The sequence below is a fragment of the Hyperoodon ampullatus genome (genome assembly GCF_949752795.1).
Source record: "Hyperoodon ampullatus genome assembly, chromosome: 1".
NCBI lineage: Eukaryota > Metazoa > Chordata > Mammalia > Artiodactyla > Ziphiidae > Hyperoodon > Hyperoodon ampullatus.
In genome coordinates this window covers 229524527-229662638 of record NC_136914.1, presented here as the reverse complement: position 1 = coordinate 229662638, position 138112 = coordinate 229524527, and the positions used below count along the sequence as shown (strand labels likewise).

Below are 138112 nucleotides of genomic sequence, written 5' to 3'. Positions count from 1 at the left end.
GGCTTGGGGAGGGGTTCTCTGTGGTAGGGGGGCTCTGTGGGGCCACGTTGGTCCTGTAGGTGGGGTGGGGGGTGCTAGTCCTGAGCCCCTGTTGCCGAGTTCCCTGTTGAGGTCTGGTCAGCAGGGTGTGTAGTCCCGGCAGCTGGGGTTTTTGCCCAAATAGGGACACGAAGCCTTTGAACTTCTGCTATCAGATAACACGCAATACCAAAAAAGAGAAGTAAAATGGCCAGGAGGATTTGGGGTGGTTCACACGCATCGTTGTGTGAAACACGGTCATGTTTGGGCTCAGGGACACAAGCTGCCTGTGCCCCTTGCTCACTTTGGCCCTGGGGGCTTCTGTCACCCACGCCCGAGATACCCCAAAGTGTGTGCAAACCCATCCTGCCTTGTTTTCCTTTTTCTGCTGTTCACTTTGGGGGAAATCATGGTCCGTTGAACTTTGACCTCTGGTCTGGACCCACTGTGGGCACCACACTCTTTCACCTGAGGCCTTGATATGCTCTGATGTCCTGCCTTCCCAGGGGCACGTCCAGAATGAGGCTGGGGTGCCACCGGCCGGCTCAGCTGCAAGAAGCCTGGGTCCCCAGGTACCAGGCCAGAGTGGGGTGGCCCCAGCCTGCAGGGCAGGGCAGGGCGGGCAGAAACTGGGGGCCGGGGGCAGCAGCGGGCAGGCAGCTGCAGACTTTGGCCCATAGCGACCACATCCCAGGGCTGTCCACTGGGCCTCCACATCTGCCCTCTCCACAGAGCAGGGTCTGCTCCCTGAGCCAGGCGGCTGCCCGGCACCTGGCCCGCAGCCCCGCCTGTGTGCTCCTCTTGCCCAGTCTCCCCAGTGAGGCCTCAGGAGCCCGGGCTGCTGGAGCTTGCGCGTGCCTCACACGCAGCAGGGCCTCCACCCCCAGCGGGGCCCCGGCAGCCCCAGCCTGTATCCTCACCTGCATGGGGGATGCAATTGCAGGAGTGGCCCAGGTTAGTCTGTCCACCTGCCCTGCTTAATTCAGTCCACGTTGACAGAACTTCTGTGTGCTGAACACTGGATACGGGACACTGTCCAGGAGCCCCAGGGGACCAGAAGGAGACCGGGGAGGCGGGGTGGGGGCGGGACGTGCCCTCAGGTGTCCAGGCCCGGCCCCTCCCGGCCCCGAGGGGCTGATTGGCCGTTCGGGCAGGGGGCTGGTCGCTAGGGCAGGGCGGGGCGCGAGGGCATGAGCTTCAGAGGCGAGGGCAGGTCCAGAGCCGGCCTGAGCACGGAGCACCTCCCCGGCCCCCCCGGAACCGTGGGTTCGGATCTGGACCCCGCCTGCGCCGCCCGCCATGCACGGCCTCGGGCTCCTGCTGCTTGCTGCGCTGTGGCTACGGGGTGAGTGACTGCTAGGCGTCTGGCTCTGGCTGGTCCGGTCGCCTGGCCCCCTGCTCCCTGCGGGGGGCTCTGGGCTGGTCTCTGGGATTCGGCGGCGCAGAGGGCGGCGCAGCGGGGGCCAGTTGGCGGGGATGCCCCGGGCGGTGCACACACAGAACCTTCAAAAGGGAAGTGCGTGGGGAAACGGCCACCTGGGCGTTTCCTGTGCTGGAGGTGGGGACCGGCTGGGACAGAGCAGGGTGGAGGACCTGGCTGCTTCGGCTCCATTCCGGGGCCTCACGGGGATTGCCCACCTCCACGGGGACCCCCCAGCCTGGCAGGGAGGGGAGGGCCGAGGAGCAGTGGCCTGGAGCCGAGGGGTTGGGGGCACCCCAGGGGGTTGTTTGCCACATGGGGACCTGCCTCTCCTCTGGGGGGACTGACTGTGCTGCTGGCCTTGGCCCCACCCTCGCTCCTGAGAGCCTCCTGGGGTTCGGGAGGGAGGGTGCTTACGGGGGAGGCCCTCCGCATGGCCTTCACTCCGGGAGGTTTGCCAGATAGCGGTTACGGAGACACAACCATTAACGCCTTGAAAGAAGGAGAAAAGAGTCACCTGGGGAGTAGGTCTCCACCTCTGGGCCTGGGCTGGGTCCGTGCTGTCTGTTGTTGGATACGGGGCAGCTTCTAGATCTGGGCTGGGTGAACCCTGCGGAAGAGGGCTGCCAGTTCCCCGTTAGATGCCGTCACGTGATTAGTTGGGATGAAAAATGTCAGCTCTAAGCGCTGGACGGGCAGACCCGTCCCCCCGCGCCCCCGCCCAGGGCCGGTGTGTGTCCTCGTTCTGAGGGGCAGGGGGCATCCGGGTCACCCCAGGGTCTGGGAGGCAGCCTGGTGGGCTCCTGGAAGGGCAGGCGCTGAGTGGGGCCTCTGGGCGCTGCCAGGCGCAAGTCTGCCCGACCCCACCCAGGGCGGGGGTCCTGTGGCCTTTTTCACGCAGAACCCCACTTGGGCTGGGCAGCCAGGCCTCAGAGTCTGCGGTCCCCACGCTGCCAGGCGATTCCCCAAGAGGAGGTGCCGGCGCACAGCAGGCTGGGAAGGGACCCCCAGGGCGGGAGGGTGCCCTGTGCGCCTGCTGACGCCCCTCTCCTGCAGAGGTCGCCCCCAGGGCCACCCTGCCCCACGTGGAGCAATACGAGGTGGTGAGGCCCCGGCGCCTGCCAGCACCCCGCACCCGCCGAGCCCTGCCCTCCCACTTGGTAAGCCTGGGCAGGAGGCTGGCCTGGGGGTGCCTCCCCGGCCCCTCAGAGCCCGTTTCTGTCTGTGAGCAGGGTGATAGCTCCCCGTGTGCCCAGCGAGTTGTGAGGGGCCGCCTTTGGGGCTGAGGGCCAGGCGGGCTTCTGGGCTTTCGGGCAGGCCCCTGGGGAGCTCAAAACCCACCTGGGCCGTCTCTGCCTGGGCCGCCTTCCTCCTCCCCCCAGGCCTCACCTTCTTCTTCCGTCCCGCCCACCCTTGGGCAGGGCCGCAGCCGCCCCGCCTCGGGCCGCCCCGTCTTCTTTTCAGGAGCTCCGCCAGCCGCGGCCACTCCCCAGTTTCATTCCAGCGATTAGTCAGGCTCCTCCGAGACCGAGACCGAGACCGGAGGGGATGGCTCAGCAGGGCGCGTAGCTTACGCCTCGCGGGCGTTTAGGGCCGGGCTGGGATTCCCCGGGGCGCCTGGGGGCATTCCTGGGACCTGCAGCGTGTGCGCCTGCACGTGCCCAAGTGTGTGTCAAGGACAGCCCCGTCCTGACCTCGGGGTGCGGGCACAGCGCACGGTGTCCTAGGGGTCAGCTGCAGGCTGGGGCGCCCCGCCAGTCGGGCCCTGGGCTGGAAGGGGCGGGGCCTCACAGGGGCGGGTCACCGCCGCCGCCTGGGTTCTAAGGCTGCCTGTCAGGGGCCGTGTCCCCCCTCCCCTTATTCTCCTTCTCCCTGTGTGGACTTGTGAGGAAACCGAGGCCTGAGGCACCCGAGGCGGTTCCGGGTGGAGCTCCCCACCTGCCCACTGCCTCCGGTTCAGCCCGAGGCCCCACCTCCCCCTACTGGCCCGGTGCTACCCACCCCCAGGTTTGAGGTGGGCGTGGCTGGGGCAGGGCCCCTCTGTCTGGACCCCTCCCTTTTCTCCCGGCTCAGGGCCTGTACCCAGAGAGTGTGAGCTACGTCCTGGGGGCCGGAGGGCACACCTTCACCCTGCACCTTCGGAAGAACAGGTGAGCAGGGACCTAAGCCTGCAGCCTGCTCCCACCCCTGCCCCCAGCACACCTGTGTCCTGGGCATCCAGCTCCCTGGCCCAGCCTCTCCTCCACGCCAAAGGTGGCTGCTGTGGCAGGCAGGCGGGGCCCAGAGCATCACGGGGGCTCTTTTCCAGGGACCTGGTGGGCTCGGGCTACGTGGAGACCTACACGGCCGCCGATGGCTCCCAGGTGACAGAGCAGCTGCCGAGGCAGGTATGGCCCCCCGAGTGACCCCCCCCACCAAGGCCGGCAGTGGCAGTGCGGGGAGCGTGGGCACTGGCAGCGGAGCCCTCACACTCTCCTCCCGCAGGACCACTGCTTCTACCAGGGCATCGTGGAGGGGCACCAGGGCTCCGCTGCCAGCCTCAGCACCTGCGCCGGCCTCAGGTGGGTGCTGCCGACCAGGCGGGGTGCGTCAGGACTTCAGGGCCCAGCACTGTCTCACTCTCCAGTGAAGTGAACTGCAGCCAAGAAGAGACAGGTGGGCTGGGGGCACCGGCTGCCCTGGGGTCTCTCACTAACTCAGAGCCATGGCCTTCGCTCTGCCTCAGGGGCTTCTTCCAGGCCGGCTCCACCGTCCATCTGATCGAGCCCCTGGATGGGGGCGGGGAAGAGGGGCAACACGCGCTGTACCAGGCGCAGCACCTGCAGCAGAAGGCCGGCACCTGCGGGGTCAACGACAGCACCCTGGAGACCATCCTGGGGCCGCGGGTCTCGGCGGCCCTCAGGCCCCGGGTGAGGGGAGGCCCTGCCGGCTGCTTCCCCGTCCGCTCGGCCCCGTGCATCCCCAGACTCCTGGGTGCCCAGCGAAGCGGGGGGTGCTGCCTGCCGCCCCCGTGGCTGGGGTGGGCCTGGGCCTGGCTGCGCGCTGGCTGCAGAGCCAGCTCCTTAGTCTGCGCCAGAGCCCCACCCCAGCTCCTACCAAGGCTCCCCCAGCACTGTGGGGCCAGCTCCGGGGCCTGGAGATGCTCAGTGTGCGCAAACGGGCTGAGGACAGGCGGGCTGTGGCTGCGTGGCTGACCGGCTTCTTGTCCCCACTCCTCAGAACTGGCCAGTGCCCCGAGAGACCCGCTACGTGGAGCTGTTCGTGGTCACGGACAGCACAGAGGTACCTGGGGCGGGGGTGGGGGCAGGGGGCTGGTGGGTGCAGGCGGGCCGACAGGCTGCAGCTGAGGGTCTGCTGTCCTCCAGTTCCAGCGGTTGGGGAGCAGAGAGGCTGTGCGCCAGCGGGTGCTGGAGGTGGTCAACCACGTGGACAAGGTGGGGGCCGCTTTGCCCTGGGGGCTTCCTCTCAGCAGGGCCTGCCGGGACCCCGCGGCAGCACACACCCAGCCCAACAGAAACCCTGGCCATAGAGGCCTGTTGGGGCACCTGGAGAGGAGGAGAGGGCTGGCCATGGGGGGCGCCCGGCTGCCAGTAGAACCATCCGCCAGGTGATGGGGGGCGAGGACTCTGCCCCAGCCCTCGTGACCTGTCCCATCGCAGCGGACGCTGGGGGACCTCTGGCCCTTCGCTGGCCTCACCGTTGGAACCTGACCCTCGGGGCTCCCTGCCCTCTGGCAGCTTTATCAGGAGCTCGGTTTCCGCGTGGTGCTCGTGGGCCTGGAGATGTGGAACAGTGGGGACAAGATTCACGTCAGCACCCAGGCCGTCACCACACTGAACAACTTCCTGTCCTGGCGGGTGCAGGACCTGGCAGGGCGGCACCTGCACGACAACGCGCAGTTCATCACGTGAGTGGGCGGAGGGCTGCGCTGGCGCCAAGACGAGGGCGCTCCCACGGGAGGTGGGTTCCGAGGTGTCCACGTGCAGACACTGCTCTCCTTCCCAGCGGGGTCGACTTCGCAGGGACCACCGTGGGACTGGCCAAGGTGTCCACCATGTGCTCCCAGGACTCGGGAGCTGTGAACCAGGTGCGGGGGATCCAGCTGGGTTTGCTGGACAGAGGCTGGAGCTGGCCACTGGGGGTGGGGATCGGAGCTTGAGCTGGGGCCTGCGAGGGGGGACCTCAGGACCCAGGTCCACCTGCTGGTCCCTACGCTGTCCCATGGACACCTGAGCAGCTGCCTCTTCCGAAGGATGCACTGACGCTTTAGGTTTGAAAGAGTGATGTTGGCAGGAGGCACCGCCGAGCCCCTCAGCCTGCTGGGGGCGGGCGGGGGACTGGCCACCAGAGTGGCCCCAGCCAGCATGGCCCCTCCTGTAGGACCACAGCCCGAACCCCATCGGCGTGGCGAGCACCATGGCCCACGAGATGGGCCACAACCTGGGCATGGACCACGACGAGAACATCCAGGACTGCTACTGCCCGGTGCCGCGGGACGGCGGCGGCTGCGTGATGGCGGCCAGCCTCGGGTGAGGCTTGGCCCCAGCCAGCCCGCCTGAGGGCCTACCGCCCAGCAGGGGGGCCCCAGGGCGCGGGCGGCCGGCCCCCACCCACCCACCCACCCTTCTGATGACAGAGACTCCCCTCCCCACAGCTCCAACTTCCCCAGAAAGTTCAGCCACTGCAGCCGGGCTGACCTGGAGTTGTTCGTGGAGAAGCCCCGGATGGCCTGCCTGGTGGGCGCCCCGGACCCCGACCGCCTGGTGGGCGGCCCCGTGTGTGGGAACCGGTTCGTGGAGCGTGGGGAGCAGTGCGACTGCGGCGCCCCCCAGGTACAGGGCCGGGCCCCGCCGCCACCCTCTGCTTCCTGCCCGCCCACATGGGGGGCTGGTCCCCATCCATAGGCTGGGGTGACCGTTCCTGACCCCCGGGCGCCCTGCGCATGCACAGCGACACCTCCTGTCCTCTGGCACCGAAACGACTGGCAGGGCTCGTGGGTGGGAGTGACCAGACCACCCGAGGGAAGGGCCTGGGGCCAGCCCAGTGTGCAGCCCGCTCAGACCTTTGCCGTTGCCCCCGCCCCCCAGGACTGTCAGAACCCCTGTTGCAATGCCAGCACCTGCCTGCTGGCCCAGGGGGCCGAGTGTGCCCACGGCACCTGCTGCCACGAGTGCAGGGTGAGCTTGGGGTTCTGGGGCACAGCAGCAGGCGTGGGTGTTTGGGGACCTCCTGTTCCCGCGGTGAGCTTGGCTCTGCTGAACCAGGTGAAGCCAGCCGGAGAGCCGTGCCGCCCTGCAAAGGACCAGTGTGACCTCGGGGAGTACTGCGACGGCCGGCAGCCCGCGTGTCCCGAGGATGCCTTCTGGGAGAACGGCACGCCCTGCCCGGGGGGCTACTGCTACAACGGGGCCTGCCCCACGGTGGCCCAGAGGTGCCGGGACTTGTGGGGGCCAGGTGAGGCGGGCATGGGCCCTGATCATGGGACCCTCAGGCCTGCCAGGGTGGCTGCCGGTCCTGAGCCGGAGCGCTGACCTCCTCCTGCCCTGCAGGCGCTCGGGTTGCCGTGGAGACGTGCTACAGCTACAGCATCTCCGCAGGCTGCAGGAGCGGGATCCCCCTGGACTTTGGCAGGTGAGCGTCCCCCCGTGGCCCGACTCCCCTGGGTCCAGGGCACGGAATGTTTCCACCAAGAGAGTCCTCTGCACAAAGGAGTCCGGGAGCTGAGTCAGGGGCCTCTCCGGGGGCCTACCTGGCCCTGCAGGACCCCCAGGCCAGAGCATGCTGCCCTTTGGGAGAGCGGGTCACTGTGGCTGGGCCGTGGACCCCTGCGGGTGGACCCAGGGCCTCACCCACAGCTCCTGGTGCGCTGAGCACGGTTGTGAGCACCGAGCCGGAGTCCCCGCGGAGCTGGCTCCACGCACGCCCCTCTGTCCTCAGGGTCAACAGGTGTGGCACTCTGTTCTGTGCGGGGGGGCAGAAGCCCCCGGAGCGGGGTTCCTGCACCCTCACCTCCTCCTCAGGTGGTTGCCAGGCTCTTGTCCAGGACAGCAGCAGCGCGTACGAGCCAGTGCCAGAAGGCACCAAGTGTGGCAAGGAGCAGGTGGGCCAGCCGTGCCTCTCGGTCGGGCTGCTGGACCCCAGGGCAAGCTGACGGGGCCCAGAGCAGGGCGGTGGTGGCTGGAGGAGGGCTCTGTTCTGGGGAGAAACTCGGAAGGCGCTTGGGGGGTGCGGGAGAAGACCCTTCTCAGTTAATGGGTTTGAAGACTATTTGTCCTGCAAGCCCTCTGGGGATGGGTGGGGCCAGTCCTCTGTGGCCCTGGTGGCAGCAGAGGGCTGGCCAAGCAGTGCCTCCCCCTGTGGCCAAGGCCGGCCAGCAGATGGGCTGCGGGCGAGGCCACCGGGGGTGTGAAGGCTGTGGCCTGCCCTTCCGAAGCCCAGACACAGGTTTTGGGTCCGCTCTGGTTGATGGTGGAGAGCGGGGATGCTTCAAGCAGGGGTCTAGACTGGCTGCCTATGGAGACCCCCACTGCCCTCCAGGTTTGCTGGAAAGGCTTCTGCCAGGACCTCCGTGTCTACAGATCCAGAAACTGCTCTGCCCGGTGTAGCAACCATGGGGTACGTGGGCCCAGGGGATAGCCTGCCACCAGCCCTTAGGGCTTGAAAGATGTGCAGGCCGTGCTGAGGATAGCCCAGACAAACAGAGGGCAGAGGCTGGTGCCCTGGGACTGTGCCAGGAGCCTGCTGAGGCCTCCCGAGGCTGGAACTGACAGGGATCTGGGCGTCCCGTGTAGACACGGAAGCCCGGGGTAGTCACGGTGCCGGTGGACACGTGGGCCAGGCCGGTCTGATGTGAAGTGTCCTATTCTGAGCTCTTAGTAACCTGTGCTGTGACGTTGGGGAGGTCAGAGCTCTGAGGGCTTGAAACCGGGGGGCCTGGGGCAGTGCCCTCCTGTGCCCCCATCTCAGGAGGACAGCCTGCCCCGAAGTTGCCCTGCCCGTCCTGCGGCGATGCCTGCTTTGCTCAGAAAGCCCACAGCGGCCCGTCAGAGCCATCCTCCCTCACCCAGGGAGGGGCTGCTGCTGTCAGCACATCTGACGAAATCTGGGTGGTGGCGATCCTGGACCCCTAGCTTGTCCTCTGTCAGTAGGGGCCCCAGCAGAGCAGACGGCGCCTCAGTGGGCACTGGGTGGTGTGGCAGGTGGGGGTCTGGAGGACCTGATGCCTGGTCGTCCCCCAGGTGTGCAACCACAAGGACCAGTGCCACTGCCACCCGGGCTGGGCCCCGCCCTACTGCGCAGAGCTGCTGTCTAACGTGCGCACAGGTAGGCAGGGCCTTCTCCGCCCTGCGCCTTCACACAACTTCACAAGCCCAGGGGGATCTGGCTGCGGGTCCTACCTTTTCTCAGGCCACCTGGGAGGGGCCGAGAAGGAGGCCGTGTGTGTGCCCCTAAACCGTGAGGGGCATGTTGAAGATTTGGCCTTGCAGCCCCCGGCATCCGGACCCCACAGGTCCGGGCCGGGGACCAGGATCCCGAGTCCCCACCTCGGCCCTACAGGAGAAGGGGGGCCCGTCCCAGAGGGAGGGCTGCAGGGGCAACGTGGGACAGCGCCAGCTCCTTGCTGGGTGCTCCGCCCCATTCCGGGCCCGGGAACCTCGGGGCCTCCCACCCCCACAAGTGTCTTCCTCCCCAGTGGTCAGGCCGACAGGGCCTGGCCTGGCTGCACCCATGTAACTGAGGGCCTGGGGCCGCCCACCGCCAAGCCCTCCAACTGGTCCCCCGAGAGCCCAGAGTGCTGGCGTCATGTACCGGTTCTCAGTGCCAAGGGTCCTCAGATGGCCCTGGCCTTCGCAGGGAGCCCAGGGCTCAGGGTTGTTGGCGTGGCCAAGGAGGGGGCACCTTCCTCAGGCCCCTCCTTGGCCCCAGGCTGGCCTGGACAGGCGCTGAGCTGCCCGAGGGCCCTCCCAGCCCCTGCTGCCTCGAGGCACGTCCGGCCCTGGTGGCACCTGGCCTCTTGTGTGCCCACAGCGTCCGGGAGCCTCCTGGTGGGTGTGCTGGTGCCTGTGGCACTCCTGGTGCCTCTGGCGCTGACCCTAGCAGGCGTGGTCATCTACCGCAAAGCCCGGAGCCCCGTCCGAAGGAGGTGAGCGAGCTCTGGGCTTGCAGAGCGTCAGCACGTGTGTGCAGAGCGAGTCGCCTGCTCGCCCTGCTGGAGGGGAGAACGCGCTCCGGGCCCCCTGCCTTCGCTGACACGGGAGCAGGTGTGGGTTGTGGTGACAGGTTGGTGATGTGGAAACTCAGAGAGGACCCCCGTCTCCCCCTTGCACCCCAGCGGGCGCTGGCCCACCGCCGTCGGTGGACACTGCACTCTGAGCCTGCCCTGGGCTCTGGGTGTCCCCGGTGCCCACTCTGGGGAGACCTCGACCCCCACGCTGGCCGCAGCAGGACACACTTGCCCAGTGGCCTCAAAGTACCTCCTGCGGGCCCACCTGGACCCCAGAGCCAATGGGGCCAGGACACATGGGGCTGCCTCTCCCTCTGCGCGCGGCTGTCACTGGCGCACCCCGACAGGCAGCTGCAGCTGAGTGGGCCTCTGGCCAGGCCAGAGTTCCCATGCCCAGGAGCCCCAAGTCCCTGGGCTGAATCCTGAGGCCAGGAAGCACTGACCCATCTTATTTCTCCCCAGGAATGTGGCGCCCAAGACGGCCATGGGGCTCTCCAACCCTCTGTTCCATGAGGGGCACAGGACGCCGGTTCCCACCAGGGGGCCCCCAGAGCCAGGCCTTTCCTCCCACCCCAGCCAGCTGCCCAAACCCATGGCTTCCGCAGTGACCCCTAAGTGGCCACCCCCTGCTGTAAGCACCAGGCATCCCCAACGGGCTCCCCAGGCCACCCCAAAGCTCAGGCCAGGATGCGGTCCCCTGGGGCTTAGAGTGGCCACCACAACCGCCGTTTAGGGGCGAAACGAGGCTTTAGGACGAGTGGTCCGAGGACGCGCAGCAGCTGGTGACAGAATTGAATCTGAGGCTCGAGGCCTCTGCAAGGTCCACTTCAGGGCGGTTTTGAGGCCCAGACGCCCTTGCTGCCATGCAGCACCTCTGTGCATCCCCAGGGTTGTGGGAAGGGAGCATAACTCAGGGCCCTGCCCAGCGGTGGGGCAGGATGGCGCCCCCTGTGCACACACGGGGCTTTGTTCTTCCCACTCTGGGAGGGGCCGGAACCTTGGGTCCTCAGCTGGGTGGGGGCAGCTCCGAAGCCAGGGCTCCCTGGAGGTGGCCGCCCTGAGACCCAGGCTCACGGCCGGCTTCCTGCAGCCTCCAGCCGCTACGTCCAGCTCACCGTCCCCAGTTCCTGTGTATACCTGGCAGGCCCCGGGCCAGGTGAGTGGGGGGCTGGCAGAGGGGCCGTCGAGGTGGCATAAAGCAGGTCCTGGGAGGCGGAGGGTCTGGGGCTGGATTTGGTGGGCCAGGGACCCTGGGGTGGTGGCCACTGCACCCTCAGGGGGCCAACATGAACTGAACCCAGGGGAACTGGGGTCCTGACCGCTCCTCCCCGCCCAGCAGCTCAGACCTGCTCCGCCCACCAAACCCCTCCCGGTGCTGAAGGCCAAGCAGGTGAGAGGACCCCCGGGGGAGGGGCACGGGGGTGTGCGGGGCTGTGGGCTCCATCGTAGTGCTCCCTTTGGTTTGAGGCTTCAGGGGTTTGGGAAGGGTCTCTCCCAAATGTGAGTCACTGGTGCCCCAGCAAGCCCCCTGCCTTTGGGCTCGCTCGGGAGGCCCTCCTGCCTGTCCTGAGGTCTGGCCCTGGCGGGTCCCCTCCTTTGCTGGTAGCCCTGTGGGTACTGCCGAGGGTCCTGCGCACCTCTGGACAGGCACGCGCACCTCCCGGCCGGCGGGGAGGTCACCTGCTCTGGCGAATTGTGAGGCAGGGAGACCCAGGCTCCACTCTCCGCCCACCAGGAGCCTGGGGGGGCCCCACGGCAGCCTGTCCGCCGGGTGGTGTGGAGTCATCACTTGGTTGTAGTGGTGTCTGCAGGGCTCTAAACCTCTGTAGGGCCCGTCTTCCCTTAGTAGTTAATGTCGTGGGGATACTTGGAGCGATGCCCGGCTGGTTACTTCCTAAACTGACCCGCGGTGCCTCCATGGGTGGATCTCGCCTACCACAACCATTACTGTGGCGTTTGCTTAACGCACATTCTCTATTTTTTGCTTTTTAGTTTGAATTAATTTTAGAGTTACAGTGAAGTTACAAAAATAGTCCGTAAAAAAGTCTTAGGAGGGGTTTTGACAGGCCAAACAGGGAAGGGGGGTTGGGCAGAGAGATTTCTGGCCAAGGAAATGGTGGCAGCCAGGGAATTGTGCCGGGGGAGAAAAGTGCAGGCGACTTCTTCCCCTCTGCTCAGCAGGGCCCTTCTCCGTGTGCTGGGCCCACCCTGTCCCTCTGGCGCTGGAATGAGCTGCCTGGGCTGAGCAGGGGCCCTGCTGGAGGCCTTCCTTCTCCACTCCAGCCCTGGCCCCGGGAAGGCTGAGATGCAAACAAATGCAAATTACAGTAGTGGATCCTTTGCTTTAAAGCTTCCAAAGACCCACATTCTGGCAATTTAAGAGCTTTTCCTGGGTAATGTTGGGGTAAGGGGGAGGGGGGAGATGAGGGAAGAGGGCAGGGCAGTGAGATAAGCCGATGGGCCCCGGAATGGGGGCCCTGCCACATTTGGGTTCCATTCGGGGCAGTGGCAGCTGTGGGTGGGGAGGGGGTTGGGGGCACTTTTCTGTCGAGAGCTCAGCGAAGAGAAACGTGCAGACTGGTCTGGAGCAGAGGACCCAGGGAACTTTCTAGAAGGTGCTGGGAAGCCGGTGCCCTGGCCCCGCTGGCCATCAGCTGTGTCTGCCTCCTTCCAGGTCGTCAGGCCAACCTGCGCTCCACCGATGCCACCCGTCCAGCCCAGGGCCGGAGGGGCCCGGCCTGGACCCACTCAGGTGAGGCCCTCACACCCAGGGCAGTGCCCACCTGGCCGGGCAGAGCGAGCCGTCTTTCCCCAGCTGGCTGCCTGGGGCCCAGCCCTGAGAGGGTATAACATCCGCCCTAAGTAAAAGGAAATTAGATTCAGTTGTGCTCTTTGTAGCAGATGGTTTTTAATGTCAGTTCTTTCTTCCTTTTCCAAGGGAGTTGTTGGCCCAAAGGTTGCTCTGAAACCCCCCGTCCAGAGGAGGTGATGGGGCCCGACCTCAAAGCACCCTGGGGGGCATCTGTGCACCTGTCTGGACGTTGCCTGTGGTCATGTGACCTCGCCACCAGCACCGACAGACCAGCTGCCTGGCCCCAGGCCCTCCGTCCCCCTCCCTGAGGGCTGGGTCCACTGTGAAAAGTCCTAGCAGAAGAGCCAACTCCTCATGGCCAGCACCCCACGGTCACAGCCCAGGCCCTCTCCACCCAGGACTCCGCGGTCGGGCCCTTGGCTGCTGTCCTGACCTCAGGAACGGGGGCCAGGCCACTGCCTCCTCACCCACGTGTGTCTCCAGACTGCCACTGGTATCCTGTCTGGGTCTCTGGAAACCTCAGATGCACATTCAGTAGGGCTGAAAACTTTAAAAGTTTCTGTATTGTACAATTAAATTATTGATCAAATTCTAAATGACGGGAGGTCGGTGGAAAATGTTGCATATGCGAAACAATGTGGAATTTATAAGATTTATGGGTCCAACCCTTGTTAAAATAAAAGTCTACTGTAAATGGGTACGGTCAAACTTTCCCCTTCTTTTCTTCTTAGACTTTATCGTAAGCCCTCCTCTGCTTAAACTAAGCAGCCTGGTCCGCCCGCGCGGAGCGGGCCACTAGCACCCAAGGTGGCTGGCGCCCCTCCCCTTCCGACCCCGCTCTGGTCTCCCGGTAATGGCCCGACCACCCTCCCGGCTCCATGGTGGGCGCTGGCACGCTGGGCGCCGCCAGGCCGGGCCCCCCCCACCCACCGGCCCGGCCGCCGCTGCTGCCCGGCGCCCTCTGTGGCCTCTACGCCTGGCTGGACGCACTGCCACTCAGCTGCCACAAGCGCCACCTGGCCTGGGACTTCAGCGACGGCGGTGAGGGCAGGGCGGTGGCCACGACGGGGGCCGGGGTGACCGCTGGTTGTCCAGGCCGCAGGGCCGCCGCCTGTCAGCCGGGTCCTGGCGCTCTCTGCTCAGGGGAAGAGCCCAGCGGTCATCCCTCCCAGCCAGCGAGAGCCCTGAGAGAGATGAGCCGGTAGTCGGGACGGCCAGGCAAGGGCCGCGGCCCCGGAAGGGTCCCCGCTCCCCGGACTCCCTGCAAAATGCAGAAGACCCCAGAGGCAGGGCGTGAGGGGCCTCTGGAAGGAGTGGGCAGGACATGGGAGGGGCGCTGCCTCGATGGCCCCAGAAGGAGGAGGAATGCGGCAGAGGGGGGCCGGTTATGTGTTCGACCTGGCCACGGGAACTCCTCCTGCCCCCGGACCCCGCGTCCCCCGGGGGAGGATGGGGCAGACTGGGGGTCTCCTAGCAGCTCCTCTGACCCCGCCGGCTCTCACAGCCCTCTCCCCTGGGGCGCCCACACCCTGCGGGTGCTCTCCAGGACTTCTCTCTGTCCGCATCCACCTCGGAGGCCCTGGATGACTGATGATTTAAGGAATCCAAGGACTCTCAGCTCACCTCGCGCCCCTGCCTGCTCTGCCCCAGCGATGCCGGCCGAGATTGTGAAGCTCTTCCGCCCCCGGCTGTGGACCTGCACAGCTATATCCCCACCTGCAACACGGACCAGAAGCTCAACGGGCAGGGCTTCGCGGCGGGCTTTCCGCCCCCTGCCTTTTCTGCTGGGGCCCCACTCCTCACTCTCCAAGGCTGGCCTGGACGGGCAGCCTCCCCCCAGCCCCTCCCAACCCCTGGGACAACTTTTCAGGCTGTGTCCCTGCTGTGAGTCTCCCTGACACTGTCCAGTCCAACCTGGGGCTCCTGGGGGCTCCCCGCCAAGAGGACAGCACCGGTCAGCTCGAGACCTGCTCAGCAGGGCACCAGCCTTGCCCTCTGACTGCGTGTCCAGATCATGCTGACCACACTGTCGCTCACCCACCCACCCGCCAACAGTTCTGGGTGACAGGCTCTGCTCAGGTCCAGCAGACACAGCAGTACACGGGCCCCTGCCTTCGTGGGGCTGTACGTCTGTGGGGAAGACAGATAAATGAAGAGATGGGACCAGTGTCATCTGTGACAAGTCACATGAGGGACAACGAGGCAGAACCCATAAGGCAGTGACAGTGAACAGAGTGGGGCTGCAGTGGGGAGGGGATGTCACCAAGGGTCCTCGGAGGACACTGCCTGCGGTGGGGATCACTGCCGTGGCAGGGTTGAGGACTTATTCTGAGGAGAGAGGGGACTTTGGGGGAGGTGGAGGTGGGGTGGGCTGCCCCCGCCCCCAGAGGCGAGAGGATGGCAGCTGCAGGCAGACGTGGTGAGAGGTCAGGCTCTGAGCACTTTGGAGGTGAGCTAGCAGGACTTCCGCCCAGAACAGAGGAGACTCGAGCAAGAGGATGCGTCCTCCGCAGAGTCCCTGGGACACTTATCGGGGAGGTGGTGGCCCAGGGTGGGACTCACCTGGCCTGAAGGCACAGGGCACCATGTGTCCTGTGACCCCTGATGGGGTGGCCGGGAACGAGATGGCCACGGGTCTCTGTGGGTACCAGGGCAAGCAGGTGCCCCTGTCCCAGCCCCTCTGCACGGAGGCGAGCCAGCCCTGCTGCCCGGCTCTGCAGGGCACTCTGCTCTGAGGGCTGCACCCTGCTTCCTCTGCAGGAAAGTCCTCCACAAGCTGGGTTTCTGTGTCTCGGAGGAGGAGATCCGCAAGGTGGTGGCCAACATGCCTGGGGCCATCGAGCCGGTCTTGTGTGCAGTGAGGGATAAGGTGGAGGCCAGTGAGGACCCGCCCGGCAGGGCTGGACGTGTGGGTACCGTTGTACAGCCTTGGAACCTGCTGTGTTTTGATGTCAGCTCATTATCTGCCAGAGAGTAAAACCAGGAAATAAGTGGGGATGGAGCCCCGGGTCCCCATGGCCCTGGGGCCCAGACTGCAGTGAAGTCTTGGCTGCGCTGCTGGTGCGGCCCCAGGCCAGGGCCCCTTCCAGCCTGACCCGTCTGCTTCCCTTTTCAGAAGTGCTCAGGCCCAGCACCCCCCAGCTAGCCCCTCCCCGCTCCCTGTCTGTGACTGGGAGGCCCAGGCAGGCCTGTCGGCGGTCTCCCCGCACAACGTTTGAACCCTCTGCAGGACCCAGGAGCCTCCAGTGGCGACACTGACAGACCGTGGGTGGGGCTCGCCACCTCTGCACACGCTGGTAATGGCCAACCCCACCCCCGACAGGTGGGCGCCCCAGGGCCCCGTCCACAGGCCGTGCGGGGTGGCCAGCGTTCAGTGGTCACCTCTCCAAACGGGGAGGCCGCTCAGAGGCACCGAGGGCTGCGCCTGGGCACCACGTTAGGCCCGACTGTGCCCCTGTGGCGCTGTCTGTGTGGGCTCAGCCCCCCACACCCCCACACCCCCGGGTGCCCGTCTCCCAGCCGGAGGCCCCGAGCTGGCGCTCCGCTTATCTCGCAGGCCTGCCGAGCCCCTCAGCGCCCTCCGGGGCGGAGGCTCTTGGGAGTCAGAGGGCTCCAGAGGAGACGGGCTGCTGGGCACAGAGGGTGGGCCCCATCTTGAGCCCTCTGCCCGCCCAGCCCCACCTCCACTGGCCCGCGGGCCAAAGGCCCCGGGTTTGCCTTTCAGTCGGGGCCCAGCTGGCGAGCCCTGGCAGCACCTGGACCCTGGGCTGCAGCAGCTGCTGGAGGAGAAGCAGGCGCTGGGCACGCTGCAGGAGGCAGTCAAGGTACAGGCCTGGGCGCCCCTCCAAGCAGCTCGGACTGGTGTGCAGTGAGGCGGTGGGGGGCAGGCAGGGCCCCTGACCGGGGACCCACGTTTAGTTTGATTATTTAAATACAGGACGCTCCGAAGATACCTAGAAGCCCCCATCCCCACAGACTGACCACCCAGCTTCACCAGTCATCAAACCCTGGGGCCCACGAGCCAGAGGCTGCAGACTCACAGGCAATGCCCCCGGATGTGCTGGACAGCAGCCCAGGGGCCGTGGGGCCGGGTCAGGGAGAAGGCACATCCCTAAGGTGCACACCTGGTTCTGGGGGCGCAGCCTGGTTCTGGGGGCACAGCCTCTTCCCCTCTCTCTCACCAAAGGTCTCCAGCATTCCTGGGTTCAGGAAGTGCTCAGGTCCCTTCATTGCCGCACAGCGACCACTGCGTGCTCCCCCAGCCCCCTGGGAGCACAGGCTGCATCTTTGGGCCCAAGACAATGGGGGGTGGGGCGGGTGTGCAGGCCGAACATGTCGGGCCTCAGGGTCCGAGGGGTTGTCAGGAATTGTGATGACAGTGCGGTTCCTGAAGGCTGCGTGGATCTTGACTCGGTTTTCTTGAGGAAGCAGGAAAGTGGTGTCATCGTGTGGTTTGCGTGTGTTGGACAGCAGAGAGGAAGTCGTGGTAGGAACGAAGCTGCAGTCTCAGCAAGGCCCCTCGCAGCCCTCGCGCCCATGGCCGTGGCTCTGGCCCCTGGGCTAACACAGGGGGCCCTGGCTTCCATGGGCCCTTGAATAACATGGGTTTGAATGGCGTGTGTGTTTTTCAGTGGATACGCACCACGGCGCTGCGCTGTGTGTGCTGCAGACCCAGGGTGCGGGACTGACCGTGAAGTTGTAAACAGGTTATTGGCTGTGTGTGCGGGGCGGGGCTGTTGGCACCCCTAACTTCCCACCGCCACTTCGCGCCGCATTGTGCAGCTGCCAACTGGGTTGTATTTTATGAAACCCAGAGGGGAAAACAGTTCACCTGCCACTTAAGATGGTGACACAGTTAAGTGCCCTTCCCGTGACTGTCACTGATGTAAGATAAAGCAGGTGGGGGGAGGGCCGTGGAGGAGTAGCAGCCGCCCAGGGGCCTGGGTGTGCCGGGGCCGGAGCTTCCTGCGGCGACTGAAATTAGAACTGAATCGGCGTGCTGCCTCGGGACGCCCCTGCCCTTAGCAGCTTGTCACTGGGGAGAGGTGTGGCCAGGCCGCATGGGGTGGTGGCACACCGGGCCTGCTGGTGCACCCTGCCCAGGGTCCTCGGAGGGGTCTGTCTGCTGAGAGGCCGACCCCCTGCCTCGGCCAGCTGGAGCCATCTGTCCTTGGACACGGCATCGAGGGGGCGGATGAGCTTTTTGAAATCTCTTCTGTTTTTCACCTGCTTGAGGGAGGCGGGCTCTGTGTTCCCGGTAAGGGGAGGCTTGCGCCGTGGCCTCCCTTGGAAGGAGGCTCAGGAGGGCCAGCGGCTGCACTCGAGGCAGGACAGCTGAGCAGGGGCGCTGGGCGGTCCCTCCCGACCGTCAGTCTTCCCGGGAGCGTCTTCTTGGCTGTTTCCCTTCAGAAGTGACCCCTGCACGTGGCGCTGCACCATACCTCAGCAGGCGTGCTCCAAGGACCTGCCGGGGGCCGGGCAGGGGCTGCAGAGGGGATAGGCCGGGAGTCTCCCAGTCTCAACCTGCGGCTGGCAGGACCCAGGAGTAGGCTGGAAGGGATGGGGGAGGGAAGCCAGCCCCTCCCTCTCGCGTCCTGCCCTCCATCACCCTGGGTCCCTCAGGCTCATTTTGGGGACCCACGTCGTCTCCGTCCAGGGTGCCCCACTCGAGGGCCTTTGGTCTGACCGCTGGCTGTGTGGCCTTGTAGCCCGGGGCTGAAGCTGCCCGGCCCCAGAGGGTGGACACGTGTCCCTCAGGGACGTGTGTTTTCCTGCAGGTCCTGCAGATGAAGGCGGCCAGGCTGGAGCACCTGGTGAAGCTGAAGGACCAGCGAATTGGAGAGCTCGTGCAACAGAGACCAGCCCCGGTGACGGAGGGACTCCCAGGGCCAGAGGGGCCACGCTCCCCGTCCACCAGACTCGGACCTTGAACCCACACGGAACTCCCCCAGACCAGGTGCTTCCGGGTGTGGCTGCACGCTGTCCAGCAGGCTCAGAGCGCCGCGGGGGCCCGAGCGAGTGTGCCCACGAGCGTGAGGCCTGGGCCCGCCCCGGCTGCGCGTCCCAGGGCTCCTGGCCGGTGTGGCTCCCCCGCGCCTGAGACTGGTTTGGACGTGAAGACTTGGGTCCCATTCCCCGGAGGCCCTAAGCTGTCCCGTCCTCGCTGTGTCTGTGAACGTGGAGGGTCTGCGGCGTGCTGTGTGCGGTGGGTGCCCAGGGGCGGCAGCGTTGCTTGTCAGCTCACCTGAAGTCCCCGAGGACCCCAGAGAAACAGCTCGCTGGGAGGTCGTGTGCCCTGAAGAGAGCCTGTGGGGACCGGCGGAGCCTCGTGGTAACCACCCCACTCTGCTCTGGAGGCCGAGGGGTCAGACCGGAGCCAGGACCTGTGCGATGGGCCCCCACCCAGGCCACGTGGGGCCCCTGGCCCTGGACGGGGACTTCAGGGTGGTGGGCGGGTGTGGCCAGGTGCCCCAAACGCTGAGGGGGGCGGGGGGGGTGGGGACAGGAGCTGCATCCTGCTGGCTTCCGTGTCCTGGCATCCAGGCTGGGGGGCACCCCGGAGCCTTGGTTCTGCTCCCCGCCCACTGACTCACGCTCCTGGGCCCCTGCAGGGTTTCAGGAAGTGGCGTCAGAGCTGAAAACCTCTGTCAGGGTTTCAGGGCTGCTTCCAGCTCTGAGTCAGCCTGCATCCTCCCTGAGTCAGACTGCGTGGCCACGGCCCCACAGCCCGGGTCAGGGCCATGGTGCTCCGAGGGTGGGCTCCGAGGCCCTTGTGGAGAGAATCGGGGCTCGAGCTCCCTAGAAGCACGGCCGAGGCCCAGGACCTGCTCCCCCCGGGAGGGGCCCTGCCTCCAGGAGAGACTGGACGGGGCCATCTCTGAGGGTTGCCCTGGACACAGCCTCCAGGGGGGCAGCACGTTGCGGTGGGGGTAGCAGCCCTGCCTGTGGAGCCAGGACCGCAGGATCCGTGTGCTGGGTCTTCCAGACTGCCGGCTGCGGGGTTCCGGGCCACAAGCAGCCCCTGCTGGTTCCTAGGGTCAGGAGCTGGCAGGCCCACGGAGGTGAGCTCCCGCAGCCCGGAGCTCAGTGTCTTGCCAGCTGGGCAGGAGCCCGGGCGCGGTGCGGGCTCCCGCAGCCTCCCTCCACCTCAGGGTACAGCAAGGGGCTGCCACTGTGCTCCAGGGCCAGACACCCAGACGCGCACACGTGGGAGGCTGGCTGGCCCTTTGTTGAAGCAGGAGCCTGCTGTGCGCGTCACACACGTGCCTGTGTGTCAGGGAGTGCCCATATGCTCGCTCACCAGCGGAGGTGGCCATGGGGCTGGCCCGGAGGCTGGGCTTTGGAGACAGGGGATGGAGCTTGGGAAACACAGCCCAGGGCACAGGGCTGCCCTGACAGGGACCTGGGAGCAGGTGCAGAGCTGCAGGGCCCAGACGGCTGGCCTGCAGACGAGCCCACAGGTGGCCCCTGCAGGGGTCCCAGCCAGAACCCCCGCCCCACTCCAGCTTCGAAGGGCCTTAAGCCCAGGGCTGGGGCTGGGGGCAGGCAGGGGGCTCACCGGGGGACCCGAGGCGGGGAGAGCTCAGGAGGGGCTGTGCCACCAGCAGGGGCAGGAATGCAGAGGAGCAGCCGGGTAGGGTCGGGCTCGGGGCCCACCGGCTGGGCCTGATTCAGGGGCCCTGGAGGGAGGCCCCCGCCCTGGCTGGTGGGCCTGGGGGATGTGTGACGGGCAGTGGATCTGAGTCCTGCTGGGTCACGGGCAGAGCTGGCTCAGGCCTGGGTCCCGGGGGAGAAGCAGAGGCGGGGCTCTCTCTGGAAGAACGTGAGGAGGCCGCCCGCTGGTCCGTCCCGTCGGCGCCGCCGTCGTCGTGCTCCCACCGTTGCTGGCTGCGGACTCAAGGCCACTCTCTGGTTTGAGCGTTTTAGGTCACTCCAGCTTTCTCCGGCTGTGAACTGTGCGGCACACAGACTGCCTGGTAGTTAACGGGGAGGTTAAGGCCAGGCTGCCCTCCCCCCAGCCCAGGAAGCAGACCCCAAGGCCTGTTAAGTGTCCCCGTGGGCGCAAGGTGGACGCTTGGGTACCTGGTGCGTCGTCTGACAGATCTTTTTGCACGTGTTAAATATTTCATAATTTTAAAAACATTTTTAAGGTAAAAACCTTAGGAGGCAACAGAGGTGTAAATGAGATCCTGAGGGCCCAGCAGTGACACCGTCCGCCCAGGGTGGGTCAAGGTCAGTGGGCAGCCCGGGCTTCCCCAACCTCCTTTGTGAAATGGGAAAGTGGAGGTGCCCGGGGCAGCCGCGCCCACACTGCCCAGGAGCGGCGCCGGGCTGGCCCGAGGGCGACTACGCGTGGCCAGGACAGAAATCGCGCCTTCCCGACTTTCCTTCAAAAGTGGTAACTTGCGGACGAGAGCCTGAGGGCGGGATGGAGCAGGGAAATGTGAGGCCTGGGGTGGGGGAGGGGTGCGCCCCCTAGAAATAGAGCCGGGTGGGGAGATGAAAACAGAGCCCGACGTGTGGGAGTGGGGGCCACGGAAGCCCACCACACCTGACTCCCGAGTAAAGGCATGAAGAAAATGAGGGGCTGGCGGCTCAGAAAAGCAGCCGATACAAGGGCCTGGTCAGAGAGCAGGGCTCCGCACTGGGGCTGCGGGGCGGGGAGGGCAGAGGGGCTGAGAGGCTGAGAGGCGGAGGCTGGCGTTGTTCAGGCAGGGCCGCCGTGGCCGGTGCAGACCGGGCAGCAGCGAGGCACCTGACAGCCCTGGGCGACGAGGACCAGGATGCGGCAGCGAAGACCCGAGAAGTCAGGTTCCAGGGGCACCTGGAAGGCAGAGCTGGTGGGCCCGACATCACGGGCATCACTAACGCGGCATGTTTAGAGAGAGTTCCAGAAGACGGGAGGGCGGGTGCTCAACCAAAGGGCCCTGGAGCCATCGTGCGGGGTTGGTGGGGGCCGAGCCCCGGGCTCCCGGCTCCCCCGTGGCGTTGAGGCTGAGCGAGCTCGCCAGACTGTTGCTGAGCTGTGAGGTAGGGCAGCCGGCCTAACGGTGCGCCTGTGTTAAATATGCTGTGACACCTAAAAAACACCTTTCAGGGAAAGACACCCTAGACACAAAACGTGTGGGAAGTGAATTGGTGACGGGGAGCTTCTATAGAACTAACTTAGAGGTTCAGCCAGAACACAGAGTTTGTTTAGCTCAAAGTTGTGATTAAATTCAGGTAGCAAATTAAGCAAAGCAGATTGCAATTGACTTGAGATTAGAAATGAAGGCACGGAGAAGACGCAGGAAAGGACATGTGAGCATGTTGGGACAATGACTGGCTGCTGCCCCGAGGGCCGCCAGGCCCTCAGCACCCATAGGCCTGGGGCTCCAGGCCCCTCTGGCGGCCCTGCCGCTGCCACGGGGTTGGGGGTGGGGGGAAGCTGCCCTAGAAGGGATGTGGCTCACGCGTTGAAAGTGGTAAAAAGATGCCCAGAGAACAGGCTGGCGGAAACCCACACGATTCACAGCGATGGCCCTTGGGTGGCAGAATGGTCACTTCTGTATTGTTGGCAGTCCTAGCAACATGTTGTTCTGTAATTGGAAAAAAAATGAGAATAATGGCTCTAACAAGCTCGCCTGAGAGAGACAGGCCTGCTGCTGCGCCCCGCATACGCTTGACATCCGTCCCGGTTGCCCCATCCCCTCATAGACCCTGAAAAGGACACACTTGTTAAAAGAGAGAGAAGCTCCCTCAGAGAACCAGCCAACGAGGCAGCCGTGGGCCTGATCCGTCTCTTGGCCTTCAGCCCTGCTGGGCCTCACCCACCAGCAAAAATGGAACCGTCCAGGAGAGGGTTGTTGGGAGTCCAGGGGCCAGAGCAGCCCTGGCCTCACCCCAGGGGAGGCGTGAGGACCCCAGGCCCAGATCCCACTGCCGTCCACCAGGTGTTCTGGGGGGGTGGTCTTTGTCCCTGCAGTGTAACAGGCCACACGGTGCGATGAAGTGGTACCTGCCCTCCGTGACCCCCACTCCACCCCTCAAGTCAGCTGAGTGGCCATCCAGGCAGAGGGCATGCCCGCAGGCCAAGGAGGGTGGGCAGGGCTGGGTGGGGATGTGGCATGTCTGGACACCTTTACTGCCAGTCACCTGGACTGCCGGCCCCACCCCTAGACCCCTGGCCCCGGGTGACAGCATACCGCCCACCCCGCCCACTGGGTGCAGCCAGGCTGGGCAGCTGGCTGGTGGGTGTCGAGCCCTCTCTGGGCTCCCAGAGGAAAGCCCACCCTCCCAGGCCAGGCCCCGGGAGAGACCAAGCGTTCCTCACTGGCCCCCGCACCCCCTTCACCACTGCGAGGTCACAGCCCCAAACCCACAGGTCCTCACACGCGCGCTCCCACATACGTGCGTGCACACTCAGCCCCCCGGGGCTCCCCCTCTCTTCCCACCGCCTGTGGCCCCGGCTCTGACCTTCTGGGCTGGGCACTCCTCTGTGACCCACGGCTGCCTGGAGTGGAGGGGTCTCGGGATGCCCCCCAGTGTGGCCCTTAGCCTGGCAGCCAGGACAGGTCAGCCCCTTCCCCAGATCCAGGGTCCGCTCAGCCCTACCAGCCCCCTCCAGGGGTGGGCAGGGGCAGCGAGTCCACCGGGGTGGCTTAGCTGGGGGCTCCCACCGCCTTGGCCCAGCCTGGCGGCTTCTCCATCCAGGAGGGTGGGAAGGGGCCCCTGGGAAGCGCCTGGAGCGGAGAGGATGTTGGTTCCGGTTTAGGCTGCCCTTGTCCTTGGGAAGCAAGGCTCCCCCTGCTGGTCTGGGCCTCGGTTTCCTCCTCAGCAGAGCGGGGGCCAGCGCTGAGGGAAGCAGGAGGTGCCCAGTCTCAGGCTGTGCCCTCACCCGCAGCACTCCCCACCCCTCACTGACCCCCAGGCCTCTAACTAAGGGGCCCTTGGTACCTGCGGGGACCCCGAGGGGCCTTGGGTCAGGGACGCTGAGCTGACCTGAGCGCTGTCTGCCTGTGGGTCAGCCGGCTGGGGGCCCAGGAGACTGCCATGGGCAGCAGCCACCGAGGGGGGCAGCCTGAAGGTGACAGGTCCCTCCCCAAACCTGGGGGCCCAGCTCCCTGTGAGAAAGAGACCCCCGGCCCCTGGGTCATGGACAGCAGTGACTGTGCGGGGGCCGGGGGCTGGGGACCTGGGCTGAGCCTGGGGTCCGGACCCAGGGCCGGTGGGCAGGGCTGAGTGTGCGTGCAAGCCTGTGTGACAAGCCCAGCGGCCCAGGCTCTGGGCCAGTGGCCAGGGTGGGGCTGCCAGGTCAGCAGTCTGAAAAAAGCAGCCACAGTTCTTCCTCAGGTTGGGGGTCCCGGGAAGGCCAAGGGTGCCCTGGGAAGGGCCGTCTATGCCGTGGCCTTGGAGGGCGGAGGGCAGTTCCCATGGCCGGGCAACTGTTCCGGATCCGCCCCGGAGAGGGGAGAGAAAGTATCCAGAAGCCGAGATTATCTCCCCAGCAAGGGAGCTGCTCAGACACAACCTTGAAACCCCGACGTGGAGGCTGGGGGCGGGGGGCCCAGATCCAGGCTTAACTCCTTGCCTTCCGTCCCGGCCCTACCTCAGAGCCTTCAGGCCCGGCCTGGCCCACGCATGGGTCCCGCCTGGGGACCCAGCACCCACAGGGGGCTTCCCACAGGTGCCCAGGGCCACTGGGGCCTCTGACCGCAGTCACGCTGGCCGCACGGCACTCCCGACCAGGCCGGGCTCAGGCTCTCGGCGCCAGAAGCCCCGAGCCCAGGAGGCCCCGGGAGCCACAGGAGTCTCGGCCCAGACCTGGTTTCCCGTCCCCCCACCACGTCCTCTCCACAAACAGGGTGTAGGGATGCCAGATTTAGCAAATATAAATCCAGGGCACCCAGTTAAAGTCCAGTTTCAGACAAACAACGCATAATTCTCCCCGTGGCCACGCTCCCCACGTTACTGTGTGCTCTCCACCATGAGGACCTCAGGCCGCCGGGATTTGCACCCCCTGCTCTTCAAGGGGCCTTGGAGAGGTTTCCAGTCTGAGGACACTGCTGTTCCAGTCTGTCTGCGGCAGTTCCTCTTGAGTGGACAGACACCTGGGAGTGGAATTGCCACGTCACAGGGCGGACACCGCTTCAACCTGCTGTCTCCAGACAGGTGGGCCATTTTCAGAGCCTCCTTTGATGGGTGGGGAAACAGGCCAGGAGAGGTGGCCTGCACACCACGGCCCTGTGAGCTGCAACCGGGCCTCAGCCGCGCCCTGGGGAGGGGCTGCTGCCCCTCGGTGTGGGAAGCGCCAGTGGATAATAACCCAGGGAATGCAGGGCAGGATTGGGGTGCAGGGCAGGTTGGGGCACAGGGCAGGCTAGGAGGCAGGGCAGAGGCCGAGGTCTCTCTGTTCCGTAGGCCACCCTCTCTGGGAACCCACCAAGGGTTAATGTAGGCTACCTCCTGGTGGCTGGAAACTTTGGCCTGAGCTAGCAGACAGCTGTGGGGAGCCCCCCCCCAACAGGAATGGAGCAATGGGAGGGAGTGAGCAGTCCTGAAGGACACCCCTTATCACTAGTCAACTCCATGCCAAGCACGTCCTCCAGGGCCGGCAAGGATACTTTCTGTCTTGTGGGCAAAGGGCGGGCCGGGCCCAGCATGTTTTGTGTTCCAGGGACCGCTTGTGGGTGCCTCTGCACCCAGGGTTTGGCTGGACCCAGCAGGGGGCCCTGCCCCAGGTGACAGGGACCAGGACGCAGTGCCTGGGGCTGTGTGGACGCCGAAGAGTTGGCAAACAGGAAGGTTTCCCGCAGTGGGGTCCGGCCAGAGGCTGCAGAAGTGAGAGGCACCCTGTGTCCCTCGTCCGGCCACCCTGGAATCCAGCTGCTGTGTCTGCCCGGGGGGACCGTCCTCACCGCTTAGGGAGGGGGCTGGACCCGGCATGCACTGCTCCACTCAGCTCCTAGAAAAGTCTGACACGGTCCCCTGGACGGCTCTGCGGCCAGAGCACAGGAGGGGGCAGCCGGGGGCCTGGGTTCCTGCTCTGGGCTTGGGTCCCACTGAAAGCCTGAAGGGCCGCACAGCGCCTCGAGGCAGGGCGAGCACTGGGGATGCACCCGTTGGGCAGCGAGCAGCCTCAGCGCCCTCTGGCTGGGGCCTTCCTGCCCTCGGCTGTGGCCGGAAGCTGGCCCTGAGCCCCCTCCTTCACCTCCAGAAGCCACAGAGCAAGCCTTCCTGGGGCTGAGACCCCAAGGGTCTGGGCCCTCCAGGGGTCCAGGTGGGCCGGATGGGATTGCAACCCGCCGTGGAAGGCAGGCCCAGCCCCTCAGCCGTCTCCTCCCTCTGCCTAGCTCTACGTGGCAGCCTGAGGGGGGCTCCTGGACACGCAGTCTACTCCCTGCCGCCCTTGGGGAAACACAGTGGGTCCAGCCCCCTCACCCCAGCTGGCCTCCCACCCAAACCCCCCGGGCTCCTGCTGGTAGAGGGCCAGCTACCCCCGCTGCTGGAGGGAAAGTGGAGGCAGGGGCTTAAGGGGGCGACGGGAGCAGAGGCAGCAGCACAGCAGCGGACGGCTTGGGGTCCACACACTGGAGATGCTGGGCTGGGGCCAGAAGGCTCAGGCTGCCGTCCCTGCCCCATCTTCTTTATGCCTTTCTGGATGCAAAAAGTGGTTTGTAATTAGCAGGCGTTGATTTTATCATCAGGACGGTAAGATTAAGAAGACAAGGGAGGCCTCCAAGGTGCTTTAGAGCAGCAGGGCCTCCCGCACCCATCGCCCCTCCAACTCCCTGTCTCTGTGTCTCTATCCATCTGCCTCTCGCCTCCTTCTTTCCTGCAGGCCCATCGCCCACCCACCTGAGGGGCCCAAGGTCAAGGGTGCAAGTGTGCTTCCCAAGAGCCATGGGACGCAGCTTCGAGGGGGAGGGTCAAGGGCGATGGAGGCTCAGGACGGGGCGGCCCCCGGGCTGCGGGGAGCAGGACCCTGAGTGGTTCTCCAGAGAACAGGGGCCTGAGCAGATGGCCCCAGAGACGCCACTAGAGTTGGGGCTTCACCCATCAGCCTGAGACTCAGCAGGCGGCCGCCCTCGGGCCTCTGAGCTCCCGGGGTGGGGGTCTTCCTCCACCAAGGGCCCCTCCCCTTCCCATCAGAGGTCAGGATCTGACACCCCCTTTGTGGCCCCATACAGCCCAAAGGTCAGCCCGGCCCCTCCTGTCCCGGCCGCCCAGGAGAGCCCTGAGCAACTGCCCACTGGCGTCTTCTGACCCTGCACCCACTGGCAGGCTGCACGGCCCCCATAGGCCCTGGACTGCGAACAGTCTCCCGGCAGGGGTACCCACCGCTTCCACGCAGCCCAGGGTCTGCAGCTTCTCAGCCACACTGCTCAGCCGGGACGGGTCCAGGCCACGGTGGGCATGTGTCAGGAGGGCCTGGCACGTCCACAGGCATGGGTGGTCGCTCCCTCACCTGGCTTCCCTCACACGTCCACCTGTGCCCTCCGCCTGCCTCTACCTATCCAGGAGCCGCCCCTCAGTTGGGGTTCGATGCAACAGTCCCGAGGCTCCACTGGTCAGCTGAGAGCCCGAGGGGCTGCTGCACACACACCACACATGCATGCAGAGACACACAGACACACAGACACACCAGAGCCGGTCTCAGGGCAAAGGGAGGGCAGGGTGGGGTCGCCTGTCTGGACCCTCAGGCAGGGAGGGGGACCGTCCCTGGTCCTGGAGGCACGGACCACCCCAGGGGCGGAGGGGGAGCAGAGGCTGTGGGTGCTGCACGGGAGGGGGTCCTGGGACCCAGGGGGCAGGTGTGGGACGTGATGGCCGGTCAGTTTCAGACTCGGGCCACTACCTCCGCCGTTCCCCGCAGGTCAGAAATGTTCGTGAGCAGAGTGGGGACACTCGCCCGTGTGGAGCCAGCTGCCCCTCCAGCAGGTACTGAGTGCGCCCACGGCCACACGCGGCGGGAGGCTGAGCTGCCCTCCTGGGGCCCCTGGGCCTGGGAGAGGGGTGGCGCGCCTGTGTGGGTCTCTGTGTGCGAAGACTTGGGTCTTCGATCAGCTGTCCCCTGGGTGCCGCTCCCTCGCCTGTCCCTACAGTGTCCCCCCAAGACTGCAGAGCCCCTGCCCTTTTGCAGACAGCCTGGGGCCCCGGGGCAGAGCTGAGCACACGGCGGGCGGGTGTGCGGCCAGGCAGAGCTCCCCCACCGGATCTTCTGGACTACGGGCAGCCCCAGTCCCAGGCGGCCTCCTGAGGCAGGGGTCCTGGGGCTCCGTGGCCGGGGCAGGAGGCTGGGAGGTCGGGACGGGAGGGGAGAGGTGCCACCTCCCTGGAGGCTCTCTCTCCCTTGTGTGTTCTGGGCCGTGACGCAAGCAGAGGCTCGTGGGGAGATAAGGTCCGGAGGAGGCTGCCGGCCAGGGCTGGCCCGGTCCCAGGTCCTGGCCAGCAGCCCCCGGCCCCGTGGGCCTCGCCGCCCGCTTGCCGAGGCTGGGCGCTCTGCTCAGAGCAGGTCTTTGTGCCCCAATCTCGCAGGTGCGGGGGCAGGCGGGGTCCTTGGCACAGAGCAGCCCGTGACCGCACGTGATGGCTGCTGCTCTGGGCGCCGCCCGCCAAGGTCTCTGCCTCGCATAAAGGGGCGCCCGGCGGCCGCAGCAGCAGAGCCCGCAGTCAGCAAGCGGCTCTCCTCCTCGCTCCCGGCCCCGCTCGCCCGCAGAGACCCCGGACCTGAGGCTGACCAGGTAAGGCCCGGCTGGCCTTCCTGCCTCCTCCTCAGCCCACCAGCCCGTCCCGCTCGCTCGCACCCACAGGACGCCTGCAGCCGCCCAGCCGAGCCGAGCCCGCAGCTTGTCCGCGCGCCTCACCTGACCCAGCACGGACCCTCCCGGACCCGCGCCCGTGCCGGCCACACCGCTCGCTGTTCCTTTTTCCTATGCATATACTTCTTTGAGGGTCTGGCCTAAAGAGGTGTAGGGCATGGGAAAATGGGGCGCCGAGGTCCTGCTGCGCCGCAGAGCCCACTCCCCGCCACGCACCTGCCTCTGGACCTGCTTCCAGGTCCCGCACGCCGGATCGGGGATGGATCCCGATGACGGAGCCACGGGGTCCTTGCCCTCCTCCATCAGGATGATGGATGGGGGGGCGGGGGCAGGGAGAGGGAGGGGTCGCCCGTCCTAGGACAAGAAGATCGTGTAACCTTCGCTTCCGTGCATGCCCCAGGCCCTGCCCCTGCAGGAGCGTGGGAGGGGGGCTGAGCAGGCCCCTGCTCCACGGTGACTGTCACTGGGGCTGCCCTGAAAAGTTACAGAAGGTGCCGGAACAGGAGCGGGGGCAGCCCGTCTGGGACCACTGCCGGGTCTCGGTCTGGGACCAGGGGGATCGGACGCGCAGAGAAGTGGGGCGGGGGAGGGCGTCAGCGGGGGCTGCCGTGGGCCTGCTCCCTCCGCTTTCATCACACTTGTATTTTCCCTTCGGAAATGTCAATAAAGGTGACTTCATGTAAAGTTCAGTGTGGAAAAGCTTTGACCGCCGAAGCCTGGAAGCAAACCTCCCTCCGTCGTGTGCTTTCCTCTCGTCCGTGATGGTGGGGGCGGGGGGGGGGCAGTGAGGTGGGGGGCTTTCTGATAACCAGGGTCACGGGGGCAGGACACTCCCAGAGCGCTGGCGGCGCCAGGTGGGCGTGCCAGGATTCCCAGGGCTGGAGAGAGCACAGCCCGCCCCCCAGCACTGCCTGGGGCACCGAACGGGGCTCATAGACACCAGGCTCCCTTTACCAGTGGTCGCCCCAGGCTCGGCAGTGGGAAGGCAGAGTGCCAGGCCGCCGAGGCCCTCCCTGCTCAGGCAGTCGCCCACCCCCACAGTGCCACTCTCTATCCGGTCCATCCTCACCAGGGGGCTGGGGGCTGGGACCATTGAGAGTATGGAAGGGAAGCAGGTATACACAATACCCTGAGTGCATGAGGAACAGTGGCCTGATCCAGACACCTGTGTTTCCTGTGATGCAGAGAGAGGTGGCTGGCAGGCACGGCTGGATCCAGGCAGCCAGTGGCTCTGCCTTGCTCTCTACCATTATCCTCCTGTCAGCAGCTGCAGGGTATGGCTCCTGGGCCCAGGGAAGGGAAACCCTTCAGAGTCACTGCAGCTGGCCGGGCATACCCTCCCCTTGGTCCCAGACTTGCCCCAGCCGCAGGGTGGGGTCCCTTGTGGGTGGCTCCCTCGGCAGGTAGATAGGCCAGGAGTCCCCACCAGGAGGTCGAGCAGAGCAGGCCAGTGTGTCCTGTGTCAGCTCTGGTTCAGCTGAGGAGCACAGAGAACAGCCTGGGGCCAGGCGGCCCTCGGGAAAGCCAGGTGACGCCCCTATAGGCCGCCAGTCGCAGGGGCCCCCCGTAAATGGTGGGGTGGGGATCACAGAGGCACTGGGTGAATGATCCTGCCCCACAAACCTCAGCATGGCTTCCCTGGGGAGGGGTTTCCCTCCACCTGCCCCCTTGTCTGTTGCAATTACCACGACAGCTGGGAATGAGGATCTTACCGGCCTGGGGAGGGGGCGACACGGAGCCCTCCAGCTGCAGAGGCCTGGGTGGTCCTGCCGCCCCGGGAGGCTTGTTTTCCCCTCTGGTGGCCAGGAGTCCCGCGGTGCGGCCCTGGTGGTCCTGACCCCTGGACAGCAATGGTCTTGGATATGACAGGTCCTCTGCCACCAGGGGCCACTGAAGTGGGAGGAGGACCGAGAATCTGTGCAGTCATGGGGGGGAGGTGCTCCCACACCCTTAAGGGGGCTTGGCAGTGCCACGTCTGTTCTGCAAGCCCCTTGGCTATGGGGCCTGTGCGGGTGGCCTGGCTGAGAGCACCCATTCTTGACCCACAACCAGGCATCATGACGCCTGGGCGCCAAGAATTGGGTGGCTCAGAACTGGAGGGGGCGGGGGGGGGGCGGAGGGATGTGCTTGGCCCTGGGAAGGGGAGGGGCTGACACCCAAGCAGCCCCACCCAGCACCTCCTATGACAACTGCAGACAGAAAAGTTTAGAGCAAGACTGACAGCCCGGAGACCCCACCAGCTGGTTCCGCTGTAAATATTTTGGCCTATGTACCTTATCGTGTGGATTTGGAACCTTCTGCATATAAGTTTCAGGCATGAGGCCCTGCAGACTGTCACCAGGTCTTGCTCCCACACCAGAGGAGGTGGACCTGGCAGAGCCATGGGCTCTCCCATCTTCACCCGGTTCCTGCTCAAGGCCGGCTGCCCCAGCCAGTGTCCACTGCAAAGTCCCTGTTGCCCTAAACTGGGATTTAGACTGTTCTGCCCAGTCCCTGCCAGTGGCTGAGGCTCTAACGCGCCTGTCTGAGCAGCAGGACGGAAGGAGGGCTTGGGAAGCACCACCAGTCGCTGCTGGTCATGACAGCCGTGGGGTAGAGAGGACCAGGTAAGTGGGCACTGCTGCCCAGAAGTGGGGGGAGGTTGCAGACAAGTGACACCCAAAGCCCTGGGAGCGGGGGCGACAGCACTCAGGCAAAAGACACACAGACACAGAGACACACACACAAAGAGGTGCACACACACACACATCACGGGACACACAGACACAGAGACACACACACAGAGGCGCACACACACACACACATCACGGGACACAGAGGCTGAGGATCGCTCAGCTTCCCCTGAACCACTGGGTAGCCTGGAAGGAACAAGACAAGCTAGACACTGGCTAAGATTTTAGGGTCGAGAGAGAATCCAGGCAGGCATTTCTGAACCAGAGGTTAAAACAGCTGAAACCACACAAACCTGTACCTGTTTAAGCAAATCCCGATCCCACAAGAGACCTTGAATAAACGGCTCCACACAGTCGTAAAAGCCCCACCTCTGTCAAGGAAGCCACAGTCGCGATGAGTAGTAAGGCCCACATCGTGCTGCTGTGGAACTTGGTCAAAACCCCAAAGGCTCCAACTGGCCTTCAGCAGCTGCCCCCACCCTGGCCCGGCTCTATCCTCCGACACCCAGGCTTCTGCTTCTTGCGCGGAGGCTTTCTGCTCAGAACCCACCCTCCACAGCGGGCGGGCGGGAGGTCCCCGGGTCTCCGCCCCGCGTTGCCTTCCTGCCGGGCAGGCCCCAGGGCACACCCTCCCCCTCCCAGCTGTGCCCCACGGCCCTTCCCCGGGTCACCTGCTTCTTCTCCAATCTCTCCTACTCTCCCCCAAAGCACTCCTGTAATGAATACGAAGTGATCCTGTACTGAATACCCAGGTCCTCTCTGAACTGGCCCTTCACCGCGGTATCCGGGCATCATCCCCACGCCCCGGCTCGCCCACTGTCACCCAGGTGGCGCAGACACCCTCTGAGTGCCGTGTCGGAACCCTCCGGGAAGTCTGCACCCCTGGCTCTTTCCTCCAGCGATGAGGCGGCTTCCAGGCGCGCCTCGGGCAGGGAGGGGGCCTCTCTCTCCTGCTCCGGGGGCACAGCCCTGCAGGCGAGGACAGCTCAGGGGGCGCAGGCCAGAAGCTGCGTGGGTCCCTCCTCAGCAAAGGGAGAGCAGGGCAGCACAGGGAGCAGCCCCTGGCTCACACGCGCTCTGGAAGCTACCATCAGTTCCTTTCCCGTTTCCAGCTTTGGGGTCATTGTTAACGTGGAATTCAAACACCAAGGTGAGAAGCACCTTCACTTCCTCCTAATCCTGCCGGTTTCCATTTTCATGCACAAAGCTTGGAAGCACATAGCATAAGAATCTGACTTTATTTACCCTAACTGGAAACCTTCTATTGAATAAGTTACCCTTAGTTACCCACAAGGAAGGGTAGCGTTACCCACGTGTGAGCGCCTGGCGCAGCACAGTCCACTTTGGCCTTTGACTGTTTGCTGACCCATCACTTCCTAAATCAACCCTTTGGCAACTTTCAGGTATGAAGTGGCTCTGAAACGCCTTCAACTGTAAACCCTCCACAGTCCTAAGGCCGGAAGGTTCCAGGTGCCACCAGCCTCAGGCCCACACAGGGGATCACCGTGTCTCTGCAGGTAGATGCCAGACACAGCTCTGCACGGAGGCCCAGTGTCTGATAGGCCTGAGCTGCAGGCTTCTGGGCAGCCACACGTCCTTAAAAGACATGCCGGGTCTCTGGCGGGGCGCACAGGCGCAGGCTCCCCAGGGCAAAGCTGGGCTCAGCGCGTGCACCGGGCTCCCGGCGTCTGGGGGGCTGCCTGCCGCACGAGGCCCACGCGGAAGCCCGGGAGGTTGGTTCCACTAGGGAGGGACCCCAGAAGGAGCCCAGAGCCGGGGGCCCAGGCAAGGATGCCCATGGGCACAGCAGTTGCAGGCCGCACGCAGCCCAGGGCAGAGGGTTGGGGGTCAGAGCGCCAGGGGCGCACGGAGTGCTGTGGGGAAGGGCGCGCTCAGCTGGGAGTCCTGCAGATGGCGTTTGTGTTTCACGCGGCGATTCTGAAACCAGGTGAGCAGGGCAACGACGGGTCACCCCCCACCCGGCCAGTCCCCTCACCTGCACTTCCGGAGAGCTGCATCTCCCGGGCCAGCCTCCGGTGCTCCAGCGGGCCCAGGGAGCGGCGGTGCCGGCGGTGCCGGAAGGAGCACTCCAGGGCGCTGACCTGCTCCGCCGTGGAGGCTGTGCGCACAGGGGGAGCCCGAGCACCCTCTGCCTCCTGGCTCAGCCCTGAGGGAAGACGGGAGGGCACCCAGTCCATGTGGCTGAAAGTGCTGCCTGGGGGGACAGGGACCCCCCCGGGAGGTGCCACCAGCTGTGACCGCAGAGGGTGCTGGCGGCGGGGCCTCAGGAGAGCAGCCCGCCCTCCAGCCTCCCGCTGGACCAAGGCGACACCCCTCCTCACCTTCAACTTGAGTGTGGAGGGGGTCCAGAGGCGTGGATGTCGAAGAGGATGATGGGGTGGACAGCAATCCTGACGCCGGCCCCTCACCCGCTGCCCAGTGCTCCCTTCCAGAAACCAGTTTCTTTCACCCGCAGACAAGGAACTCCAACTCACGGGGCGGGGTGGGGGGGGGTGCAATGGGGGCTGGCGGAGCCCACCCTTGGCAAAGGCCTGCGGTCTGCGAAAGCCCTCCCATGGACTCCCCGTGTACCCAGGCTCTGTCTCCTGCAGGTCTGTTCTCTGATTTCTAATTATGAGATAGGGCAGCGCTAAGAACCCCCATGAGGTGAAGATGTCTCCATGGTCATTATTTAAACTTTTTTAAAAATGCAAACTTACAGATAATACCAGCCCCACTTTTGGCCACGTAGGACTTGACACCTAAGAGCAGTGATTAAGTCACAAACACTAAAACACGGACTAAGAAAGCCCCCTCCGCCAACGACAAAGCGTTCCGTCAAGTTTGGAAACCACGGGAAGCTCACAAGGACGGAACCACAGTGGGCTCCGGGTCGTGCTGTCCCTAAGCAACCCTGCAGGACTCCAGGTGGCCAGCGACAGGCCACAGTCTGGATGCCGAACGAAGGCACCCGGCTTTGCAGGAGGAGCCGTGGGGAGCCCTGCAGGAGGAGCCGTGGGGAGCTCTGCAGGAGGAGCCACCGGGAGCCCCCCGGACGGAGCAGGTTCGTGACCTACAAGGTGCACTTACCTGTGACCCTCTCGCAGAAGTGGGGCCCCAAGGACTTAGAGCTTGAAGGCCACGTGCTACCGAGTGCTAAGGTGGGCATCCTGGCTCAGAGAGGGTGGGGGCAGCCCCTCCAGGGCGGGGGGGAAGAGAAGTTCCAAGGGGTCTGAGCAGGGAAGACCGCCAGTGTGGTTTCTGCTTCCGAGTGGAAGGGTTCACCAGCCGGAGGGGTCCGGCGCAACCTGCAAGCCCCAGTCCTGCAAAGAATGCCCCACCTGCGGCCGGAGTACACAGATGTGTGACCCTGCTCCTGAAACCTCCCCGGCTCCCTTCCCAGCCTGGGAAGGGAGGCCCCCCCATCCCCACACCTACCAGGTGTGGGTGTCCCCAGCGCAGACACTCCTGAGGACTTCACCTCCTCCTTGCCCACGGTCTAGGGGTAGTCCCCTCTGCTGCACACCCGGGCTGGGGCAGACAGGCTCCCCCGGGAGACTTCGGCGGGGCTGGCGGTGTGCGCTGGCCCTGCGCAGCTTCTCTGGGACAGCCGGTCCCCCGAGCCAAAGCTGGAGGCTGTCTCGCAGGCACCAGGAAAGGTGGAGGAGGGAGGCATTGTTGGATGGTGCGGCCGCACTCAGGATCCGCCTCTGGACAGACGGTGGGGGCTGGGAACGGGGTGCCCTGGCCGGGCAGGAGGGCCAGGATGAGCACAGGGTCCACCTCAGGCTTGGCAGGGCTGGGCTGCACTTATAAGCTCAGGAGGAGCGGGGTGGGTGGGAGGTGGGTTTGCAAAGAGGACCCAAATGCCCCCCACAGATAAGTAGCACCTAATTGCCTTCCATTCAGAGGCACAAAAGAAGCCATTCACACCTCCCCCGGCTCCAAGATGTCTAGGGGAGGGGCGGGCCTGTGTCCCCGGTGAAGGGAGAGGTGGGAACTGAGGACTTGTTACAGCCTTTCATCTCCCCCCCACCCCCACCCGGCTGGCCTGGGCTGCAGGAAGGTGAGGACGGCCCCTTCCCACCCAGCACCCCGGCTGGGAGCCTGTCCTGTGGAGTGCTGAGCTATCTCCTCTGTCCAACTTGCCCCCGTGGGTCTGCAGTGCCAGAGGTGACAGGTGTGCACACCGAGGGGGTCAGGGGTTCGCATCACTACTCCCAGCACAGGGTGGGCTTGGACAGGGCGTGTCTGCTGCAGCCCGCTGTCCTGCTGGGTAGGAATGTGGGCGGGCAACTAGCCAGACAGGGTGGGGAGGGGCTGGTCAGAGAGGGTCCCTCGGGCTACGCTGGCCCTTCTCTCTCTCCACCCCCCAGCCCCTGCCCAGACCCTCCGCTGGGTTTCACTCTGGTGCCATAGGAGCTGTCTCCAGATTCGGGTGACAGGAAGAAAGGGGGTCTGCTGGCTCAGGACGTGGATGACTCCGCGTCTGGCTCCCAGGAGGAACCGAGCAGGAAGGACAGGGGAGCCACCGTGCTCCGCTGCGGGTCCCCGACCGCTTTGGGCTCCGCTGTGCTGCTGCCTGGCTCCACCCCGTGGTGGCCAGGAGGGTGCAGGGCTCCCGCGGACTGAGAAGCCCAGGCCGCACGGGCTAGCCTAGGGACAGTCACCCTGTCCGAGTCCCCTGTGCCGCCAGCGCCTCACTACTCACTGGCCCAGTCCGCGTCCCTGGCGCCAAGCTGGCCTCGGGGAAGGGGGCGGCGAGGTCTGGGGCGCCCGTGCTCCGTGGGGTGGCGGCGGGGTCAGCGGGCCCTCTCCTCCAACCTTGGCCAGACCGCGTCTGTCTCCTCCACGCGGCCAGGCAGCCGGACACGTGGCGCGTTGTAGACGACCGCAGGGCGCTGCTGCGGGGACCCGCTGGCGGGAGCTGCGCCCCCCGGAGCGCGGGCTCTGAGTCGGCGCGGCGCCCCCGGCGGCCGAACTCAGCCCCCAGCCGGCCGCAGGGCTTCCGAGCGGTCGGGTCAAGCACGCAGCCTGGACTCCCAGGGGCGCCGGCGCCAGTTTGGGCGGGATACCGAGGCCGCCCCCGCTCCCGCCCCGCGGACATCAAAGGCCCCACAGGCCTCGCCTTGGGATTACCCAACCCCGCCCTCAAGCCTCTCGGGCTGGGGAGGGGCCGGTGAGGTGGGAGCCGGGCACACCGGGGAGGAGCCGGGGTCGCGGACCCCGCGTCTTCCTCCCGACCTCGGGCCAGCCCAGTTCGGTCACCGGACCCTGAGGGGTGAGGCTGGGGATTTAACTCACTCGCCGTGTGTCGCGCGGGGTGTCTTGTAAGATTACTGCACAGTGTCCTGGAAGTCGCGTGTCCCCAGGGCTGCTCCAAGGACGCCCGGGGGCAGGCTTCTAAGTGCCGCCGCGACAGTGTCTGTTCCGCTACCAGCGACAGCGGCCGAGCTGGGGGGACTCGGGGGCGGGTACGCGGAGCCCCTCCGGGTGGAGGCGGGGCGGTGCCTCCCCAGCGCGGCAAAGAGAAGCAAACCCCAACCCCACGACCGCTGCAGCTGCACAGAACGGGCGGGACAGGCACCCTCTAGGTAACAGGGAACATTTGTTGGGAATTACTGTATTTTGTGCTCAAAAGCGGTGATTTATGCAATGTCAGGCATTAACAGGTACCACGCCTTTCAAACCCCAGTTTTAGCATCTCTTCCTTTCCAATCTTTCAGGCCCGGCCCCTCGGTCTTTTGTCCACACACGGGCACCATCCTCCGCACCCACCACCCCAGTTCTGCTGGGCGACCCCCTCCGTAATCCAGGACCCTCCTCTAATGGCCCTGCCACCTCGACTTTCCCAGCCCCTACCTGAAGCTCCCCTTCCTGAGTCCTAAGGTGACCTCACCTCCGCAGGTCAGACGGCCCCCCACCCCGAGTCCCCCGTCAGCTCCCGGCTGCTGCCTGGGCTGGTCCCCTCTCTTTCTTCAGCACTGCCGCGGGCGCAGGCCCACTCCCTCCCGACCTGGCTGGCTCGTGTCCCCTGGGGTCTCCCCTCCCTCTAACCCTGGCTGCTCCAGTGACAGCTGTGTCACGCACGTCTGGCCTCAGCTTCCTCACTTGGCTAGGGAGCAGCGTCCAGGGGTGCTAGGCCCTGCCCCTCTCCTGGCTCTGGGACCCACCTCCCGGGTTTGCTGCCCCTTGGCAACCCCGCTGTTGCCTTCCTCGGAGACCCGGTGATTAGGCGCAGGCGTGGCCTCGGCTCTCTGCAGCTGGCCCACCAGTACGCGCCGCAGCCGACCTCGCACCGAATCCCGCGCATGCGCGCCTCGGAGAGTCGCGTCCCTCCGGCGCGGGGCAGTGCGGGCTGGTGGAGGCGAGCGGTGAGTGGCCGCCCAGCGTTCTCGAGTCCCGTCTACACTCGGAGGCCCTGCGGCCCGACCCAACCCGCGACCAAAGTCAACTCGCCCCCTTGCAAACGGGCTCTTCCAGCAGCCCCAGCCCTGCGTCCTGGCACCTGGTCCTGGAGGTTCCGTTGCCTAAATCCTTAGACCCTCCGGGTTCTCGCCATCACGGCCTCGACTAGTCCAGGCCACCACCACCGACAGCGGGGACGACTACGCCGAGGGAGGCCCCGCGCCTCCCAAGACCCCTTGTCCACGCCCACCCCCACCAAGAGGTGAGGCTGGTCTTGTGTGACCGCATCACTGCTCCTCTGTCCTATCGCTCTCCAACGCCCCGTGGTCTCGCGAGGTTCTCAGAGAGCCAGGGCCACAGCTGTCCCCCCCCTCCCCCTCCCTCGCAGGTCGGCCCCTCCCCTGTCGCCACGCCCCTCCCCTAACCTCCCTCGTTGAAGCCCAGAGGGCGAGTTTGTGCTTCCGGTGGCGAGAACAGAGGTGTGAGTGTGGGGGCGTGGTGGGCATGACCCTACCCCAGCTGGACGGTAGTCTGGGAGAGCGCCCGGTGGGTGGGTGGTGTCCGATTCCCAGGTTGCGGTTGTGATGAGGTAGAGCCGCGCACGCCCTCCCCTGGTTGGGGAAAGGGCTGCTCATGGGGACCCCATCACATCTGTCTGGGTCTCCCTGTCGGGCGGGTGGGCACCTCCCCTATGCCCCTTCTTTCCTAGGGGGCCAGGTAGGAGAGCTTCCTGCTGCTGCCCAAGGAACCTCAGCCCTGGACCCTGCCTCCCCCGTCCCCCTCCATTCTGCCCTCAGAGGCTGCAGCAGGGCAGGCCGAGTGGACAGGCAGAGGCAGGGCGCACCCCCCACCCCCCAGCCCTCACCTCCCGTCCTCAAAACCCCCGCCCTGAGGCTGGTACTGTAGAGAGTATGGGGGCTGCAGCCCCCTCTGCTCACACCCTCCCCCACTGCAGCCCCCTCTGCTCACCGCCCCCCACCCCTCGCCAGGCCTCACCTTCCCTGCTCTGGTCAGCTGCCTCAGAAGCAATCCCAGCACCGGCTGATTCCCGTCGTGTCTCCCTTGGCAGGTGGGGGCTCCACCATCCTCTGGTCCTGGGAAGGCCTCTGGCAGGAGGCGCTGGGCCACGCTGCGGTGTGGCCTCGCGCGGGCAAGTTCCTCCGAAAGAAGACAGACTGAATGTCACTGCCCGCAGCCAGGCCCTGTGGTCTTGCATCTGTCCCCCAGAGACACGGGGTCGGAGTGGTACGGGGGCGGGTTCAGGCTGCATTTGGTAAGTCTCCCGTAAGTCTGAGACTCAGAAAGGGGCCTGTGGTGACCCTGTTGACTCCAGGGCTTTGTCTTTGGTGAAAGGAATGGGATTTTGCTGCTGATAAATGTAAATTTCAAGGTGAGATTCTGAAAATAGGAAGCTGAAACCAATGGTACTAGAATAAAAGAGAATTTTACATAAGGACTGAATGTGGAACTCTGAGGCATATGTGGCGACGTAAATTAATTTAGATTAAAAAATTAAGTTCCAGGGCTTCCCTGGTGGTCCAGTGGGTAAGACTGTGCTCCCAATGCAGGGGGCCCGGGTTCAATCCCTGGTCGGGGAACTTGATCCCACATGCATGCTGCAACTAAAGATCCTGCATGCTGCAACTAAGACCTGGTGCAGCCAAAATAAAGAAAAATAAATAAATAAATAAATACCTATTTAAAAAAATTCAGTTCCTCTGTTGCACTGGCCATGTTTCAGGAGCTCAGTGACCACATGTGGCTGGTGGCTGTCAAATTGGACAGTGTTCTAGAACATTCCCATCACCCCAGAGAGTTCTTTTGCTTGGTGCTGTTATTAGAAACAGCAATGAACCAAGACAAGTCAGACAACACCTGCTTATAAACATGATGAGGACAATGACCCCAGGGGTCTTCAGGAAAGGACCCCCTTATGGGAGATTCTGGTGACAAAGATGACAGGCACGGCAGATGGCGGCAGCCATGGTGACTAACGCGATCTGTGATGACACGAAATGGGACAGGCCGACCCACAGAGCTGCGCGTGAGCAGGGCTGAGTCACATGGGGTCAGGGGTCACAGACAGGCTGGGGAGAAGTAGTGTGGCGCTCTAAAAGCCGTGGTGACTCCGACACGGTGCAGAGGGCAGGTGGCAGCCTGGCGAGGGACACGGGACCTTCTGCTCTGTTGACAAAGGCGGGCTTTCGGGAGAGAACGGTGTGGGTGTGGTGACAAATGTTAGTGAAACATCTGGTAGAAGATAGAACCATAAAATGCAGGCGGATTAATCATGGCCTAGTTGACACAGTGAAGAGTAAGACTTACCACCCATCAGCCAGGGATCTGACCTTTCTTGGAGGCCAGGAGGGCCCTTGAAGGAACAGATCAGAGCCAAGCACTCAGAAAATGAAGGCAGGAAGGGGATGCCCATGGGGGTCCTGAAGGGGAAGGAACTGGGTTAGACCCACGATGGGCAGAGAAACTGGACCAGAAAGGACAGTGGCTCTCACATGGATAAACGGCCAACAGAGATGGGCCCCAGAGACTCCCCACTGACCGCTGATGGAGGCTGGGCAGGGGCTGCATCCCACTGTGAGGCCCGGGAAGAGGACCAGGATGGGTCACACACAGGGTCCATGCCGGGGACTCCGCAGGGCCTGGATCTGGGCCAGGTGAGGGGGAGGAAAGCCCCACCTGGAGTAGCCGATGTCTGTTTAAAAACTGCAGATTGTAAGTCAGGACAGTTCTGGGAGAGGCCAACCAGCACGTGGGCAGGAGGGCTGGGCAGATTGCAGCGTGTTGGAGCAGACGCAGCACTGAACCCTGAACGCACGCGTGGGGACTGGCAGTGGTGTCCCGTCTGCTCTTGCTGCTGTGACAGAGCACCACAGACTGGGGGCTTCAGCAGCAAATGCTGGCTGCTTTCGTGCTGTGGCCTCGCCTGGCAGGGAGCAGGACTGAGAGCAAGCTCTCTCATTTCCTTTCTTACAAAGGCACTAATCCCAACTATGAGGCCCCACCCTCATGACATTATCACCTCCCAACACCCACCCCCGCACCCCCCGCCCCACCAACACCTCCACACTGGGGGTTGATTTCAACATAGGAATTTGGGGACACGTTCAGTCCATAACACAGAGCAGTGTGGTTTTTGGCAGACAAATAAGTTTAGCAGCAGAACCAGGATGAGAGGGAAACATTGCTATTGTGCCTGTTGGCACAGTTGCCCCCCACCCGCCAGGGGCACAAAAGTGAGGAAGAAATCACAGACAGGGTTGATGTCCCGTAAGAGAAGGGGGTAATTAGGCAGACCAAAAGCATGGAGGAGGGCTTCCCTGGTGGCGCAGTGGTTGAGAGTCTGCCTGCCGATGCAGGGGACACGGGTTCATGCCCTGGTCCGGGAAGATCCCACATGCCGCAGAATGGCTGGGCCCGTGAGCCATGGCCGCTGAGCCTGCGCATCCGGAGCCTGTGCTCCGCAACAAGAGAGGCCACGATAGTGAGAGGCCCCCGCTTGCCCCAGCTAGAGAAAGCCCTCGCACAGAAACAAAGACCCAACACAGCCATAAAGAAAGAAAGAAAGTTCATTCTGCAAGTATTAAAAAAAATTTTTTTTTTTAGGGACAGTCTGGACATGGGAGGGAGCACAGGTAGCAGAACTAATTAGAGATAAAGAGTGTAGCCCTATCCAGGGTCAAAGAAGCCCCCAAGTTGATAGGGTCAAATGCCTCTTTGGGGAAAATACATCTAACATTAGGTGTTCCCTTATAACCAATGTATCGCTCATTGGAAATAGCTGCTTTTCTAGGTCCCTACAGCACCGATCCTTGATGGATGAACATGCCGTGAAAACGAATTCTCTCTGGCCCCAGCCCTGGAGGAAACAGAATTTGGGTGGAAGGACGAGGGCGCTGAATGAGGCGGGAGCTGGATTCCAACCTACTGGCTGCCCACATGGAAACAAAAGCGGCCCCAGGAGCGAGCCTTGGCTACCACCCTGAGTTATGGGGGCGGACGAGGATGAGGGCCCAGGGCTGGTCCTGCACACACAACAGGGCAGCACTAAGAGGACGTGGGGTAAAGGGAAAAAGCAAAGCCAGCCCCAGGGCCCTGAAGCTGTGGGGGGCAGGGCCCCATGGCAGGGAGCGGAGGACCCACGGTCACTGCTGGAGGTCATCCGAGCTAGTGGTGGCACAGGTACCCTGTTCACCGGGCTCAGTGCACCGCAGGACAGAACGGGTGTGCAGTTGAATTCACGTGGTACGAACACAGGGAACAGCTGGTGGAAATACCAGCTAGATGGGTCCACCAAGCAGCTGGACAGGCGAGCATCAGCTGGTCAGCTGCAGCACTGCTATGACTCCACATGCTGTAACACACTCGCTAGGATGGCCGAGATAAAAAATCAAAACAGAACATAAGTGTGGACGAGGATGTGGAGAAATTGGAACCCTTGTGCACTGTTGGTGGGAAAGTAAAGTGGGTCAGCGGCTGGAGAACAGTCTGGAGGTTTCCCCCCAAATTAAACATGGAACTACCACGTGATCCATTAATTCCACTTCTGGATATAAACCCCAAAGAACTGAAAGCACGGTCCTGAAGAGATATTTGCACACCCCTGTTCATGGCAGCATTATTCACAATAGCTAAAACGTGGAAGCAACCTAAGTGTCCACCAACGGATCAATGGAGAAGCAAACTGTGGTCCATCCAGACAATGGAAGACCATTCAGTCTTAAAAAGGAAGGGAATTCTGCAAAATATGCTGTGACTTGGATGGACCTGGTGGGCATTATTCTAGGTGAAATAAGCCAGACACAGAGAGACAAATAATGTCTGACCCCACTTACATGAGGTCCCTACAGCAGTCAAATCCACAGAGACAGAAAGTGGGTGCTGGGTGCCAGGGGCTGGGAGAGGGGTCTGCAGAGTTAGTGTTTAATGATTCCGTTTGGGAAGATGAAGTTCTGGAGCCGACGGTGGTGACGGCTGCACAAAACATGTGAATATACCTAATGCCATTGAGCTGCACTCTTGAAATGGATAAGATGGTAAACTTAATGTTATGTGTATTTTACCACAATAAAATAAAAAGTGTGAATCTGCTGGCCAAGGGGCCACTGATGAGACGAGGTGGGCAGTCACCAGAGCACTGGTCCTAGGAGACCCTGCTGGGTCGCTGCCCTGCACTTGGGGTCTGGCACAGGGAAAGACGTTCTCATGGCCGGGACACCATCCCACTGGGGTGTGTCCACCGCACAGGTGCAGAGCCAAGCCCAGGATGCCCGGCTTAAGACACACGTGTCACAGAGCGGGACAGGGACACACCTCACCCCACAGGCCCACGAGAGAGCCACAGCCAAAGGGAGTCACGGCAGGGCCAGAAGAAGGGACTTGAGAATTTCCACGCATCAGGAATGGCTGAAGTTTAAAACTAAAGCCACTAGCCAAGGCGCTGGGGTGAGACACGCACTCTCCCCTCACCAGGCCGGAAGACGTTAGCGATGCCAGGGGAAGGGGTGTTCAGAGTCTTTACCGCAACACAGGGCCCCAAGGAGAAAGCCGCGGGATGTGGCGTCCGGGGCCCCAGGCAACGTGGGCAGTAAGGCAGATGGGTTCTCCTTGGTGCCCCCAAATAGCTCAGACTCGGAGACTTACACGGATTTAAACCCCCCAACAGCCTTTCTCCAGAGCAGAGGGTTCCGGCTGACATCGTCCCCACCCCTGGGGGACTGGCATATTTGCTGGGATGTGTCCCAAGGCTGTCTCAGACCCCCCAGCCCGTGGCTCTTGCCTTCCGGGGGCGTGTGGGGGTGGGGAGGGCTGTTTACAAGCTCGAATCAGCCCACCCCAGATTTTTGGTGGCTTCCGGACTCACAGGGACCAGGGCACAGACAGCCTCGTGGAGCAGAGGCCGGTGTGTCTTAAATGAAGATTCGGGATTTTCACACGGAGCCCCCAGGCCCTGCCATCCGTACGCGGCTGAAGGACAGGCACACCCTTGGTCTGCCCAGGGTCCCTGCAGGCAGAGGGCCCTACTGGGGCCTCCTGGAAGACGGCTCCAGGAAAGGGCTGGGGGAGGGGCTGATGCCAGAGGGCAAGGACCGTAGGGCCCGTGGGGACACCCTTCCCTCTTTTACCTTTGTGGCGCAGAGCAATCACTTAAGTCTCTGAATGAGCCCCTAGTCGCTGAGAAGCTGCCCCGCATTCAGCCGGAGCCTGCATTGTTATGCTGGCCAGCTCCTCGGGCTACTTCCTCCTTCCCACCCGGCTGTGAGCACCTCCGGCCCCGCCCTGTCCCCACTGGGTCTGATCCACCGGCCCGGGGTGGGGCCCTCAGTTACTATTTGGAAAATGCTCCTGGGGCGATTTTGATAAAGTCCTCTTGAAACTGCAGGGACCCTGGCCTCAGCCAAGTTCGAAGATCTCAGCCCCCCAGCCCCAGCTGCCCCCGGCCCAGTCACCTCCCTGGCGACCAAAGGAGCGCCTTCCCTGGGCGTGCGTTAGCTCTCCTGCCCCTCCCCCCCCCCGCACCTCTTTCCCTGACCCAACTCGGCCAAGAGCCTCAGACTCTTCACTGGGCGGCAGGCGGTGGGCGCTGGAGACTGATCGTACCTCCCCCCACCGGCTCCGCTGAGCCCGGCCGTCGCCATTTCCCTGGACCCTCCCTCCTCCTCCTCCCCGCTCGGCCGGGCTCACCCACCATGGCTGGTCTGACTGGTGGGGAGTCTCGGGGGCAGGGGCAGGAGACCTGGAGAAGCTGGCGTGCAGTGAGGGCCCCGACCTCGGGTTCCACGTGCCCACAGCCCCTCCCCACTGGAGACTGGCCTGCCAGGGTAGGTAGGACCGGGCAGCAACCCAACGGGGCCCCAGCCCACCCCAGCCCTCCTGGCCCCTCCCCGGGATCCCGAGGCCATTTTAACCTCGCCCTGACCTCCAGCCCTACGTTCCTACCCAGTGCGGGGCCCGCACACACTCACAGCATTAAGTCGGAAAAAGCAATCTTTTTATTTAACCCATACCTAGATTAGGGGTGGGGGAGGGCCGCAGGAGGGGTCAGGGACGAGGGGCGGCCCTGCAGAGAGGACCGCGGCGGCCGGGCCTCACTGGCGCGGGTCGGCCAGGACTCCTCGCTCGGCGGCGGCGCTGCCCAGGATGAAGCCCACGGCCAGGGACACGGTCTGGTCGAAGGAGCCGCGCAGCTGCTCCACGTGCTGGTTCAGGGTCAGCAGCTGGTCACGCAGCGGGCCCAGGATGGACACGATGTCGCCCAGGTGCCCCAGGGTCTGCAGAAGGGCGGCGTTCAGCGACGGCGGCGCGGACTGCGGGGGCACGTGGTCCTCCGGGCGACCAGGCGGCGAGTCGGGATCTTCCCGGGTGGGACCAGGGGACGACGGCGGCGGCGGCGGCGGCGGCGAGCCGGGGGCGCGGAAGGTCTCGGGGTCCTCGGGGCGGCCGGGCGCGGGGTTGAATGTGGAAGCGGCCGTCGGGGAGCCGGGGGCGCGGGGCGCGTCCGCAGACTTGGACGGCGACGGGCTGAACCTGAGCGTCCAGGCGGGGTCCGCGTCGGGGTCTCGGGCGGCGGGCAGCGGTGGGTCGCCTGGAACGCAGAGCGGGTGGTCGCGTGAGGCGCGCCCGCCCCTCCCCCCGGCCCGCAGCCCACTTCCCCCGGTCCGAGGCGCCCCGCCCCTCCCCCACCCCAGCCCACCTACCCGGCTCAGCGGGCGCGGCGGCGGCCGGCCGGCGGCCGCGCGGGGGGCGCCCGGGTCCGGGGGAACGGCGGCGGCCGCGTCTGCGCCCGCTGTCGCCCAGCAGCCCCATGAGCTGGCGGATCTGCGCGTCGAAGGGCCCGGGCGGCTGACCGTGCGCGTCGCGGACCTTGTCCTTGAGGAACTTGTAGCGGCGGCGGCACTGCGCGGGCGTGCGCCGCACCTGCTGGCGGGCCAGCGCGGCCGACACGCGGCGGTAGGTGGGCAGCGCCTGGCGGCGGTCTAGCAGCAGCGCTCGCCACACGGCCGGCTGCAGCAGCGTGCCTAGCAGAAGCTCCGTCTCGCGCGCGCTCCAGGGCGTGCGCTGCGCCGAGCCCGGGGATACGGGTGACCCGGGGGATGCGGGCGACCCGGGGGGCGCGGGCGCCGCCAGCGCGCCGGGCGAGGCGGGCCTCCCGGGCGGGGTCCCTGGGACGCCCCCCGCCAGCCGCGGCTCGGAGTCCGGGCTGGCGGGCGACGGCGGCGCAGGCGGGGGCGGCCGCCGGGGCCGGAGCAGCATCCCGGGGCCGGCGGGCGCGCGGGGGTCGGGGCCGAGGCCCGGGAGAAGCCGCCCACACACGCTCGGTGGGCCCTGCGCGTCCGGCCTCGGTCGGAGCGGACGCCGGAGCCCAGCAGGGTCTAGGCGGCCCTCCCACCGCTCCGCCCCGCCCCGCCCCGCCCCCGCGCACCAAGTTCAACTTGGCTGCTCCGGCGCCTGGGTCTCCCGGCCAGTCTTTGGGCCCCTAGGCCCTGAGCGCCTGGAGCAAAGCTCTGCCCCCGCCCGCCCAGCAGGGAAGAACCCTCCCAACCGCCGTCTGTACTTCTTAAACTGCTCAGTTGCGGTACAAACAAATATGGTTACGTGCCTTGGGCGCGCAAGGTTTGATTTGTCTTTACGCATGTGCCATGACCTTTCACCGCTGCGCAGATGAAGCCATGGAACATTCCAGTTCCAGAGGCTCCCTCGAGCCTTCTGCTTTATCCTTTGGTGCACCCTAGATGTTGTTTGTAAACGTAATTGTGTTCTGGGTCTGCTCCCCGCCCCCTCTTCCTAACGTGGCCTTAGTCTGTGCAGGAGGTGGTGTTCATCACTGCCTGCTGGCAGCTTTCTGCTGGATCTGATAAAGAGCCAGGCCAGGGGTCAGACGTAGTGTCATAATTCACACACACACTTCACAGAAAGAAACTTCTTTATTCTGATAAAGAATGGCTACAGCTAACATTGTGGTTAATACAGAGTATTGAGCCTCTACCCCCCTGAGAGATTAGGAATAAGACAAGGATGCCCAACATTATGGCTTCTGCTCAACCTTATTCTAGAAGTCCTAGCCAGAGCGATAAGACAAGAAAAAGGAGTAGGAAGTATAGAGCTAGCAAAGGAAGAAGGAAAACAGCTGCCACTTGCAAATGAGATGGTTGTATATGTGGAAAGTACACAGTCTACAGGCACATTATTAGAATTAATCAATGAGCTTAGCAGGTCATTGAATACAAAAATAAACGAAAGTCAATTGTATTTCTGTATACTAGCTACAGTAGTTTTATAAAACTCCTTAGTTTGGGATAATTCTGTGTCTGAGTTGCACAGACAGCACAGAGGCCATAACATCTTACTTGTCCGTGGAACTTTGGCAGAGCTAAGAAGTTAGCGTTGACGAAACCGCAGACTTACTGGGTTGTGCCAGGTTTTCTGCTGATGTCCCTTTTCTGTCCCAGGATCCCAACCCTGTGCTGAGCTGCATTTAGTCATCCTGTCCCTTCAGTCTCCCCTGGGCCGTGGCCGTTTCTAAATCTTGTTTTCCATGTCCTTGGCGGTTTGAGGAGACGGGTCAGGTGTTTTGTGGTGTGTCCCTCAATTTGGGTTTGTCTGCTGTCTTCTCATGATTAGAGTGGGGTTCTGGGTTCTGGGACGAGACCCCAGAGGTGATGTGCCATCTTATTAGTTCGTGCTAACACGAATGACGTCGGCAGACTTGCGGTCATGATGCTGATCCCCATCTCCGGTTAAGGCGGTGCCTGCCTCTCCCCACTGTCAGGTCATCCTCTTCCTGTCCTGCCCTGCAGTGGGGGTTGGTCACCAGGTCCCCTGCCGCCCACACTCGAGGGGGTAACAAACCACACCTCCCGGGGCAACCACACGTACTGTTTGGGTTTCTCCCAGTTCCTCCCGTTTATTTATTCATTCAGTTGTCCGTTTACTCCAGTGGGGACTCATGGACGTTTGTCCTGTTCCTGGGTCACAGCCCATCACTGTCGTACATGGGGGCTCAGACAGTCCAGCTCTGGCTGTGGGGAGTCTTCACAGCTCTTTCCCTTTTGACCCGTGTCCTTTTGATGTGATCTACCCTCCCACGCCCAAGCCCCGCTTTGAGCACTTCCTAGCTCGTGGCTCATCTGGTACTTTCCCCACTCAAGCCCTGGAATCAGCCATTTCCTTTTCTTGGAGAATTGAATGGTATCTGGAAACCAAGATTTGGGTACAGGATGCAGCTGCTGCTCTTGGGGTGTCACTGCTTCTGGGCCCGTGGTTCTGGGGGCAGTTTTGCTCCCCAGGGGACACTTGGCGATGTCTGGACAATTGTTGGTTGTCACAGCTGGGGGCAGGGGGCGGTGCTGCTGGCATCTAGAGGGTAGAGATCAGAGATGCTGCTAAACATCCTGCAGGCTCAAGACAGCCCCACAGCAGAGAGCCATCCCCCGACATGTCAGCGAAGCTGTGACTGAGATCCTGCGGTGGCAGCCGGGAAGTGGACCGCGCACAACCTGTATCTCGGGTCCCTGACCGCCTCGCACCTTGGGCTCCGTGAGATCCTTTCTCGGATGGTAGGAGGCCTGGTGCCCTCGTCGTCTCCAGCTGTCTACTCGCGTCCCACCCCCCAGCGAGGGCACAGAGGAGCCTCGGAGGGCTGGCCTGGTGCCGGAGAAGCTGCTCCCAGCCGGGGTGCAGTCCTCGCTGCGGTTCTTTTGTCTTCAGCTCAGTCTCCCTTCAGAACAGTGTTCCCCACGGTCACTGAGGTCCACCCCCTGGGGAGCGGGAGAGGCAGTGAGGAGATGCGGCTGCAGGAAGGTGGCAGCTCAAGCCGTCCCGTCCCAGGAGAAGTCCCGCTGTCCTTGCAGCAGGTGTCAGACGGCAGCCGGAAGGACACGAGCCACAGGGAGGGGTGTGGCCAGCACCCAGCCAGCCCCTCGGCCACTTACCCCAGCACCACCGGCCACTCCAAGCCCGTGTCCCAGGCGATGGCCTGGCTGCCGGGGTCCCACCGGCCTTCTCCGGGTGGCGGGTGCTGGTGCCGGCCCGGGGGCTGCCTTGGGCTTGATCCCAGCCTGCCGGGCACGGGGGAGTGGGACCCCGTTTGTGGCGGGGGCCTCCCCAGAGCCTGGGTGCGCAGGGCTGGGCTCCATTCAGCGTAGGAGGGGCTGCACGGGGTTGGGGGCGGCTGGCTGGGGTGCTGGCTGGCAGTTCTCAGAAAAACGTGTTGATGTGATCAGAGCCGGTGTAGTGAAGGGAGAGCCGGTCCTCCTTGTGCTTTAGTCGTGTCTCGGGAGGAAGAGGGACCAGGGTCTAGTGGTTCTAAGGTGGCTGAGGACCCCCCGCCCCGGCCCAGACTCCAGAGCCACGTGACCACGGCAACTACTGTCCATAGTAACACGACCCCACCATCTCCCCGTCTTTGTTGGTGTCCACCAACCCTCAGCTCTTCCACTGGGACCCTTCCCGGTGGTGACCAAGCCCCGGAAACACCCCAGCCTGCCCCCGGCAAGGATGAGCCGGCTGTTTGGCCTGTGGGCTGTGGACGAGGTCTGGGTGGCCGGACGCCAGGATGGGCAGGGCTTGTGGCAGACAGGCACGGGCCGTGGTGCCCGGAGGCCTTGGCAGGTCAGCGACTGTGGGAGGTTGGCTGTCTCCTCCTCCAGCGGCAGATATGTCCCGGGCAGCGGGGTGAGCCTGCCTGCTCACGGGCCCTGGGTGGTGGGGTTTGGCCCTTTGCGCACCATCGGAGGACATCGCCGTGGCCTGAGCTTCCTCGTCCCCTCGTCCCCTCCCGCCTTCATGAGCAGCCCTGAAGACGTCTTCGTCTGGCTTGAAGAAGCCACCCTGACCCACGAAGCAGGTAAACACGAGGAGCCCACGAAGGCCATCTTGGTAGAAATGACTTTATTTAGAAACCTAAACCGCACGTGAGGGCGACATGCAGACAGTCGTGCTGGAGCCGAAGCCTGGCCGCTCCCCCAGATAAACCGTTACAGTTGGAATGTTTATTTGCACTGGATGCTAACCTCGTTTCAGGCTTTGTAGCGCTATCTTTGTTGAATTCAAATCCTGAAAATGTAGGAGTTGATCTGCAGAACCAAATTCTCATATAAAAGCCACGTTTGCAGGGCCAGGAGTGCCTCTCACGTTCCACGAAAGCGGGACGTAGATGTCGCGAATGAATATATGTGGGAAGACACATCTTGACAATAGAAGTTCAGTGTTTTCTCAAAGGTAATGGTTTTCCTAGAAATACCATGAGCTGGCTGCGCTAAAGAATCATTAATTCTAAAACTTAAAAGAACAGTATTGGGTCTTGCAGCGATTTGCAACGTAAAAACTTTGGTGCCTGGGATGGTGCCAGGGCTCTGGCCTCCCTGCTGTGGAGGTGTTACGCGCTGTCCTGGTCCCATGCCCCTGGCCGAGCGCGGTTTGGAAACAGCCCTGGGGAAGAGCTTGGTACCACCGAGGCAGCAGACTTCATTTCCTCGTCAGAAAGCGCTGGTGACGGCCAGTCTCAGGAGCTAGGCGTGGGTGTGTGCATCACATGCATGGCTGCTGAAGACTGGGGGGACCCGGCCATGGCCCTACAGCCCCCAGGCCCCCAGGTAGGGCAGAGGGAAGCTCTCTGTGCCCCTGAGGCTGTGTCTCTGCTTTGGAGCGGCTGTCTGAGTCCTGCATGCTTTGGAAACAGAGCCTCGGCCCAGGTGTACCCGCCCCACCAGGAAGTGCTCTCAGTGGTGGGGCGGTGGGCACAGGGGCCACGGGGCACTTGGGAGCTGCCAGTGTGGAGCCACGAGGCACCCTCCGGCAGCAGGAGGCCGGGCCGGGACGGAGGCAAGGCCAGGCGTCTTGCCGGGAAGGGCTGCGAGGCTCTGGCACCCGCACCTGGGCCTGGGTGAGCAGCCAGGGGGTGGGGCTGGAGGAGCGGGAGGTCCGGCAGGGAGGGACTGTGAGCCCAGGGTGGGGCTTGGGCCCCCGGAAGCCGCAGGGGCCCCAAGGGAAGGTTTCAGAACCCCCTGGAATCTGTGGTTGGCAGGGGGGTCAGAGGTCAGTCTTGGCCCTTCGTTGTTGGGCAGACATACACCAGACTCGTGGGAACACTGCTCAGTGGGCGCTTGGGTTTAAAGGCTGAGCTGGGTGCTGGGGTGCGGGGTTTCTGGGGGCTGAATGGCCAGAGAATTGAGTGAAACCTGTTTATCTCTGAGAAATATAAATGGGTATTCGGCTCCTGGGGAGCTTACTCACCCTATTTTGGTTTAAATTTTAAATCTTTCAATTTAATTTAAAAGTTCTCTTAGAAACCCCCCTCAGCCTCTCCTGGCGCCATCTCTCGGGTCTGGGTCTGAGCCCATGCTCCCGCCCTGGTGCCCCTCCTGGGCCGTGGGGGCCCCTGTCTGACATGGCAGGCACGGCCCCCTCCGCCCCAGGTCTGTCCTCGGTGTGGACTCCACACCCAGACCCGCTGTCCGGCGCTACTGGAACGTGGCTTTCATTCTCCGCAGCTTGTCCTGAATCTTCTTGGGGTGCTTCTCGCTGGCCACCTGGTGGGAGCCAGCCCTGCTGTCCTCGGCCAGAATGGAGATGTCGGCCCCGCTGAATCGGGCGATTCTCTGCTTGAGGTGAGACTGCAGCTTGGGGTCGGGGGCGAACGTGTAGGGGTTCTCCTGGAACGCGTGGACCTGGCTCGCCACCTTGGCGATGTTTCTTTGTTGGGGGAAGAAACGAAACGTGAGTTTGCACGAGTCACGGGGGCAGCGTCTGCAGCCAGTGGGTTCCCAGCCTGCTGTCAGGCACTGTCCCAACCAGGCCGCATCAAAGTCCAAACTCCGAGGGACCAGTCCGCCCTTGACCCTGAGGCCTGCCCAGCCTCCACCTGGCTGCCATGTGGACGATGAAGTGGGGGGAGAGGATGGAGTGGGGTGCAGGGTCGTGTGGGGAGGGTCTCCCTGGAGACGGGGAGGCACTGTCCTGAGAGGCAGTGTGGGCCTGGGGCGCTGCGCAGGGACGTGGGCCTGGAGCTCCTAAGGAGCGGCCGGCCCCAGGGTGGGCTTCCGAGGGCACCTCTGTGCCTTCCGGGGCCAAAAGGAGCAACGATTGCCTTTGGCTGGGAGTGTCTGAGTCCCTGGCAGGGTCACGGTGGTGGTCGTCACCAACAGCCCCCCAGTCTCCTCCTCCCAGGTGGGTCCGCAGGTGTGCCGGGCAGTTGAACGGTGGGGACTGACAATGAGTCCTCCGGACAGCTCTACGGAGGGGCCCCAAGGGGGACAGCAGAGGTAGGGAGAGGGGAGATGTGGCTTGGGGGGGTCAGGGAGGGTGGTCGCACAGAGGTGGCATTCTGGGTGCGCCTGGATCTCCCAATAGGAAGGGAGGTCGCGGCAACACTGGGGCAGTGTTTAGGGCCGTGGACGCTGGACTGTACGAATTGTTTACCCCTTGTTTGTGGAGAAGGAGGTGGCTGGAGGTCACCCAGGGGAGAGGGTGTGGAGGCCCGGGCTGGGGTGAGGGCTGGGTGAGGGGCGAGGCGGCCTAGGTCTCAGAGGAACAGGAGATATGGGGGCGGCCCCCCACCTGGCTTGTTCTACCTGTTGGGTCCCCCACCTGGCTCGTTGTAACTGTGGGCCCCTCACCTGAGCTTGCTCCACCTGTGGGCCCCGTTGGTCATGGTGAAGCCCCCTGTCTCCAGCTGCTGGATGTGCATGGCCAGGAGGTGGGCTGAGGGCAGGGTGGGCTGGGTCCTGAAGCGCCGTCCTTCCATCAGACACAGGCTGTCGCTCTTCAGGAAAACCTGGGGCCCAGCCAGGGGCGAGGGCGGAGGGTTGGGGGGACGGACAGGTGAGAGGTCAGCCCAGGTGCCCAGCAGGGGGCGGCTCAGCCCGGCCAATCCCAGCTGGCGCCTGTATTCCTGCTGCAAGGGGGTTACAGCACCCCGATTTATCAGCCAGTCCAAAACGTACTTTGGCTCTTGGGTTGGGGAAAGTCCAGATGTCTAAAGCTTGCAGACACAAAAGGAACACTGACCCCCACCAGAAAGCCGTGCGCTTCCTGCTGCTGGTGGCAAATTCCTCTCCAGAAAAGAGCCAGGTGACCCCACTGCCCAAATTAGACTGGGAGCCGGGCTGGCCGGCCGCAGGGACCCCTGGGTGTGGTGGCAACCGAGGACACACAGCAGTCCCCCCACCGGCAGAGCGCTGCGTCTGGGGCTGGCTGCAGGCCGCTCCCGCCTCCTCAGTCTGGGAAATGCCCCTCATCCAGAGGGCGTGTCCTCATTTAGGATCTCACGAGGGCCGGCCAGGAGGCAGGTAGGTCGGCCAAGCTCAGGCGGGGCCTCAGGGCACCTGCACCCCAGGCTGGAATCACGGCCCTGGAGCCACCCTGCCACCTCTGCCCAGGTGAGCGGCCGAGGCCCCGGGGGAGATGATGGGGGGGCCACGCACGATTGTGAGGTGGGCGCCACGATGCAGGATCTGCCGGGTGATCCGCCCCACCCCAGGGTGTGAGCTGCCCAGGAGCTCGCGCAAAGGGGTACCTCCACGGCTTTCAGCTCCTCCATGACCTCTGCTATCTTTGCGGGTAGAATTCTCCAGGCCTAAAATAAAAGCACAGGTGAAACTCCTACAGCCCTGTCTGTGCCCACTGCGTGGCTGCAGCCGGGCCCCCCGGGTGACTCACAGGGGACTGTCGCACGGCCGGGTGCTCCAGGCCACCCAGGATCTGCATAGCTGTTGCGAAGTTCCTCTGCTCATAGCAAGACTTCGCAATCAGCAGAAATTTGGAGAGCAGGTTCACCTGCAGCTGAAACCAGAGAACAAGACACTCAGCGTCCTCCGTCTCAGACGAGGGACCAGGGCACAGGGGCCAGCGTCAGGGTGCAGGGCGGTGCGCCCACCTCCGTGCAGGGGAGGGCGTCGGGGCCCAGAAAACAAAGGCACAAAGGTGTGCAAAGTCCATCTCGCTTCTCTCCCGGGACAAATCTCTGCTCAGGTCAAATCGGGGGAGTGGGAAGGGCACCCCCACTCGGGGAGATGGAGCCGAGGTGTCCAGAGGCAAACGGGGAGCTGATTTCAGCTTCTCGTCCGCCCAGCTGAGTCCGCGGCGGGACGGGGTTGCAGCGCCTCAGGGGTCATTGGTCGGCAGGGCAGATTCACCGGATTTGATGGGAACACCCCACGGCAGCCCCTGCTACCCCAGTGGGATTCTCCTCTCTGAGCAGACCTGAGGGGCCTGGCTCACGGCCCCACAGTTAGTGCGTGGATTTTACACAGTTCCAGCAACTTCCAGAAGATTCTGGAGAATTCAGCTGACCCCCTCATTTCAGAGCTGCCTCACCCTTCGTGGTCAGTCGCCACGGCCAGGGGCATCCTTCAGGTGGGAACATCGCCTGCGGGTCCCAACCAGACACCCTTCTCCTGGGCTTGACCCTTGTCTGGGTCACAGGACGGGCACTGGGGGTCACTCAGCACCGTCGCCTCCCAGCTGTCTGGCTCGAGTGCCTCTTAAAGGATCTTGAAAAACATGTACCCACTCCTGCTTCTTACGTTGACACCTCATCACTTTCTCCATAGGTTCAGATGGATGCAAAGTAGGCGATTTCCAGCCCGTCCAGGCAGAGCTGTCCCCTCACTGCTGAGCCTCGTACCGGTCAAGTCACACAGTGGGTCTGCTCTTGTGACCGGCGTCCTGCCCTCAAGGCTCAGCCGTCGTGGCCTGTGTCACCGTCTGGTTCCCTCATAGGACTGAATATTTTCCCAGGGTGGATGGTGTACCACGTTGTTCATCCATTCGTCCATCGACGGATATTAGGTTGCTTCCTTCTCTTGGCTGTCGAGTTCCGTCACTTTTACACCTGTCTGATGAAGCCAGAGTCCTGATTTGCTTTCAGTCCCACCATTATTCATCTACAAAAAGGGAAGCTTTTCTTGAAGGTGAGATGCTTTACACTATTTCCTTTCCTTCTTGACCTCGTGTTTCCACTGTCTCACCCCGGCCTGCCCCACCCCGGGATGTGATCTGGAAAGAATGCACTGTTACCACTGGGGGCTTTTATTAGCCTTCCGTTACATTCTCTGGCTCAAAATTAGAGTTTTGACAAATTTTTCTGAGAGCAGAGCTTATGAATGTAGAAGTCAGTCTCCCGGGTTGTTCTGACAGCACAGTGACACCCAATAAGTGGAACAACGTGTATTTCAGAACTTGGTCGGCATGTTTGCCGAAGGCGCCCACGTGGTTTCCTGAGAACTCCTGGCACTTTCTCCCCTCGGTGCCTGTGCTGTCCTGTCCCTGCTGACGCGGCACTGTCCCTCCAACCTCTGCTCCCAGGGACAGGGGAGCCGTTCACGCAATGGGGAGAGTTTGGTCCCTGCAACAGTGGTTCCTTCCCGCCAGGCGCTGACCCCGGGTGCGTCCCAGATGGGTCTGAAGACCGTTCCGTCCTGCGGCCTGGGGACGCCGGCGCCCCTTTGTGGTGACCTGTGGGTGGGGCAGCTGCAGAGGCTCTGGGTGGAGGACTCCCTGGAAGCCCCAGTACCCAGGCCCCGTGTGATGCCCCCGATCGGGGGAGGCTGCACTTTGATGTCACTCACGATAACATCGTGGATTGGAACAAACCGGGTTGGGGAGGGGGGCCAGGCCACATTCTGGCAGAAGTGAGGTCGGGTCAGTCTGTCAGCCGATAAACCCTTAAAGAAAATTCTCCCGGAAAGGGGAAAGAGTGGAAAACTCTGCATTTGTTCATGGGCCTTGGGGTTGCCCCTAGGGGCTTGGGGGACACAGAGGAATATACTGGAAAAGGAAAGACACATTGCAGAGGCTCTTAATGCCGGAACGGGCACGTCCGGGCTTCACCGTCTCTCGGGGAGGTGGTGGCCGCGGTGGGCTCTGGGGCAGCTCCTGGGACAGAACAGGGTCCCCCGCCCCGAGCTCCCCCGTCGTGCTCAGGCCACTCCAGCGGCTCATGCCTGGGGAGCTGATTCTTCGGGCCTGGGAGGCGGTGGGCGTGCACCCGCGGGAAGGGGCCGTGCGACACAGCAGGAGCCCCGTCGTCCCCACCGGTTCCTCCATGTGGCCACGTGCTACAGGCAGGACCCTGGCCTCAGGTGGAAGGACGTCGGAGGCCTTGGCAGCAGGGTGCTCTCTGGGCGGACTCTGGGGCACTAGGCCCACCCGCGGCCCCTCCTGCCTGGGTGGGACCTGAGGGAGGTGCTGGCCCTGAAGCAGGTGGGTTGGTCCAGGCCGAGGCCTGTGGGACCCAGAGGAGCCTCACCTTGATGGGACCACTGAGAAGTGTTTCATTTGTTCCACAGACTGGCCGAGGACACACGTGCACCCGTGCTGTTGTGACAGTGGCCACGAGAGAGCGGGCCAGTTCCCAGCCCTGGGTCGCAACCGACGCAGGAGTGGGGAGCGCGCGGGGGCCACGTTAGCGTGGGTGCGACGCCGCGTCCAGCTGTGAGCGGGGTGTGCCTGCGTGAGGTCTGCGTGTCCGTGCCGCGGGGACAGGCCTGGGTGGGCCTGGAGCCCCCCTGCACCCCCAGCAGAGGGGATCTCCCAGGGAGGTGCCCTTGCTGCCAGCAGCCCCGACTCTGTGCTGGGGCCAGAGCTGAGGGCACTGACCTTGGAGGTGTGGCTGGTCACGATTTCGGCGGCCACCCAGGTGCTGACGTCGTCTGCGCTTCTTAAAAGCTGTAACAGGTACTTGTCCTGGACGTAGTTGGGCAGAAATAAGCTGCAGGTTTTGGCCGACAGAGACCCAGAGGAGCTGGCTCTGCAAGAGACGCAGGCGCACGTCCCAGCCAGGACCCGGGGTGGCGCTCGGCCCAGGAGGCTGGCGGGACGGGCCCTGCGAGGTGAGGGTCCAGCCGAGCACCACAGGCATTGCCCTTCCGCTGGGAGTGTCCAGGAGACGCTTGGGTGAGGCCCCAAGACCCTCCGGCCAACCCTGCATCCCAGGCTTCTCTGACAGCCACGCCGGACACTCACTTGGGGACGGCCACACTTTTGTCCGTGACGCCCAGGGCCCGAGAGTTTAAGAAGTGGACGGGGTGGCACTTGTGAAACAACTCCTGCCGGGGACAAGGACGCAGAGGTCAGGCAGCGCCGGGGCCTGAGCGGGGGTGGTGGGCATGTGCAGTCACAGGGCTGGGCCCCCAGGGACTCTGCACGTCCACCCAGACAACAGTGGTGGGGGGGAGGGGTCGCTGGGTCCCTGTCCCTGCTGTCACCTGCCAAGTGATGGGGGCCCAGGATGCCTGGGGGCCTGGGAAGGGGCACCTGGGGGCTGGGCACCCAGTTCCAGGAGGGAGGGCCTAGCACACGTGGACCCCGCCCGTCCCGCAGGGCAGGGCGCCCTCCAGCACGTGGGGGGGTGTGCCCTGTGGGACCTCGTGGGGCCTGTGCACCTGGCGCCCTCTTGCTGAGGGCCTCAGTGCCCACCCACCCCCTTACACGCTGCCGCAGCGTCAGCCCCCACCCTCACCTGCTGCAACAGCGTCAGCTGGCTAAAGAGCTGGTGGGTGCTGTACTCGGTCAGGAAGTAGGGCCCCTTCTCGCTGGCCCTGGCATAGGGGCCATAGAAGTCCTCGAAGAAGCAGGGCTTGGGCAGGGCGGATGCGATGCTGTACTGGCGCTCCTTGTGGTGGGGCAGCGCCAGCCCGTTGCCCCGGGACAGCCGCCAGGGGAAGCTCTGCAGGGCAGGAAGGCCAAGCCCCGGAGGGTCCCCTCCAGGTTAGGGCGGGGTGGGGGGGGGGGGGTGGGCCCAGGCCCAGGACCTCGCAGCCTGGCTCAGCTAGAGCCACAGGGCAAATCCCTCCCGCCCGCAGCCATGCTGGGTCGAGGACGCCTGTCCTGGTCACGTCATGGATGGGGCTGTCTGCACGTATCACGGTGAGGTCCCCTCAACCCTGCTCCCGTCCAAGGCCATTTCCCAGCCCCCGCTTGGCCCCAGAGTCAGGGAGGCGGGGTGCTCTGAGGCCCTGGCCGGCCCTCTGCTGTCCTTGTCCACGGCCAGGGGGCAGAAAGTGCCAGGCCCAGAGGGCTGGTGCCCAGGACCGGCAACACGGGGGGCACGTGCACGTTTGTGCACGTGTGCCTGTCCGTGTGCGTGTGTACCAGGGCACGCGTGTGTGTGCACATGAGCACAAGAGTGTGCGTGCCTGCGTAGGCGGTGTCCCCACACCGGCTCCCCGGGAAAGGCCGCACCTTCCGGGAGACGCCGTCCTCTGAGAGCCTTTTCCACAGGGCGTTGAGGGGCCTGGTGGCATCCTCCGCCTCCTTGGGGTCCTGCAGGTCTGTGCTGCGTGGGGCACCCTCAGCCCGCCGCTCGGTGCCCACCTCCAGGAGGCCCAGCAGGGGCTCTGCGGAGCCGTCCAGGGGCAGGATCTGGGCAGAAGCATGCGGGGTCGCCCGCTGCTCCAGAGGGGCAGTGGCCCCGCTCCCCGAGCCGCGCCCTCACCTGGGAGGCGAGGTAGTCCTGGAGCCTCCCCTGGAGCCCGGCGTCCCTCCGGAAGTCCACGGCGTAGCAGTCCTCCAGCCAGGCCTGCAGGAGGCAGAAGCTGCGCCTGTAGATCTTGGAGGAGGTGGAGGTGGGATCCTGGTGGGCCCTGGGGGCAGATGGAGGCCTGAGCCACGCAGGTCCCCCCGCGCCCGCCTGGCGTCACACCTTAGCCAGCGGGTGCGTGGGGTCTGAGTGTTGTGGTCTGAGTGCGGCTCTGTCTTCGCGGCACTTCAGCCCCACCGAGCCCGCCCAAGTGGTGACGGGGGCAGGGCAGCGGCCCCCGCCCCCCCCCGCTTGGTGCCCGTCCTGGAGCCCCTGCCACCCTCACAGCCGGCACCCAGGGGCTGGAAGGCATCCCGAGAGGCAGGGTGGGAGCCCGGCTCTGCGTGTGGCAAAGCAGGGGACTGGGGTCTCCCGTGAGTCCCTCCCCTCCCAGGGCTTCTGGCCTGGGCTTGTGCGGAGTCTGGGGGGCGACGACAGGTCAGCTCAGAGGGCCAGAGCACGTCCAGCATCGCCCACCACCCCTTCCCTTGTTGACCCCACCTGCCGGCTGAAGCCCGCGGGACCCTCCCTGCCCCCCAGCTGCCCTCCCCCAGCCCACAGGCCTGGCGCTCACCGTCTTCCTGCCTGTCCCAGCCCCCTCCCCGGCCGCCGTCCCCTCCTGACACTTCTGCCCTGGCCTGGGCCTTCCCGGCGGCTCTGGCCTCGTCCTCATCAGGGTAGGCAGGTACCTGGACACGGTGCTGCTGATGCGGTCCAGCAGGAAGTGCAGGAAGTCGTGGGGGCTGCAGAAGTACCGGAAGGTGTACAGGAACTGCTGCACGTAGCCCTCCAGGAAGGCGTCGCTGCGGGGAGGGGGCAGTCAGCCGCCAGGACGCGGCCCGGGCCCCCCAGCCCTGCGGTCCTGGGGTGGGCGCGTGTGCGCGTGAGCCCCTTGCCAGGAGGGAGGCCAGCAGGAGCGCCGCTCAGAAATAAGTGGGGGGAGCACTGATCACGTCCGAAATTCCTAAATGTTGCGAGTCTGAGGACTTTTGTAACATCCGTTTTTAAGGCCCTCGCTGCGTTGTCTTTTAGAAACGACTCAGAAAGCTGAGCCAGAGCAGTGGCCCAGCCCCAGCCGGAAATCACTGTTAGGAAACAGGCAGCTGAGGGCGAGAGGGTCCTTGCCCCTCGGGGAGGGTCCCCCACCTCGGGGTGCCCCAGGGAGCCAGGGGAGTGAGAAAGAGGTGGGGGTCCAGGAATGAGCGAGCCTCTGCCTGGGACGTTGCGGCCTGGCTCAGGCTGGGGACTAGGCAGCCCGGGTTCAGCATCCCGCAGAGGGGACACCCGCGGGGTCTGCAGGTATGAGCCCGTGCCCCTTCAGAGATGCTGTGCTCACACAGGACGCGCAGCATGCCCTGTGATACCGGTGCGCACGTATGCGCGCGCGCGCTCGTCTCCCGGAAAGCATAGTGCCTGTGGCGGCGTGTGACGTCCCACATTGCAGAGGAGGCCGGAGCCTGAGGGGCAGCCTGGAGCCCCGCCAGCAGGAGCCCCAGTCAGCCCACCTCGGGGGAACGGGCCGGGGAGCGGGGAGAGGCAGCTGCCCCGGGAGGGCCCCTGCTCCCCAACTGGCTGCCAAGAGCCAGCAGCCTGGGGTCACCACAGCCTCCAGCCCAAAGAAGACCCCAGGGACTCCAAAGTGGTGTCATGAGTCCCTAAAAGTCAACACTGGGGTGAGGCCTCCACCATCGTCTGGGAGGAGGTATGTACCCAGCCCTGATGGGGCCCGGGAGGGGGCCGGGCCCTGGAGGAGGCTGCCCTGTGCCCGAGAACCAGGTGGAGCTGGCGGGGCGGACGGAGGGATGGCAGGGTTGGGTGTGGCCCGGGGGCCCCTGTGACCCTGGACGGAGGGGCCTGGCCCTTCCCGCGGTAGGTGAGCCCGTGCACCTGCATCATTAGGGGATCCCGCAAGCCTAAGCCCCGCTGATGCCCAGAAATGCTGCAGAGAGCTGGCTGGGGCCAACCTCACCACAGCCCCGGGGAGCCCGATGTTAACTTATGGGGTGTCTGACTTAGGAAAGCAGATGGGGTCCAGGTGCCCCTGAGGCTCCCGGCTGCGCTCAGGTTCAGAAGCCCACCGAGCTGTTAGTCACGGCGGCCGCATTCCTGGGCTCTCCTTCAAAGTGCTCCCTGCACACCTGACCCAGACGCCCAGGTCCACAGGTGTGGGTCCAGTAGGGCCCGTGGCTCTGAGGCCACTCAGCCAAGGACCTGGAGGCCAGTGGGAGCCAACACAAGGCAACTTAAAGGGAACTTTCTAAATAAAAAAAGTGCAAACCTGTCTCAGATGAGGGCAGGTGAGAGTTCTCACCTCTTTCACCCCCAGCCCCCCACCACGGGGCCTATTTGTTTCCTCCCTGCTTTTATCTCCGAAGGCCTGGGGGGCACAGAGACACCCTCCCTCCCCGCTGCACCTGGAGTAGAGGTAGGCCATGAGCCCCAGCGGCGTGCCAGCCTGCAGGACGCGGGCCTTCCTCTGCCGGCCGTCACGCGGGTGCTTGCTGGCGTTGTAGAAGATGAGGGATGAGGACTCGTCCAGGGGGCTGAAGTCCAGCGTGTCGCAGTGGGCGGCCGCGATGTTCACGATCACGGGCAGGGCGCAGGGCTCCAGGCCCCACCGCTCCGCGTACATGACCTGGAGCGCGAGTCACCGCTGTCGGGTTGGCCTGCTGCCGGGTCACCCCGCCCCTGACCCGGCAGGGGGGTGGCCTCTCAGGGGTGGGTATGTTTTCACAGGGACTGATTTCCAAGGTTTTAGCGGGAGGAGCCCAGCGAGCGCCAGGCCTCTGGAGGGACGGGAGCGGGGGCCTTGCCTGTAGGTACTTCTTGACCAGCCCGAGGAACTGCACCTTGGACCTCATCTCTTCCAGCTGCCCTTTCAGTTTGGACAACATGGTCTTCACCTCGGAGCCTGAGGGCGGGCAGAGTCAGCCCAAAGCAGCCCCCAGCCCCGGCCCCGGCCCACGTCCAGCAAGGCTACCTTTGCTCCGCTTCTCCTTCTGTAGGAGCTTCTGGTAGAACTTGAGGGTTTTCCGGAAGTTTCTCTTCTCAATTGTGAGCTGCTGCTCCAGCTCCTGGAGAGGAAAGAGCCGTGAGCCCCCGGCGCCCCGCCCCTTGGCAGTTCAGGGGAAGCAGGTTTGCACGCAGGACCCCGAGGCTGGCCTTCGGGCGAAAGAAGGGACGTCTGCGTCTGGTCAATGGAACCGGACATCCAGACGGGTTAGCAAATGTCTCAGTAAACTAACTGGAAAGAACCAGATGCGATGGACTCGCTTAAAAAACGAGGCCAAATGTATGAGGCAGCGGTGACCGCCAGCCTCTCCTAACACCCCCAGGTGGCCTGCCCCCACCAGCCGCCCAGGAGGAAAGGTGGGCAGAGCGGCGTGGGGCGCGTCCACTGCCGGTGGGTCTGGGCCACGGAGGGCCTGCCTTCCAGTGAGATATCCAGGCAGCACGCCCACTGTTGGGGGCCGGGGGGACCTGGGTCCACGCCTCCTGTGCTTTCTCTGGTCCTGGGGAATGGTCTCCAGTGGCGTCTTCAGGGCAGGTCCACGCAGCAGGCGGTGGCTGTCCTCACGGGCACGTGTGGTCCTGAGAGGCCTCTCTGTGGCCCCAGGCACACCCCCTGAGGCCCCCACCCCACGCTTGGCCTCTGCCCCTCAGGACCCCCGTTGCGGTGCAGCCCGAGCCTCCCCGCTGTGGGCCAGGGTGCCTCCTGAGCCCCCCATGCGCTCGGCCACCCTGCTTTGAACATGAGGTTTGGACACGGCCAGCGTCGCAGACCCCGTTTGACCCGTCAAGACTGTCCCACCCCCGAGCCCACCGTGTAGGCCCCCTCGAGCCCCCGCTGCCCACTTGGTGCTTCCGTCCAAAAACCCAAAGACAGCGGGGGCTTCAGCCAGGCCAGGTCTCCACGAGGGAAGAGAGACCAAGGCTCGCAGGCTGCGGGGGAGCCGAGGGTGCCCGAGTTCTGCTTCGAGTGCCCAGCACCACGACGGGTCCCAGCCCCTTCCTGAAGGATCTGTATGTTCTCCTCTCACTTGGCGGGGAGGGAAGCCCTGGGGGCTGGACTGCCCCCTTCAAGGGCGGGAGAGGAGCCCATGATTCTTGGGCAGGAGTGGGCTCTGGGAAGCCTTGGGGGTCCCTGTGAGCTGGCCCCTGAGTCTTCCGCTGGGACCTTGAGGAAGACAGGCCACAGAGAGGGGCTGGGCTGGGGGCAGAGGCCAGGGGACCGCTCAGACCTCTGGGGAAGCCACTTGCTGTTAACAAGAGGGTCAAGGTGGCCCCCAGGTCCTGAGTCGGCCGTGCTTGCAGGAGCTCTACCCTGACAGCCGAGCATCTGGGCATTCATTCTGGGGAGTCTGATCACACGCAGTCCAGACAAGGTTCCCCCATCTCATCGTCCTACAGCAATGGACTTAGCTTTGTTGAGAGCATCTATTTCTGAACAGTTCTGTGGAATAAAAAGTGCAGGTGGCACTTTTATGTAAACACCCGAATCCCTTCTGTCTGGTGGTTTTACTGAAAACTGGTGGTTCACGTGGTTGTCGTTTTCCACGTGCCACGGCGGGGGGACCTCCAGGCCAGGGCAGCTGGGGGGCAGGGGCCGTGCCTGGGGTGGGGGAGGTGTTGCAGCCTGAGCACAAAACCTCGTCCCGTTGCAGAATCTCGGTTGTTGAACCCAGTCCCTCAAGGCCTCTGGTTCCTCCTCCAGCACAGCCGTGTGCAGCCTGTGGGGCGGCACTGGGATGCCCTACTGGAGGTCGCCAGGAGCTGGCGAGACGTCACGTTCCTGGACGTGCCTCGGAGGAGAGCTCGGGCTCATCACACAGCCTGGGTCCCATCCAGTCCCCACGTGACAGCCGGCCGGACCTGGGCACGGTCGTGGGAGTGGGGGCAAGATGGGGCAGGAGGGCATCACGACCCGCGTGCAGGACCTGCGCCCCCAGCACGGACCCACAGGCCATATGCGGCCGCTCAAGTGTCAAATGAAAAGCGAATTCCTCAGCCACGTGGGCCACACCTCAAGTGCTCAGTGGCCACACGGGCCAGTGGCAGCCCCATGGACCGCGCGGGTCTGGAACGTCCCATCGCGGAGCACGTCCTTTCGGATGGTGCCGCTCAGGGCTCAGCAGTAGGCGAGGTGGCCCCGTGCCATCACCCTCTGCTGCCCGGCATTGTCTCGGCGAGGCCCAAGGGTCTGCACAGCACCCGTCCCCCATGCCTGCTACGTGGTGGCCCTGGCTTCCCGAGGACGGTGGCGGGGACCCCGGCCTGCGTTCCAGGGCACAGCTCAGGTCCAGCCCTTCACCCCCGGGCCGCTGCCCAGATGCTGACTTGAGAAAACTCCCCAGCAGGGGCTTGCGGGCATGGCGGGGCCGCCGTCAGTGCCTCCATCACCTTGGTTTATAAAGCGTGAAGTCTGTCAGCAGCACTTCTCTCATCACTGAACTGCAGACTGACTCTTAGAAAAGGACCGTTTTGACTGATTTTAAAGATAAATCTACACGAACCAAGATTCACAGGGCGGTTGGTGTGAGCTGGTGTCACCCCCATGGCCACAGCCCGGCAGGCGCACAGGCAGGCGTGCCCCCAGGCTGAGTCAGACTGGTAGGTCTAAATGAAATACCCAGAATCAGTTGAGTTTAGGTATTTCCTCCCGGCCTAACCCGACCAAGGGCTGTTCTCATAGAATTAAAAGAGCATCAGTTCACTGGACAAATAGATGATCTGAGGCACAGTTTGGGCCCAGCGGCTACTGGACTTACGTGGCCCTGAGGCGGACAAATATGAAGAAGTAAACTAATAAAACAATAGTCAGAAGGAAGTTAGAAGACCAGACGTCAGAGACAAAGAGAAAGGAGGGATGAACCGAAATCAGTGCCACCCACCTAAACGCTGGGAGCAAAGCCTATGTTAGCTGCAAGGGGAGCCGGGTGCTCAGACTGGCTCCCTCGGCCTGGGGGATGCCCGCAGTGCTGGAGACACAAAATCACGGCCAGGACCATGGCTGCGCCCACACACACGGTGGTGCCGGGTGGACAGACGCTGCTGTGTGGTCAGCGATGGGAGGAGCCGCCCGCTTGCCCTCCAGCGGCCCCGCCCACCCCAGCGCCTGGCCTGTTGTACGCGCACTCTGTTTTTGGGTAGCAACTGTGAAACATGTCCACTAGCTGTTTTATGCCTTTTGTGTTTTCCTGAGGCCCCTGTTTGAAAGAGACACAGCGGGTCTCAAAGAGAGTGTGGACCTGTGGCCGGGGTCACCCAACCCACCCGCGAGGCAGAGGGGGGCACGGGGCACTCACCTGCATGCACTCAGGTTCCAGGAGACACGCCTTCCCAGGTGAGCAGGAGAAAGGGAGAAACATGGTCACTGGTCACCCTCCGGCGTTTCTCAGCCCACTCCACCCCCTCCGGATTGTCCCCAACGTGAGCCGCCCACAGAGCGACGGTGGGACCCAGTGTGGGAGCCTCGTCCCAACCACGGGATCACGAGCAAGTAAGAACAGATGCTGGCCCAGCAGATCTGGGACCTGAGCTGGTCTCGGCATCCACCTTCAAGGACCATCGACGTGCGATGCAGGGGGGCACCCGGGGTTCACCTGTGGGCATGTCTCCCTCCAGGGAGCAGCCACCACAGGACAGTATGGGATCGAGGACAGGCCCCTCGGCCCTAACCAGGCACCTGCACAGTGGACCCACTGGCACCACCCTCCACGGCCCTGAACACGACACAGGCTGATGATGGGGCTGCCTGTCCACAGGGGTCCACAGGGACATGATGCTGCCAGCAGGCGTGACCTGTGACATCAGAAGTTGTGACTTGTGATGCCAGAGGATGTAACTTTTGATGTCAGAGGACATGACCTGTGATGTCAGAGGACGTGACCCATGCCTTCAGAGGACACGCAGGGACCAGCCCCCAACCCTGCCCAGCACTGTCGAGAGGAGGCTGTGGGCAAGTCCGTGTGGAGCTGCCTCTAAAGGGGCCCCGTCCTCCCCGGGGCTGGCGGCTGCTCCCGGGGGATGTGGGGTCCCAGCCCTGCCACTCGCCAGCCCTGGTCAGCAGGGGTCCCGTCTTGTGGTCCAGCTGAGGTCAGGGTGACACCACAGTGCTTCTGGTGGGACGCTGTGGACACCTGGGCTCGGAGTTGGGGGGGGCACAGGAAGCCCACCAGGGATCAGGGACCCCCAGAGTCCCTTCTCTATTTAGATTCAGCTACAGTGACGTCTGCAAGTTCGTTTCAACCCTCAAGTCCCCAGTGCTCACCCCTCCCTACTTTTTTGTTCCCAGCTCATTAAAAAATTTTTTATTTTGAAATTTCTTAATCGTGACAAAATATACATAACATAAAATATACCGTTTTAACCATTTCTCATTGTGCAGCTCAGTGGCATTAGGTACATTCATTCACACCGTTGTGCAGCCATCACCACCACCATCTCCAGACGTTTCTCATCTTCCCAAACTGAAACTCTGTCCCCATTAAGCACCAGCTCCCCAGCCCCTGGTTGACTTTGACTATTCAAGTGGAATCATACAGTATTTGTCTTTTTGAACTGGCTTATTTCCCTTAGAATAATGTCCTTAAGGTTTGTTGATGCTGTGGCAAGTGCTAGAATTTCCTTCTGCTTTAAGACTGAATAATATCCTTTGTGTGGATGGACAGCATGTTGCTAATCCATTCTTCCATTCATGCACACTTGGGGTGCTTCCACCTTTTGGCTGTTGTGAATAACGCTGCTATGAACACAGGTGCACAAATATCTATTTGAGTCACTGCTTTCAATTCTTTTGGGTGTATATTCAGACGCTGAACTGCTGGCTTATGTGGGAATTCTATGTTTAAATTTTTTTTTTTTTCGGTACGCGGGCCTCTCACTGCTGTGGCGTCTCCCGTCGCGGAGCACAGGCTCCGGACGCGCACGCTCAGCGGCCATGGCTCACGGGCCCAGCCGCTCCGCGGCATGTGGGATCTTCCCGGACCGGGGCACAAAACCGTGTCCCCTGCATCGGCAGGCGGACTCTCAACCACTGAGCCACCAGGGAAGCCCTATGTTTAAATTGTTTGAGGCATTTGCCGTACTGTTTCCCACAGTGGCCGCACTATTTTACATTCCCACCAACGTGCACAAAGATTCTGATTTCTCCACATCCTCACCGATGGCTGTTGTTTTGTTTTTTAAAAAACCGTTATATTAATAGGCATCCTAATGGGTGTAAAGTGGTAGCTCATTGTGGTTCTGATTTGCTTTTCCCTGATGACCAATGGCGTTGAGCATCTTTTCATGTGCTTTTTGGCCATTTGTATATTTTCTTTGTACAAATGTATTCAAGTCCTTCACTCGTGTTTTAATCAAGTTGTTTTGTTATTGTTGAGTTCATCAGTTCTTCAAATATTCTTGATATTAACCTCTTATCAGATAGATGGTTTACAAGTATTTTCTTCCATTCCATAGGCTGCCTTTTCACTCTGCTGATGGTGTCCTTTGATGCACAGAAGGTTTTAACTTTGAAGTCCAATTTGTTTTTTACTTTTGTTGCCTGTGCTTTTGGCATCATATCCAAGAAAGCATTGCTAAATCCAACGTCATGAAGCTTTCCCTTATGTTTTCTTCTAAGCGTTTTCTAGTTTTAGCTCTCATGTTTGGGTCTTTGGGTTTTTAGTTAATTTTTGTATATGTTTCGGTTTTTTGCATGGGTTACCTGGCTTTCCCAGCATCATTTATTGAAAAGACTGTTCTTCCTTGTTGAATGGTCACAGCACCCTTATATGTGTGATAGTTTATTCCTGGGCTCTCTGTTCTATTTCATTGGTCTATACGTCTGTCCCTGTGCCTGTCCCACACTGCTTTGGTTACAGTAGCTTTGCAATAAGTTTTGAAATCAGAAGTGTGAATCCTCCAGCTTTGTTCCTTTTCACGATTATTTTGGCTGTTGGGGTCCACCTGGGATCCCGTATGAATTTTCAGGTGGGATTTTCTCTCTGTAAACAGGGCCGTCTCCCCCTCTTTCATTCGGCCGTCCGTATCGGTATGGACGCACGGACGCTCCAAACTGTGAGCCAGAGTCCAGTGCTGCGTTCTTTCTTTTACAGCTCCCACTGCTCCAGCTGGTCCCTGTGACCACTGACACACCCTCTTCATTGTCTTCTTGATCATTTCCTTACTTTCTGGCACCAGAGATGCTCCCGGCTCCTATTTTTTTTTTGTCCCAGTCCCAAGATCAGCCATTTCTCCAAGGAGCCCTGGTTCCTTTGATTGAGGATGGTATTAGAAACCAAGAGCCGGGGACTAGGTGTGCTCACGGCTGCTGGGGTGTCACTGCTTCCAGGCTCTCTCGGCTGACAGAACTAGGAGCTCTGTGGGTGCACATTAGGTTCTCCCCCACCTCTTGTAACCACCTCACAGCAAACGCTGTGCCCATGGACCCCTTCATGCCAGCCAAGACCCCAGGCTCCTCATGAGCCTTCAATGTCAGAGCGGCTCCATTTTGGGAGGACCTGCTCCATACTCGGTTACCAGGCCTGCACCCGTTTCGGGGTTGTTGTGAGCGCTGCCCCATCGCTGGTGCTGCACTCTGGCCTCTCATCAGCCTTGCGAGTCCCTTAACTGCCCCCCCCCCGCCCCCCCGCCTCCCCAGCCTCCTTCTCTGTGACAGCAGGTGGAGCAAGTGGCACCCTGCTGCACTGGCGCTCTCTGCGGAAGGCTGCTGGGGAAGGGGACCAGGACACTTAGTAACTCCGAGTGAGCTGCACTGTGCACAAATGCACAACAAAGAAAGGGCGCTGAAGTGGGAGGAAGGAGAGCGGGGCTCATGGGTCGGTAAGGGGGCCGGGGGCCACCCTCTCCTGGTCAGAGCTCTGGACTCTGACACAGAGACATCAGGCTTCCCCAACCTGGATGCCAGGGTGTTTGGTGGACGTCTGCCGTGCCGGCTGTCCTCCTCACCAGCCCCCACGGGAGGCCTGAGTCTTTGCGGCCCCCTACTCCCCCAATGCACAACGCCAAGCACATTCAGGGCCCGGCTTTAAGGAAACCCGGAGGGAGCAGCACGATTCCCAAGCGCACAGGCCTGTGCCCGGTGCTCCAGGCCCGAGGCACACAGGTCTCTTTCGAGCTTGGGACTGAGTAACCAAGCAAGAAGGGTCGGACGGTGCTGAAATGAGTGGGGACGCGGCTCCTGGGGCTCACGGCTCGGAGGCTGCAGACGGTGAGGGTGGGGGCAGGAGTGGGACGCCAGGCCACTGACAGCTCCCTCCTGTCTGTTACCCTGGGGCCCGGGCCCCATGTGGCTGTGGCCCAAGTGGGAGCCCCTGGTCACGGGGGGAAGGATGCAGCCCAGGTCAGGGCCCCTGGTCACTGGGGGGCAGACCCCCAATGGCACGGGCAGCAACCTTGGGTGCAGAACTCTGTGGGGCTGCCCTGCACACGGGCTGGCCAGGCCTGGACACTCTCTAGCCTAGGGTGTCCCCTCGCCCTGCTGACCCGGGAGGAGCCCAGGCTGCCCCTGAGCCGGGGCGGCACGCACAGTGCGCTGCCCACCAGAGACGCCCCCTGGGGCCTGGCCCGAGTTGACCGCCACGGGCCAGGTGCTTCTGTGCTGCTTTTCGTCTCGTGATGCTGCCTGAGGGCTGACCTTGATGCCCAAACCCAACTGTGGTCACCAGGGTGAGGTAACCTCCTGCCAAATGTCCCCTGGTGGCCAAGAGCCAAAAGAGAGAAAAGCCGTTTCCTTTCCCGGATGTGGGGGACGCATGCAGATGAGCACAGCCCCCCTGGGAGGACACGCAGGGAGGGGCCCAGACCAGCGTGGTGGCCGCTGGTGACCGACAGGCACCAGGGGTGGGAGACACGGGGGCCCTTCTGTCACCCGAGGTACCCGGGAGCTCCAGCGTGAACCCGTCCTCACGCCCCACGGCGCCCTGGGGCCAAGCGTCCTCCCCTCCAGCGGTGGACAGCAGCCCGGGACTCACCGGGCTCTGGGCACTGGCGGCGGGGCGCCCGGCGGCCTTCTGCTTCGCCAGCTCCTTCGCGTAGCCGTGCACGTCGGCGCCGAAGCAGTCGGCCTCGTAGAAGGCGCTGCACCAGCCGGGGCTGCAGCTCTGCCAGCCTCCCGGGCCTGGGCTCACGGACGGGCCGCCCTCCGGGGGCCGGGCTAGCCGCGCCTCTGCCTCAGAGCCCGCGGCCAGGCCCCCGCCCTGCTGCCGGGCCTCTCCCGCCTGGGGCCGCTGCTCCCTCCCAGCTGTTACCGACTTCTGAGGCCGAAACCCCAGCTCAAAGTAGCTCCGCGATAGCTCTTCTGAGTCCACACTCGGCTTCTCCTTCCCTGGACAGAGGCGGGGGGGCGGGTCACATGCGGCAACGTGGGGTCCCGGGGGAGAATCCGCCCCGGATTGCAGAGAGGCGACAGGTCCCGAGTAGGGGGCAGGAGGCCCCTCGGGATGGCCAGGTGGCCCCACCTCCGCTCCAGAGGAGCCGCGAAGGGTCCTCAGGGTCGGGGTCCCTCGGTCCCCTCCCAAATGGGCCGCCATGCAGGGCAGAGTTGTGGCAGAGACCCGAGGGAACTTTGAACTGTCCGCAAAGAGACAAAGCAGACAGTCCCCCAGGAACCAAGGGTCCCAGCTGGTCATGAGCTGCTCTCTGGGCATCTCCACGTTGCTCTCCAATTTCCCAAGCGTGCACACGGTACGGGGGGCTCTCACTGCCATCCTGTGTGTGACTGTAGTCACACAACCTAAAGGACATGGTCCCCAAAGCCATGTCCCACTCAGACCGGATTTGGGGAAATTACAGAGATTTCAGTTATCAGGGAGTCCTGGCTATGGATCTAGGAAGATACGCCTCAGGGTCTTTAAATGGCACGTTTCCAAGAAAGAATGCAGAACCGCCCCCCCATCACCAAGCTGCTGGCCCCAGCCTTTGCCCTTGCTGCCCACCTGGTGGCCTGGGGAGAATGCCCCCTTCTCAGTACAGACCCCCAGAGGAGGACGGGCCCTGCCCTTGGGACCCTGGAGAGACACAGGGTAACCTGGCCCCAAGGGTGGAGAAGATCCAGCTGTGGGGGGTCTCAACCCACAGCCCTCTGTCTCACCTGCTCCGAGACGTGAGAGCCTTTTGCTGGACGGTGAGCAGGTGCTCGGAGCGCGGGTTCCATCGCCGCCCTCGGGCTGTGACCCAGCCTCCTTGGAAGTACTGCCATCAGAACGGAGGACACTGCAGGCACCCCCGGGACCCTCCCTCAGGCTTACTAGAGGCTTCCCCTGGGAGCGAAGCGGGGGACCGAGCCCCACCCCCCCCAGACCTCCAGGACGGCCTGGCCACAGGCCACAGACATCACAGACACAGGCCCTTTAGCCGAGGACTTTCTGGGTGTCCGTCTCTTGGGGTCCTTCGATGGCTCCCCCAGTGATGTGAAAATGCGGGGCTTGCCTGGGGCGGAAAGCAGGGTGTGCGCCGCCTCTGGGTGGGGTTCTGGGGGCCAGGAGGGGGCAGGGACGGGGCTGCCGTGAGCTCGGGCATCAGGGCGTCAGGGCACTGGATCACTCCAGGCTCAGGTCCCACCCACCCTGCAACATGGCCCTCTGTGGCCCTCGGGAGGGGCTGGGCCAGGCCTGGCACTGAGGCGCCCAGGGCACATCCTGTGAAAGGTGGGGCCCAAGAGGGCTGGGGGAGGGGCAGGAGAGGGAAGGTGCCTGCCCCCCTCCCTCCTGAGCTGTCACCTCATCTTCTACCGCCAGGAGGGGAGCTGGACGGTGGGGGCAGACGTTGGTCCCTGCAGGGGCCTCCCCCAGCCAAACCCGGGCTCCATCGCTCTGCCTCCTGAGCTGGTCCCAGGGAGGCGGACGTGCCTCCTGTGCCCTGTGACCCCACAAGCCCCCCTTCTGCCAAGAGGAGCGCTTGCCTGAAGGGAGAGCTTTGGAAGCAGAGTCGCCCTCGGGCCAGGAAAGAGGGGCCCAGCAGGCGGCCGCTCTAGGGAGGGCGATGAGTGGGACGCAGGGCAGGAGGAGGGCCCTGGGGGCACAGCAGGGGTGCGAAGGCCACGAGGAGGGGGCTCTTACTTCTCGGAGGGCGACGTCCTCCCGTTCACCACTCTGAAAAGATTCTGCAGCAACTTCTCCCCCCAGTAGAGGTCACAGAACTTCTCCGATATGGCCCCACAGAAAGTGGCATAGGTGAGGTCTTTCAAGGCGTAAATATACTCCCCTGAGTTCGCAAAAACACCACGGGGGTGAGTTAAAATGAATGAGTGCTTTTCTGGGTTCCCCTGGTCTCCAGAGCTGGCGGGGGGGCGGAGAGTACAGCGGGGGGTGGGGTGCAGCTGGCTTCCTCTGCCGGCCGGCCCCTGGGGGCTCTGCCCTTTGTGCAGAGACGTGAGGGTGGGGGACCCTCCTGTGGTAACCTCCCCCAGCGCACGCCCCCCCACCCCGGGCCTGTCGCTGGTCCTTGGGCCCCCGTGGCCCCGTGGTACCCATGATCAGAGCCTCCAGCCCGTGGTCCAGGTAGCCGTCAAAGGCAAACTCTTCCTGGATGAGGCGTGTGGCCTCCTGCAGCGATGGGCAGGCTGTCCCCTGTGGGAGGGGCGAGGCATCCATGCTGGACGGACAGAGCTTGTGGTCTGCTGGGCAGGGCCGCTCTGGGTGACCTTCTGGGGCCCGGTCATCCCACTCCCTGACGGGGGCTCCCCCGGGGCCGTCAGGACTCCCTGTGGCCGGCAAGGGGCTCCGCGGGGCTGATGGGGGGCCCTCGGGCTCCTGGCCTGGGCCCTGGGTAGTCCTGCTCCTGGGCGGCTTGGCTGGGTGGCAAGGATTGTTGGGGGCTGCGGTGGGCCCGGGGGGGTGGGGCCCGAGGCCTCCACAAGCAGCTGCAGTTGGGATGGGTTCCTTCGGCCCTCGCTCCGGGGGTGGCATCTGTGTTGTCATGGGTGGGGCCGGGGCTGGAGATTTGGGCATCACCAGTGAAGCCCCTTCCAGCGGGCTGGCCGGGGCAGGGGCTGGGGGGCTGGGGCAGCCCTGCGCTGAGTCTCCTGGCGCCGACTCTCTGAGGGGCTCTGGGGACCCGGGTGCTGGCTGGTCAGGCATCTTCAGGCCAGTGGCCGCTCCATGGGCCTCAGGAGCCTCCTTCCCATCGCCTTCCCTGTCCAGCTGGCCTCTCCTCTTCTCAGGCCTCTCAGCCGGCCCCGAGGTCAGGGCGAGCGCATCCCTGCGAGCAGAGAGGAGAGAGCGTTCGGGGGGCCCGGCAGCCCGGCAGCCCCTGGGTGGGGACACTCACCTAGCGACACCGGCATCGGCAGCGAGGACGACGGGCCTGAAGTGAGCGGCTGGGGAGGCGAAGGCCTCTGGCAGCAATGTGGCCCCTTGGAGGCAGGAGGGTTGACCGGCCACCGGCCCCTGCACGGCCACCAGCCTGCTATCACTGCTGATCTGCATGAAGCCTGGGACAAACATGGGGTGAGCAGGGTGGGTGCTGGCCTTAGCGAGTACTAGCTTTAGTTGTGTACTGGCCTTAGCTGGTACTGGTCTTAGTGGGGCACAGGCCTTAGTGGGTACTGGCTTTAGTAGTGGTGCCGGCCTTGGTGGGTGCTGGCCTTAGTGGGGTGCTGACTTGAAGGGCCCAGGAAGCCTCAGGGGCACTGGGAGGAAGGGAGACTCCAGGGAGAGGCCTGAGGGAGGGGCCTGGAGGCCAGGGCTGCCCCGAGCAGGGAGGGAGGGGGTGCGGTGCGGTGCTCGGTTGGGGGCTGGAGTGATGGAAAAGGCCAGAAGACCCAGCCACAGACCGGAGGCTTGGACGGGCCTGTGGGGAAGGGTCTTCGCAGGCATCAGGGGGCGGGTGGGTGCCACTGAGGCGCAGACAGGGCAAGACAAGAGCTGGGTCATCAGTGTGGGGTGCAGCGGTGGAGGCGAGTCGCCTGCTCTGGCTGCTGGTGAGACGGGAGGGCTGACCCGAGCGAGGCCTGAGAGGCCGGGGCCAGAGGGGCCGGCAGGAGCCCAGAGCAGGGCAGCTGGGGGCCAGCTGCGGGCACGCTGCCTGCGGTCCCGGCCACGTCAGGAGGTGGCGTCCACTCGGGGCTGGATTCCCGGAGGCAGCCTCTGGGGGGCCGGCAGCGGGGGCGCAGTGCGGGGCGAGGGGCCCGCAGGGCAGGGCCGGTGGGGACGGGCCGGTCCCGGGACCCACCTGAGCCGGGCCTGGGCGCAGCTGCTGTGCTGGGGCTCAGTTCAGCCACCGAGAAGGCGTTTTGCAGCCCGATGGTCTCTTCCTCCTGGCAAACCTGGGGCAGAAGGACACGGACAGCTCCCGGTCGCGATGGGCGCCAGGCCCTGGGGGCGCAGAGCAGACCCCCGCGGCGCGAGCCCCCCACCTGTGCTGACTCGCAGGCCCGTTGCTCTGGAGCGGGAGCCCCCGGGGCGCGGGGCTGCCCAGTGCAGCAGGGTTCCGGTGGGTTTCCGGGGCGTGGGAAGACCGCCAGAACCCACACTCCCCGAAGTTGCTGTGTGCTCCTGTCTGCATCCGAGGGACCCTGTCACTGCCCGACGGGGCCCCGGCCGGTCAGCACGGCAGGACGCCGACAGGCACTGAGGGTCCCTCGGCGGGACCCCCAGGGTGCGCCCCCCCCTGCACGTGCCAGGGGTCAACAGAGACCAGGGTGTGGGCCTGCGGGAGGGGCTGCTCTGTGAGCTCGTTCGTGGTGGAACGAGCCAAGGAAAGTCACGTCAGGAGGATGAAGAGTGACTTGTCTTCCGTCCCTAGAGTCTCCATGCATCTATTCGGTAAACAAGGAAGAGCAAGGAGCCTCACCTCCGCGGGCCCAGGGCAGGATAAAGGGCCTGCGGGGTCTCCGCAGTGCCCAGCTTACCGTGCAGGTCAATGCCCTTAGGTGGGCTAGGATCTTTCTGCTGTCCATGCCTCTGTGCAGGAGGTAACCGCTGCAGGTCTGAAAGCAAGCACAGGCCAGTGTCCAGCACGCCTGGGGCACCGGCCCGCTTCGCTCCCCCAGCGGAGCCCGCTGGAGTGCGCGGTGGCAGCCGGGCGGCCCGGGGGCTTCTATCCAGGAGGACTCCGTGGCACCCCTTCCTGGGGAGAGCCATGTGCACCCCAGCCTCAGGGGCCTGGGATGAAATTCAGAGTCTCTAGCTGTCCTCCCTGGCTGTCCTGAGCTGGGAAGTCACGGAATGACGGGGCTCCCCCTGACCCAGCCTGGAGGACCCTCGGAGGAGTGCGGGCAAGTCGGGCGTGTGGGGGACGCGCTGCAGGGGGTCAGGGGTCAGCGCTCAGGTCCAGGACATCCCCAGCCACTCTCCGGCTGGTGGATGCACTGGAGACACAGGACCATCTGGGGGGACGGCCGGCGTTGAGCAGCAGAGACCCCTTGCCGCCCATCCACAAATGGAGCCATGCCCTTCCCCGTCCAACAGCACTGACATGCCCCAGAAACAAGAACCCGTGTCCCGGGCCCTGGACTTTGAGCTGGGGCCCCCCCGTGGCACAGTTACCTCGATGGCCTCGGCTGTGGATGGCCGCTCCTGGGCGCTGCGTCTGGCCATGTGCAGGAGGAGGGTCTTGAGCCTGCGTGGCAGAGCCAGCTTGTGGTCTCGGGGGATGCTGAACTTGGCTGCTGTCCACAGGATCGCGGCCACACAGTACACAGACGCCTGGGTGGAGGAGGGAGACGGCAGGCTGGCTCAGCAGAACTGCCCCCGCTTGGGCCCCGCCAAGGACGCAGCCAGGCACCGTCCCGCAGGGCTGGGAGCTTCCACAGAACCTGGAGGCCCCAACGCAGACCCTGAGCCAGAACCCAGGGGCCTGGCCTGGGAATCTGCATGGTTAACAAGTACCCACAGGCCTTTAAGTCTCAGTGTGACCAGGACGACCTGGGGCCCCGGCTGGGCCTTCCCAGCTCTCCCTCCATGAGGGCGAAGGTGGTTCCTCAGGGAGCCCGAGGCCAGGAGTCCCCCAGAAACCGTGCTGTGCTGCTAAATGGCTAAGGACAGGCTCTCTGAACAAAAACCCAAGCTTCTTGGTATACAAAGAGGTTTATTCTAAAATTTGCTGATAAAAAGGATGTGTCGCATGCACTTGAAAATAATAACGAAAAGGGCGATGCTGTTCTCTGTAAGTTCCATAGAATCAACTGCTTCTCCCCGAATGCTTTCCCCGATTTTTACCCTACTCTTGTATCTGCAACCGACCTGTGACCAACACGTGGTTCCGACACGTGGTTCCGACACACACGTGGCTGATACCTTTGTTTCTCTCGAAAAGTAAGAGAAAGTGAAACCAGAGACACAGCTGACATCCGTGCTGAGTCAGGTAACAGTGGCTGAATCCCCAAAGGAGTATTTCCCAGAGCTTTTGTACAGACCTGACACACTTTTCAGTTTAATTGTGTTGTTCATGTTTCCTCCATTACGTCAAGTCTAGTCAATTGACAAAACAATGAATCAAGCCCTGAGTTCAGCATTTGCTGATTTCCACGGTGTGAAGACTCCTGCATGGCCAGCTCCAAGCTGCCAAGGTGGTGCCAGTGAGCCGGGCAGGGGGAGAGATGGAGGGGCCCCCTTCCTATAGGGTTCCTGCTCAAGAGCACAGATAGCAGCCAACTATAGCAAATCATTAGGAAATTCTTAGTTTTGAGTATTTGTCAACCTTTAAAAAAATTAAGCTTTTTACTTTGAGATAACTGTAGATTCACATACAGTTGTAGGAAATAATCCAGAGGGACCCCATGTACCTTCCACCCAGCTCCCCACCGCAGTGACGTCTTACAAGGCTGTAGTGTGGTATCACAACCTGCTCCCTGGCGTGGACGCTGGGAGATGCAGGACATTTCCATCACCAGCATCCGGCCTGTCCCCTCCCAACTTAGTCACTGGCAACTACTCATCTGTTCTCCATTTCTTAATTTCATCATTTCATATAAATGGAATCACACGCTATGCAGCCTTTCGGGGCTGCCTTTTTCTCTCGGCCCCATCATCCGGTGGTCGGCTCATCAACACTCCACTCCTCTCACTGCTGCTGCTGCTCTGCGGTGTGGAGGCGCCACCCACTGAAAGACAGCTGAGTTGTTTCCAGGTTGTAGCTACTGCAAATAAAATTGCCATAAACATTCGTGTCCAGGACTTTGTGTGAACATAAGTTGCATTTCTCTAGGAAAAATGTCTTATGAGTGCAATTTCTGGGTTGTATGGTCGTTGCATGTTTAGTTTTGTAGGAAACCAGCAAACTGTCTTCCTAAGGGCTGCACCATCTTGCATCCCCCTCAGCAGTGGATGAGGGTTCCCATCGCTCCACATCCTCGCTAGCATTTGGTATTATCAGTGTTTTGGATTTTAGCCTTTCTAATAAGTGCATAGTGGTAGCTCATGGTTTTAGTTTGCATTTCCCAAATGCCATATGAAATGGAATACCTTTCACGTGCTTATTTGCCATCTGATACCTTCTTTGGTGAGGTGTCTGTTCAGATCTTTTGCCCACTTTTTAATTGGGTTATTTGTTTTCTTACTGTTCACTTCTAAGAGCTTTTGGCATATTGGGGATACAAGTCCTTTATCAGATGTGTGTTTTGCAAATAGCTCTCCCATCTGTGGCTTGTCTTCTCATTCTCTTAACTGTGTCTTTTACAGAGAACAGCATTAAAATTAAGCATTTAATTTTAATGAAATCTAACATCGATTGTTTCTTTCATAGATCATGCTTTTGGTGTGGTATCTGAAAACTCATTGCCTAGATTTTTTTTTTTTTTTTTTTTTTTTTTGCGGTACGTGGGCCTCCCACTCCTGTGGTCTTTCCCGCCACGGAGCACAGGCTCCGGACGCGCAGGCCCAGCGGCCATGGCTCACGGGCCCAGCCGCTCCATGGCATGTGGGATCCTCCTGGACCGGGGCACGAGCCTGTGTCCCCTGCATTGGCAGGCGGACTGTCAACCACTGCACCACCAGGGAAGCCCTCATTGCCTAGATTTTCTCCTATGTTATTTTCTAGAAGTTTTATAGCTTTGAATTTACTTTTAGGCCTATGTTCCATTTTGAGTTAATTTTTGTGAAAAGTGCAACAAGGTCTGTGTAAAGGCTTTTTTGGCCTGTGGATGTCCTGTTGTTACAGCACCACTTGTTGAGCAGACCGTCCTTTCTCCAACGATTGCCTTTGCTCCTCTGTCAAAGACCAGTTAACTGTATTTGTGTTGATTTATTTCTGGGCTGCTTTGTTCCATGTATTTTTTGTCTTTTCTTTTGCTGAAACCACACTTGATTACTGTGGCTTACGGTAAGTTTTAGAACTGGGTAGTGTCAGTCCTCTGACTTTGTTCTTCTCCTTCAATATTGTGTTGGCTATGCTGGGTCTTTTGCCTCTACATAAAAACCTAAGAAGCAGTTCGTTGATATCAACAAAATAACTTGCTGGGATTTTCATTGAAATTGCATTGAATCTATAGATCAAATTGGAAAGAACATCTTAATAATATTGAGTCTTCCAATCCATGAACATGGACTATCTCTCCATTTATTTAGATCTTTTTTGGTTTCTTTCATCAGAATTTTACAGTTTTCCTCATATGAATCTTACACATTTTCTTAAATTTTATACATAAGTAATTTTTTTGGTGCTAACGTAAATGGTATTTTTAAAAAATATAATTAATTAATTTTTAAAAAAATGGCTGTGTCTGGTCTTAGTTGTGGCATGCGGGATCTTTCATTTCTGTGCGTGGGCTTCTTGCTAGTTGTGGTGTGCAGGTTTTTTCTCTCTAGTTGTGGTGCATGGGCTCCAGGGCACGTGGGCTCTGTAGTTTGCAGCACGCAGGCTCTAGCTGAGGCGTGCAAGCTTAGTAGTTGTGGCAGGCGGGATTAGTTGCCCGGGGTATGTGGGATCTTAGTTCCCTGACCAGGGATCGAACTTGTGTCCCCTGCATTGGAAGGCGGATTCTTTACCACTGGACCAGTAGGGAAGTCCCTGGTATTGTTTTTTTTTTTTTTTTTAGTTTTTATTATTATTTTCTTTAATTAATTAATTTATTTATTTTTGGCTGCATTGGGTCTTTGTTGCTGTGCACAGGCTTTCTCTAGTTGCAGTGAGTGGGGGGCTACTCTTCGTTGTGGTGCGTGGGCTTCTCATTGCAGTGGCTTCTCTTGTTGCAGAGCACAGGCTCTAGGCACGCAGGCTTCAGTAGTTATAGCAAGCAGGCTCAGTAGTTGTGGCTCGCAGGCTCTAGAGCGCAGGCTCAGCAGTTGTGGCACATGGGCTTAGTTGCTCCATGGCATGTGGGATCTTCCCGGACCAGGGCTCAAACCCATATCCCCTGCATTGGCAGGCGGATTCTTAACCACTGCGCCACCAGGGAAGCCCTGGTATTGTATTTTTATTTTCAAATTCCAATTGTTCATTGCTGGTAAACAGGAAAGCAATTGACATTTGTATTTTAATCTTCTATCTGCAATCTTGCTACAACTGCTTATTAGTTCCAGGAGATTTCTGTTGATTCTTTGGGATTTCCTACTTAGGCAATCATGTCACCTGTGAACAAAGACAGTCTTATTTCTTCCTTCTCAATCTACATCCATTTTCTTTTCTTTTCTTGTCTTATTGCATTAGCTAGGACTTCCAGTATGATGTTGAATAGGAGTGATGAGAGGAGACATTCTTGCCTTTTTCCCAATCTTAGGGGAAAAGCATCTAGTTTCTCACCATTACTTATGCTACCTGTTGGCTTTTGTAGATATTCTTTATCAAGTTGAGGAAATTTCCCTCTATTCCTAGTTTGCTGAGTTTTTATTATGAATGGGTGCTAAATTTTGTCAAAAGCTTAGCATCTATTGTTATGATTTTTCTTCTTTAGTCCATGTGATGTATTACAGTGACTTTCAGTTGTTGAGTCAGCCATCCATACATGGAATAAATGCCACTTGGCCAGTTTTAAATTTTGATGAAGTTCAATTTATCCATTTTTCCTTTTGTGGAAAACTTTATGGATAGTGCTTTTGGTGTCAAGTCTAAAAGCTCTTTGCCTAGCCCTCCATTCCAAAGATTTTCTTTGATATATTTTTTTCATCAGCCTTCTGTAGTCTTTAGCATATAAATTCTGTACGTGCTTTGTTAGATTCACATCTAAGTATTTCATTTTGGGGGGAGTGATTGTAGATGTACTGTGTTTTTAATTTTGGTGTCCACATGTTCATTGCTAGTATATAGAAATACAATTGATTTTTGAATGTTTATCTTATATCCTGTGACCTTTCAAAACTCAATTCTAAGTTCTGGGAGGCTCTTTAGGTAGATTCTTTGGAATTCCTTGGAATTTTCTATGTCGACAGTTATGTCATCTGCAAACAGTATTATTTCTTCCTTCCTGGCCTTTATGCTTTTTACCTGCTTTTCTTGCCTTATTGTAGTGGCTAGAACTTCCAGTACAATGTTGAACAGGGTGGTGAGAGTGGGCATCCTTGCTTTGTTCTTGATCTTAGGGGGAAAGCATTTAGTCTTTCCACTAAGTATGATGTTAACTGTACAGTTTTTTTGGTAGATGATCTTTATTAAGTTGAGGAAGTTTCTTCTATTTCTATTTTTCTGAGTTTTTAAAAAATAAATCGGTGTTAAATTTTGTCAAATGCTTTTTCTGCATCAATTAATGTGATCATGGGATTTTTCTTCTTTAGCTGGTTAATATGTTGGACTACACTGATTGGTTTTCAAATACTGAACCACCCTTATGTCCCTGGAATAACCCCCACTTGTTTATGGTATATAATTGTTTTTATATCTTAGTGAATTCTATTTGCATATATTTTGTTAAGGATTTTTGCCTTTATATTCATGAGGAATATTGACCTATATACATATTTTTTGTACTATCTTTGTCTGGTTTTGGTATCAGGGTAATATTAGGCTTCATCAAATGGACTGGGAAGTGTTCATTTCTGTTTTCTGGAAAAGACTGTGTAGAACTGGTATTAATCCTTCTTTAAACATTTGGTACACCACCCCAGTGAAAACATCTTGGCCTAGAGATTTATTTTTGAGAGTTTAAAAATTACAAGTTCAGGGCTTCCCTGGTGGCGCAGTGCTTGAGAGTCCGCCTGCCGATGCAGGGGACACAGGTTGGTGCCCCGGTCCGGGAAGATCCCACATGCCGTGGAGCGGCTGGGCCCAGGAGCCATGGCCGCTGAGCCTGCGCGTCTGGAGCCTGTGCTCTGCAACGGGAGAGGCCACAACAGTGAGAGGCCCGCGTACCACAAAAAAAAAAAAAAAAAAAAAAAAAAATTACAAATTCAACCTCCTCAACAGTTATGGAGCTATTCAAAGGTCTGTTTCATCTTGGGTGAGTTGTAGTTTATGTTTTTTTAAGATTTGGTCCATTTCATCTACGTCATTTAATTTATATGTGGGGAGTTGTTGTGGTATTCCATTATCCTTCTGATGTCTGCAGGGTCTGCAGGGATGTCCCCTGAGTCATTCCTGACACTGGTAATTTGTGTCTTCCTTCTCTTTTTGCTTTGTCAGTTTTGCTAGAAGTTTGTTAATATTATTGGTCTCTTCCAAGAACCAGCCCTTCATTTCATTGGTTTTCTCTACTGTTTTTCTGTTTTCATTTCATTGAGTCCTGCTCTCAGCTTCACTGTTTCCTTCTTTCTGCTTTGGGTCTATTTCACTCTTCTTTTTCTTGGCTCTTGAGGTGGACGCTTAGATTACTGAGTTGAGACTTTACCTCTTTTTTAGTTTTCAGCATACGAGTCCTGTACATGCTTTGCTAGACTTACATCTATTTCATTTTTAGTGAATTTTTTTTTTTTTTTGAGGGGAGGTTGCCTTGTTACCGCTGGGTGATGGTGAAAGTCCTAACTCTTCCTGAGGCCTCCTCTGACTGACACTCCCACCCTGGGAGGGGCACGTCTCACTGATGGGCAGGGGTCCTCATCACAGGCTGGATGCTCAGCCTTTTCCGACAGCACCTGGCCTGGGTGGGCCGCCCTCCCTTTGTCCTGGTGCTCCGGCTCCAGCATGCGGGCTTCCACTGGGCTTCTGCTGTGTCCGTTGGTGTTTCCCAGATGTGCTTCCTCATCCTCCACGTGTGAGGCAGGAAGGACAGCTGGGACTCTTCGGACCGTCATTCCCCGGGCCCAGGGCCCTGGCCTTTCTGTCCTCACACGCCAGCTTTCAGAACGGCGTGTTTTGTTGGGGGGCAGGGAACTTATGTCTCCCCCACGTTCCCGAAAGCGGAAGTTCTACCTTGGTTCTGAATATAAATTACTTGATTTTAAGTCTGTACAACTGAATTTTTAATAACGGCTGTGTTTGACAAGCATCTGGCAAACATCCTTGAAAGTTCAGCCGTGGGGTCTTGTGAGCACTGCCCAGAGCTGAAGTCCAGGCTCAGATGACACCCCGTCACCCTCCGGGAGGCCCCTGCAGAGCCGGGTCTGGACGCGGGGGCCACGTTTGGGGGGTCGTCTTGACTCTGCTGAGTCCTGATGCTGGGCCCATCCTCTCCCCACCCCCTCCCCCTCTCAGGCTCTCTGGACGGAGGGCGTGGGCACCACGGAGGGGGGCAGGGGGCCACGGGAAGGGGTGGGGAGGGCCCAGGTACCTTTTCAGTTGTCAGCTTTTGCTCTGCGACCTCGGGAGCCAGAAAGAACGAGTTGTAAGCACCTGAGAGAGAAAACCCCAAACCCACTGAGCTTGCCTTCAGCCTTGGCTGTCGGAACCAGAGCGCAGCCCCCAGGGGGGCCCACTTACGCACCGCTGGCGGGAGGTGGCCCAAAAAGCACCGTTCCATCCTCGGCCACCAGTACGGAGTCCAGACACAGGTAGGCTGCAAGGGAAGGCGAGGGTCAGGGCAGCTGTAGACTCACTGGGGGACCTGGTCCCCCTCAGGGCCGACAGAGCCACGGTCGTGGGGCAGCCCCCCCTCTCAGCCACCCCACGGGCTCCCAAGCCACCCAGGGAGTGCGGGGACGCTGGGGCCCTCACTGGACACAGCACAGGGGCCGAGTGCTGGCTCCCCTTCCCAGAGGCCCGGGTGACAGGCCGTGGAAGGGCCATCTGAGCCAGCCCGGGGGCACAGGAGCTGCGGGAAGAGGAGCGGGACAGAGGGACGTGAGCCACCCTCCGAGCGGGGCCCTGGGAGGGGTCCCAGGGGAGGCTGGGTGCCAGCGCTTCGTACCCACAGGCCTGAGGCTCACAGTACCCAAGGGAGGCCAGAGAGCAGCTGCTAGAACCACCGTGGGGCCGGAGACTGGTCCCTCTGCCTGGTAGGGCTGAGCTTCAGGGGCCACAAACCAGTCTAACGTCCAAAGACGCCCCCCCACCAGCCCCAGCCAATCTTCGTCTCCTTGGGGACAGCGTCGCCCCTGCTGAGAGGGTGAGGGTCACCGCACAGCTCCCGCCCCTCCTCAGCAGGAGGAGGCCCACGTTTTAAGCTGCCCTCTGACCCCCTTGGTCCTGAGACCAGAGTAGATACCTCCAGGCCGCCCCCGGCTCACAGGGTGGACACTGCCACCCGGCCCCAGGCTGTCCACACAGCCCACATGGGCGACAGAGGCTACGTGTGGCCCCGGGTCCTGGCCCGGACATGCTGGGGGTCGGCGGGCTGGACGAGGACCCATGGGAGGGCGTCACCTGGGTGCTGGCCGTGCGTCCGCAGGGTGCTGAGGCATGCGTGGGACAGAGCCCAGAGCTCGTACTCCTTGAAGGGCCGGCCCAGCTTAGACAGGAGGTCCTGCAGGGAGACGCCCTGAGGGGGGCGGGGGGAGGAGCCACATTCAGTGTGTGGGCACCTCAGAGGGATGCATGGAGGAAGGCGACAGGGCAAGGACCACCTCAACCACGTGGGGTTTGCCCCACGCAGTGCACTCCTGGCATGACAGGCTGGGAGAGTCCCCATGTCAGCACAACAGGTGCTGGGGGTGCACGTGGAGAAACCAGCACCTGTGCACGGCCGGTGGGAACATAAAACGGGGCAACGACGTGGAAAACAGCATAGAGGCTCCTCAAAGAATCAGACGTAGAATTACCATCTGACCCAGCAATTCCACTTAAAAGCAGGGTCTTCAAGACATATTTGCACACCCATGTTCAAATCAGCATGATTCACGAGAGTTAACACGTGGAAGCAACCCAAGTGCCACTGGTGGATGGATGGATAAGCATTACGTGGTCCATCCATAAGATGGATATTATTCAGCCTTAAAAAGGAAGGGAATTCTGACACAGCTACAACATAGATGAAGCCTGAGGACACTGTGGTCAGTGAGATAAGCTAGTCACAAAGGGACAAACACTGTATGATTCCTCTTATATCAAAGACTGAGAGTAGTCACACCCATAGAGACAGAAAGAAGATTAGAGGTTATCAGGGCCGGGCGGAGGGGATGGGGAGTAAGTGTTTAATGGGGACATAGTTTCAGTCTGGGATGATGACAAAGTTCCAGGGATGGATGATGATCATGGGTGCACAACAGTGTGAATGTACCTGATGCCACTGTCCTGTACACTTGAAATGGTTAAGATGGTAAATTTTATGTTATGGGTCCCCCTTCCCTCACACCGCCCCCCCTACATTGAACTCCCAGAGTCAGAAGAATGAGTTCGGCTGGAAGGGAGTTCTCTGCTTTGTGGCCACGGGAAGAGCTGGGAGTACAACCGCCCGCTTGGACACAGGAGTGCATGTTCAGAGGAAGGTTCCAGAGGCAGTGTCTTCACCCCTCCTGGACCCCCCTCTGCGCCCAGGGTGTAGCTGCCTCGGTCCTGAGACTTCGCTCCCTGCCTCATCCAGCCTGTGCCTGGCCAGCGGCCCAGGTTCTGGGGCACAGGGCCCCCCAAGCCTCCTGCTACATGTGGGGTTGGAGCAGCCAGCTTTGCATCCAGGACCTGCTCTCCAGAGGAGATCTGGGTCCCCGACTCTGGACCAGCCCTGACACCTGACGGGTTGTGACCTGTGTGGGGGCCGAGGTCTGGTGGGCCCTGATCCCTTGAGCCTTCGGGGCAGGGAAGCCTGGTGGTTAAGACCATGGCTGGGCTCCCAATCAGTTCTGCCCTTCAGCGACCGCCCACCCTCCTCCTGGCGGCCCCAAGCCTCAGTTTACCCATCCGGGAGGTGGGCTGTGAGGCTGGTGGGCATTTGAAGGTGAGCAGAGCCCTGGGCTCAGGCCTGAGGCTTTCACCTCGGTGCCTGGGTGCTCTGGGTACACGAGTGTGGTCAGATGGGTGGACATGGGGAGGCCAGTGGAGATGGTTTGGGCTGAGCAGACAGCATGTGGGCATCGAGCACGTGTCAATGTGCTGGGGTCTCCAGGATGGGCTTTCATTTTAAAGTAACCATATTTTTCAAGTAAACTACCCTCAGGTGCTTATCAGGATATGAATAAAAATGTAACTCAGAGTTTGCCCTCCCCTTTGACCTCTGGGTCAGCAAAGCATGGTGGGAATGAAGCTGGTGGAGTCGGCACTGCTACACAGACACACGTGTGTTCGGGCCACCGAACCCCAGGTGACTTCGTCCCGAGATGCTCACAGGCACCCACCTTAGGGGAGCGACTTACTTCTTACTCAAGAGCCCGAGCCTGCGGAGGGAGCGTGTGCGCGGGGGCGCGTGCACGCGGGCCCCTCCCGGGTCACGCGGGCCACGGTCACCCACCTGCTCCAGGGCTGCTCCGCCCGGCTCCCCGGCTCTGTCCGCAGTCCCGTCATCAGGCTCGGGAGTCCCTGGGTCTGTGCCGGCATTGCGAGGGCCCTTGGAACCGGGTGGGGGGCTTTCCTCCGCAGGGCCCTGGCCACGCGCCCCCCTGTCCCCGCCGCGCCGGAGCTCGGCGTCTCGCTCCGGCCACAGACTGGATTCGGGCTGTGCCTGGAAGCTGGTAAGGCCATTTTTCCCCTCCGGAAAGGGCTTCCTGGGGTCTGGAGGGAAGAATTCTGGTGCCGGTGGCTGGGTTTTCGTGCTGGTCAGCGACAGGCAGAGGGCGCCGGCCTCGGGGCCGCAGGGCGGGAGCCGGGGCAGCGTCTGCACCTTCCTCAGGCGGCTCCTCTCCAGGAAGCCTCTGTCCGGGTCCCCCAGGGGCCGCTGGGCATCCAGGAGGAGGCAGGCCAGCCTCTCGGGGACCAGCCCCTCCTGGCCCGGGCTTTCTCCGTTTTTCACAGGGGCTGACAGCAGAGCCTTGGAGGGCGGGGTCCCTGGGTGCTCCAGGCCTTCTCCAGCAGGGCTCGGGGGCCGGCCCTCCAGGGCAGGCAGGGCCGCTGGGTCCGCGGAGCCGTCCCCTGGCTGCCTCTTGGGCCCCACACTTTTTGGAGCCAGTCTCTCCCTCCAGGTGATCTCACCGACATCTGGGCAAAAAGCAAGACGTGATTACAGCCGAGGGCCACGGCCAGGATGGACCTCCCCCTGCAATCCCCATGCTCACGGCCACCGAGGCACCCACTCCTGCAGGACCCCTGGACCCCCACCCATCACAGAGAGCACGGGGCCTCCCAGGCCCCCCCCTTCCCTCAGGACTGGCCCAGAAACGTCCTCATCTGCTTCCTTAATCACACCATCTTGGCTAAGTAATGAGTGCCCGAAGGCTCCCAGTCCCCCTCGCCGCCCAATCCAGGATGAGCTTCCCGAAGGGGTTTCCTAAGGCCTAATTAGCTCATCCAAAAAGCACATGGTTTTGCTATTATGATTACACAAGTGATACGCCCCAAAGGAATAAATTAAATCTGGCAGCAGCCCCAGCTCGTCCTGATGTACAACCTTCCACACACGTGTCTGCGTGAACCCCTCTAGAGACACACGCCCTCCCCTCCCAGTGGCCTGCAGCCCCCCGAACGGAGCCTCTGCTCTCAGTGTTAATGCCCTCCCTGATGTTAGAGCCGCCAGCGGGCCTGGTGCTGCAGTGTCACAAATGCCAACGTGGTGGGAAATGCCGTTCGCTTGGCTGGGGGAGGGGCCCTGCCGCCCCCAGGGGCTCCACACCTCCCCTCAAGACCCTCCAGGCTCCCTGCTGCGAGCACAGAGCAGAGCAGACGTTGGCATTTGTTCAAAATGCCACCCGAGATTATGCCTTGTGAGCCATGAAAATCCCAGATGCTTCAGCAACAGCTTGTGTGGCTGGGAAGTAAGTGGCCACCAGACAGGCGGTGCTGTGTCCATGTCCCCAACGCCCACAGAAGAGGACAGAGGTGACCAGTCCCAAGGGCAGCCACTTCCCATATGACCTGCCTCTCACCTCCAATTGTGGGTCAGAGCGTGTGAGCGTGTGCACATTTGCAGACGTGTTTGTGCGTGTGGGAAACTGTGGGCGTGTGCTGCGTGTGCACGGGGGTGTGCTTGCTGTGTGAGTTAATAGTCTAAATAGGTGTGTCCGAGTTTGCACATGCTTGTATGTTTCCATGTGTGCTGTGGGAGCACATGTGATCTGTCTGCATCCGTGTGCACGTCAGCGTGGGTGGCTTACACGGTGAGTACGCTGGCGCGAACGTGTGTGTACGTGATCGTGTTAATGCTTGTGCACACCCATGTGTGCATGTGTGAGTGTGTGCACATGCCTGGGCGCGTGTGCAGGCTCGTCCACCTGTGTGCTTACCTTGAAACGCCCCGAAGGACTCGATGGACAGCACCCTCCTCCCGGCGGCCGAGAGGCTCTGGCACAGGCAGCAGGAGGACGTGAGCTGCATCTTCTCCTCGCACAGTGCGATGATGCTCTGTGACCAGAGCCAGCGCTCAGCCCCGCCCCCGGCCCCCCGCCGCCCCCTCACGGCTTTAGGCGCCGGGATCGCGAAGCGGGGCGTCCTGAGCTTCATGATCCCCGCGGGACAGAATCTGCTTCGTGAAACCAGCGGATTCTGTCCTGCCCGTGACAGTTATAAAGCCCGCCGTTCATCGCAAAAATGCAGAGTAATGAAGTCAGGAGCCCCGGTGACAGGCGGGTGGGGGCCCGCGTGTGCATGCTGGCTGTGCGTGCACGCTGGCCGGGGGCGCGTGGGGCTCCGGGCCGCGCCTGGGGGAAGCGGGGGCTGCCTTCGCGCTTACCTGCAGGTCGGGCCGGTCCCCGGGGTCCTCGGCCTGCATCTGGCCCAGCAGCGCTTCCAGCTCCCGGCTCAGCCTGGGCTGGGGCTCGGGCTCCGTCACATAGTCGAGGGCTGCCTTCAGCGTGGCCCCCAGAGAGTAGATGTGGGCCTGCAGCAGCACCAGAGAGACCACTGGGCGTGGGGCAGGGCCTCGCAGCCTCCCGGGGCAGCACCTGTCCCCAGGCAGCCGCTGCTCCTCTGGGCCAGGAGCACCTGCACTTTACAGGGCCGCCTCCCCTGCCCCCAGCGCGGCGATTCTCCTGGCCCCGAGCCACTCCCATGCTCGCGGGCCTGGGGTCTGTGCCGGCCCCGCTGCACCAGCCCCAGCCCACCTCCCCGGCACAGGCCCTCGCCTGGCACCTGCCCTGTCTTCAAAGGGCCAGCCTTTTCTTTTTCAAGTGTATGCTTCAAAAACTGAGTTGAGGAGGAGGAAAGGCAGGTTTCTTGCAGTTTGGAAGTCAGGGTTTTCCCCTGTGTGAGTGGGGCTCTTCTCCCCACGCCCACTGGGACAGGCTCACGGGGAAGGGCTCGGCCCTCGGGACCTGGAGGGGCTGCCGATCCCCGTGGCCAGGTGTCCTCCAACACCATCTGGCCTTCTCGCCTCATCCCAGGACCGCGCACGTGCGGCTTCATCATCCCCGCTTCACTGACAGGAAGCTGAGACCAGAGAGGTTCAGGAACCTGCCCGGGGCCACACAGCTGGGCCAGGAGGAGCTGGTGGGGGCCCTGGGCCATGTGGCTCCAGAGAGGTGGGTCACACAGCTCAGGAGTAGAGGCCGGGCCCCCAGAGGCCGGCTCTCCCCACCTCCCTGCCCCAGTGCTCCCCCCACTCCAACCAGTGAGTCCCCCACCTCCAGCCCTGGGCCCACTCTGGTCCAGGGTCAACACCTAGCCAGGGCCAGACTCAGCATGGCTGAGTGGTGGGGTCCTGGCCCTCTCCCTGGGCAGCCTCGTGACATGTCAGGGACGTCTTGCCCGGCCTCCTCACATGACCCTCAGACCCCACCTTCCTGGTCTGTGGGGAGGTCTGGGACCACCGGCTCTTGCTGTTGTTCTAGGGCTGCCTGGTTTCCACTGGCCGCCTGGCTGAGACGCGCCCTCCTGACCCACCTCCCTGCCAGCGTCTCTCTCAGGAGCTGGGCACGTGGGGGTCCACCCCTCGCCACTTAGGGCAGTTCCTGTGTTTTGCTGTTGTGACCAGCGCTGCAGTGGCCGTCCTCACGTGGACGTCTTTGTGCATCCACAATATGTTCATGAAGCCTCAGGCCCCGCAAGTGGGGCTACCAATCTGAGCTACATCCGTTCCATTTGCAGTTTTCAGAGCTGCTGAGGAGCTTCCCTCGTGAGTGACCGGCCCAGCCGTGTGCCTGTGTCTGTGTGTGTGTCTGTGTGTGTGTGTGTGTGAGGTCAAACTCCCTCCCCCTTCCAGCTCGCGGCCTCTGCAGCTTCCCCAAGCTCAGTGTCTCGTGCTAACCTGCATTTCTGTGACCGTGAAGGAGACCAAGCATCTGTTCATCTCTATTCGCTGTTTTAAATTTTCCTCTTTACGCCCATTCATGGACTTTGCTAATTTGTCCGCTGAGCTGTTGCTTGTTTTGAGTGCACTCTTGGCACATGAAGGGGCTGCTCCCTGGTCTGTGTGTCTCACGTATATTCTGTCACTTATGTTTCAACTTTTTCATGTGTCTTTTTTTTTCTTTTTCTTTTTTTTTTTTTCTTGCGGTACGCGGGCCTCTCACTGTTGTGGCCTCTCCCGTTGCGGAGCACAGGCTCCGGATGCGCAGGCTTAGCGGCCATGGCTCACGGGCCCAGCCGCTCCGTGGCATGTGGGATCTTCCTGGACCGGGGCACGAACCCGTGTCCCCTGCCTTGGCAGGCGGACTCTCAACCATTGCGCCACCAGGGAAGCCCTTCATGTGTCTTTTGACATTCAAAAATCCTAATTTTTTTTTTTTTTTTTTTTTTTTTTTGCATTACGCGGGCCTCTCACTGCTGTGGCCTCTCCCATTGTGGAGCACAGGCTCCGGACGCGCAGGCCCAGCGGCCATGGCCCACGGGCCCAGCCGCTCCGCGGCATGTGGGATCCTCCCGGACCGGGGCACGAACCCGTGTCCCCTGCATCGGCAGGAGGACTCTCAACCACTGCGCCACCAGGGAAGCCCAATCCTAATGTTTAATTTGTGAAATTGGATAATTTTTTTTATTGGCTTCTTAAGAGGAACTTCCCTAGCCCAAGACAATAAAAACAGCTTACTTCTGCTTTTTCCAACACTTTTATAATTTTAAAGCATCTAGCTCTAATCCCTGTGGGTTGAACCTTTGAGCTGGCGCGCTGCAGGGATCTGGTTTTGTCTCCTTCCTGATGGAGAGCCACCTCCATCTCCCACACTGTTAAAGAAGAGCCCACCCTCTTTCCATCCTGAACCCTCGTCCTGCTGCCCTCAGCTCCCCAGGGCTCCAGGCTCTGGCTGGCTTCCCCTGCTCTTACTCTGTGTCTCTTCCTCTGTCCAGACTGTGCTACTGTGCTATTTTAATTGTGATAGCTTCAGAGTGCATTTTCTTTCTTTCTTTCTTTCTTTCTTTCTTTCTTTCTTTCTTTCTTTTTTTTTGCTGAGCCGTGTGGCTTGTGGGATCTTAGTTCCCCAACTTGGGATCGAAGTGAAAGCGCCAAGTCCTAACCACTGGACTGCCAGGGAATTCCCCAGAGTTCATTTTCATACCTGGTGGATGAATGGCCCTCCATTTTTTCCCAAAAAATGTTTGATTATTTTCACATTTGTCAGGTTTAAAAAATATATATATAGGTTCCCCCATTCCCATTAAAAAATAAAAACCCCAAAAGGCTGGAATTTTATTGTAACAGCACTGATGTTGCAGAATTTGGGAAGGACCAACGTCATACAAGATGAAATACTTGGATGTCAGCAAGATGGCTGTCCCTAGATTGTATCCCCCTCAACAACAATTTGGCATCCATCTGCAGACAAAATTGCCTTTGTGGGAGCTGTGGGATCCAGCAACATATGCCAAGGGACCTGGCAGGAGTCTTGCCCAGCTGTGTGTCAGGTGAGAGGCAGACAAACCTCTGTCTTGGTTGTGGACCCTTTAGCTAGACTAACTAGGGAAAAAAAAAGAGGACTCAAATAAATAAAATCAGAAATGAGGGACGAGACATTACACCTGACACCACAGAAACACAAAGGATCATAAGAGACCACTATTTATATGCCAACAACTTGGATAGCCTAGAAAAAATAGATGAATTCCTAGAAACCTACAACCTACCAAAACTGAATCACGAAGAAATAGATAATCTGAACCAACTATTACTAGTAAGGAGATCGAGTCAGTAAATCAAAAACCTCCCAACAAAGAAAAGCCCAGGACTAGATGACTTCACTGGTGAATTCTACTAACATTTATTGAAAGAATTAATACCAATCCTTCCTAAATTCTTCCAAAAATTGAAGAAGAGGGAACACTCCCAAACTCATTTTATGAGGCCAGCATTACCCTGACATCAAAGCCAGAAAAGAACAGTACAAGGAAACTACAGACCAATATCCCTGATGAAGATAGATGTAAAAATCCTCAACAAAATATTAGCAAACGAAATTCAAAAGTACATTAAGAGGATCATATACCACGGTCAAGGGGGATTTGTCCCTAAGATGCAAAAATGGGTCAATATACACAAATCAGCAAATGTGAGTCACCAATTAATAGAATAAAACATAAAAATCGTATGATCATCTCAATAGAAGCAGAAAAAAGCATTTGGCAAAATTCAGCATCCTTTCATGGTAAAAACTCTCAATGAACTGGGTATAGAAGGGATGTACCTCAACATAACAAAGGCCACATATTACAAACTCACAGCTAACATCATACTCAATGGTGAAAAGTTGAAATCTTTTCCTTTAAGTTCAGAACAAGACAAGGATGCCCACTCTCATCATTCCTTTTCAACACACTGGAAGTTCTAGTCAGAGCAATTAGGCAAGAAAAGAAATAAAAGGCAACCAAACTAGAAGGGAAGAAATAAAATTGTCTCTCTTTGCACATGATATGATCTTATATATAGAAAATCTTAGATGCCACCAAAAATCTTTTAGTAACAACAAATTCAGTAAAATTTCAGGATACAAAATCAGCATGCATAAATCAGTTACATTTCTATACACTAACAATGAAATATCTAAAAAAGAAATAAAATAATCACACACACAATAGCATCAAAAGCAATAGAATATTTAGGAAAAACAATAAAATATTTAGGAATAAATATAACCAAGCAGGTGAAAGATCTGTACATTGCAAAGAATAAGACTTTGATGAAAGAAGTTGAAGACACAAATAACTGGAATGATATCCTGTGTTCATGGATCAGAAGAATTAATATTGTTAAAATGTCCATCCTACCCAAAGCCATCTATAGACTGAATGCAATTTCTATCAATATTCCTATGGCATTTTCATAGAAATAGCAAAAAAAAAAAAAAAAATCCAAAAGTTTGTATGGAACCACAAAAGACTGCAAATAGCCAAAGCAATCCTGAGAAAGAACAAAGCTGGAGGCATCACACTTCCTGGTGTGTGTATTACACAGCTCTAGTAATCAAACCAGTATGGTATTGGCATAAAAACCATCACATGGAACAGAATTGAGAGCCCAGAAATAAAACCACACATATACAGTCAACTAGTATTTGACAAGGGAGCAAAGAACCCTTACTGCGAAAGGGCAGTCTCTACAATAAATGATATTGGGAAAACTGGACAGCCACATGCAAAAGAATGAAACTGGGCCTGTATGTTACACCACACACAAAAACTAACTCATAATGGATTAACGAATTAAACATAAGACCTGAAAACCATAGAAATCATAGAAGAAAACACAGGGGGAAAGCTCCCTGACATTGGTCTTGGCAATGATTTTTTTGGACATAACACCACAAGCACAAGCACCAAAAGAAAAAACAAATAAATAGAACTACATCAAACTAAAAAGCTTCTGCATAAGAAACAATTAATAACGTGAAAAGGCAACCTATGGGAGAAAATATTTGCAAACCATTTACCTCATAGGGGGTTAATATCTGAAGTAGATAAAGAACTCACATAACTCAAGAGCAACAAAATAATCTGATTAAAAAATGGGCAGAGGGACTTCCCTGGTGGCACAGTGGTTAAGAATCTGCCTGCCAATGCAGGGGACACGGGTTTGAGCCCTGGTCTGGGAAGATCCCACATGCTGCGGAGCAACTAAGCCCGTGTACCACAACTACTGAGCCTGTGCTCTGGAGCCCACAAGCCACAACTACTGAGCCCACGCGCCTAGAGCCCGTGCTCCGCAACAAGAGAAGCCATCACAGCGAGAAGTCAGAGCACCACAACGAAGAGTAGCCCCCGCTCGCCACAGCTAGAGGAAAGCCCACGTGTAGCAGCAAAGACCCAATGCAGCCAAAAATAAATAAATAAATAAATAAATTTTTAAAAAATGGGCAGAGGGAGATTTCCCTGGTGGCCCAGTGGCTAAGACTCCACGCTCCCAATGGTCAGATCCTACGTGCTGCAACTAAGAGTTCTCATGCCTCAACTAATTTTTAATTCGCATGCTGCAATTAAAGATCCCGTGTGCTGCAACTAAGACCCGGCACAGCCAAACAAATAAATAAATAAATAAATATTTTTAAAAAGATGCTATTTTTTAAAAATGGGCAGAGCAACTGAATAGACATTTTCCCAGGAAGACATACAAATAACTACCTGGTACGTGAGAAGATGCTCAACCTCAGTAATCATCAGGGAAATGCAAATCAAAATTAAAATGAGATATCATCTCACACCTGCTAGAATGGCTGTTATCAAAAAGACAAGAGATAACAAGTGTTGGTGAGAATGTGGAGAAAGGGGAACCCTTGTGCACTGTTGGTGGGAATGTAAAGTGGTGCAGCCACTGTGGAAAACAACGTGGAGGTTCCTCAAAAAATTAAAAATAGAACCTCCATATGATCCAGCAATCCCACTTCTGTGTGTATATCCAAAGGAAATGAAATCAGGCTCTCGAAGAGATATCTGCACCCCCATGTTCACTGCAGCATTATTCACAAAAGCCAAGACATGGAAACAATCTAAGTGTCTTTGGGTGAATGGATAAAGAAAATGTGGTCTATATACACAATGGAATATTATTCAGCTGCAAGAAAGAAGGATGGTCGTTGAGGGCATTATGCTAAGTGAAGTAAGTCAGACAGAGAAAGACATACTGTATGACCGCACTTACATGTAGAATCTAAAAAACTGAACCCATAGAAACAGAGAGTAGAATGGAGGTTGCCAGGGGCCTGTGGGCGGCGGGGAATGAGGAGACACTGGTCGAAGGGCACAAACTTCCAGTTACAAGACGAATAGGTCCTTGGCATCTAATGCACAGCATGGTGGCTACAGTCAACAATACTGTACTGTATACTTCAAAGTTCCTAAGAGAGTAGACCTTTAATGTTCTCACCACCAAAAAGAAATGGTAATTAGTGGTGGAGGTGTTAGGTGTTAACTAACCCTACGGGGAAATAGTTTTGAAATATGTTAAGTATATCAAATCATTAGGCTGTAGGCCCTGAACTTACACAACATTAAATGTCAGTTTTGTCGCAGTAAAGGTGGAAAAAATACTTAGTGTTAGGGACAGGGTCCGTCTGCTCATTTTCTCGCGCCTTGTTTGTTCATCTTTAGAAAAGCGGTTTGCTGTGCACTTTCAACCCTCCCTGCCATGTTCACTCCCAGGCTTTCTGTGGTCGTGGCTGTTATAAGTGGGACATTTTCCATTTCCTCTTGAACTGGTAACTACCAACACAAAGGAAAGCTACGTACTTTGGGGGATGTATCTTGCCTTCCGCTGACCTCTGCAGTCTTTTATTCTATCATTTTCCACTGAAGCCCCTGACCTCTCAGGCCCACAACCTCGTCACGTACAGACAACGCCAGCCTGCTCAGGAGGGTGTCCGGCTACCCACTCGGGGCCCTATGAACACGGCTGGTGCCCACCCTGACGGCCCGCAGTCTGTCTGCTCTCCCTGTGCACGAGGCCGGGCCCCTGGGCCACTGCCAGCCTCTCCCGGGAGACATTGGCACCCCCGCCCCGGTCCCCAGGCGGACGGCAGCCTGCTCCCCACCCTCACACGCTAATCTCGCCCTCCGCACCCAGGGCCTCTGTCTGGGTCCCCATGGAGCGAGCGCCCAGGGCTTCCTGAAGGGGCCAAAAGTAGGTCAAGCTGCTGCACAGACTCAGGCAGACGCCTTGGTTTGGGAGCCCTGCTGGGTGCTGGGGGTGGAAGGAAAGGCAGACCCTACGGGCCCCGACCTGCAGGCCAGGCCGCAGCAGTGAGGCCCCCAGCAAGTCACAGCCCTGAGGGTGAAACCTGGCTCTGCACCAGGGCGTCTGCTCCTGCCCTCCACACCCTGTTGTCCCCTCAGGAACACTGGTACCCGTCTACCCTCCCACACATGCATCCCTCCATCCATCTGTCCATCCCCTCTCCATCCGCCTCCCACATTTATTTCTCCTCCCTCCCTCCCTTCCTTCCTACTTTTCTTTGTATCCGTATCTATATCTTTCTGTCTCTGTCCACCTTTATCCATCCATCCATCTCTTTTAGTTTGAAAATAACTCAGCAAACAAACTTCTCATCGGCTGTCAGATGACACTGCCCACTACACTCTGGCCAACACCAGCGTCTTTGGCCCTCGAGGTCTTTCCTCCTTTAATTCCTGTCTTGGAAGCCCCCATAGTGGTGATCCTGTGAACCCTACTGGGGCCCCCCTGTGGACCACAGCCCGTGAGGCAGGATCTCACCTGCTCTGCTGCCATCTGAGCACAGAGCGGGGACCCCAGAATCATGGGCGGTGCCAACACCGGGATCGGGGCACTGGCGCCCACGCTGACACAGGTGTGAGGCGAGAAGGACCTGCTTGCCCCATGGGAGGAGCAACAGGGAAAGTCACCAACCACCCGCTAGGAATTACGGCGACTCAGAGAAGAAAACGTGCCATGATAGGAAGATTCCGGGGACAGGAAGCATTAAAAAGGAAGGCGGAGCACCCTTCCTTCCCGCCGAGGACAGTCTCTCCCTTCCCCCTGAGCGTGGCCCCCATCACTGCTCCCTGCCTGTCGTGGGCCTGGCTGTCTCTACACCCTGCAGCAGGTGGGGTCCCTGCCCCGGGAAAGCCCCTCCACCCGGGAGCTCTGTCACTCGCAGAGTGGATGGCGGCTCCCTTCCGTTGCTGGACTCGCTTTCTCTCAAAGGGAGGGGTACAGCGCCGTCTACACCTCAGAGGAAGGAACAGACAACTCGGCAAAGAGGACAAGTGACGAAGCGACAGAGGACCCGAACGGCCCAACGCGCGGGGAGGGACCTGTGGCTCTGCTTGTCACCGGAACACTTAGAGGCCACTGCAGGGTTACTAACTGGCCTGATTTCAATACTGTTGTGTCTCAAGGATCAGGGAGGCCAAGGAAGGGACTGGGATGGGCGGTCGGTGGAGCAGTGAGGACACACACCGCATCTGTCAGTAAACTGTGCCGTGGAACAATTACAATAGCAGCGTTAAAGATCACTGATCACAGACAACCATAACAAATCTAATAATAATAATTATAAAGCTTGAAATATTGTGAAAATCCCAAAATGTGACAGAGATACAAAGTGAACAAATGCAGCTGGGAAAATAGCACCGACAGACTTGCTCAATGCAGGGCGGCCACAAACCTTCAGTTTGTAAAAAATTCAGTATCTGCAAAGCACAATAAAGTGATGTGCAATACAGTGAGGTCTGCCTGTATCACAATAAAAAATAAGAAAAAACCCAACCCATTCTTTCAGAAGAAATCCCAGGGGAAATAAAGAAACACCTAGAGGGACTTCCCTGATGATCCAGTGGTTAAGACTTCGCCTTCCAACACAGCGGGTGTGGGTTTGATCCCTGGTTAGGGAGCTAAGATCCCACATGCCTCGCAGCGAAAAAACCAAAACAGAAAACAGAAGTAATATTGTCACAAATTCAATAAAGACTTTAAAATGGTCAAAAAGTCTTTTTTTTTAACAAAATAAAGAAACACCTAGAAGTGAACGATACTGCACATGCCATGTGGCAAAACTCGTGTTCGGAGGGAAATTCTTAGCTTTAGGTGTTGACCCTAATATTAGCAAAGAAGAAAAGCTCAGACTGATGAGCTGCGTGTCCAACTCAAGTTAGGAAAACTCACTGAACTCGAAACAAGTACAAGAAGAAAGAGACTGGAACATAAGAGCAGAATTGATGGAGAAGAAGAAACCAAGATGGGACAGGAGACCTCACACCATACAAGGTGGGCTCTTTGAAAAGCTGCTGGAAGAAACTTTCACGTATGGAGGTTTGGGGAAGTCGCTCTGGCTCATACGTGATTTGGCTTGAACTTTGTGCTGGTCAGAGCAGCCTGTCTTTTTTTTTTTTTTTTTTTTTTTTTTTTAAGATACATGTCCCTGTCCTCCAGGAGGGCAAAGGGAATAACCGTCATTTAATAATATTAATAACAGTAATTACACTCATTATTGACATTCACTCAGCACTCACTACACGAAGGGCTGCTAAGGAGATCAGGGCTACAGGACATCAGAGAGGTGAGAAATCCCCACGGGATCCACTGGTTGGGAAGGCTTCTGGAAGGTGGTGGACTTGACGGGTGCAGAGAGGAGGCCCGGCAAGTCCTTCTGGGGGCAAATCATTGTGTGCTCGCTGCTGCCATGTTAGCTGCACTCACGTGCAGCCTGTCTTTCTAAAAATTTTACTTTACTGAAGTACAGTTGATTTACATTGTTGTGTTAATTTCTGCTGTACAGCAAAGAGACTCAGTTATGCATATATATATTCTTTTTCATATTCTTTTCATTATGGTTTATCACAGGATATTGAATATAGTTCCCTGTGCTATACAGTAGGACCTTGTTGTTTATCCATCCTGTATATAATAGTTTGCATCTGTTAATCCCAAACCCAATCCACCCCTCCCTTACCCGCCTCCCCCGTGGCAACCACAAGTCTGTTTTCCATGTCTGTGTGTCTGTTTCTGTTTTGTAAAGTTCATTCGTGTCATATTTTAGATTTCACATATAAGTGATATCATATAGTATTTGCCTTTCTCTTTCTGATGTACTTCATTTAGCATGATAATCTCTAGGTCCATCCATGTTGCTGCAAAGGACATTATTTTATTCTTTTTTATGGCTGAGTAGTATTCCATTGTGTGTGTATGTTTGCGTGTGTGTGTATCACATATATACCTATATCACATATGCATATATATCACATCTTCTTTATCCATTCATCTAGAGCAGCCTGTCTTAAGCCCTGCTGAACACACATTGTACAACTGCTTTAACGTTAAAGAAAAGGATATATTTAAAAATCAAAATGGAGTAACTGTGGTTCAGGCATCCAGGATGGAGCCAGGTGGCTGCTGTGGATGTGGTTTCAGACACATTCCTGCGTCTCTGAGAACTTGCATTCGGGACCCTATCAGACTCAATGACACCACGGGCCGTTCTCAAAACAGTATCTGCCAGCAGCTGCCACCCACAACCTTAGGTCTCAAGTCTCTCCTTGTAACTATGCCACCATTTCAGACCCCAACCAATCATGCTTAACCAGCACCCTTACTTCTTGCAGCTCCAATCCTAATTCCTGACAAACAACTTGAGGAATTTTGTGGATTTTGCCTTTATAAGCCTTCCCCATTTTGTAGCCTGGGGAACATGATTCAAGTGCTTCTTGAATCTGTGTCTCTCAGGCTATAGTCCTCAGTCTGGCTCACATAACACTCTTTCCTTTCCTATTATGAATTGTTATTGATTATTTCTGTCGACAAAGCTAAGAAAATATATAACCCCACCCCCTCGTCAAGGCTGGCAAGAGAAAGTACAAATAAATTATCCAAGGAGTGGAAGAGGCGCCTACGATGACGCAGTGATTCAGAAAGGACCTCACCTGCAACTTTAAAAACACAGGTAACAATGGGTAAATTTTTAGAAACATATGGTTTACCAAGAAGCTGACTCAATAGGAAATACAAAACAGATAAATCCTATAATTATTAAAAATAGAGCAGCAATTAAAAATCTTTGCTCCAAGGAAACAGATGGCTTCATAAGTAAGTTTGACCAGACTCTGAAGGAACAGACCATCCCATTCTTACATAAACTATTACACGGCAAAGGAAGCGGGGGCATTTACATAGAGCCAGGATAGTCCTGATGGCTCACATGAGTCAAAAACATCAACAGAATGGAAAACTACCAGTCCACTCGAGAAAAATACACAGAGACCCAAAGTAGGCATTAGTCAATCAAATGCAACGGTGTAAAGAAAAAATCGGACACAGCCAGTTTAGGTTTCTCTAAGTAGGAAAGGTTGACTTAATGCTAGAAAATAAAAAAGGGAGACATTAACATCTTCATGATCATTTCTAAGTATGCCGAAGCATTTCCTGATAGAACCCCATCCCTCTGGCACAGCGGGGACCTCAGGGGGCCGCTGCAAATGTCATCCAGGGTGGGGAGGTGGGAAGAGCTCTCTTAGGATCGTGGAGAAATCACTGACCCCGTCACACCGCTGCTCCAGGCCCACTCAGGACACTTGGAAGGGGAACCTGGTACCAAGCCTTTGGACAGCGGGATCAACACTGCCTGCCACCTTCTGCTGGTGATTTGATCAGTTAAACAGAAAAACTAAAAGACTCTATAAGTTATCAGAAATAATAAAAGAATTTACCAAGATGGCTGATGTAAGATTAAGATGTTAAAGTGAACTGCATTTCTGTAGACTTGCCCCAAAAAGCAAAAAAATGTGATTAGAAAGATGACCACCCATTTAGAATAGAATCAGAAAATACCTCATTCCTGAGAATAAACTAGTAAAGGATATCCAAGTAAAACTTACAATAAAGGTTTTAAAATGTTACTGACACAGTAAATTAGAGCTAAATAAATGAAGACGAATACCATGTATAACATACTATAGGGGATGAATTCTCCCCAAACTGACCTACACATTCAGAGCCATTCTAGTCAAAATGCCAGCAGAGCTTTTCCTGGAACTTGACACTAATTCTAAAATTTATGGAAGAATAAAGAGTTAAGAATAGTCAGAGCGCTTCTGAAAAGAACAGGGACCGGGCACGTTCGCTGTGAGATGCTGGGCTCGTGGCGGAGCTGGGGTCAATAAACGCAGCTTTAGTGCAGGGGTGGGCAGACTGCCATGGACTAGGGCAGAGGCCCGGGAAGCAGACCCATTTTTGTCTGAAACTGGGGTGTATATGGCTTAGGTGGCGTGTACCGGGGCCAGCCAACAAACAGCTGGGAGCAACGGTTATCCATATAAAAAAAATGAACTTGGATCCTTGCCTCACATACATTACAAATCAACCTCGGGACTGCCCTGCAGGTCCAGTGGTTAAGACTCCACGCTCCCAATGCCGGGGGCCTGGGTTTGATTCGATCCCTGGTTAGGGAACTAGATCCCACATGCTGCAACTAAAGATCCTGCAACTAAAAGACCTGCCGCAACTAAAGACCTGGCACAGCCAAATAAATAAATAAATATTTTTTAAAAATCAGCCTCAGGCGGATTAAATGTGAAGAACAAAACTTTAAGGCTCTTGGTAGAAAATGTCAGTAAATATCTGTTGGATCTTGAGGCTGGCAAGGTTTCTTAAGGCACAAAAAAACACAGTGAAAGAAAACACCAATAATTTGACTATTTTAGAAATGAGAAACTTTTTTTTCCATCAGAGGATGCCTTCAGGCAGCTTTTCTCAAAGCGTGGTTCCAGAGGCCAATTTCCCAGCAACAGGCCGTGGAGGCTGCCAGGGCCGCGGGCCTATGCTGTCACAGCAGACTGGATGCAGACGCGGCCATGAGAACCCAGGCCTCCGTTGAGCCGGGCATTCAAGAGATTTACAAACATGTAAAGCGATGCCACTCTCCTCACTGTTTTCTTTGGAGGGGAATACTGTTATTTCTCACGGAAGTATGTTATACGTGCTAGCATGCAGTGGGTTTACGGCTGTCACTGAATGAATTAACAGGTAGACTTTTTACGCATCTCTCCGTTTTTTTTTTTTTTTTTTTTTTTTTCGGTACGCGGGCCTCTCACTGTTGTGGCCTCTCCCGTTGCGGAGCACAGGCTCCGGACGCACAGGCTCAGCAGCCATGGCTCACGGGCCCAGCCGCTCCGTGGCATGTGGGATCTTCCCAGACCGGGGCACGAACCCGCATCCCCTGCATCGGCAGGCGGACTCTCAACCACTGCGCCACCAGGGAAGCCCACATCTCTCCGTTTTAACCTGTAATACAGTGAGTGCTGGCAGATACAACCCACACAAACAAAGCTCTCTGGGCACTCAGTGATTTTTAGGAGTGTAAAGGGTTCCAAGAACCAAAAAGTTTGAGAACCGCTGCCTTCAAGGAAGTGAGACACAGGGTGGACATGGCTTTTGCAGTCCTGACAAAACGGACGAAAATACAGGCAGAAAAGCTGAGCAACTGGATAGAAATGGGCTCTCCCACAGAGGGGGTCCCCACGCCACCACCTGCAAGCCCACTGTCCTGACCGACAGGAACGCAACCCCTGGCAATCCCAGCGGAACCCATCCCGCAGGAGGGGGTGAGGGGTCTCTGGGCGCTGGTGGGTGCGCACCTCAGGCAGCCCCTCAGGTAAGAGTTGCCCTGCTCTGCAAGCGACCCCGCCGGCCCGTTGGGAGCTCTCGCTGGACACGCGGAGGCCACGCGGAGCAGCACTGACCCCAACAGGCCTCCCCCCACGAAGGACATGACACCCAGTGCGGAGGAGTCTAGGGAAATCACATAAAAGGAAATTCCAGAAGCTAAGACGCAGCAGGAGGCTCTTTTTAGAAAGTGAAAGCAGCAGGAGTGGGCCCCCTCCCTTCTCTAGGCCCCCTGCCCACCTCGCTGCACTGGGGGTGCCCAGGGGCCCTGGAGGCCTCGGTTCTAGGCGTGGCTGCCTCTCACTCTCGTGGGTGATTCTCCGGGGCCGTGAGCTGCCCCTGCCAATCCCTCAGAGGAGCTGTGACCCCCGTCAGTCACCACCGGTCATTTCAGGCGCTTTTAACATCTTAAATATAGTAAATTCGCACTCAGACAACGCCACGCGCTGTAGGGAGAAGCATGCGGCTGGACGCGGGATATCGCTGTGGCCAAGTCGCTGGGGACCCGAGGGGACAGAGGTGGGCGTGCCGACCGCAGGCACTCACCGCCACCGGGTGACGGTCGGAGGGGGGCCGGGCACTGGCCCACCTGCTGCCGCTTACCTCAAAGGTGTTCCCAGTCACATCGAACTCCGGGGGGACAAAGGCTCCCTCGGGGTCGTCTGGGTGGGAAGAGAAGGCGCCGGGTCACACGGCGACCCTCCCTTCCCACTACCCCCCACCCGGGTCACTGGGGAAGACAGGCTTCCAGGCTCTCCGGGGATGGGGAGCTGCGAGCACCAGTGCGTCCCGAGCCCCACAGCGGTGGGGAGGGGCGGAGGTACCAGCAGGTTACCATGGAAACCTGGTTCCGGGACCATTGGCCCACGGGGGGCCCGCGTCCACTCAGGCCGACTCTGCGCTCACGTTCCCCTGCGGGCGCCCGCCCGGGCCTCACCGCTGAGCTGCTCCATGAAGCACACGTTCCCGCTGGTGTTGAAGGCCAGGGTGTCGGGCGTGATGCACAGGGTCTGGAAGATGGCCGAGTGGGCGACGCTCCTCATGGACAGGCTGCACTCCAGGCACACGGCCCAGGCCTCCTGCTCGCTGAGCCCGCTGTCCCGCAGGGAGAGGATGTCGGCCAGGGACACGTTCTCCTGCAAGACGGGCCTGGGCTGAGCTGCGGGCGCCAGCAGAGGGGTAGCAGGCCTGGGGACAGGCCCCCGCGGCCCCCAACGTCCAGACAACTCCCGGGAAGCAGACGCCACGCCGCAACGTTTCATTCCATGTCTGGAACGAGGTTTTCGGCAACATCTTAAGAAACCCCACCAGACGACATCCCACGTCAGGTGCCGCAGAGCACGTGCTGCACCGTCAGCTGCTGCTGGAGCAGGTGTTGCCCAGCCTGCCCTTGGTCCCAGACTGTGCGGCCCCCCGCCGTTGGCCCGGCCCCACGGGCTCAGCACACAGACCTCGGTGGGTATGCAGGGAGCCTCACCTTTTCAGCTTGTGAGCAGGTGAGGGAAGACGGAGCTGTTGCCATGAAGGCACAGCCGTGCGCGGGGAGCCGCCAGCCCAGTGAACGTGACGTGAGCCTACGACAGTCACGGGACACGCGAACATGCTCCTGACACCACGGCTGCTGAGCTGCCTGGACAACGGCTCCGGGTGGTGCACGTGGAGGACACGGTCACGTGGCTCCTGCACAGCTAGACCCTGAGGCCGCCCACACAGCGGGCTCCACCTCCAGGTCTGACTCAGCTGTGGTTGTGCCACCCACACTCACTCACACACACGTGTGCACAGAGCGTGCGAACACAATCTGTCAGGCGTGTGTGCACAGACGGACCCACGCCAACATGCACACAGCTCTCACACATTTACTTACTAACTTTGATGCACAGGCACGCAAAACCCACACATCCACACACGTGCCCACATGTATTCACGCAAGTCACACATGCACACATTCATCAATGGGTGCACACAATACACAGGCTCACACATCAGACACCCTGTACCTCACAGCCCTTTTCTGACCCATTGTTTGACGCCCTGGTTAGCTCCGTGGATTTGTGTGTTCACGCACCACCAGCCTAAGGAGGGGAGGGGGACTGAGGGAGCCAGGCTAGGAGCTGGGGCCTGGGGGAGCAGACTCGGAGGGCAGGGTGGAGACTCAGGGAGAGTTGGGGTGGAGGGTCGGGGTGAGTTGGGGGTGGAGGTCGGGGTGAGTTGGGGGTGCAGGGTCGGGGTGAGTTGGGGGTGGAGGGTCGGGATGAGTTGGGGGTGGAGGGTCGGGATGAGTTAGGGCTGCTGCAGAAGAGAGGTGCCCCTGCTCCCACCCCCCCCACCTAGCTCTCCCTCCAGCCTCCTTGCTCCATCCTCCCAGCACACAGGATGTTCTCACGTGTAGCCAAGCTGCCAGGTCCTAAAAGGAGCCTACCATCTCCTGCCCTTGAACTTCTCCCACCTGTACTGCACGGGGGCCTTGACCACAGCAAAGGAGATGAAGAGTGTAAACCCAGAAGGAAAGCAGCAGCGTGAGCAGCCGCTGTGTGTGTGTCTGGCCAAGCAGCGCGTGGTGTGCGGGGCGGCGCGGGGGCTACAGGAGGGGCATGCAGCAGGTCCGCCCGTGTGACTAGTCTCATCCCACGTCTGTTCCTTCTGAGTCCAGGGAGGGGCTCAATGACATCCTCCTGGGCCCTCCCAGCTCTTTCTCTTGGGGGGTGGTGGTTAAGATGGAGGAGGAAAAGGCGGCTCTGAGAGCAGAGAGCCCCTTGCTGGGCTCCCGTATTGTACTGACCCTGGGAGGAGGGTGGACGGGGCACAGCAAAAAGCAGAGCACACGATTAGACTGGCGCGGCAGAGAGGCTCGTGAACCAGAAATCTCAGCTTCCAAATCTCCCGGCTGGGTTCCCCGGGTTCGCTGATAAAAGGTCTTCCTGATTTGGCTCCACCTGGGGGCCTCTCTGCCCCACCCAGGACCCCTCACGACTCAGCAGAGCCCGAGGCTCCCAGGGATGCCCGCGAGGCCTGGTTAGAGAGACACCTGGGCACCGTGTGCACACATGCACACACTTGCACGCGTACACACAGAGGCCTGCACAGTGAACAGCCCGAGGACCCCGTGGGCTTGGTTATTTAGGAGGGTGTGAGCCAGTCCCACTACAGAGGCCTCGTTGGCCCTCCACTGGCTGTTGGCACGCAGCTGTGACAGATGTGCTGCCAGGAGATGGGGGCCCAGGGCAGAACCATGGCACGGCTTCCTGCTCAGGCCCAGGCCTCTGCTGCCCCTGCCCAGCAGAAAGATGCCCTGGTGAGGTGGAAACTCCTCGGGGAAGCTGGAGACCTGCACCCATTCATGGGGAGCACCCGCTGGGGGGACTCTCTGCGTGACTCTATGGGGTAACTTCCGTGGGTCCTGAGTCATCGCTTCCGTGTGGCTAAGGCCTCCACTCACTGGTCTTAGCTCCTCTGAAACCCCACTGTTACAAGGGGAAGGCGGGATTCAGCGGAAGCAAGCTCCAGGAAGGCCCCCGACACGCCCGGGGCAGGTCCTGCCACATGATGACCGATCCCGGACACTGCGCCTGCGGTCACCTCCCTCTGGGACCCGCAGCCTGCCCCCCTGGTCCATCCTGCTCTGGCCCAGGCAGGAAGAATGACCCTTCCTTGCCTGAATCCACGGCCCAAGTAGGGCAGGCGGGGGTGCTGGGCCGCCTTGGCTGATGGGCCAAAGACGAGGACAGGGAGAGACCGGGAAGCAGGTGTTGGCCATTTAGGCCCCCTCAGTCCACCACCTGCCCCCAAATTCCAGCCCTGATCGATGGGAGCCTGTGCTCTTCCCAGAGGGGCAGCTCATTACCCCGTGGGCCCTGAGCCTCATGCCATGAGGCCCCGATCCACACTCAAAGGGACGGTGCCTGGAGGCCGGCAGGGGCTTCACGGGCCGAGACAGACGTGTGTGTGTGTGTGTGTGTGTGTGTGTGTGTGTGTGTGTGTTGACGTGCTACGAACAGAAAAGCCAGTGAGGCTCCTCCAGATGGCTGTGCTCCAGCCTCGCCTCCGGGCACCCACCAGGGGCTGCTGCAGGCTTGGGGAGACTTCCCTCCTGCCGCTGCCCACATGGCCTGACCTGGTCATTGCCGGCCAGCTCCATCTCCTGGGTATAGAGCCAGCCTTCCGGGCAGACCCAGAAAGCCTACCGGAGCTCGCACCTCACCCCTCACTACTGCCCAGCAAGGCGCTGCCTGGGTGGGCTCTGGGGGGGAGATCTGAGGGGGAGACCACCCCGGGCAGGAAAGAGGGCCCCCCTTGCAATTGTGTGGGCACTGACTGAACCCCCATCCTGGCTGGGAGCAGGGCTTGGGAGGCAGGAGGACGCGGCTTCCCAGGGCAGCCCCTGTCGCCAGTCTGGGTCCTAGAGGGCAGTGCTGGCTTCCTGCCACAGGCCGCTGTCCAGTGACGGCAACACGCCAGCCATGCAGGAGCTTCTGCCCCGCAGACGCAGACTGCGAGCCAGGGCCACGTGGGGGCCACAGGACCCATGGGTCATTCTGCATATTTCAAATGCTCCCCATCTGCTTTCAGATGCCCAGGCCCAGCCCAGCTCCCGGCCCACAGATGCTGGGGAGATGCCCTGCTGGACTCCCCTTGGGGGAGTCTGGGGACTGGGAGACGCCCTGCCCCCTGAAGGCCCCTGCAGGCCAGTGGCACCACCTGCCTCCCGATGGCCTGGGGTCTGCCTGATCCGCACCCCGGCCTTCGCTTGTACCGATGCAGTGGTGCTGCCTGCAGGAGGCCAGGGACCGGGCGGGCTATGACCTCCAGGACCTTGCTGGGCGGTGCCAGCCCCCTCAGCACGCCCCCCGGATGGTCTCGGCCTTGAGTTCTCGTGCTCATGCGTCGTCGCCCATGGGTCATGTGTCTCTGGGGCAGGTGCCCAGACTGAAGTTGCTGGGACAAAAGTGCAGGCTTCCCCTCTCCACTATCGGATGCCAAACTGTTTTCCAGAGAGGCTGGTCCACTCCATCCGCCCTACACCCTGGCAGAGAGGCACGGCCGCTACCACCCATTCCCCGCCGACCCGGGCCACTGTCCGGCTTTCTGGTTCTCGCCCACCTGGCGCGTGTGGGAAGGTTTTCGCAGCGGGTGTATTTTGTGTTGCCTGATAATAATGAAGTCAAACGTTTTCTCATGTGTCCACCAGCAATTTGGATTTTCTCTGGGGTCACAACAGGGCATGGACGTTCCAGGGGCTCCTGTGTTCCAGGAGCTCTATTTCCTGAGCTCACTCACTGTGGTCAGGTGATATAACGAGCTGTATAACCAGCAAATGCCTGTGTCTCACGTGGCTTGTACAGTCCTGGGTCTGGCACCCACCGTCCCTCCCTGGAAACTGCCCTCTGTCCTTGGCCACGGTTCCCTCCGGGGGCTCCTCCAGCACGGCCCTCCTTCCTCTCACGCAGGATGGCTTTTCGGATACAACCTGACTACACAACGCTGTGCCAGGCAGTCACATGTCCCTGGCGGGGATTTAAAACCTTCAACACCAACCACACCCAACGTGTGCAGGAAGCAGGGACTTTCCTCCTTTTTCACGAGAACACACCCAAAGGCAGTGCCTCTCGCCAGGGAGGGTGCGAGAAGTTTGAGGAGCCCCGAGCTTCCCGGCTGGATGCTACTACAAAGGTGGCGTCCCACTTCACCTGGAGGTGACGGCCACAGGATGATGGGGACCCCCGGCCCCATGCACTGTGCACAGCTGCGGGCTGCTCCAGCCCCGAGGGGCGCTGGGGACACTGTTACCAGGAGGCGGCCTCAGGGCACGGCCGCAGGACAGATGGTGGGCTCGGGATTGAGGCTTTGGGTCCAAATCCCGGCTCTGCCTGTCCTGTTTATTTGGCATCAGTCACCGGCTCGGTGTGCCAGGCATGGAGGACGCCCTGGAAGTGCGGGGCAGCCAGTGCAGAAAGGCCCCATGTGGAGAACCACATCTGCGTCTGCCTTGGAGAGTGATTTGGGGGGGACATGAGTCTCCCAACAGACACTTCAGAAATGCATCCTTCCGGGGGGAGTGTTTGAAGGCTGAGGGCTGGGAGCACCCTTTCTTGCTCCATCAAAGCCATGGAGATATCCACAGGGTTCTTTATTCCCTTGCCTTTCCTCTCCGCAGCCTTCTCTCTCGTGGAATCCAGGCCACGGGGTGGGGGTGGAGGGCGGGGGGAAAGGCAGCCCCCGCCCCCCGGGGCACTGCCTCAGCAGCCTCCTCAACAGACTCTGCCACCAGAAGGGCTGCTTCTAGGACATGAGCCCCTCTGTCCTCAGAACCAGCTCTGCTGGGAAAGTGGGCGGGGGCCATCTGAGGGCCAGGGACCTGGGGACCGCAGCTTCAGCTGTTATGAACCCCCTCTAGCCCAGGAGGGGCTGGCTGTGTCTGCCTCGCTGGCGGGCCTGGCCAGGTGGGCACGTGGAGGGTCTTGTCATTTAGAGGGCAGCACTGCAACAGCGCTCTGCTAAGGGCACACGGCGCCAGCAGACCCCACGGATGGGCGCCTGTACCTGCTAGGGGCTGGGACGGGCATCTGCACAGACCCCCAGCCTTGGGAGACTAGAGGGTCTTCTTGGGAGCAGCTGTGTCCTCTGGGGGCCACCTCTCGTGTGGCGGGGACTGGCTTGTTCAAGGGCCACGGAGTTTATTCATTTGACCCCAACCCACGGTCTGTGGGGCACTACGGGGAAGCCAGAGCTACAGGGACAAACCCAGGCGGGTGGGGAGGCGTCTCTGACAGAGTCGCGGGCAAAGTGGCCCAGTTAATGGCCAGAAGCCCCATGTGACAGAGACCCTGGCCCCCTGCACCCTGGCTGGGGGCTCAGGACTTGGGCTCCTGACTGAAGGCCACTGTTGTCCTCTATGGGCAGGAATCAGCCCTCAGTCATGGGGGCCTCCCCCGCCCCCAGCTCCTGAACAGTCTGGCCTGACTGGGCTCCGCTGCCCGGCGCCTTCCACTGACCTCCTAGGGCCTCCGCAAGGAGGAACACAGTGCCCGGGCCCTGCCGCTAAGCGCCCCCCACGCTCATCCCCCCAACAGCTGTAATCCGGAGCCCACCCCCGCAGGGCGCCAACTTCTTCAGTGACAGCCCACCCGCTGCTGTCCCAGGTGGCATCCCACGGTCCTGTCCCCTCTGGTGGAAAACGTTAAAGGCTGGTGCTGATGGTGAGAACGGCTTTGGCATCCCCCTGCTGTCAGGACCTGGCCCGGGGGCAGGGGGCCTGGGGACTCTCCACGAACCCCTCCGTGGGGAACGGTGGGGGTCCCAGCGCGGGTTGGGGGCTCACCTCGTCCTCCGGCAGAGTGGGGAGCGGCTCGAAGTCGTAGAAGTCTAAATCTTTGCCGTCCTCCTCGTAAAAATCCGCCGCGGCAGCGTCCATGGCCTGCATCCTCCGTGCGCCGCCGGCGGCGCCACACTCTCAGTCACTGCCTGAGCCGCCGCGCTCGGGCCGGAGGCGCACCCGCCGCCCGAGATCTACGCGAGGCCGGCGCCCCCCGCCTCGCCTCGCCCCTCCAGCGGCCTTGGCGCCCCGGCCTCCGGCTCCGCGCACAGGCTCTGGCTCTGCGAGCCGGGATGGCTACGCGCGCAGGGCCGCCATGGTAACGCCCCCCGCGCCGCCCCCCGCGGCCCTCGCCGGCCCCGCCCCCGGTGCGCCCCGCCCGCGCGCTGCCGCAGTGTCACCAGAGCGGGGACGGGGGTGGGGACACCTGGGCGCGGGACTGGGGGTCGCGGCAGTCGGAAGGTCGTGCTCACTTTGCCGGGAAATTGGGGGCGAATGGGGCCTCCGAGGGCGTTCTGGGGACTTTGCCCCTCGGGGACGTTGGCCGCTTTCCTGGGGGATGCACTGCCGGGGGGTGGGGAGGGGTGGAGGCCTGTGCGCGGTTGGCACCATTTGGGGGCGGGGCCGGTCTTGTGGCCGGTGTTCCTGAGCGGTGCGTCGCAGGCAGCCGCGGGCTCTGTGGGCACACGGATGCAGGGCCGCGGCCCAGCCCGCGGAGAGTGCCGGGCGGGTGGTCCACCCTCCACCCTGTCACCCTCGCTCCCTGCCCCCGCCGGCAGGGGGCGGGGCTGCCGCAGTCCACGCGGGGAGGGGGGGAGGGGCGGCTGCAGAGGTGCCCAGGAGGGCCAGGCAGGGCTGGGGGGGCCGGGCAGGGGGGGCGGGGTGGGGTAGAGTCCAGGGAGAAGACCCGTCAGAGCGGTTGGGGTCTGGCCTGCCCCTTTCTTGAGTTAGGGTCCCATGGACGGGGGACCAGTAATTAGAGCTTCCTCCAGACCTTGCCAGCCTGCCTCCTCGGTGTGGAAAGGAAACCAAAAGAACAGACAAGCTCTCCCTCAATTTGGCAGTCCTGCTGGTTCGTGACTAACCCCTTCACCGGGTTTCCTCAGCACAGGGACGAGCCTTGCCCCAAGCCAGGGCCTGTGGCTGGGCAGAGAGCAGGATACCCCGACCCCAGCCTGGCAGAGATCCAGGGAGGGTACCCCCTCACAGTGAAGCAAAGAGCCGGACAGCACAGCCTCTAGGTCTTCCGCAGAAGGGTGACGGGTGGGCCCCCTCCCCTGGCGCAGAGCAGGGGGTCAGAGCTCCCACAAGACGGTGGGCACTGCGGCCAGGCTCACAGCAGCCAGTCTGTAAATGCTCCTCGGCGAAGGAAGCTGACTCGTAGCAGGTCCTGCCAGGTCCGAGGACGCAGGGGACTAATTATGTCCCGGCTCAGGTCTCGTGGCCCCGGGGGCCCTGCGATGCGACCCCAGGTGGGAGGAGCACCCGGTCAGGGGAGAAACAGGTGGGCAGCGAGGCCTCAGGCTGGCGGCCGGGGTGCCGGCAGCCCCACCTTGTGCAGCCCACCCAAGGCACCTGAGAGAAGTGGGTCTGGCTGTCTGGGAACAGGGAGCAGCAGCCAGGGCGGGTGGGTGGGTGAGGGCAGCAGCGGTTGGAGAAGATCCATCTCAGGATGAGTGCCTGGGCTGTCGGTGGGCACCACCCGGTCTCAGAGGGAGGCAGGCCCTGCTCCAGAGCCCCGGGGCTCCAGCTGCATCCTGTGCTCAGACCCTGGGTCCACGGAGCCGAGCGCCCTGCCTGCAGGGTCCCTGTGCTGCAGGGGCGGGGTGTTGCCCCTTCCCTCTGTCCCAGGCTGGCGTCGAAGGCTGTTGAAGCCTGCGTGTGGCCTTGACACCCCTCACCCGCTATCCAGCCGAAACACCCTCCGGGGGTCTCAGCTATGTGGGCCCAAAGGGAGGATGCCGACTTTATCACCTGGTTCTCAGGTCTCCCTGCAACCGGGCCTGGGGTCTGGGCTGAGGACTGAATTGGGGGGTGGCATGCAAACCCCTTAACTGAAGGAGCAGTGTCATCGCCAGTGCTTCTGGGCCTAATGACATTGTCTACTTCGGGAAAAGGAGCATCCAATTTGGGTAAAATACAGGACAAATGGGCTGTAGATGCCAGCTGAGTCAGCTTTGGCTGTTACAGCCTAAAAGCACTTAGTGGGCATGTCCCATCTCCTCGGTCAAGCAGGGACCAGGGTGCTTGGGCCAGTGGGGAGCCCTAGGGAGGCACCTGGCAGGGGCCGCATTGCCCTTCCTTCTTCTACCCGCCTGCTTCCCCAAAGCATTTGTGGTCACTGGTCTTCCTTGTTCAGTGGAGTGACTGGCAGCTTCTGCTGGCTGTTTTGTGAGTCTCACTGTGTGTTTGCACACTTGCCCGCATTTATGGCAAGCTCTGCTACCTGGAAGGGCGTGGCACCCTGTGTCCTGGTGCCTCGGGCATGGTGGGTGCTCGTCAGTGTTGGTACATGACTGTCACATTACTTTCGAGATCGGACCAAGTCCAGATCAGGCACTCCCGACCTTCCCAGAGCAAATGGGACAAGGACGTCCAGGCAGTCCTGGGCACCACTCAAAGTTAATTTCAAGCTCAGCTCCAAACAGGCCAAGAGCCCTCACGAGCGGACGGCTGCGAGGGCCCACTTGCCCCGGCCTCTGCGCCAGCCTCTCCCCGCCACCCGCACGTCCAGCACATGCCCAGTGAGCAAGTCTGCTTCCTGGGACTCTTAGGCGCTGCCAGAATCCTGCAGAGGCTTCCTGGACGCACGGTCAGCTCCACAGCCAAGGCCACGACCTGGCGGAGTGCCATCTCCTCACTGCTCTTCCCTGACCCGTCCACTCACGCTGCTCCACCCCCATCTCCTCCAAGGCCCTCCCTCTGTCTCCAAGCAGGTCCTAGCCCAAGCGTCCTCCCTGCCCACCCCCGAGCCTCAAACCTCAGCCCTCCCCCGGCCGCCCTCAGTGACCAGGGAGGCTGTACTCCAGGCTAGGCTGGGCCCTCGCCACGCGTGACCCCAGGCGCGCTCTCTCCTGGCTTCCACCGTGCAGTCAGCGGCTGTCAGTAGATCAGGCCGAATGTGGGGTGGGAGGGAGTGGTGCAGGATGGGTTTTCAAAGCTCCTGTTTTCCCTGAAAGATTTTGAGAAGCTGTCACACCACTTGTACATTTTGAAGTCGACATCTACATTTTTGAAAAATTAAGAAATGTAAGTAATTGCAAAGAATGTAATTTCTGGCGTGGTATAATTATTGACATTTTGAAAGAAAGCTATTAGTCACTGCTGTAAATATATCCCAGGACCTAAAAACCAAAGTAGTTTTGATACACTATCAATCATTTGGAAAAAACCACATAAACATGTTTTTTTTTCATAGTCGGAAATCTTCATCATAACATTTTCCTTAAACTCGTTATCTAACTTCAGCCAGAATTTTATCCTACTGTGATATATTTTTATGCTTGAAAGTTTCTGTAGATTCTCCATAATACTTTGCAACAAAAATGCATGTTAAGTTTTAATAAATCGAATATTTATTAAGTAAAAATTTTAAACATTTTTGTTTCCAGTGACCGTGAGACTCATTTTACAGTATCGAAATATTCTGACCATGTTTCTCCTGGCGATAGGACCTAGGCCGTTGACCTGCTGCTGCTGGGGCAGCCTGTGCCATCCTATCACTTGGTGGCTGTCACTCCATGTCTGTCACTTGGTCTCTGCACACTCTGGCTCGTCCCCGTGCTGCCGGCCTCCCTGAGCAGGTGAGGGCAGGAGCAGCCCCTTCCCTGCTGTTCTTCCCAGGGCGGGCAGCTGGGTCCTGTTTCCAGCCCCTCAGAACCAGCCTCATCGTACCCCAGGGACCCCAGCACCCGTGGGGCCCCCTCCCCAGAGGCTCTAACAGCCCTGCCCCCAGGTGTGGAAGCCCCTCCTGAAGGTACTGTCCCCAAGGACCCTCATGCCCCTCTTGCCTTCCAGCACCCGCTTCCCGTGCACATGCTCTCTGTGGAAGTGACTGGCACGGCTGCACCGCCCACAGGTCCAGACCAGTTCCTTTTACTCACGGATGCCGGGTGGATCGGCCGCCTCCATGTCCTCAGTCACGCAAACGTGCAGCCGAGTCACGGGCTCAGCGCGTGAGGGAGCTCACGGTTCCCAGGAGGGGGCGCAGACCGGGCTCGAGGGCTTGTATCTCCCGGCCCGCGCTGCCCACGCCCCGGACCAAGTTCCTCACCTCTCGACGCGCGCTGCAGTGCTTCACAGTGTGGCGGATGGGGTGAGGTCGCTACCCACAAAGGTCGCCAGTCCAGCTGTCCCGCTAGGGAACATGCCCGACTGGGAGCATTCAAAGACCCCAGATGCAATTTCTCACACCTGGGGAGCTTGAGAGAGACTGGGGTCCCCTCATGGATGGAGCTGGCAGGGCCCCCATCAGAGGTGGGCAGAGTGACGGGGGGACCCTGGTCAGGAAGCTGCGTCTCTAACCCTTCCCCCCCAACACTGCCTTGAAGGAGGCTTCACCTGGAGAGCTCCATCCATCCATCGATGCTACTTCCCTGGTTCAGGAGGGGCCCCTCCACATCCTCCTGCGAAGGTGGCTCCGAAGGGCCCCTCCCCACCCGCTCCGGGTTCCCAGCCCACACGGAGGCCACCAGCGTCCCCAGAGCTTCCCAACTGCTCTCAAGCTGTGAGGACGTGGACCAAGTGGGGAAGAGACGTGGGTGGTGGGCTGCAGACAGAGAGCCGAGCCTGCCACTGGCTTGTCGTGTGAAGACGGAGGGTCCCTGGCTGACGGACGACCCCCATCTGCCCCTCGTCTGGTGCAGTGGAGGAGGCAGGCTGGGGCCCGGTGAATGTGGCCTCTGCGCTGCTACCCTGCAGCCGCCGGGGGAGCTGGTCACGGACGCTGTGGCTCTGCCCTTCCTGACTGTGCGACGCTGGGCAGTTTGCTCAGCCTCTCTGAGCCTGCTACGAGGCTGGATGGGAGCATCTGACAGGTGACGTGTGAAAGGCACCTGGCCGGGCCCGCTTGGTCACTTGGGTTTGGCAGTGAGCAGAGGGCAGGCGGGGCGGAGGCTGTGGGTGGAGGCGGCTCCCGGCTGTGCCCTGGAGGAGGCTGGGAGCTCGCTTTCCCCGGGTGGCGCTGAGTCAGGAGTGGGGGCAGGACAAGATGAGGGAAGGTGGGGGTGCTGACCACATCCTGTCGCTGTGAGCTGCGTGCAGGTTGTGGGCGGGAACGCTGCCACGGGTAGGGCCGCTGTCTGCTGTGAACCCCAACTCCCCTGCACCCTGCAAGGGCTCCTGGACCCAGCGCCGCAGGGCTGAAGGGACTGTACACCCGCCGTGGGTCCCCTCCTCCCCCAGGGCCTCGCCCCCCGCCCCAGCTCAGAGGTGGCAGCTCTTTGTAAACTGTGAAGTGCGGTGCACACTCCTGGACCTCTTGGCCCAGCCGTGGGGCAAGGATGATGGGCACTTCGGCTGCCCCATCTCAAGCTTCAGCGTTTCCACTTTTATAGCTTGTGTGTCTCCAGCACGAGAGATAAAGTGGCTGCTGCTCTGTCTGCAAATTGATTCTGGCATGTCCAGCACCTCTCTGCCCGCTTCGCCTGGTTTGGGGTCATTTCTTCACCTGGTTTTGGGCTGTTCTGTCCCTGTGCCCTGTAACGGCCTTGGTCGCTGGCTCTGGTGAGGACCCGGCAGATGCTGGGCGTGGACTGTCCTCTGAGTTGTATGTCAGCTCAGCATCCCCGACACCCACACTGGGGCCACTGGGGGACCACCAGTAACACTGATTCTGTCTCCATTTAAGATTTTGATGCCGGTCACTGTGGATTTTTTGGTATCAATTTTGGTTTTTTAAAATATTGTGTCACAACATTACTTGCTTTATTACTGAGTTTTGGGGCCCCTTAAATCTTGCTCTGAGCATCTCATCCGCCCAACCCCTCGAGGAGCTGACAGCTTCCGGCCTGTGCTTCCCGCCGGACCCCACAGTCTCGCCCCCGGGACTCTGGGCTCCCGGCCCCCACCCAGACCCTTCAGGCCCTGTGCCTTGCGCCCTGGTCCCCAGGCCTCCCCATCCTCTGCCGATGCTCCTGAGAGGCAGTCTCAGCGTCTGACCAACCACGGGGGTCATCCTGCCTTTGTGGGCCCCCCAACATTTGTCCAGGATCCATCCATGCAGCGGCGATGGCACAGACTGCCTGCCCGCAGGCCACACGGAGCCTGCTGTTCGTCAGCCAAGTCCCAGCTGCACTGCGACCACCTGGCGGTGGGGACGGTCTGTAAACAGCAGGAGGCCTGCCTCCACCCCCCTCCACCCCCCGTTTGGAGACGTTGGCATGGGGTGACATGTGTAGAAGCTGCATGGCACCAGCGGTTTTTGGGGCCCTGGTATCCCTCACGCACGTGTGTTTCCTCGGGAACCCCACACACAGGGGCCCCGAGGGTCTGTTCCCGGCTCCTGGGGCCGGCGACAGCCTGCTCCTTATTTGTAATCACCCATCTCGTAGCCCGTGTGGCGAGCTGGGGTGTCAGCCCCCGAGGGCAGGGCCCAGCTCCCAGACTGTCTTCTCTGCTGGGTCTCCGGGGACCAGTCCTTGCAGACTGGAGGGTCTGTAGGACGTGCATCGGCTCCCCAGCAGCCCAGGTTCCATGGAGGTAAGTTCTTGGTGTCCCATCGCCTCCCCACGGGGGCACGAAAACATCCTGCCACACACTTTGCGCTCAGCCTCTGGGCTATTGGGGCCCCTGGAGGCACGGCTGGGGACCCCCTGGAGGAACCTGGGCTCCTTTCCCAGGGTTCCCAGAGAGGAAGGGCTCACAGCAGACAGGGGCTGCCAGGCCAGGTGAGAGGGAGGTCAGAGCCTCAGTGGGACTGAGAAAGGCTGGGACCTGGGACCGTTTGCGGCAGTGCTGCGTACCTGCACCTGGACGCACGTCTCCTGGAGCAACAAAATACAAAGAAACTGTGCAGGACTAAAAAGACCTGCGTGGGGACTTCCCTGGGGGTCTAGTGGGTAAGCCTCCGCACTCCCAATGCAGGGGGCCTGGGTTCGATCCCTGGTCGGGGAACCAGATCCCGCGTGCATGCCACAACGAAGAGTCTGCATGCCACAAAGAGGAACTAAGACCCGGAGCAGCCAAAGTAAATTAAATAAATAAATATTTAAAAAATACATAAATAAATAAAATTTAAAAAAATAAAAATAACTGCGTGCATGTGCAGTTGGGGCAAATTCTGGACCCAAAAGGTACAAAGAGACCAAAAAACCCAACTTCCACTTTCGAAGAGCCTGGAGCAAAAGCAGGGCACTGCCCCTGCCTCCTGCACACAATATCACCTAAGGGGTGGACAGACCACGGACGCCACCCTTCCGGCCCGACCCCTGGACACGCCCCTACCCTCACCCCATATAAGGAGCCAGCTGGCCCCCTCTCTTCCCCGCCCCGCCAGGGAGCGAGCAAGCAAGGGAGACTGTTGTTTGTTCTCACTCCCCACCTGCTGCAGCAGGGGCCCCAGTACAGCCTTGCCTGAAGTTCTTGTCTGGCCTCTGATCAATTTCAATTGATTGGGGAAAGCCAAGAAGCCCGGTCGTAACAGGACCTGCTTCTGGCGGGAGGGGGCTGGGGGTGAAAGAAGCCTGAGTGTGCACGTGTGTGTGTACACAGGCCGGCATGTCTCTCATGTGCTTCCTTGCACTCCTGTGTGTGGGGGGACACGCGTGTGCTTATCCGGGCACGTCCCTGAGCAGAGCTTGTGTGTGCGCCCGAATGCACCCGTGTGTGTCTGCGGCCTCCCCTGCCCTCTGAGGCTGTGGCCTGTGCAGGGACCCCGCCCACCGTCCCCAGGGCTGCTGAGCCCCTGACTCCTGGGCTGTTCTGCCCCCCGGTTTCTCCGCCGGAGCACTGCTGAGGCCTGTGCCTGCCCCGCCCTGACTGACCACACAGCCCTGATCTCCCACCTGAGACCCCAACTCCATGTCCAGTCGGCCCCCATGACCTGGGATCTCCTTCCCGAATCTTCTTTCTTGGATCTACTGCGGTCCCAACCCCTTGCTCCCACCATGTCCATTCTGTGCCGCCCACCTGCTCCTCCGGCCCCGAGCTCAGCCCTGAGGCCCTCTCTCCGCCCTCGGGGGGGCTAGGCCTCCCTGGTGGCCAGCGGCGCCACGCAGGTCCATGCACCCCAGAGACGGCGTTTCAGTCTCACGGGCTTTCGTAAGAGATGCGGATCGTCTGTCCTCAGCCCCAGACTTGCCCCAACACAGACACATTTCTCCTGGATCTGAGTGACTGAGACTCGACCCTGGGACCAGGCCACGGACTCCGGCTCGTGGGAGGGACCTGCACTCCAGGACCCCGGTCACACGCGCCTGAGCTGCCGGGCTGTCGCTGAAAGGGGCCACCCGGGGGTGTCGCCAGAGCTGTGTGTGTGAGAAGTAACCTGCTGCCAGGGACAGGGAAGCCTCGACGTCTGTGCACAGAGAGTGGATATAAACCAGTGTCACTCAGTGCATCCACCCCGGGCGGCGGGAGGGCCTGGGATGCCCTGGGCGAGGGGCAGTCCGTCCGTGGCCAGTGCCCGCCTGGGCCTCCGAGCAGGACAGAGCAGACCCGAGGCCGCTGGCGTGCGGTGCCCAGGAGGCTGGATGTGAGGGCGGCGGAGAGGACGGTGGAGCCGTGACCCGGTGGGGGGATCCAGAGAGCCCTGCCCCCCACGCCTCCCAGCCACCCTCCCTCCTGGGCGCCAGGGTTTCTGGTCCACCTCCGATGCCAAGCCAGCGCCTTTGGATCTGCTGTCCGGTGCCCTTGGAGGACTGTCCCTTGGGTGGCAAGTCTGTGCTCAGGGCGCCGGCTCCGCGGCTCATGGGAGGCCCAGGCAGGTGGCCGGTGGGCCATGGGACTTGGCCACGTGCACTCCGGCACCGACCAACAACCCCTCCCTCCCAGCCCACCGGAGTGGGGCCCACGGAGCCGTCCTGCCACCAGCCCCACGCCTGCAGGCTGAGCCGCCTGCCGCGAGGTGGATGCCCACCTCCCAGAAGTGGCCACGTGGGGCCCTGGGCCACGTCTGGGGGAGCCCCTCTCACTCGTGCCAAGGGGTCTCCCGTGTGCCCCTTCCTGCCACGCCTGCCCTCCGGAATGGCCGAAGCGCTCCGACCTGGTCAAGACGTCCCAACGTGGCCTTTCTGTTCCCCTCCCCCACCGGCCTCCCCAGGCGCCCACCGGGGCCACGCCCCCCACCCTGCAGCTGGTGTGGCTGCCGCAGCACTGCGCCCTGTGTCCTCACAGGGCTCTTACCCTGTCCCTCTGTCCCACCTTCTGGGGGGATGCAGAGTTGGCCTCCATCAGGACCAGAGGTGCCCCCTCCCCAGCTTGCAGGCCCCAGAATGTTCTTTGATGTTGGATCCAACAGGCAAATTTATGCCCCGAGGGGCCTGTTTGATAATCAATCATGTAGTAAAAGCTGCTGCTGAAGCCTCGGCTCAGAGACGAACCCGGGGGTGTGCAGGCCAGGGCGGGGTTGGCGGCCATCCTCAGGGGCAGAACACACACACCTGCTGCCCTGGACTCAGGCCAATCTTGGCCGGTCAGCCTGTGTCCAGCTGCTGGTGACACCAATGCCTGAGGCCCGCCAGAACCCCTCCCCACCTGGGCAACACCGCGGGTCTCGGGGTGGGTGGCAGGACTACAGGGGCAACCTGGGTGCCCGTAGGGCAGATGTGGCCCTACTGCAGCTACCACGTCTGTGTGTGGCCGTTCGCGTGGCTGGCCGCGCCCCTGCCCAGGGCCCCAGGAGCTGAGGGCAAGCTGCTCCTGCCAATGTCCCCAGGCTGGCAGAGGACAGGCCTCCCAAACCAGCAAACAGTGCTGCTGCCACCCCAGCCCCACAGCAGGCCCAGCATGATGCGCCAGCCCCCTGGACAGCTGCCTTTGCAGATGCGATTCATGCCCTGTGACCCCACCCCCCAGAGGCTGCTCCTGGGCCCCAAGGCTCTCTTCGACTGTCTGCATCTTAAAGAGCCCAGTGGGCCAGCAGGATGAGAGACGGAGTGGGTGCCCCCCCACCAAATCCCGGTCCAGCCCCTTCCTGCAGACCCAGCTGAGGCAATGCCACAGACCCAGAGGGGCTCCCAGGGGTGGCGTGTTGAGAGGTGGCTCAAGGGGCTTCTTGGAGAAATCGGGGAGGGGGTCGGTGGAGGTGCCCTTAACTAAGCACCAACGCTCCCTGCAGACAGCAGTGCTGGCCAGACCTGCGGGCGAGTGCTTTCCAGGTCCCCAGCGGATGACGCCACACCAGCGCTCAGGATGGACTGTGACGCGTCCCCGGCTGAACCACTCAAGAGAGGGCTGCTCAGACCTGCCAAGTTCCCTGAGTCCTCTGGGCTGATTGAGGTTGTCACAGTGACCCTGTGAGGCCACCAGGCCTGCACAATGGTAGTCAGACTGGAGCGCACAGCAAGGCCAGGGGACTCTCTGTGAAGGGCATCTACGCGCATGCACACACACTCCCACACACACACGTGTGCTCTTCCTGCACTCACACGTACAACTCAGGCACTCACATGCTCACACACGCACACTCATCCCCACACTCACACCTCTACGCAGCCATATGATCCAAACACAACACACATGTAAGCACACACACATGCATGCACTCACCCGTGCACACGCTTTCACACGTGCGCATCTGCACATGCTATCGTGTGCTCACACACTCATCTTTATACACGTGCTCTCACACTACTCACTCACTCACATGGGCACCCACCCACCCAACTCAACATAGCACAGTCCCACCCTTGCACGTGCACTCACAATGCACACACACGTGACAGACTTATGTGTGACATGCACACACTCACACATGTGCACAAACCAACTTGAACACAGAATGCACAATGCACTCAGCACACGGGCACACTCATGCACACTCCCCCCCACACACACACGCAGGAAGCACACTCTCACATACACCCCCGCGTGTATGCACACACACAGCACAAAAGAAGGGGTGACACACAGCGTTAGACCTCAGACGGTGGGCTGTGGCTCTGACCTCCCGCCCTGCATCCTTTTGGAGGCATCGTCCGCGTGGGGCGCTCCCAGATGCGGTCGTGCCGTGGATTTTTATTCCTGGAAAACATTACCTGCAAACGGAAGGTGTCACAACCCCGTCTCCAAGTGGACTCAGGAGGCTGAAGCAATATTGAAACCCACGATGTTTTAATATTTAACGTCGAGTCTCTTTGGTCTGAATGATGAGCTGCTCCCTCTGGTCTGTCAGGGGCGCCGGGGCAGGAAGAATGGGGGCCGCCCTCTGGAGGGGCCGGAAAGACAGCCTCGTGGCTCCCCGGCCTCTCCCAGCCCCGGGCACCACGGTGGGCCTGCCCCCCTGTAGGGAGAGAGATGCTCGCGGGTGCTATGAACCAGCCTCCCAAAGTGCCAACAAGGACAACACTGTATTTCGTCAACGGCTCTGCGCCTGCAGCGTGTGCCCAGCACAGCCCAGGGGCGCTGGTCCTGTCAGCCGCAGGAGCGGGCAAGCAGGCTGGTCGGCGGTGGAGACAGGAGACACCCAGCGGTCATCGGTTGCCCGTCTGGTCGACATGTGAGGATACACGGGGCTCGGGGCAGGTACCGGCCACCTTGGTCTGTTACAACGTCACTGTTAGGTTTACAGGAACTCCAGGAAGTGGGGCTCCTGTGCTCAGATACTGGGCATCTCACCTGGGGCACCGGACACCCCCCAACCCAGGTGGGTGTGAGTAAGGATCTGCTCCTGCTGGAGTCCCCGCCCAAGACACAGAGGCTGACAAGTCCTGGTGATGAGGCTGCACTGGGCAAGGAGAGCTCGGTGCTTGGATGGCTGGAAAACACTCTGTCCTGTGTGTGCATAACGCGCTGTGTGCATGTCTGTGCGCAGTAGACGTGTGTGCACGGGTGGCATGTGTGATGTATGCTGTGTGCAGTGCATATGTGTGCACTCTTGTGCATGTATGGTATACTGTGCACGTGTGGGGAGTGTGCACGTGATGCACATGTGCATGTACGTGGCACATTCACACATGTATGTGGTACATGCACCAACACGTGTGCACGCGTGTGTGGGTGCACATGTCTGCACATGTGTTACAGACCCTGGGAGATGAAGGGAGGGAGCAAAGACTGCAGAGGCCCACACACACATCCCTTTGGGTGTCTCAGCTTCTCCACGGGGACCCGTGGATCCCTTCCCATGGGACATGCCACTTGCTGTCACAGAAGGATCTCTGTCACCGACATCTGTCCTCTATGTCATGGCTTTGTGCCCGGATGTTCATGGAAATGCCAGACCCTCTCTTTTTGTGGCAGGGGACTTTACTGTTCCCAAACGCTCATGGTGCGGGCGGGACCCATTCCTGACAGCACCTGGCTTCGGAAGTCGAGTCTACATTAAAGGGTGTGTGGGCATTTCCAAAGGCACAGGCCCCTCAGAGACCCCACTGGCCCTTGGAGGGCCTAGGGTCACCGAGAGTCCCTCTGCCCTTGTGCTCCCAGAGTACGGCTGCTGCCCCAGCGTCTGTGATGCTCTGAGGCCTGCGGGGCGGGGGTGAAGGTAGAGCCGGCACTGGGCAGAGGTGCTGACTCGAGTCCCTCTGAGAGTGGAGGGGCCTGGGGCAGCTGCCCAGAGCGCTCTGGACTGACAGGCAGGCTGCCTGCCTGCCCCGAGGAGCAAACCTAAACAGAAAACACACATTAAACACTAGGAAATATCGGGGGCGCCACCTGCTGCGGCCAGGCCTAGCAAGGCAGGTGGCGGGGCAGATGGGATACACGCCGGGCGCTGAGGGTGGGTTTCTGCCCTGGGCTGCCGGGGACTGGGCACTACGGGATGAAAGCAGGTGACTGTGGACGTGGACCGCCCGGCTGCCCTTGGGGCTTGTGGAGGCCGACGTAGCCCGAAGCGTCTTCCCGCTCAGGTCCTCCAACGAAGGGGTCAGTGGCAATGCCACCAAGGCTGGGTCACGTGGTGACCCCCTGCCCACCTCACGTGGCCGAGGTCCTGGCTCTGCTCCGAAGCACGTCCAGGCCGTGTGGGCGAAGGTGACAGAGCCCCGCCTGCTACACGGTCGTCTCGTTCCTCCAGGGCCCCGTGCGGATGTTACCCGTGCTGTCAGAGCCAAAGGGCGCAGCGTCCCGTGCATCACCATTGACCAGCCCGTTCTGGCCGGGGCCGCCAAAGGGCAGGGACTGTGTCCTCCGGAGCATCTCCAAGTGGGCCGGACCATGGGCTGCCTCCCTGCCGGGCCGTGGGGGACAACCATAGAGCACGGGGCTGGCGTCGCCACCCTCGGGCTGGCTGACCAAGGGGAAGGGGTCACCCTGGGCACAGCAGGCCAGTGAGTGTGGCCCCATTGGGCCCTCGAGCGAGCTGGGGGGGCTGTCCGTGTGCGAGCTATGGGGGCTGCCGTCCAGGCTGGACGGGATGTGGTAGGCGTACTCCTGCTCGGCCGTGGCTGCCCGGTGCTGGCTGAAGTAGTGAGGCTTAGTGCTGCCCTGGACGCACCTGTGCAGGTGCGGGTCGTGCCCGAAGGCGTCCTCCTCGTGCGCGTGGACGTGGGCTGCGTCCTCCATCAACTGCTCGCACTGCATCTTGGCACAGCAGGGTGTGGCTGGTGACAGGCAGCTGACGTGGCTTTGGGTGGCCTGCAGGTTGGTCAACTTGCAGTGGCCGGCTGGCGGGTGGCCAAAGCCCAGCGTCTTGCCTGGACGCGGTGAGTCCTGCAGGCAGGCTGCGTGGCTCAGCACATCCCCGTTGGCGTCGAGCGTGGGGCGGGCGCCGAGCTTCGCGGCGTGGGGGTCCCCACGGGAGGGGCAGCAGGACCACCAGCAGTGCCACACGTCTTCCCGCTTGGCGCAGTGGTGGATGAGCACGAAGAGCCCCAGGGTCACACAGAAGGCGCCGTACAGGCAACTGAAGATCATGTCCAGGAAGTGGCCCTGGGACACGGCCAGCGCCCCAAAGGTCCACGTGGCCACGAACAGGAACAGCGTGAAGGCGGCGGCCCGCAGCTGGGCCTTGAACGAGTGCTCGTTCTGCAGCAGCGAGGTGACCAGGGCATCGTGGGCGGGCGGCGTGGCCAGCGGGGCCCCGGGGCTCTGGCCGGCCTCTGGCCCTGCCAGCCGCTGCCGCTCCTCCGCCCGCTCCCTGAGCTCGTACCTGCGCTCTGGGTGGCGCCGCAGCTGGACGTAGGTGCCGAGGAAGTACACACAGGTGACCAGGGAGATGAAGGTGGCCGGCCCGTAGAAGGCGCCCAGGCTGGGCTCCCAGGCCATCCAGCAGCTGTGGGAGGAGAGCAAGTCAGCGAGGGGGTCGCACCAGGCAGGGCACCGGGTGGGACTAGGGGTCACCGCTTCCCTGAGCTCGCGGGAGGGTCATCGTGAGAAAAGGAGACACACGAAATCGGGACGGGGCCGCCCCTGCTGCCTCCACCAGACAGCGTGGTGGGAGTTTGGGGACGCCGGTGGTGGCGGTGGCCTGCAGGCGGCAGCCAGGCCTGGGCTCCGAGCCTCGGGCCGCCTCTCTGGTGCTGCTGCTTTTCTCGGGCGGCTGCCTTTCCTCCCAGCTTCAGCCGGGACTGGTGGGGCCGCAGTGCTGGGCCCAGGAAGGGGTGAGCCCCGGGGGAACAGGGCCTGCGTGTCCTGCGGGGCTTTGCCCTGGGGGGCAACTGGGGGAGGAGTGTGAGGGTGCGGGCATGGCTCTAGCGCCGGGGGTCGGCTGGGGGCCGTGCTGCGAGCTGGGGCTGCCGCTGGCTCCTGTGAGCGAGGGGGCCAGGCCGGCCTCCCCAGGAGGCTCTACGGAGAAGGGCAGGGGGCGCGGCTTCGGGGAGAGCCCGGGGGGACCCTGCAGCCCCGGAGCCTGAGAAGCCCACAGAAGCCACTGCCAGGTGCAGCCGACCGGTGGCCTCACGGCGGGAGCGGCCTGGCCAGGGCCAGCGAGGCCGAGGGCCCCAGCCCACCCGCCGGCCGCGGGGGCGCTAGAGGCGGCAGAGCTGGGGTTGGGGGCGCCGACGGGGCGGGGTCTGTCTCGGCTCCTACGCACGGCCGGGTCCACGCTCTGCGGTCCTGGGCGGGGCGGCCCTGTTGCCGCGGGCACCCCCTCCACCCCTCCTTCCAGCCCACAGTGCCTGGGGGACCGGAGTGGGGGACGGCGGGTGGGGGATGGGAGGCGGGGAAGCCCGCGTGTGGGGAGGACGGCGCTCCTGGGCGGGGCCACGCCGCCCCCCGACCGCGCCGCGCCAGGTACTCACTACGCGGAGTCCTCGTCCTCCATCCCGTAGTTCCCGATGTTCGTGGCGGCAGTGATGCCGCAGATGATGAAAGGGGCCCCTCCGCTGATGAGGTAGAACCTGCGGGAAGGGGCCGCTCACTGCGCTCCAAGTCCCCCTGCAGCCCCAGGGCAGCCCCCTCTCGCCTTCCTCGGGGCAGAGCGGAGGAGGCGAGGCCCAGGCGTCCTGGCCGAGCAGCTGTCCACCCTGGTGGCGGAGCCGCTGCCAGCTCCCCACCCGCCCTGGCCTCCCCTGCGCCCCCTCCCCCACGAGCCCTGCACCCCACATTCCCCACCCCCTGCATTGCCCCCCATGTTCCCTCACATCCCCCCACCCCCTGGGCCACTCCACGTCTCCTCCATGTGTCCCCCCTCCCCGCTGCTACACCTGTGCAGAGGTGACCCTGGCTGGGCCCAGCACGTGCATCTGGGAACATGTGGTGCCCTGGTTCACGCGGCAGAAATAACGGGGAGAACGTGAAGCCCCTGAGTGGAGGGGGAATCACAGTGGACAGGGTGGAGGGGGCTGCATGCTCCATAGGGGACAGTACGGGGCTGTGGTGGACGCTGTAGTCAGCCGCCTGGCCCCCTTCAGGCGGAGCTGCTCATCCCGCCGGCGCTGGGGCCTCTCAGCCCGAGCCCAGGTAACGCCTGTTCCAGCAGGTGGCTGGCGTCAGTGACTAGCCATGCGTGCTCAGGCCAGTTGGCCCCATAACCTCAGGGTGAGAAACTCACAGGGGCCGTTCCTTGTGCCTTTGTGTGCTGCCTGGCAGCCCAGTTTCTCAGCTGCTTGGGGGCAAATTCTGGTGTTTGACCCCACCCTGGGAGGACAGGGATTCACCTGGAAGGGAGTTGCCTGCCCCCCGTGAGCTGACTGTCCCATCTGTGGGGCCGCAGCCAACAGCTCTATCCAAGGGTGTTGGAGCAGGATCCTGGGGAGTGCAAGGGCCGGGGACTGCCAAGCACCCGTGCCACGGGCACCTGGCCATGGAGCGTGCTGGTTGTCACACACGGTGATGGGTGGTGCCTCTGGTGGGGAGAGCAAGGGGCCAGCTCGGGGACGATCCCCCATAAGAGGGTGTCATTCACAGGATGCCACAAATGCCCAAATCAATGGGAGGGCACCAGGCCCCCAGTGAGGGGAGTGACACGGATTCCAGGTCCACGGGTGGAAGTGGATGATCCTGCACATGGTCACACCCAGTGATGGCTGGGGACTCTGTGCCTCCCGGAATTCTGTATCCAGAGGGCACGTCCTCCAGAATGAAGGAGAAAGAAAGACACATTCTAACAAAAGTAAAACCGGGAGCATTTGTTGTCAGCTGACCTGCACTTAAAGAAATGCCAAATAAAATCCTTTAGGATGATAGGATGCTGTACCAGACAGAAACTTGGAGGAATGAAGATCATCAGAAATACTGAACATCTGGGTAAATATAAAAGATTTTGTTTCCTCTTAATTTCTTTAAAACATATATTGGTGCTTAAAGAAAGAATTTTAACACTGCCTTGAGGAGTTTACAGTACAGGTAGGGGCACTATCTATAGTGTCTGTAGCATAAAGAGGGTGGGAGGAGAGATGGTCCCATGCAGTTGCAAAGTTTCTAATGTATTTTACATGAAATAGTGTAAGTTTCAAACTAAAAAGACTGTGGATTTTAATCCCTAAAGCAACTATGAACAGCTAATAGGTAAAAAGTTAATAGATAAATTAAAATGAAATGTTACAAAATATTAAAATAACCAAAGAAGAAAATAAAAAAGGGAAGGGAGGACAGAAAAAAAAAAGAGAGAGAAATGGAGCAAAAACAGAACAAATAATGAAATGGAGACCAAACAAAACTCGCATTAATTTTTTTTTTTTTTTTTTTTTTTTTTTGTGGTACGCAGGCCTCTCACTGCTGTGGCCTCTCCCGCTGCGGAGCACAGGCTCCAGACGCGCAGGCTCAGTGGCCATGGCTCACGGGCCCAGCCGCTCCGCGGCATGTGGGATCTTCCCGGACCGGGGCACGAACCCGTGTTCCCTGCATCGGCAGGCGGACTCTCAACCACTGCGCCACCAGGGACGCCCCCCATTAAATTTTAATGGAATAAACATTCTACGTCAAAGCCAGAGATAATCAGAATAGATTAACAACAGCAAAAAAGCAAGACCCAGTTATATACTGTCTACAATAGGAGGAAACATTTTAAGTAAAAAGACACAGAGAGGTTGAAAATTAATGGATGGAAAAAGCTATCCACACTAACTGAGTCCAAGAAGGCCAGAGTGACTGCATTAATACCAGACAAAATAAACTTTTAAGAGAAGAGAGAAAGAGGGGCATTTCTTAATGATATCAATGTTAGTTCACAGGAAGACATTAAAATGTAAATGTGTGGGAGCCAAAGGGAAGATTCAAAATATGTGAAGCAAAAATGGGCAAAGTTAAAGGGAGAAATAAACAATTCCAAAATCATAGTTGATGTTTTGAATTCCCCTCTCTTATCAATTGATAGAACAAGTAGGCAAAAAATTCGTAAAGAAATAGAAGATCTGAACAATAACATTAATCTTTTCCCTAATTGCTCTTTCTAGAACATCACACCCAATAATTGCATAGCACTCATTCTTTTCAAGTGCACACTATTTACCATCGCAGACGATGTGATGCTCCATCAAACAAGTGTTGATAAGTGTAAAAGTATCGAAATCATACAGAGTTTATTCTCTGATCAAAGTGAGATTAAATTAGAAACTAATAGCAATAAACTAACTAGGAAAACCACAAATATCTGAAAAATGAAATGACATACTTCTAAATAATTCATGGATCAAAGAAGAAATCATAAGGGAATTTAGAAAATATTTTAATCAGAATGAGAAAAAATACAGTATAATATTTCTGGGATGCAGGGCTTAGAGGGACACTCATAGCCATGAGTATTTCTATGAGGAAAAAAAGAAAGGTCTAAAGTTCAGTGACTGAAGACTGCACCTCAACAGGGCAGAAAAACAAAAGAGCAACGTAGACTCAAAGTAACCAGGAGGAAGAAGATGACAAAAACAGGGACAGAAATAAATGAAAAAAGAAAACAAAAAATAGTGAAAATTATCATGCCAAAATTCATTTCCTGAAAAAAAAAAAAAAGTCAACAAAGCGATACACTCATAGCTGGACTGATCAGGGGTAAAGAGAGAGAGCACAACTTGCCAGCATCAGGAAGGAGGGGTCAGCATTGTCCACCCACAGACACTGGAAACATGAGTAAACTATAAAGGACTGTACACTAACTATTTAGCAACTTACATGAAATGGATCAATTCCTTGAGAAAAATACAAGTTAGCAAAACTGAAACGAGAAGCATTAGAAAATCTGGATACTCTCTTTCTAGTGAAAACACTGACTTCAGTATCCACAAACATCTCACAGAGAAACTCCAGGCTCTGCGAGTGTCCCCAGTGAATCAGAACACACATCTGAGGAAGAGAGGACACCAATCTGATATGGGCTCTTCCGGAAAATGAAGGAGGAGGGAACACCTCCTGACTCAATTTATGAGGCCAGCATGAGCTGATACCCAGCCCAGATGGAGACATTTAAAAAAGAGTTGATTACACACAGCAACCCTCAGGAACACAGACACAAACATCTCCAACAGTGTGTCAGCAGATGAAATCTAGGACTTTATGAAAAGGACAAAGCATCATGACCAAGTAAGAATGATCACAGAAATGCGAATTAGCCTGTTATTCATAAACGTCGATCAATGCAGTTCATCATATAAACGCAAGGAGAAGCCATGTGATTGTTTGATAGGTGTAGCAAAAACATTTCAGAAAATTTAAGATGCATTCATCATAAAAAAATTTCAGCAAACTAGGAATCGATGAATCTCCTCAACCTGCTGGGAGGCGTCTATGAAAACTGGTAGCCAGTGTCATCCTTGATGGTGAGACGGTAGAGCTTCCCCAAGATCAGGAACGGGCAAGGTGCCCCTCCCCCCAGTCCCTGCGAACGGGTCCTGGACACCCCGGCACCCTGACGAGGCAGCAAAGAAGTAAAGGCACCAGTGAGAATGAAGTAAGTACATTTCTGTTTGCAGGTGACCTGACTCGTTACCTGACAAATGCTGTGGCGTCTCCAAAACAACTGCTGGGACTAACGGGAGAATTTAGACGGTTATGAGCTCATCACACAAAAAGTCAGTTATACTTTGTACATGAGCAGGAAACCACTGGAAAATAAAAGTGCTGTTTACGATGACATCAAACCAGAATCCCAGCAGATTCTTTTTTTTTAAGTGGATAATTTATTCTAAAATTGATATGGAAATGTAAAGGGTCTGGACTATCGAAGGCCATCCTGAAAAAAAGACGGGCTGCAGGATAGACTACGAAGCCCCAGCATCAGGACCGTGTGGTCCTGGAGGGAAGCCTGACAGTGGACAGGGACACTTGGCTGTGTCCCATCCAGGCTGGCTAGGGGTCTCCCCATGGAGAGAACAGCTGAGCACGGCCCCTCCACCAGGGCCTCCCTTCCTGGGGTGAGGCTGGGGGCTCCCCACTTGAAGAGAAACTGTCAGAGCTCTTTCTGGGAGGCGGGGCCTGTGTGGGCAGCACTTTCAGCCTGATGACAACCAGTGACAGGTGACTGAGCCCCTCCAAGCACCTCCGCGGGCCAGACCCGCATCGCTGCCTGCAGCCCCTCCAGGCTCACTCCTGCCTGGGCCTCCCCTTTCGGTCTCTGCCTGGACCCTGGGCCCTCCCGCTGCTCCGTCCGTCCTGCGGCTCCAGGCTCACCTCCTCTGCGCCTGCCGCGCCGTCTGCTTTGTTCCCTGCACGCCCGGGTCACCTGCATGTTCTCCGGGCCTCGCCCACCCCGTTCCCCTCAAGCTGCCGCCAGCACTGCACCTTCCTCTGAAGAGAGGTGCCGAGTCTCTGTTCTCGTGGGACATCCGCTATTTGTAGGTGAGAGCGGGCACAGGGGGGCAGGCCCCTGCACTCGTCCGAGCACCTCGGGGCATGAGCTCTGAGTGCCTTCCCTGGGGCTCCGGGTGTGAGCACGCAGCCCACCCGGCCAGCCCAGAGCAAGAGGAAAAGGGAAGCGACGTGCCCAGAAACTGGCCAGATTCACAGGATGCTGTCACAGGCCAGTGTGGCCCGAGGCCTGAGTGAGGGGCAGCCTGAGGGCCAGAGGCTGGGGGTGCTCCCGCCCCCGTGCAGAGGCCGAGGGAAATGAGCAGCGCCTGCAGACCCTGCAGGCGCAGTGAGCCAGCCTCCGGGATTCCAGCTCAGCGCAAGGCGGGGCAGCGGCCAGGCCAGATAAAACTGCAGGGACGATGGCCCGACTGCCTCAGTGACTTGGGGAAATCTTCCCAGGGGAGCGAATGCTTGCGGACCCGGCCCGAGGGTCCTGCTCCAGCCACGCAGCAAAGGGGTCTGGCCTGCGGGCCTCCATGCCCCTGGGTTGCAGCCGCTCGGCTCCCACTGCTGACGGGGCTGCTCAGAGAGAAACCTGGGGTTTGATCAGGAGACACCTTTAGCACACGGTGAGGTGCATCGGCAGGCGGCCCCACGGGATGGGACACGCATGGGACGGACCCCTGCTCAAGCCTGCACCGCCCCCGTGGCCCCATGGCTCAGGGAGCCCCCAAGAAGCCCTGCAGCGGGGGGCCCAGGATGGTCTCTTCTCTGGTGTCTGGGTGGATGGAGAAACCGGCGACATGGCTAAGCCACAGCCGGGGGGCGGGGGGGACAGCTTGACCAGAGACCCCGCCGTGGGTCTCAGCCCGGGCCATTCAGTGCTGCCGCCGCCTCTCTCTTCCCTGGAGGCCGAGAGGCACCCGGGGCCCTGGAGCCAGTAGGTTGGCTCTGCTCCGCCCGCGGTGGACAGTCGGGGCCCACGCAGCTGACACCGTCCTCCCCAACAAGGCCAGGCTGCAGCCGGAGCCAGCCTGGGCCCTGGCCCTGTAGTCCTGCAGGGTGAGCGGTCACGCGTCTCTGCTGCCTCCGGCCAGGCGCCCTCCAGCCCCCGGGCGCCTCTTCCTCTGCAGGGAGCTTCGCCCGGCCTTTGCCTGGGCTGTTCCGGCTCCAAGTCCACCAATGCGGGGGCGCCATGCCGAGTACAGGTCGCGGGGCGTCGTACAGGCTCGGTCAGCAGAGGGCGCTGGAGCCCGCCTCCGGCCCCTCGGCCAGGGCGGCTGTTCTCGCTGCGGCCGCTGGGCGCTCCAAGGTGGGGATGCTCCGCGCTGGGGATGCTCCGCCCCCCACCTGCCCCGGCTCCCGCGCCCCCGCCCCCGCATGGACCTTCCTGCAGCAGCCTCCACTCTCCACCCCAACCAGCCAACTCTAGTCCAGCCGCAGCCTCTCCGTGAGGTCGTGACCCCAGTGCTGGAGGGGCCGCGAGCCGAGGGTGCAGCCACCACTAGAAGCGGGCAAAAGCACGAAAATGGATTCGACCCTGGAGCGTCCGGAAGGGCCAGCCCTGTCCACATGTGGATTTAGCCCAGGGGCGTTGGTTTAGACGTCTGACCCCAGGACTGTGTGATGATAAATCTGTGTAGTTTTAAGCCCCTGAATTTGTGGTGATGTTTTCCAACAGGAGCAGGAAACGAACCTGGTCCCCAGCTTACACCACCCAGAAATTCCCGTCCCAGGCGGAAGTCAGGAGTGTAAGTGGCGGTGGAATCACAGAGCTGAGTGTGCGAGGCATCTGTAGAGAATGACGGGTTTGTTAACCGGACGCAGCATTCGTGCCCCAGACTCCTGCTTCAGAGGGTGCTTTCCAGCTGGTAGGAGCCGGGACAGCCGTTTGTAACACCAGCAGCCCCAGGTGATGCAGGGGGTGTGTGCTGTCCTATGGCAAAGGACAGACAGATGGACGGACGCACGGCCCAGAGGGAGGATGGGAGGAGGCTGGGTGCTCAGCAGGGGACGGCAGATGGGACCCCCAAGAGGTCCCCCCGAGGGAAAGGGGCAAAAGGGCTGAGGGGTTTGGTGGGGTCACACCCCCCCTCCGGCGCCACCAGGAGCAGCGTAACTGCAGGAGAACTGGTCATTTGTCCACGTCACACGGCCAGATGGTGACACAGTTACAGAGACGGGTCTGAAAAACACGCTGTGCAGTGAAAGAAACCGGATAAAAATATGAAACGAGGATACGGCTCAAAGTCAGTGCAGACACAACTGGTGTTTAGGGGTGCATACTTGGGGGGTAAAACTATTAAAAAAGGCAATAAAAGTCATGAATGAGGACAGGGAGGGGGCTGGGTGTGGGCACGGCTGAGGTTTCCACAGAGGAGGCTTCTGTTTCTTCCCCTGAAGGGCACACGAAAATTTCATAAACCTGTGCTGATATTTTAGACTTATTTGGGGTGTAAATGCTCTATTTCTCAAAAAAAAAAAAAGTTTAAAAAAAAAGGAAAAGAAAGAGAAAGGACCAGCCCTCTCCCTGAGCCTGGGGTGCCGCAGAGCCTGGAGAGTGTGGGCTCTGGCAGCTCTGACCCCGCCACCCGCCTGCCCGGGCACCTGACCGTCCCCCGTCCTGTCCTCTGAGCTGGGCCTGGGCCCTGCCCTGCACACTCGCCTGGCTGGAGCCAGCGTCCAGTCAGAATAAACCAGCTCCTGGGACAGAGAATGCTGGACAGCCAGCGCAGGGCCCAGATGGAGGGCGTTGTCCCTGCCGAAGCCGCTCGGGTCCTGGGCGGGCAGCTGTGGGGCTGAGTGAGGAGCCCCTGCGTGTGCCCATCCCCAGCTCCAGGCAGGCCCAGCTGCCCTCGAGGGTGTGGTGTCAGCGACGGGCACACAGTGAGCTCAGGCCACTGGGGTTTCTGGCTCCAGCAGCGCAGGTCCCATCTACTTGAGCTTCAGTATTTTAAACGGGCTTTTGTTTAAGAGTCCCCTCTTTCCGCTTTTAGGCTAGTAATCCGCAAGCCTCCAGGGCCGCAGGGAAACCTGACTTTGAAACCCCCGCGGCCTCCCCAGTGCCTTTCCTGTGTCAGCTGGGCTGAGTGGAGGACCCTCTTCCCAGGTCAAGGGGGAGCATCGCTTCCCCGAGGGTCCAAAGGGCCACAAGAGAGGATGGAGGCCCGCAGAGGCCACTTTCTCCCTCTGCGGCTCGGCCACCAGAAGGGACCAGTGGGTGAAGGGGCCCCCAGAAGGGACCTGGGAGGAGAAGCCGCGTCAGGCTGTGATGAGGGTCCTGACCGTGGGGGGGGCCATGAGTCCCCCTCTCCCCGCCGGGCAGTCGATCCACTGTCCGGGGCCAGACGTGCTCAAGGCGCCCTCCCCCAGGAGAGCCCGAGGAACCGCCGTCAGCCGACAGACCCTGGCTGGTCCGTGCCCTCGTGGAGCCTGGGCCTCTGTGGACGAGACGCGCTGACATGAAGAGCGGATATGAACGACTCTCACGGGGGTCACTGCTGCCAGGCCTCCCTGTGTCCTTGAGCCACAGGGAGATGCAGTCGGGTGGGGGGTGGAAGCTGGAGGGAGGATGACCTGTGAACCTGCCCAGGCACCGCCCTTCAGACCCGGTGTCCATCAGATAGGTGTCCATCTCCTGGTGCAGTTAGCATTCCTTGTGTTGCTCAGGACTTCTGAAATACGAGAGATCAGGTTGATGATTTCAGCTCAGGTGAGAGAGCCGTCCACATCCATCGCCCAGGTGTGTGGCTTTTAGAGCCACCGATGTGCCTCTGAGATGCAGACCCTTACGTCCAGCTTGCACTGACCGGGGTGGACAGAGGAGGGTGATAACCCTTGAGGATTTGAGGCCTGGAGAAAAGCTGGTGGATGAAGGCCTCAGGGCCACACAGTGAGGGACGCCTGTCCGAGCCCTGACTACGCCATGCAGATGCTCCAAGACCATCTCCTGTTCAGAGTGTGCCCTGCATTTAACATGTAGCCAGGGCGCTTTACGATGACCCGCATGAAACTGCACCCCAATTGCCATGATTCTCTCAGTGACAGGTGCCAGCACGTGGGGCCGTGTGGTTGCTTTCCCCTAGAAGGAGCCCTGTGTTCCTGGGCCAGGTCTGTGAGCCAGGACGTGATCCCAGGTGTGGCCTCACGGGGCCCCGGGGGTCAGACTTGGAGGGTCCTGCTCGGTTCACCGACGGCCCCGGAGCCCTCTGCCCCTGTGGCAGTGCTGGGGGGTTGTGTGGTTCCGCCTGGCCCAGCGCTTGCCGAGCACGTCCTAAGCCCCTGGCCGTCTATAATCACTGCTGCGAGAAGGGGTTCCTGGCAGAGAGAGCCCCAGGGAACTATCCCTCCACCAGGCAGGGCCGTCCAGGGTCGAGGCCGACTGCACGTGGGCTAATGGACGGACCAGGGGCCTCAGCTCTGCAGGCGCCTGTCATCCAGGGTGTAGGCACCTCGGCACCAGCGCCAACTGCAGTTTCCAGATAAGAAAACCACCAGCTGACCTTAAGTAATAGGAAACTACCTAGGTGCACTTTATCAGAAAGGGCAGAACAGATTGCAAAATTAGGATGTAATTACATGCATCTAAATTGGGAATTACCCCCTGAGCATCAGTAAAATCACAGCAAGAAGCTCCGTTTGATTCTGAGGTAGACTTCCTTTGGCCGACTGCTGTGGACTGAATGTCCCCCGTTCCCATGTTGACATCCTAAGCCCAAGGTGGTGGTATTAGGTGGGGCCTTGGCCATGCGAGCGGAGCCCTCACGAATGGGATTAGCGCCTTATAAGTGACCCCAGAGAGCTCCCAGCCCCTTCTGCCATGTCAGGTCGCAGTGAGAAGACGGACATCTAGCAACCAGGAAGCTGGTCCTCACCAGACACCGAAGCTGCTGGTGCCTTTGTCCTGGACGGTCGGCCTCCAGACCGTGGGAAACAAGTGTCTGTTGTTTAAGCCGCCGGCCTGTGGAGTTTTGTTTTCGTCACCCGAATGGACTGAGACTAAGGGAGCGGGAGGGGTGGAGAGGTCTGTCCACCCGGAGAGCCTGGCGGAGGGGACTTGGCCACCCAGCCCATCCACAGAGGCTGCGGACGGCGCCCTGCACAGCTGTCCTAGTGGCTCCCCCGGCGCTGGCTGAACGGCCCGCGAGCGGCTGGGCTTGGAGACTCACGATCGCCAGGTTACACGCGGCACCTTCCGTGGGGATGACGCAGGCAGGGGAGGTAGAGATGTGGACAGAGAAGGGCCTGAACGAGGCTAAAGAGACCAACAGTCATGAAGTTTGGGTGCTGAGCCCTCCTCGTGGTGGTGGCCTTTCAGCAGTGGCTGAGCCACGGCTCCTGGGCCCTCAGTGTGGACACCTGCCTCGTTCTCTCTGTTTGTGTCTCTCGGCCAGGCTCTCCCTCTCCTCCCCGCTGACACTCGGAAGTGCTGACCAGCAGGCCAGCTCTCTCCCCAAGGCTGGCGGCTGGGGACCTGGGTCTTGGTGTTTCCCCGTGTCACTGACGGATGAGGGTGTCCCACGTGGCGGGTTGGCCCGGAGACTTGTGCCAATGGCAGGTCTGGAGGTCACCAGCTGTGGCGGTCGGGCTGCAGGGGAGCCTGTGCAGCCGGTCCCCAGGGCAGATCCGAATGCGCCCGCAGCCGGCTTCCCTGGGCAGAAACCCTGTGTGCATTCTGCTCCTGGAGGATGCTCCCATGTGAAGAATCCTCCACTTGGGTTCTTGCTTGGAGCTTCAGCACCTTCTCAGCCCCACGCTGCAAATCACACCCCGACCGGCTGAACCCGTGTGGCAGACCCAGCCCTGGACTTGGTCTTCTGCTTGTTCCTGCTGCTTGGTTTGCTTTCAGACCACCCAGTGAAATTCCCTGGTGCCAGTGCCCCTCAACTGCACCCCGGGCCCCAGCAAGGTCCGCACCTCTGGGTCGAGTACCTTGGCTGTGCCTTGTGTGCCTGGCATGGCTCCGTGGCCCCCTCTGTGAGTACAACAAGCCCCCTTCAAGGCCTCGTCTGCGTTTCTTCCCGGAGCTGTGCTTTATCACCCCTCACCCAGCGTCTACATTCCTAGAAACCCCTCCCCAGCGTGCTAGCCTGTGCAAATTCTCCCAGACTCAGCTTGAGGAGTCTCCTCCCACTGCGGCCCTGTGTGGGTCCCTCTGTGGAACCACAGCCAAGCAGCCACCACCTCTGTGCTGAGCAGGGGAGGAGGGACCCCGGGAGTCCCGTGATGATAGCCGAGCCTCTGGTCCTCACGTCAGAACAGAGTTTTGATCAGACTGCTTTCTTCCCACGCCCAGCTCAGGTTAGCACTGAGGTTATGCATTCAAGGCCAAATTAAAAAAATATTTACTGAATCACTATCATTTATCTGCATGTGGATTTGACATTTAATGAGGAAGAGCTGTGATCCTGGTTCTGGGAGGCAGTCCTCTCCCTCGGTCCAGGGGGAGGACGCAGCAAAGCCCCCGTTAGATGTACTGGGGCGGCTGCCAGCAGCGTTCTGTGGGATCTGGGGGTACGGTCCTGTGGGAGCAAAGGGAGTGGGGAGGCGTGGGGAGGGGCCGTCACCACATGGTGGAAGCAGGCGGCCTAGCGGGGGCTGCCGGGGGAGGGTGGGGGCTCAGGCTGGGGACCGGCATCCGGCGTCGGGGCCCTGCGTGCTTCCACGTTACGAGGGGACTCTGGAGGGATGGGGGTTGGACGGAAGGGCACTGAGGGCGGGAGGCCTGGGGGACGGAGAGCGGTCTGAAGGGAGTACAGTGGCTGAGGGGGGCCGGGGCGACAGAGGAGGGGAGGCTGGGAAGAGGGGGGCTCCTCCTGGGGAGGAGACGAGAGCAACGCCCAGCTTCCTGACACTGGTGTGGGGGTGACGGTGCTAGTGCCGTACTGAGCCGCCTGCTGTGTGTGCTGGGCGTGCGCTCAGGTCCACGTGGACACACCAGGGCGCTGGGCGTGGGCTCGGGTCCACGTGGACACACCAGGGCGCTGGGCGTGGGCTCGGGTCCACGTGGACACACCAGGGCGCTGGGCGTGGGCTCGGGTCCACGTGGACACACCAGGTCGCGGGGCGTGGGCTCGGGTCCACGTGGACACACCAGGGCGCTGGGCATGGGCTCGGGTCCACGTGGACACACCAGGGCGCTGGGCGTGTGCTTGGGTCCACATGGACATACCAGGGCACTGGGTGTGGGCTCGGGTCCACGTGGACACACCAGGGTCACACCAGGGACACACCATGTGGACACACCAGGGTCCACGTGGACCTGAGCCCACGTGGACACACCAGGGCGCCAGGCGTGCACTCGGGTCCACGTGGACACACCAGGGTGCTGGGCATGTGCTCGGGTCCATGTGGACACACAGGAGTGTGGGTGTGGTTTTGTGTCCCTCGTGGATACACTATTAGTTGTGTTGGGGCCTCTGAGAAACAGCATTGGCACCTTGGGGACCGAAGGCTGGACCAGGGCTGCGTGGACACTGGGCAGTGGCGGCTGGAGTGGGGAGCTCTGCCTTGAGTCCCTCCGGGCATCTTGGTGTGAGGGGACCCTGTCATGGGTGGGCGGCGCTGTGTCCTGGATCAGGGGGCCTGGTGGTGGAGGCTGGGCTGGGTGGGCCCTTGGGAGCTGGACTGGGCTCCTGGCCGAGTCCGTGGTCCAGTCCTGCCCCCTCATTGGGCGGCTGCCCTGTGGGGCAGGGTCCTCCCTCGCCCCCTGCTGTTCTTTCCCACCTCCACTCTCCCCCTCACCCTTCACAATGCTTCCTGCGCTGCCCATGTGCTGGTTCCCCAAGGCCTACCCGCCCCCCCCCCCCAAGAAAACCAGAAGGTCCTGGTGCTGACACCCTGGGCCCAGCTGAGGCTCTAAGTCTGTCCCATCCCCAGACACCCACCCCCAAAGCTGAGGGGTAGCACCTCCTTGTCTAAATGTACACCCTTTTGTTCCAGGTGGTGATACCCCAGCAGGAAGCCCTGAGGCAGGACTGACGGGCCAGGGACCCAATTCACACTCAGCTCACAGCCATGAGAGACCGTAAAGGCCTTGACTCTGCTCGGTGACCCTTGGGCCTGGCCCGGGGCCTGAATCGAGGTGCTCCCCTAGAGCCCACACTCCACACCCATTCCATTCCTCACCTAGAGAAATCAGACAGCTAACCTGGCCGTGCAGCCCCACAGCAGAACCTGCAAAGTAACCCGCCTCCACCGCAGGCCCTCCCGGCTCCTGACCCTGACCTCAGAGCTTTCCAAACACCGGAAGGAAGGAAGTAGTATGTTTCCCATCACTGGAGTCCAGATCTCTCCCCTCAGCCACGGGGCCCTTCAGTCCATCTGAAATCCCCTTACTCAGCTGTCTCTAAGACCGTCAGCACAATTCTAGAGAGATTCACCCCACCCCTGACAACCGAATGATCTGTGGAAAATAAACAACACATTCATAAATAACCAGTGGGTAGAAGAGAAAATCACAAGGACAATCAGAAAAGACCTTGAGATGAATGAATAAACCCCACAACACACCACAACCTCTGGGATCAGCGAAAGCATTGCCCAGAGGGAAATTCATAGCCATAAGTTCTAGAGTCAAAACAGAAAGATCTCAAATCGGGAATCTGACTTTATACTGTAAGGAACTGGGACAAAGAAGAGCAAACTGAATTCAAATCAGCAGAAGGAAGGGAATAATAGACACTAGAGCAGAGATAAATACAGTAGAGGCGATCACTAATTAGCTGCTGATGTATGAACTGGGACAACCCTCGAATCTCTTTATGCCTCAGTTTCCTTATTTTGTAAAATAGAAATAGTCATGTTCCCTCTAATGTGTGTGAAAGTACTGTGTAAACTATGAGGTATTATTAAACTTACTTTGCGTCAGACACATTTTCTGTTCTAAACAAACTGTGAATAATCATAAAACACGTCCCTGCCCTTTAGCGCAGAGCGTGACAGAGTATGTGCTCAATAAATGTCGCCTATTTCAAAAATGAAAAATTAAAAAATAGAGAAAATTGATGAAATCAAAGTTGGTTCTTCAAAAAGATTGACAAGATTGGCTAACTATTAGCTGGACTAAGAGAAAAAGAGAGAGGACTAAGACAGTCCTAGGAGTCCTAGCCAGAGCGATTAGGCAAGAAAAGAAAGAAAAGCATTCAAATGGGAAACAAAGAAGTAATACTCCCTACATGCAGATGACATGAGGTATATAAGATCCCAAAGGATCCACGGAAAGTTGCTGGAGCTAGTAAGCAATGTCAGCCAAGTTGTAGGACACAAGATCAACACAAGGAATCAGTTGTATTTCTATACGTACGCAATGAACAGCCTGAATATAAAGCTAAGGAAACAATCCCATTTACAATAGCATAAAAAAATACTTAGGAAAAAACTTAACCACGGAGCACAAGATATGTGTGCTGAAAACTGTAAAACATTCCCGGGAGGAACAAAAGAAGAATGGAAAGACATCCTGTGTTTACAGATTGGTTGCTGCCAATAATGTTAAAATGGTAACACATCTTCACATGCTCTCCAGATTCAATGCAATCTCTATCCAAAGTCCAATGGCCGTTTTTGCAGAAATGGAGAAAACTATTTTAATATTTGTGTGGGATTTCACAACTGTTTTCTTTTTATTACTCAGTGGAAAGCTGCAGAGCTGGGCTGCTGGGCTGGGAGGACACAGGGGCTCTGGCCACTGCCCGTGCCGCCCAGCCCTCCCCGAGGGTCCAGCAAGACATGGTGTGCTCTGTTCTGACAGCTTACGCACCATGCCCTGGCAGCACGTGGCCTTTTGGGGCGCTTCCCTCTCAGGAAGTCCCAGGAGCTAACTTCCTGTTGCTGTTGGTAAAGCCCAGGTGACTTTCC

At 60.3% G+C, this 138112-nt stretch overlaps 4 protein-coding genes across 5 annotated transcripts in view; 1 reads left to right on the top strand and 3 right to left on the bottom strand.

The window, feature by feature from the left end:
- Positions 1 to 1317: 1317 nt before the first annotated feature.
- Positions 1318 to 13125, top strand: ADAM8 (ADAM metallopeptidase domain 8; the record flags this gene model as incomplete). The annotated part of the gene is made up of 24 exons (XM_079706450.1): positions 1318 to 1363; positions 2495 to 2598; positions 3512 to 3588; positions 3747 to 3825; positions 3923 to 3999; positions 4164 to 4347; positions 4661 to 4720; positions 4804 to 4872; positions 5176 to 5345; positions 5444 to 5525; positions 5819 to 5967; positions 6093 to 6270; positions 6526 to 6615; positions 6703 to 6892; positions 6988 to 7069; positions 7376 to 7538; positions 7976 to 8053; positions 8677 to 8761; positions 9467 to 9581; positions 10125 to 10371; positions 10753 to 10818; positions 10999 to 11052; positions 12337 to 12414; positions 12601 to 13125. The coding sequence occupies 24 exons, from the start codon at positions 1318 to 1320 to the stop codon at positions 12649 to 12651; spliced, it is 2574 nt and encodes an 857-aa protein (XP_079562576.1). The 3' UTR covers positions 12652 to 13125.
- A 31332-nt stretch (positions 13126 to 44457) lies between these two features.
- On the bottom strand, positions 44458 to 45622 carry UTF1 (undifferentiated embryonic cell transcription factor 1; the record flags this gene model as incomplete). Its single annotated transcript, XM_079699347.1, has 2 exons — positions 44458 to 44954; positions 45067 to 45622. The coding sequence occupies 2 exons, from the start codon at positions 45620 to 45622 to the stop codon at positions 44458 to 44460; spliced, it is 1053 nt and encodes a 350-aa protein (XP_079555473.1).
- A 5207-nt stretch (positions 45623 to 50829) lies between these two features.
- On the bottom strand, positions 50830 to 108103 carry KNDC1 (kinase non-catalytic C-lobe domain containing 1; the record flags this gene model as incomplete). Of its 2 annotated transcripts, XM_079704966.1 has the most annotated exons (31): positions 50830 to 51061; positions 51985 to 52142; positions 52884 to 52943; positions 53027 to 53149; positions 55967 to 56117; positions 56333 to 56415; positions 56829 to 57035; positions 57551 to 57730; positions 57804 to 57951; positions 58577 to 58690; positions 60302 to 60522; positions 60701 to 60798; positions 60868 to 60961; positions 64193 to 64222; positions 68864 to 69216; positions 69982 to 70082; positions 70949 to 71093; positions 71359 to 72089; positions 72159 to 72321; positions 73062 to 73155; positions 73741 to 73818; positions 74378 to 74536; positions 81466 to 81527; positions 81619 to 81690; positions 82497 to 82611; positions 84514 to 85196; positions 86438 to 86555; positions 86884 to 87030; positions 101287 to 101345; positions 101621 to 101819; positions 108002 to 108103. In XM_079704966.1, 31 exons carry the CDS (start codon positions 108101 to 108103, stop codon positions 50830 to 50832), a joined length of 5280 nt encoding a protein of 1759 aa, XP_079561092.1. The 2 variants fall into 2 exon arrangements, with proteins under 2 accessions (XP_079561092.1, XP_079561091.1); XM_079704965.1 differs by lacking the exon at positions 64193 to 64222 and having other exon boundaries at positions 69967 to 70103.
- Positions 108104 to 121144: 13041 nt separating this feature from the next.
- The window catches only part of ADGRA1 (adhesion G protein-coupled receptor A1), a gene marked incomplete at both ends in the record, with an annotated part of 19135 nt that continues 2167 nt past the window's right edge, over positions 121145 to 138112 (bottom strand). The window contains 2 exons of the mRNA XM_079718540.1: positions 121145 to 122366; positions 123334 to 123432. Of these exons, the coding sequence (XP_079574666.1) occupies positions 121145 to 122366; positions 123334 to 123432 (1321 nt within the window). The remainder of the gene's footprint in view (positions 122367 to 123333; positions 123433 to 138112) is intronic.